At 49.3% G+C, this 144179-nt stretch overlaps 1 protein-coding gene across 1 annotated transcript; it reads left to right on the forward strand.

Annotated features, from left to right (window-relative positions):
* The first annotated feature begins 33078 nt into the window (after positions 1–33078).
* LOC147729420 (uncharacterized) lies at positions 33079–111970 on the forward strand. The gene is made up of 4 exons (XM_086959844.1): positions 33079–33234; positions 70569–70695; positions 101606–101716; positions 111894–111970. The coding sequence occupies exons 1-4, from the start codon at positions 33190–33192 to the stop codon at positions 111968–111970; spliced, it is 360 nt and encodes a 119-aa protein (XP_086815970.1). The 5' UTR covers positions 33079–33189.
* Positions 111971–144179: the final 32209 nt, after the last annotated feature.

The raw sequence follows: 144179 nt of genomic DNA on the forward strand, positions 1-144179 counted from the left end.
TTGCTCATGCATCGAGGTGAGTACAAACAGTTTTGGTATCTGCCCAGGTGGCGTCGTCAAAGGTGCATCAGAAGTTCAGAGGAACGTTATTATGAGTTTTATATAGCGCTGGCTAGACCCGTAGGCATCAGAGCACTTTAGATTAGGCTACACAATGTTACAGAGAATGAAAACAAATACACATTGCGTCAAAAATTAAGCAACAAAGGAAGGAAAGGTGAGACAAATAGAGAGGAGGGGGGAAGGGGAAGTGTGAAGGGGAGGATCCGGTCTCAATTCCGGACGAGAGGAAGGCCCCGTGATCAGTTGCGGAACCATCAATCCTTGTCAAAGTCCACTTAGCGTTTTAGTAAGTCCCACAAAAAGAAGAGTAAAACATCAAAATGGTCTTCGACTTCACCATGTCTGTCGAAGTCATCTGACAAGACTAAGGAACCTAGTCATTCAAGGCCTGGCTCTGTGGTTGAGCCTGCACCTGGCCTGGCCTGCTCCGTGCCTCCCGAGTTTTCAGAAGCCGGAGCGACCCCCCCCCACCAACTCCGTGGATTTTATGAGGCCATGCACCTCATATTTGGTCAGCCCATCCCCGCTAGCATGCCATGGTGCCCGCGGGTTCGTGAGGGGCCCCCACTGGTTCTCTGCCAACGGGTCCTCCCTCAACGCCAGTCGGGCCCCTTGCATTCATTGATGGATCTGGACTGGCGGCGGTCATACCAACTTGACCTTCCCTGACACTGGTCCCGAAGTCGACGCTCCTAGCTCTGGCGCCCCGCCCCCATTTTTATCCCCAACTTTGACACGGAACCAGATAGGTGTGGTCTAACGCCGACTCCTACACCTACTGGAACCATTTCCTCCAGGCGGGAGCCATAGCCCTATTCCTGCGGTATTAGGAGGGGCCACTGAACCCTGAAGAATACCAGCCCCTAGACCCTGACATGGACTGTTGTGAGGAATTGGTGGATGCCAGTGTAATAGACACCTCTCCAGATACTGGCTTGGTCTCTCCTACTACCGTAGCTACAGAGGATGGTGTCACATTTACTATGGTGGTGAGGAGGGTGGCTGGGGTCACCGCTTCTTCCATTTAACAAAGCCCTCACGGACGTCCTGCTAGGGGCCTGGACTAAGCCCTGCACAGGGGTTTCTGTGAACAGGACAATTGCCTGTCTCCATTGCCCTGCCCCAGGGGACCCCTCGTTCCTCACCCAGCACCCCACCCTGGAGAGCTTGGTGGTACAAGCCTCCACTTTCCAAGTAAATCCTGGTGAGTTTCATGCCACTTCACCTGAAGAGGCTGGACACCTTAGGCAAGAAAATGTTTTCTTCCACCAGCCTGGCACTGCGGTCTGTGAACACTGCATACTTTTAGGGACGTTACTGCCATTCCTTGTGAGATTTAGATGTGCAGGTGCCGAGGAGGCTCAGGCCATACTCTCTCAAGCTACGGCTGATACGAGAGATGCAGCTAAATTCACAATCAGATGTGGGCTGGATACGACCGACTCGCTAGGCAAAGCGGTTTCTTTGTTAGTGGCTTTAAGGCGCCCTACCTGGCTGCGGACAGCTGGCTTTGCAGGGGATGTCCAAGCTTCACTTGTGCACATGCTTTTTGATGAATCTCGTTTACTTTCGGAGACAATGCGGACAAGGGCTATGGCCAGGTCCTTGGGTCTTTTGATGCCTCCCATCAACCTCTGTCCATCTTTCGCTCCTTTTCCGGCCAGGGAAGGGGCTTCCAGCTATGCCTATACATGCCCAGTATCCACGGTCTGCAAGCTTCCCAGCCTCTGCATGGTTGAGGACGTGGCAACAACAGACCTTGTGGGTCAGGCAGCCAGACATTGACCCAGTCCACCACCCCGCCCCCACAGCAGCCATAGCCTCCAAGCCTCTTTACCCCGACTCGAGAAGTGAAAAACAAGCCCGGGGGCAATTGGATCGTAGTGCGGCAGAACTCTCTCAGCTGCACCCATGCTGGGGGAAACAGCACTCTTGTCTCAGTCGCCATTCCGGAAGACGAAGCAGGGGGTCAAGCCACTGCGGTTAAACCAGAGAAAGGCAGGAGACGGCCAGAGGGTTGATCCCCAGCCTATCCCCTCCATAGCCACTCCGGCATCTCCATCAGGTGTCGGCCACTCTGAATTGCATCCGTCATCGGCAGATCCTCGGTGAGTTGGCGGAAGGAAACAGAGTGGAGAGACGAAGGAAAGTGTGCCCATCCTTTCACAGGGTAGTCAAGTCCATTCCCTTAATGAAAATTCCTTAATGAGGAAATCTCACCTTACTTGCAGGCATACATTAAACGTGGCAGATTTTCCCATGCACACTCTTACACAATTTGCTTTAACATTCACCCTCCTAACAAATGACTTAATTTGTGTACTCACCAAGTGATTTTAGGACCAGTAGAGCAACAACCTCCTTTGCCTGATCATGCTATCGCAAACTCATTTTGTCAGGCATGACCCAGGTGTACCCACTAAAATGAATTTGATAGCCTGGAATCACGACCTGATACCAGAAGCACATCAGTCCCTCTGAGCTAACAGCCAAGAGGTTGGTCAAAAATTCTGGAGAGCCCCGCTGCATCTTTCTGCAAAGTATGCATAGGAAATCCACTATACAGCCTCAGGATTTCAGCTGGTCCCGTTCCATCTTCTCAGACTGCTGGGCAGGAACAGATGAAATTTTCCTATTTGGCTCCCCAGGAGAGGTAGTGGTTTTCTCTGAAACAATTAGTAGTTTTTGCTTTAAGTCCGGTTTCAGCCAGTCCACACTAAGCTTCCCCTTCCCCCTTGCTGACCACGCTGTTTAGCCGGTGCCTGACTTTAAGATGGCGCCCTGGGGGACACGCTTTCTCTGACCGGCAGACACAGGCTCCGGGAACACGAACACGAACGCAGAGGATAGTGCCCTGGTGGACTCTGGAGGACTTTTCTCGTTGGACTAGACCCTCCCTCCATACCCTGCATCCTACCCACCCTTCATCTATGCTGTGAATGCTGCTGTTTGTTCGAACAGTTTTCGCTGGACTCTAGCCCTTCCCTCCAGACCCTTGCATCCCACCCACCCCTCCTCTATGCTGGTACTAGTGTAGTGTTTGCAGTGGTCCTTTGTACTCTCTACCACCCCTATATATTACCCTTAGAGTGTTTCCAGTCACATCCCTCCTGTCAGGATAGAAGACAACTCTAACGACTAGTATCCTATGTGATTATTAGATTGTATCCATGTGTATCCCCTCCCTGTGTTTAGAACTATAGCTTTAACGACTAATCGCCTGTGGAACTGTTGGAATATAGCCAGGTGTTCCCCTTCCCCCGTGTGAAGAGATAACCCTACTCACTAGAGCAAAAAGAAATGTGTTCCTGAAATGTGTAACGTAACTGATTCTATGTAAAGTGCCTTGTAAAGGGGCAGCTGACATTCCAGGAGCCTAGTCCCGACAGCTCGACGACTTCGGAGGGTTGGAAGAGGTCCCCCGCTACACGGCGGAGGAGGGCACTGGACATCGAATGCTGTCTTATGTAAAGCGCACTGATAACCTAATCGGTTCAAGATCCTGAAATGTGCAACGTAACTGATTCTATGTAAACTGCTGTGATAACATGTAACGGAACTGGTGCTATGTAAAGCGCTCTGATAACCTAATCGGTTCAAGTTCGCGCTATAGAAAACTCTAAATAAATAAATAAATAAATAAAAGATGGCAGGAGAGACGTAACGAAGTCTGCCCAAAGACCGACTGGGTAGGTGACGTCAGAGGAGGGAATCCACAACCCGTCTCCCCAATAGTCGCTCCATCAGGCATCAGTCAGATAGCTAGGTCTCAACTGACGAGGGAAAGTTCACATAAGAAAGTCCAGTGGATAGACAGGGTGGGAACTATGAGCAAGGACGGGTGAGGGCAAAAGTCAATAGCTGGAAAGAGGAGAAGAGTAGAGAGGAGGGGGGATGGAGAAGAGGAGAAGGGAGAAGGTCCAGTAGAGAGACGCAGGAGAGTTTGCCCAAAGACCAGCTGGGTAGGTAATTGGTGACAGGTGATTGGGCGCTCTGACTTCCGATAGCATTCACAGGTCTTGACATGTATCCAGAAACTCGCTGTGTATGTAACAGCGATTTAGCCCACGAAGTGATACAAGGCATTAAGTGTTTGCCAAGCGCCCTTTCTTGTATCCTGTTGTAGTGTAGAGCCTACAGGAACTTGGGGTCTTCTTTCGTGCAAAAACACAGAGTGTGTGAACAGAGGTATGAATAGAGATCCAAGAACCTGCGGTCTCTCTTCTGTTGTTATGTAAGTGGTCATCTCATGAGGAGTAAATGACGTGGGGCATGAACGTTCCTTCTTTCCTCTGTTTAACCCTTGGTTTCTTGTCATTCTTCGGTATACAGCTTTCCTATGCGGGCGTCTTCTGCAGCTGTACTGAACACTAAGACCAGACGTAGAACCAGAAGCTCCCATCTAGACAACAGAGTTTGTTATTTTCTCCACTTCCCTTTTCCCCGGGGTGCTTTCTTGCCTAGTAGTGTCGGTACACTCTGTGGGGGTTAGTGCCCAGGGGAGGAGGGGGGCTCCTCCCCACTCCATCGTCCCTGCTGGCAGACTTCTGAGGTTAGTGGCCTTTTATGGTTTTGGTGCTACTGACATTGCGACATCTGTACAGGCACTTCACTCAGACAAGTGTGGGTGCGGCATGTTGTGCTGTCAATTGAGGGATTTGTTGATAGATGGTGGGTGTGTCACCTCTGTGCAGTGAGGCTGTTTATGGTGTCACGTATGAGAACTGCTAGTTCTGTGTGTCACAGTTGTTACGGTACCCACTCTTCAGTGTTTCACATGTGTCCCAAATCATTCCATTCTGGCTGTCATTTGTGGCCTACAGGTGACGACAGGGATTCTTTTGTGCTCTGATATGTGCAGCCATGATGCAGGGATGCACCCTGTGACTCAAGTCCCACGAAATGAGCAACATGTACGTGAGGGGGAGTCACTGCCCCTACATTGGTCCGTGCTTTCATTCTCGTTTGGTCATGCACATGGAATGTCGGTGTGCAGGGGGTGTTGTTTGTTCCTCTGCAATGTGAGAGGGAGATGCGGTTCACAGTGTGTACCATCTTTGTTTCCGCATTGGCACAGGTTACATACTGTATGCATGTCAATGAGCATTGTGGCTGTTTGTGGGGAAATGCCTATCTGATTTGGTCAATTGTCATGTGTTCTGCTTCACAGCTGTGGGGTTGTGCTCACTCGTTGTCATCTCGCACTTTATTTACTCTGCTTTTATGGTGCATTCACCCGCCAGACGCGTGGGATTTGCAGGGCAGTGGCTGGTTAGCACTGCTCTTTTGTATTGCGATTGGCCTCATCGCAGCTTTTTTGCGGCGTGGCATTGATTTTACCACCGTCAGTTGACACGTTATCTGGTGACTATCGCATGGTAGCGCCGTGTTGTGAATACCTGGTTAACACGGCGTAATTTTCCCGCGATAGACTGCGATGTTGGAAGTTGCGTTAAGTTACTTTTGCGATGGTTATCACAAGTTCCTGAGAATATGCCCCTAAGTGTCCCAGCAGGCAGGTCCAGCTGCTGCTACTTGCACTCTTCTGACAAATACTGTTCTTAAAGCATGCTGCTTTGTTTCTCAAAGGAGTGTTAATGGTGCCTCATTGTGACATTAGCTGCTTGCATTTGAAAAGCACCCGCTGTGTTTCCCAAGTCCATGTGTGGTGCGCTGCTCCAGTCCCGGCTTTCATCTGTGAATTCTGGAACTTGTAAATTTGTTTAGTCCATTATAAACCAGGACGACAAATCACAGAATTCAAAGAAAAAAAATTGGACTCGAGCAGCAGATCAGGCTTCGAGCTGGGGTACTTGGCAGCTGCGGTCTCACCCACTGGGCGGTAGAACCACAAACTGTTATAGAAAGAGGCAAAGAGGCAGGAAGTTTATTTTGCATTTCAAAAGTCTGCCAAATGACCCTATGACATATGGTATCATTGGCCTTCAAGTCAAGTCAAGTCAGGAGATTTGTAGGGTCTCAAGGCGCTTGATGAAGGGTGGGGAATTACTTGTCGAATATCCACGTTTTGAGTTGCTTTCTGAATGCTTGGTGGTTCTGAGTAAGGCGAAGGTGCAAGGGAAGTGAGTTCCAGGTTTTAGCCGCCAGGTAGGAGAAGGATCTACCTCCCATGGTGGTTTTGTTGATGCGAGGTACAGTGGCAAGGGCTTGGTTGGAGGATCGTAGCTGACGGGAGGGGGTGTAGAAGGACAGTCGTGTGTTGAGGCATTCAGGTCCAAGTTCGTAAAGTGCTTTGTGTGCGTGGGTTAGGAGGCGGAAAGTAATCCTCTTATTTACGGGGAGCCATTGGAGGTTTTTCAGGTGACCAGAGATGTGATCTTTACGCGGGATGTCTAGTATGAGCCTGGCTGAAGCGTTCTGGATGCGTTGGAGTTTTTTCTGGAGTTGCTGAAGGTGTTATACACCCAGTGGATGAAGTGGGGGGAGGGCCTGAGAGGTACCACGTGCCCATAAGTTGTTTTAATTTTAGACAAACAGTTCCCCAACTTTGTGTGAAAAGACAACCGTCCCGGGACGGTTAATTCAGAGAGTTGAAATGCGTCAGCTGAAGAGCAAGGTAGCACCGAGGATGGGTAGGCCGCTAAACAAACCTCCCTGCCAGGGTGCCGGCTGCTCTGAAAGAAATGTAAATGTGTGCAACTGGTCAATCTACAAAAGGAAAGGGTAGGTGCCTGGAAGTCGGTATTGGCTTTACTGATGGAGTCACTTGGACCTTGCTGATGACACACATTTGCTCTTTTGATGGGTGTTGTAAGGGCGCTACCAGCTAAGCTGGGAAGTGTGTGCTTTTAACACCTTCCATGCTCATGACGAGCTCAGTTCATCATGAGCACAGCTGGGCCGCGAACCTCCCCTCACCCCGCCCCCCGCACCGTGGGGGGATTACACCAGCTGCCAAGGGGTTAAAGTTATAAAAACTGTACTACGTGCAGACTGCATAAAAAAATCTATATTTTCGAAACACTTTTTTATCTTAAAACGTTTTGCACATTATGTAGCAGCCGATCTTGGACTGTGTGCAATGCAAGTGCACAATAATGACGAACAGGTTCAAAGCGCTTCCTGACCCAGACTGGGACCTCGCAGCACTAAACATACACACGTCACTATCCTCCACCGCCCCAACCAGGGTTCAATCCTGTGGCTCTCCAGTGACACAGACCTCGGGAGGGTATTTATTATTAGAGGTTTTAGGATGTACGATTGCCCTTCGCATTGATTAACATAACATATTTAATTTTCATTTAAGCTGTGCATTATTTTATATGTAGCTATCGGAACGTGAACGACCGAAAAAGTTACCGAATATTTCGTTTTTGCTCTTCCCCACACGCTCCCTCACCCGCCCCCTCGCGCGCGGCATCACAGCTCCCGCACTTCTTTAGAGCGCACTTCGATCACTGCTGACGTCACATGGAGCTGTGTTCAAAAAACTACTTCTTTCACACACAAGTTCATTCTACTCATGTTTTCTGAGGGTTCACTCTTTCATCACACTATGGATTGAAACAAGCATTGACAACGCAAATAGTTTTTGTTGTTTGGTGTCGTCCCGTTTTATGCTGAGCTTCACAACGAACACAACCACACCATAGACAGCAGCAGCACAACTTTACCTAGCACAGAGAATAAGTAAAGGACACGTGACTCAGCTAGAGGAAGATCACAGATTCTGACAAAACCAGGCATCAGAAAAAACTATACTCACTGGATGTGTAAAATATCACCATGAGGTCAAATGGACCCACTTTAAGATCCCAGCTGAAAAGAAATGAACACTCACGTGATGATAACTATGATTTTGCATGGTTTTGTCAGAAACTTGGTTTAAACTTTTTCTTCTTCTTGTCTTTTTTCTTGTTTCTTTTCACTCTCACCCTGGCAGTTCCACTTGGATTAGCCACCTGTTTATCTCGCCATTCTGTGACAGATCTTCGAGCATGATGTGACGGGTGCTGTTTGATAACTGATCTAACCATGTTGCGAAGGGGCTTTGGTTTACAGACCCCGGGATCTCACTCGAGGTTTATACCTCGCCTCGTTGACTATCTTGTCCAACCTGCCCTGCGGTATGAACAATTATTGGTGCTCGGCGATATAAATCTGCATTTTGATGATGTATTTAGTCCGGGGGCACAAGAGCTGTGCCAGGAACTGGAAGTACTGCAACTTTTTTTAAAATCTGTACAACCTACCCATAAGTTAGGTCATCTACTCGGCCCTATCTTTGCCAACTGGGATGCGTTGGAATTGGAGCCTACGCTTCCGGTGGTGTGGTCAGATCCGGTGGTGTGGTCAGATCCGGTGGTGTGGTCAGATCCGGTGGTGTGGTCAGATCCAGTGGTGTGGTCAGATCCGGTGGTGTGGTCAGATCACTTTCTGATCACATTTAGAATAAAATTGTCCGGGTCCAAAATACAGGAGAAAGCTAAGCCCGGTTTGTAAAGAGGAGGTGGGCGGGTTTTTCACAGGGAGCTTTTGATCTGGCCCCCCTTTGGTCACGATGCAAATGGGGTGCGTAAAGATCTCGAGAGCCGTATAATTGATGCTTTGGACTGTACCGCACCTTGGACTATCAAAACATCTATTAATAGCGGTAAATCCGCACCTTGGTTTAGTGAAGAGCTACGAACCGCTAAATCTTCCTGCAAACCCCTAGAGAGGCGCTGGAGGAAACATTTCTCAGCCCATCAGGAAGCAGAATATAAAATTAGCCTCAAGAGCTACCATTCGCTTATTAGGAAGGCAAAGTCAGCTTATTTTAATGGTAGGATTCAAACAGCGGAAAATTCTACCAAAGAGCTGTTTAAGATCTTTAAGGAAATCTCCTCCTTGGCATCCATCGCAGAACCTATTGTTAGCTCTGATGAGGCGTGCAATTGAGTGGCTGAGTACTTTGCAGAGAAGGTCGAGAAGATCTGCTCCTCTTTTCCTGCCTCTGCGCGCGCTGGAATAAGAGCGGGAAAGGAATCCGCGGGTGCCGCCGAAGCACAGGGTTTGTTTGAACTGATTTTGCCAACCCAGGAGGATATGCTCTAAAAGTTTGCCTTTAGCATCAAATCAGGCTCTCCCAGGGACCCAGCCACCCCTAGGTTGCTCAGAGGTAGTGTTGATGTACTTGAGCTTATATTAAACATCTTGTGGAGCTGTCTTTTATCTCAGGAGTGGTCCTGGAAATGTGGAAGGAGGCTGTGGTCCTTCCCCTACAGAAGACGCCTCATATTAGTATCGATCAGCTGGATAATTTGCGCCCCATTTCTCTGCTCCCGTACTTTGCCAAGGTGGCAGAGAAGATTTGAACACCCAACTTACCGCACATATTGCGAATAATAACCTTTTCCATCCCTCCCAATCTGGTTTTCGAGCTTTCCATTCTACTGAATCGGCTCTACTCTTCTCCACGAGACTATCCGGAAGCTTGTGGACGAGGGGCAGACAGCGGCCTTAATTCTTCTAGACTTGAGTGCCGCTTTCAACACTGTCGCCCACCATACCTTGCTGCATGATTTAGAGAGCGGGGTGTAGGTGGTCGAGCATTAAAGTGGTTGGAATCCTTTCTATCTGGGCGCAGCTTCCAAGTCATGCAGGGTAGTCACTATTCTAGGAGCATTAAGCTGACGCAGGGGGTGCCGCAGGGCTCTATTCTGAGCCCTACACTGTTCAATCTTTATGTTGCACCTCTGGTTGGGATCTCAGATGCTTTCGGGATTAAGGCCTTGTCCTATGCCGATGACACTCAGCTGGTGGTCTCTCTAACCCAAGCCCGGTCGGATGCTGACTCCAACTTTGTATCCTGCCTCCAAGAACTGGCTGTTTGGATGGCAAATAATTGCCTAAAACTGAATGGCAGCAAGACCGAGGTATTGGTAATAGGGAAGACTCAATCAGTATGGTCCTCGGCATGGTGGCCACAGTCACAGGGCCCCACTCCTACCCCGTGCGAGCAAGCTAGGAATCTTGGGATTTGGGTGTACAATAAGTTGTCCTTCGACTACCATACCAGACCGGTAGCAGGCACCTGTTTCGGTATTCTGAGGGGACTACGGAAAACCTTGGACACCCTACCCACGTCATCCAGAAAAATCCTTGTGCATGCTCTGGTAACCTCACGCCTGCTATACTTGGGCGCTAATGTTAAATGTTTCCAACGTGTGCAGTGCATTCAAAATGCAGCAGCAAGGCTGGTTCTTATGCTCCCGAAAAGGGCCTCTGCCGCTGGTGCGCTGGCCTCCCTACACTGGCTTCCCATTAGGGAAAGAGAAAAGTTTAAGGCCTTGTGCGTGAGCCATCGGATTTTACAGAGAAAGGGGCCAAGATACCTGCATGATTTCCTAACCCCCTATCTTCAGTCTAGACTTTTAAGGTCAAGTGGGAAAGGGAAGGTGAATGTTCCTAAAAGCAGGAGAGCAAGAATGGGCGGCCGCTCGTTCTGTTATCTGGCAGCCCAGCTGTGGAACTCGCTCCCTCAGGCACTCCGGCTGGAGTGCTCTGAATCTACCTTCCGGAAGGGTCTTAAAACGCATCTGTTTCCTGCTTCCTAATTTGATTTTGATCTGTTGAGCTGACTGTTGAGTGTTGTTGTCTTTTGCTCCGTAGCGCAGGGGCACACTGGCCTCAGTGTAACCAGGCGCTTTACAAATGTAATTATTATTATTATTATCTTTGAAAAAGGGCCACGTATCTTATAAGTCAATGGAAAAAAGTGGCTATTGTTCTGCATAAATGTACATTTCATAGTAGCACAGCGTTCATTTTTGTTTTTCATTGATGCCCCTGAGGAAGGGACAATAGTCCCGAAATGCATTGGGCTTATGTCATCTACACCTGTTATTTTCGGGATGTCATGATCTTGTTATAGAATTGTTAATTTAGTGACAATAACAGCATTATATTTGTATGTAAATGCTTTTCATGTGTATAACGGGAAAGATTCCAGAGCTTTCAAATTCTAAGGTCATAATATGTTTAAGTCAAAAGATTAAATATTTGTTATGAAAAAAGGATGTAATGTTATGGTTATATAAGTGAAGGACTGGGTAGCATTTAAAGTTGTGAACACCTGAGTCCAGTAGGCAGGTTGGCTGCTGCCCCCCTCCTCCCCTCACACCGTCAGATGCTGCACACTGATCATTACATTGAGAGACCTTGAGATTAATGTAGTGTAGCCTGGAGTGCATGGTCCTCACCACCATACTAGTTCTCTTTCTTTACTGGCAAAATTAGAGCAGCCAATCAAAAGAAACGAAAGCTATAGACTACATATCCAGTGAGTCATGACCCTGAACCCATGTCTCTACCAATCAGAGGCTATCGGTCCTTATATAATCTCCTAAAACCAATGTCGTCCTCTTCCTTTGCAGCTGCAGCAACGACAGATAAGTGTTCATTTGGTATATGATTGGTATGCTTGTTATTGTTGTATTTCTATGAGAATCGGCCGCAGTTGTGAGGGACTACGCCCCTCTTTCACTGTTTGTTGTCAGTAAGGAGTGGGAGCAGGAAGCGGGCTCTGCGATGAGGAGTTCCGTCCTCGTTCTATTTCGAGCCTGCGTATGCGAAGTGGTAACGCACTGTTCTTAAATTCCTCGATCTGCTCACTGGACTGTTCGCAAGCTGACCGACTGCCCCTGAATGACCACGCTGTACCAAGACCACCCACGGAGCGGTAAAAGTGGTCAGGGGCCTGCCCTAGTGGAAGGAAACAGGTGGCTATCTCCACTTATTAAATTACTGGCTGTTACGAGCAGTGATCACGGCCATCAGATATTCACTTTGGGCCCCTTCCCCTTCTACCATCATCCTTCAATATTACTCTCAATTCAACCCCGTCGGTGTGATACAGCATTATGGTCCAACATTTTGGACCATAATAATGTCTCATATGAACACCAGGTGGAGGCAAGGCTGGTGGAGGAACTGGACAACAATGTGCATGACTCCCTGAACAGAGCCTTGGCTCGGGCATTTCGCCCATTTATGTACCCTCTCAGTAGAAGAGAATAAAGCGCTGGCTCATTGGGGAAATCCTACTGGAGGCAAACACCACTTCCACAGGTAGACCTGGAAAGGGTCTTTCGTGATGGCCTCGGATAGAGGTGGGCGCAGATGGCCTCTTCAGTTCACTTGGACCATCAGTATGGAACCTCGTCAGCGCCGTGACATTCCGGAGTGTAGGAGAGTAGGGTCTGCTTCCTATGGTTACTCCCACTTTTTGCTGTGATTTTCTGGTTTTTCGACTTTAGTCTGGCTGTGGCCCTGCTAATCAGGCTCACAGCTAGCTGTTCTCTCTCTAAATAAACTGATACCATGTTGTCAGGTATGCAGGAGGAAGGCAGTTGTAAAGTAAGTAAGCAAGAAGAACTCGTGCGTTTTCGCTGGTGGTGCTTTTATTAGCAGCCAGTCATAAGGAAAACAACCCTCGTTACTAGAGGGTGAACACCACTCAAAGATATACAGTCTCCTTCAATCGGGCCGTCTCAAAAGGAATCAAATAATATTCAAGGTCCGAAGTCCTTCTCGGGTCTTGCGGCGTGCTGTCAAGGTCCGAAGTCCTTCTCGGGTCTTGCGTTGTGCTGTCAAGGATGGTGACAGAGACCAGCAGGTATTCTGCAGTTTAGGCCATGGGAAAAGAAAAGAAGAAAAACCACGAGGTTACTGTTGGCTCCGGGGTCCTGGGCTTGATACCAGTTGTGTAGGCAAAACCGGTAGGGCTGTGTGTGTGCTCAGGGAAACGGAAGAACAGGAACGCACACAGACTCAGTCCCGTGACCTCCCTCAAACCACCCCTAACCCGTCCCAGCCCGTGAAGTAAACAGCCCCTTTAACCGGCCCTTGTCCAGCCACACTTCTCCAGAAGGGTGGCGGGGCGGCTCGGGGTGACGTTGGCCTCCTGGCGTCTCCGTTCCGCTGGGCTGTCCGTCCTCTTCCTCATCTCGATGGCGAACCTTCTCCTTGAAGTAGCTGCTTGGCTCCGGCGTCTCCTCACTCGTTCTCCATCCGGCTCTCGCGCCATTGACTTCGTGGAGGCAGTCTTTGAGCGCCGCCTCGGATCCTGATTGGTGGAAAGCCGATGACATCACGCCTGGGGTTTCCTCCTCCGGGAATGCCCAGGCAACGTTAAAGGGACCGCACGAGTCCTGTTCACGGGGCGGAAATGGAGATGGGTTAAAGTCCCCGTCCTGCCCTGCAACCCCGTGACACATGTACTTTAGGTACATAACAGATTGGTTACTGGGTCACCCTTGTGAGCCCCTGTATAGTGTACCCTAGGTACCCAGGGCATAGGTGCACCATAGGCCTACCAGGGGCTGCAGCATGTATTGTGCCACCCCTGGTTTGCCTTTCAAACAGACACCACAGTTCTGTTCACACAGCCTGGGTAAGGTGGTGTAATCACCCCTTACTTAAATATAGTATACCTATATCCATATACCTATATAGGCACATTTATACCTATGTCACTCCTATGGCAGACCTCGACGAGCTGAGCCCCTCTGCAGCTTTCGGAACCATCTCCTCATAGCTGTTCTATGATATAGCCATTACATATACAATTAAGTGCATTATAATGCTAACTTTGGTTTGGCTTTATCAAAACATGTAGTGTAAGGTGTCAAACACTTTGGAATACTACCCCCCCCCCCCAATTCTGGTGGCAGGGGTAGCATTCCACCCTTCTAGAGGGAAAAGACACTGGTATACCCGGTTAAAGTTTAAAAGAGCCTCAGCATCACGAAATGGATGCTGCTGCCACAGACACGAGTCTGCCCTCCTGCTGCTGAATGAAACTCTGGCAGGGGAGGCTGGACAATAGGTTTCCCGTCCAGGGAGGTGCTAGCACCTCCCTAGACAGGATTTAGTGTATTGGGGCAGGGAGGGCTGCATTCAGTGAATGCTTTCCAGACACTGCCTGGGGCACACACGGTGCTCCATGCATTTCCCAGTGCAAACCGGTTGCTGGGGCACTCAGCCCCAGCTCTGGCGCAAAACTGGAAAAAGGGAAAGGAGTGTAACCACCCCCTTCCCAGGTCCACCCATAGGAGGGACCTCAAAGGCAGTCCAGCCCCTTAACTTAGTACAAGTATAGGATCCCAGTCCCTAGGTCTTTAGATTACCCTGGACGAAACTCTGAAACATATATCCTGGACCTTCGACATTCCATTTCGACTGGAAGATGGAAGACATCTCCCTTGTGGTCAAGGAGTGACCACCCTGTTCAAACAGGCACCAAGAGCAACTTTGCCGGTCTGCATTTTCGAGGCTCCCGCCAGATCCCAAAAAATCTGCGACACAGGACACGGACTTTCAGACATCTCTGACCCCGTCCTTCGTTCGCAGGAAAGCTGAGACCTGTGGCGGACACGAGAAACATGGGACCGGAACTCCAGGACATCCTGCATTGTGCTAACTGCATCGACTCCCAAGGTATCTCGCAGTTGTGCATTGGGGTACTTGAAGCCCCAGCCCCGAGCACCATTTGCACCGAAGCTCAGGCACCCACACTCCACGAGTGTCCCGTGGGCCCCGCTTTTGCATTTCCGCTCGACGCACCTTCCCGTTTCCTAGTCCATTGGCTAGTGAGCCCCCGGAAGACTTACTTTTGAATCTAACTTGCTTTCCTGATTGATCCAGGCTTGCTCCAGCTTCCCTACAAAGGAGAAGTGCCCCAGATGTTGCTGGTCTGCACCAAAGCGAATCTCGACATCCTGCATGCATTGCGTTTGCCAAGGCTTGTTGGGTCCAATCCGGATACCGACACCACAGTCAACTAGATCCTTCGTGGGACAGCTCAAATCCAGCTCCTGGTCATCATCGACACCTCCTGGACCTCGTGGCTGAAGAGACAAACTTCACCTTTTCACCTGAAAACACCCGACATTGGCTGGCAGCTTTCCATCGCCATCCTGATCACTGACAAGTGACCCAGACTCTGTCACTTCTGCTTTCAGGTCCTTCAGATCTTCGATCAACCCTGGGATCCACCCGGACACTTTTCCTCTGGTCGCCTGCAGCACTTCTTTGCAGATCTCCATTGAAATCGCAAACTAAACCCAATACCAAAAGACACCTATGCACCCGGCTTCCGTGGGTGAGGTAACACAAGTACTCTGGTAGTCTCGAGGGAATTGTCCCTCCTAGTGTCTAAATCTAAAAGGGTTCCATCGTAGTCCATTCGGAAGTATCCTTAAATTGTAAAATTGTAACTTGTTAGTTTCCCAGAGAAAGTCAATGGTAACCCGCGGTTGTGTTTAGACACTGCACGCGTCTCCCGTGGGCCTCCTACTTCCTAAACCTTGGTTGTTTCTAGAAGCCCCAGCGAGTCCCCAGGCCCTAGGCCTGCTTTCTATCTCAGACGTGGTTCTTATACCACTATTTTAGTATATGGTTTGTGAGGCCCCTAGGGCAAAACGTATACTGTGCAACTTATCGTATGCTAATTAAGGTCCTTGTATTGTACTTTTACCTCTGACCTCATAAAGAGGGCAGAGGGGTTGTCTATAGAATAAATACATATATATTTGATATATACCTTGTGTGGCATTCTTTCATTTGGTACTTAAGGGATTATAATTGATAAAACAACTTGCCTAATGCGCTCTCTGAAGACTTAGCCTGATGACTGCTGGTCCATGCTACCACTAGGATAGCTTTCTATAAGGTTGACTTTACAACCACCATCAATAAGGGTTGATTGGACTGGTGCAAGGTGCCCACTAGAAGTAGTGGACATCTTATGCCAGGCTAACTTCTCACATTGGTGTGCAGCGGATGGGATAAGATCTTGCATTTGTTTCACCATATAATCTTGAGAATATCATTTGAAAAATCACATCAAGGTACCTGTAGGTACATATGAATCAAGGTCCAGATGTAGGTAGGCTTCTACCGGTTGGTAACGGCCGGTAAAAGCCTTTTCCTATGTAGGAGGCTTATTTACTGATTCAGTAAATGTTGATTCGGTATTTACCGATTCTGTATTTACTGAATCAACATTTACCGATTCGGAATTTACCGAATCGGTAATTAAGATGTAGGAAGCACTTAAAAGAGTGCTTCTGGGCTTTAAGAATTCGTTATTTACCACCAACTATTAGTTGATGGTAAATAAGGAATTCTTATGTAAATGCATAAATGTGCATTTACACCTGTGCCATGTGACAGACATACATGCCCTTAGGGCATGTATGTATGCCACATGTGCACACCAACACTAATCAGGGGTGCAACAGGGTGTCAAATTGACACCCTGCCACCCTTGACTTTTTCCCAATTTTACCGAATCGGTAATTACCGATTCGGCAATTGACATTCATTCCTATGGGCCTCCAGGCCCATAGGAATCAATGACAAATACCGAATCGGTAAATACCGATTCGGTATTTTTTTCCGAATTTGTATCTATATTGCAATTACCGATTCAAAAATACTGAATCGGTAAAATTAGGTATTTTCGAATCGGTAATTGTAAATTACCTACACCTAGCTCTAAGTCTTATAATACATACGTTCTACTGAACTTAGCAGTTGTAGGTGGTAAGGGCTTACCACACCCTGACTACAACTTCTAGAGAGGTTCTAGTAGGAAAACAAGTATTACAGGTAGGTGCACACACCACTCCACACTAGTCATGTCTTTGAGGACAGGAGGTAGTACCTCTCTGCCAGATTTCAGCCATGTGCAGACAACTAAGTATGACACCTTCACTTTTCAAGATTTGAGATGCTTATGTGTTGTCAGAAAATTAAGACAAGGACAGAGTCCAACCACCCAGCACCTAGTAAATCTTTTAGTGGCAGATGACGAAGAAAAAGCATCAGACCCAGAGGCACAGGGTAGTTGGGAGGGGGGCCGTCCCTCATCAGAAGAAGATCCTAGTGGGATTCCCAACCAGGGTGATGATGCTGATGAGGAGGATGCAGACCAGGATGAGGTTGATGAACCTAACCTGGGAAACACAGGACTACCTGAGAATGGAGAGGGCCTAAGAAGGCCTCCCTCTATCCCTCCACGTAGGCCTAATGGTGAGAACATACAACACAGATCTCTTTCAGATGAATCTGAACATTCTGACTCATCAGTAGGGTCCAGTGCCTCTGCTCAAAGGAGAATTACTTCCCCTCAGAGAAGAGAGCACAAAGCTAGAATGAAAGAAGTTAAGCTTAGGATCAAGAGGCAAGAAGTTGCCCTGGCCAAAGAGACCCTAGCTCTTGAAAGAGTGTGGGCTAGAGCCCACTGGTGGCAGCAACAACCCTAGTGGTAGGAAAAGGCCTCATGACCACAGAAACCTGAACAAAATTGTCCCACCCTATCAGATTGGGGGTGACATCCATAAGTGGATAACTGCTTTGGGGAGGGCCTGCAAAGTACAGCAGGTGCCCCAGAGTCAGTGGGCAGCAATTTTGTGGCTCTCCTTTGCAGACAAAGGGAGAGACAAGCTCCTCACTGTTAGAGAAGAGGATGCTGACAACTACTACGTCCTGAAGAGTGCTCTGATAGATGGGTTTGGCCTAACCACTGACCAGTACAGGTTGCTGTTCAGAGATACCCAAAAGACACAGACTCAGGACTAGATAGATTTTGTAGATTGTGCTACTAAGGCTCTGGAAGGCTGGTTACTGGGCAGTAAAGTAAGTGACTATACAGGATTGTATAACCTTATAATGAGAGAACAGATTCTTAATAATTGTCAGAACCAGTTATTGCATCAGCACTTGGTTGACTCTGATCTGACCTCTCCCCGAGAATTGGGTAAGAAGGCAGACAAATGGGTCAGAACCAGGGTGAAGCAGAAGGTTCAGAACCAAGGTGGTGATCAGAAGAAGCAAGACCAAAAGGGTGGGGAGAAAGCAAAAGACCAGAAGTGTTCTCAAGGCCCCCAAATAGCTTCTCATGGTGGGGGTCCCCAACAATCAAAAAAAAGAAAGAAGGTCCAAAGAATCCTTGGTGCAAGATTTGTAAAGTAAATACTCACTGGACCAGTGATTGTGCCAAGAAGGAGACAGCTCCAACCACCATTGCCGTTAAGGCAACTGGTCCCTAGTTCAGCTCCAAGTGGTGGTTCTCAACAGAAGGGTGTAGTAGGGTTAACCCTGGGAACTGAGATGGATTCTGGCCTAGTCAGAGCACCAACTCAAGCTGTTTTGATCTGTGATGGGGACATACCCATGTCCTCTACTGTGAGTCCCAGTAACTTGGGCAAGTACAGACAAACTCCTTTAATTAATGATAAAGTGGCTCAGGCCTACAGGGACACATGTGCTAGTGTCACAACGGTGACACCTGGCTTTGTGAACCCTGGACAGATCATACTAGGTGAACATTACCTAGTGACCAATGCTAGCAATGTCACTACCACACACAGTATGGCAGTTGTTAATTTCTCCTGGGGAGGGGTAACTGGCCTGAAGAAGGTTGTTGTTAGCTCAGACCTCCCTGTAGAATGTCTGCTTGGCAATGACCTGGAGGCTTCAGCCTGGGCTGAAGTGGAGTATAGGACCCATGCAGAACTGTTAGGCCTCTCAGCACATGTGCTTGCTGTGACTAGGTCACAGGTCAATAATTGCAACACTGAACAGGCACTGGATTCTGGAATAATGGACCAGTTGCCTACCAGGAAAAGGAGCAGTAGGGTTAAGGCTTTGCCTTCCCCCCAGCCTCAGGAGAAGGATCGGCCTTCTGAGGAAGCTGATTGAGAGACCCAAGAAGGAACTGTCCTAGAAGAGCTTGAGCCTGATCAGGTTGAATTTCTTGGGACAGGGGGACCTCCAGGGGCAGATCTGAGGCAGGCGCAGGTGGACTGCCCTTCTCTTGAACCCCTCAAACAGCAAGCTGCTGCTGAGGTTGCTGGGAATGCTACAGGTACCCAGAGAGTGTATTGGGATGATGGGCTCCTGTATTCAGAGGCTAGAGACCCCAAGCCTGGTGCTTCCAGGAGGTTGGTCATTACTTTGGCATTCAGGGGCTTCCTTTTAACATTAGCCCATGATATTCCCCTTGCAGGACATCTTGGCCAGAACAAGACTTGGGACAGGCTTCTCACTCACTTTCACTGGCCCCACATGTCAGAAGACACCAAGGAGTTTTGTCGCTCCTGTGTCACCTGCCAAGCAAGTGGCAAATCCGGTGGTACTACAAAGGCCCCCCTTATACCACTACCTCTGGTGGGGGTTCCCTTTGAATGTGTAGGGATTGACATTGTTGGACCAATGGATCCCCAAACAGCCAATGGGCATAGGTTTATTCTGGTGGTAGTGGATCATGCCACCAGATACCCAGAAGCTATTCCACTTAGGACCACGATAGCACCTGTTGTGGCAAGAGCCCTTTTGGGAGTTTTCTCAAGAGTGGGCTTCCCTAATGAGGTTGAATCAGACAGAGACGCAAACTTCATGTCTAGTTACCTGACTGCAATGTGGAAGGAGAGTGGAGTGAACTATACGTTCACCACACCCTATCACCCACAATGCAATGGTCTAGTTGAAAGATTCAACAAGACCTTAAAGTGCATGATTAAGGGTCTCCCTGAGAAGCTCAGGCGGAGATCAAACATCCTACTGCCCTGCCTTTTATTTGCTTATAGAGAGGTCCCACAAAAGGGGGTTGTCTACAGCCCTTTTGAACTTTTGTTTGGGCATCCTGTAAGAGGACCCCTTTGTCTGGTGAAGGAGGGATGGGAGTTATCTCTCAAACATCCCAAACAAGACATTGTGGACTATGTACTTGGTCTCCGCTCCAGGATGGCTGAGTACATGAAAAGGCATCCAAAAACCTTGAGACTAGTCAGGAATTGCAAAAGGTCTGGCATGACCAAAAGGCTATACTGACTGTTTACCAGCCAGGACAGAAAGTGTGGGTGTTGGAGCCTGTGGCCCCAGCAGCTCTCCAAGACAAGTGGAGTGGACCCCACACTATTATTGAACAGAAGGGAGAAGTCACCTATCTGGTTGACCTTGGAACTCCCAGGAGCCCCCACAGGGTGCTTCATGTCAACAGACTGAAACCATATGTTTTCAGGGCAGACATGAGCTTGCTCATGGCAACTGATGAAGGACAGGAGGAAGAGAGTGACCCTCTCCCATACCTGCTCTCTCAGAACCCTGACAATGGGTCAGTTGATGGTGTAGCCTTGGCAAGCAGCCTCACTGATCAACAGCAGAGTGACTGCAGACAAGTTCTGGAGGCCTACAGACATATGTTTTCACTGACTCGAAGTCAGACTACCTGATGCACTCATGAAGTGGACACTGGGGACAGTCTGCCTGTTAAAAGTAAGATTTACAGGCAACCTGATCATGTCAGGGACTCCATCAGGACAGAGGTCCAAAATATGTTGGAATTGGGAGTCATTGAACCCTCAGAGAGCCCTTGGGCCAGTCCAGTAGTCCTTGTGCCTAAACCTCACACCCAAGATGGTAAGAAAGAGATGAGGTTTTGTGTGGACTACAGAGGTCTCAAGGCTGTCACTAGGACAGATGCCCATCCAATATCCAGGGCAGATGAGATCATTGACAGATTGGCTTCTGCCAAGTTTTTGAGCACAATTGACCTGACAGCTGGCTACTGGCAGATCAGACTAGCTGATGATGCCAAGCCAAAGACAGCATTTTTAACCCCTGGTGGACATTATCAATTTGTGGTAATGCCCTTTGGTCTGAAGAATGCACCTGCCACATTTCAAAGGTTGGGGAACCAAGTCCTCTCAGGCCTGGATGACTACTGTGCAGCTTATCTTCATGATATTGCTGTCTTTAGCTCCACCTGGGAAGATCACCTGATCCACCTGAAAAATGTTTTGGAGGCCCTGCAAAAGCCAGGCCTAACTATCAAGGCTACCAAGTGCCAGATAGGGCAGAGTCAGGTTGTATACCTGGGCCACCTTGTAGGTGGAGGCCAGGTTCAACCATTGCAGAGCAAAATCCAGGCCATAATGGACTGGACTCCTCCAACCACCAAGACTCAGGTCAGAGCTTTCTTGGGCCTGACTGGGTACTACAGGAAATTTGTCAAGGGGTATGGATCCATAGTGACACCCCTTAATGACTTAACTTCCAAGAAAATGCCTAAGAAAGTTCAGTGGACAGTCAGCTGTCAAAAGGCATTTGATGACCTGACGCAGGCCATGTGCACTGCACCAATTCTGCAAAGTCCAGACTACTCCAAAGAATTCATTGTTCAAACAGAACAGATGCTTGGGAGTGGGGGCTGTGCTATCACAATTGAATAAAGATGGTCAAGAACAACCCATTGCTTTCATAAGCAGAAGGGTGACCTCTAGAGAGAAACGTTGGTCAGCTATTGAAAGGGAGGCCTTTGCTGTGGTTTGAGCACTGAAGAAGCTGAGGCCATACTTATTTGGTACTCACTTCCTAATTCAGACAGACCATAAGCCCCTCTTGTGGCTAAATCAGATGAAGGGTGAAAATCCCAAACTGCTCAGGTGGTTCATTTCCCTACAGGGGATGGACTTTACAGTGGAACATAGACCTGGGAGTAACCATGCCAATGCAGATGGACTCTCCAGATATTTCCACTTAGAACATGAAGACTCAACTGGTCAAGGTTAGTTTAATGTCCGTGCGTTGGGGGGGGGGGGGCTGTGTAGGAGAGTAGGGTCTGCTTCCTATGGTTATCCCCACTTTTTGCTGTGATTCTCTGGTTTTTCGACTTTAGTCTGGCTGTGGCCCTGCTAATCAGACCCAAAGCCTCGCTGTTCTCTCTCTAAACTGATACCATGTACTTTAGGTACATAAAAGATTGGTTACTGGGTCACCCTTATGAGCCCCTGTATAGTGTACCCTAGGTACCCAGGGCATAGGTGTTGTAAATCAACGGCGATTAAGTTTAGCATTAGCAGAAGACATGTTTCGTTTAACCATTATCGTAACAAATGTACCGACTCCATCTTGAATTTGTAGCGGCCATTTTGTATGCCATACATTGCCATATGCTCGCCATGCGCTTGGTCCTACCTCCTTGTTCATTGCGCCTGGAGTCTGCCCGGCAACAGGCTATTTTTAGCAGTCTCTGCTTCCAACATGTCCAGACATGCGCAGTAGGATCAGTGACCGTTACTTAATTGGTTCCAGACAGGAATGTGATCGGAGATTGTTAGCTCCGCCCATCTATCGATTGTGCCTTCTAAAATGTCCTTGTATGGTCATAAATCTGCTCTTGTCTTTTGTACCGCCTTTTCTTAAGCCTCCTCATTGTGTATAAAAGGGGCCATGTACTTCAGTTCTTTGTACTGTAATGGTTTCCAGACTGGTTCCACAGGAGCGTCAGGAACTTGGAGAGTAGTCCTCAGTCGTCCCCCACGTGCCGTCCGACTCAAATAGATTCTAGAGTATCGGTTGGCACGCCAGGGGAAAACAGGGAAACAAAACAAGAAAAGGTAGGTGAAAAAGATAGTAGATCCTGAAAGTGGCACCTATGTGTGGACGCTGGATGAGGAAACAGGCTGTAAGGAAAGAATAAGGTTACAACCTATACTCTGCTATATGTTTGCATATATCTCAAATGCATATCTAACACCTACCACAGTAATAGTCTGAGTTTTGGAATGTCAAAGGTGGGTTAAATCTGGTGTTGACTCTCTGTGCAATAAAAAAGGCAAAGATTATGACATTCGTCCTCGAACATAGGCTAGTATGTGTAAGAATATTTCTGTAAATCTCACCACGTGAATTTTGAGGAACACTTGGCTAGGACCTCACCCTATTCCAATGTATATACACAGCGTACCTGCCCATAGTATCACAACCTTGTTACATCCATCAATCACCACTGATAGGAATATAAGAGAGGCAGCGCTACGCGCTGTTACCGTGATTCTGGTAGCTGAGAAGCACAACACACCAAACACTGGTCCACGCAAGTGCCCCGAAGGAAGGATCACAGCAAACGGCCAAAGGGAAGGCTAAATAGGGAGGTTCACTAGGCGGGAGGCAGCTCCGGCCAGTGAACCTAATTCGAATGTGCAGCAGGCAGTACTCGGCCAGGTGACGGGGTAAGACCCGGCCGTCGGGCGGAGCAGCTAGGCAAAAGGTTATGGAGAAGGCAGCATCCGGCCGGACTACGGAGTGAGACCCGGCAGTCAGGCGGAGCACCAGGATAGGGGAGAGTGGATGAAGCAGCACCCAGCCGGGCTAGGGAGTGAGACCCGGCAGCCAGGCGGAGCACCAGGGCAGAGGGGAAAAAACAGGAGAAAACAATAGTGCAACGAACACGAATTACAGCAAACGTGTTCCTAGAAATCCCACGAGGGAAACACAAAAAAGGCCCCACACAACACGCGGTAAATAGAACCACCAGGGATAGATCGGGCTTCGGAGGAGCCGAACGCCGGTACAAAGGATGGGACGCTAGGGCCGGAAACACCACACACACACACACACACACAACCGGAAGTCAGGCAACCGCTACGGGACGGAAGAACAGGAAAGGAGCTCATAGCTAGAACGCAAAGCGGCGTTCTGGTGCATCGATGCTCCTTACATAGAAGCCAAGGCCATTAGCAGGTAAAGGAACACCTGGCACCTCGATGGGGACCTCGGGTCATGACATGTACTACTCAATACAATACTGAAGAGTGTTGTGTGGACTGTAGTACCACCTTTAAAGGTTTAATAAACTTTGTTTTTGTATTTCCAGTTTCATTGCCAACTTCTTCCTAAGGTCCGAGGACTCTGTGCAGAGAAGGGCGAACCCTTGCACTAAGTAGGCCTAGCTGAGGTTTGCTTACTACAAATGTGCACCCTAGGCCTACCAGGGGCTGCAGCATGTATTGTGCCACCCCTGGTTTGCCTTCCAAACTGACACCACAGGTCTGTTCACACAGCCTGGGTAAGGTGGTGTAATCACCCCTTAATTAGATATAGTATACCTATATCCATATACCTATATAGGCACATATATACCTATAAGTCACTCCTATGGCAGACCTAGATGAGCCCCTCTGCAGCTTTCGGAACCATCTCCTTATAGCTGTTCTATGATATAGACATACCATATACTCTTAAGTGCATTAAAATCCTTGTGTTAATGCTAATTTTGGTTTGGCTTTATCAAAACATGTTGTGTAAGGTGTCAAACACTTTGGAATACTACCCACTCCCCCCCACCAGTTCTGGTGGAGGGGTAGCATTCCACCCTTTTAGAGGGAGAAGACATGTAGTTACTGGTATACCCGGTTAAAGTTAAACAGAGCCTCAGCATCACAAAATGGATGCTGCTGCCACAGACACGAGTCTGACCTCCTGCTGCTGGACGAAACTCTGGCAGGGGAGGCCTGGACAATAGGTTTCCTGTCCAGGGAGGTACTAGCACCTCCCCAGACAGGCTTTAGTGTATTGGGGCAGGGAGGGCTGCATTCGGTGAATGCTTTCCAGACACTGCCTGGGGCACACAAGGTGCTAAATGCATTTCCCAGTTAAAACCGGTTGCTGGAGCACTCAGCCCCAACTCTGGCACGATACTGGACAAAGGGAAAGGGGTGTAACCACCCCCTTCCTAGGACCACCCATAGAAGGGACCTTAAAGGTAGTCCAGCCGCTAAACTTAGTATAAGTATAGGATCCCAGTCCCTAGGACTTTAGATTACTATGGACGAAACTCTGAAACATATATCCTGGACCTTCGACATTCCATTTCGACTGGAAGACGGAGGACATCTCCCTTGTGGTCAAGGAGTGACCACCCTGTTCAAACAGGCACCGACAGCAACTTTGCAGGTCTGCAACACAGGACACGGACATGGACTTCCAGACATCTCTGACCCGACCTTCGTTCAAAACAAAGCTGAGACCCGTGGCGGACACGAGAGACGTGGGACCGGAACTCCTGCATTTTGCTAACTGCATTGACTCCCGAGGTATCTCGCAGTTGTGCATTGGGGTACTTGAAGCCCCAGCCCGAGCACCATTTGCACCAAAGCTCAGGTGCCCACACTTCACGAGTGTCCCGTGGGCTCCGCTTTTGCATTTCCGCTCGACGCGCCTTCCCGGTTCCTAGTCCGTTGGCTAATGAGCCCCCGGAAGACTTACTTTTGAATCTAACTTGCTTTCCTGATTGATCCAGGCTTGACCCAGCTTCCCTACAAAGGAGAAGTGCACCAGACCTTGCTGGTCTGCACCGAAGCAAATCTCAACATCCTGCATGGATTGCGTTTGCCATGGGTTGTTGGGTCCAGTCCGGATACCGACACCGCAGTCAACTAGATCCTTTGTGGGACAGCTGGAATCCAGCTCCTGGTCGTCGTCGATGCCTCCTGGACCTCTTGGCTGAAGAGACAAACTTCACCTTTTCACCTGAAATCACCCGACATTGACTGGCAGCTTTCCATCGCCATCCTGGTCCCTGGCAAGTGACCCAGACTCTGTCCATTCTGCTTTCAGGTCCTTCAGATCTTCGATCCACCCTTGGATCCACCCGGATACTTTTCCTCTCCATTGAAATCACAGAGGAAACCCGACACCAAAAGACGCCTATGCACCCTGATTCCGTGGGTGAGGTAACACAAGCACTCAGGAAGTCTCGAGGGGACTGTCCCTCCTAGTGTCTAAATCTAAAAGGGTTCCATCGTAGTCCATTTGGAAGTATCCTTAAATTGTAAAATTGTAACTTGTTTGTTTCCCAGAGAAAGTCAATGGTGTTTAGACACTGCACGCGTCTCCCGTGGGCCTTCTCCTTCCTAAACCTTGGTTGTTTCTAGAAGCCCCAGCGAGTCCCCTGGCCCTAGGCCTGCTTTCTATCTCAGATGTGGTTCTTATACCACTATTTTAGTATATGGTTTGTGAGGCCGCTAGGGCAAAACGTATACTGTGCAACTTATCGTATGCTAATTAAGGTCCTTGTATTGTACTTTTACCTCTGACCTCATAAAGAGTGCAGAGGGGTTGTGTTTAGAATAAATATATATATATATTTGATATATACCTTGTGTGGTGTCCTTTCATTTGGTACTCAAGGGATTATAATTGATAAAATAACTTGCTTAGGGCCATATGTGTCATAGTTCCGTTTTGCGATTCCTAAATAGCGATTTTTAAGGAATCGCTATTTAGGAATCGCAAAATGGTATGTATGAAGAAAATCGCTTTTTATTAGCGATTCCTTAAGCTTCCTTAATTGCGAATTCGCATTTTGCGAATTCGCAATTAAGGAATAATTTCCAATGCATTCCTTTGGGCCAGGAGGCCCATAGGAATGATTTCCAAATAATTCTCAAATTGCAAATTCGCAATTTGCTAATCGCAATTTGAGCATTATTGCAAGGGTGCAGGGGTGTCTCAAGGATACCCTGCTGCACCCCTGTAAATTACATGTGTGTGCATATGGCGCACATACATGCCCAATGGGCATGTATGTGCGTTATACGCCACCCTCACAAATGCACAATTGTGCATATTTACAAGAAATCGCAAATTACCACCAACTACAAGTTGGTGGTAATTTGCAATTTCTTAACCAAAATTCGCTAGCCAAAAATGCTACATACATAGCATTTAAGGAATCGCAAAATTGCGATTCCCTAAATGCTATGGCAAAATTAGGAATCGCACAAGTTTGCAATTCCTTATTTTGGGAATGTTTCATACATCCCAAAACATGCAAACCGGCCGTTTGCGATTCGCAAAGGCCTAAATTCTGTGAATTTCGGCCTTTGCGAATCACAAAAGGCTTGATACATATGGCTCTTAATGCGCTCTCTGAAGTCTTATCTTGATGACTGCTTGTCCATGCTACCACTAGGATAGCTTTCTATAAGGTTGACTTTACAACCACCATCAATACGGGTCGATTAGACTGGTGCAAGGTGCCCACTAGAACCAGTGGACATCATATGCCAGGCTAACTTCTCACATGGAGTTCCTAGTAGAAAGGATCGAGCCAATGAAGACTCTATCCGTCAATGTTCTCAACACTCAAGGAGAGTCTCAACCGGCCTTAAAGTACAAGCACAAATCACATCATTTTGATGCCGCCTCAACTGAACTATGTAATCGGAATCTCCTTTTTAGCCCGAATGACATCATTCATCCACGCCCAGCACTGAAGTAGCAGACTATGTCCAAGCTTGATTACTCAATGGGTTCGAGAAGATGCGCAACACCTTACTTTCTAAGTACCCATGACGGCCGCTTACAGGAAAGGTCGCAGACACCCCTGAGCTAGACCCTATCATGGCAACGTTCCTAAAAAACTTTGCTAAAGACCTCAAAAAAGGGATTGGTCATGCCTGGCGCAGCTATCAGGATAGATTATCAGACCTCTACGACCCACTTACACAAATCTTTAGAGCTGGCTGCATAGGTCAAAGACTCAAATTCCACTATTGATCTGGACATATTGCTAGAATGGTCTCAACATGCTCTCTGCCTTCTAGGTAACGCAAATTCATCTTGTCATCCAAACGCCACAAATCCATGTTGATGAGAATCAACCCTAAATTGGCCGACTGGCGTCTACCGAGGCAGGCCATTCGGTAAAAGGTCTTCTGTTTGGTGGCAGGTTTGTGAAGCATCTGGACAAGTACGTTGTCACCTTCCCTGCATTGGACAAGGCCCAGTCCTCTATAAAAAAGGTTTTTCACACTGGCCTTTTTATAAAGGCCGGGCGCTTCAGAGGTGTGGCACCAGGCTGAGGTTACTCACAGACTTCCTCCAGAGGATACCTTACCAGAGACAGAGGTTCCGTGTCTACTCACGATCAAGTAACTTCTACCCATCATGGAATAGAAGAGGTCAAGGACACCCCAACACAGATGGCTACCATGGTGGAAACACATCAGGAGACGCTTCCTAATCAGGTAAAGCTAATTCCTTATTTAGATGTTGCATTGGAGCGCAGGGACAGGTATTTTCTGCACAAATGGCAGACAATCACTCACGACCACTGTGTTCTGGAAAAAGTGCAGTGGTTCAACCTCGATTTTATTGTTGCTCCTTTTAAGGATAATATTCTTCCCCCTTTTCTTTTTACCCAGTAAGAAAGCCTTTTTATTGATGCCGAAATCCACGCCTTACTCGCCAAAGAGGTGATAGCCCCCTCTCTTCCTCACACCTGAGGTTTCATAAGCATAATTTTTCTTGTACAGAAAAAGGGTGAAGGTTTCTGCCTTGTGCTCAATCTCAAGCAGTTCAACTCTTGGGTGGTATAAAGCTATTTCAAAATGGAGGGCGTTAACATTCTGCAAGACCTTTTGCAGGAAAGATATTGGCTGGTGCGGATCGACCTGAAAGATGCCTTTTTGTCAATCCCTATATATTCCCCACACCAGGGATTTCTGCAGATTCGTTGACCGTCTCCGGTGGTACGAGTTTACCGATCTGCCCTTTGGCCTATCCTCGGCCCCTTGGTCTTTCACTAAAATACTTTGCCCAGTGGTGCAATTCCTCAGGGAATGGGGGGTGTGCAAGAATATTTAACTGGATGATATTCCCATTATGAAACAAAGGAGGGAGACAGTCTTGACCCACCTTTCGTGGGCACGCAGCTCCTCCAAGATTTGGGCTAAATAACCAATTGGGAGAAATCTCTCCTAGTTCAGTTCAGAGTCTGGAATTCTTAGGATTCCAAGTAAATCCAGTTTTGGCCCAACTTTAACTGCCCATTGCGAAGATGTTGTTCATCAAGAAAGATATTAAGAAAGCCCTTGCCTCTCAGAATATAATATTGAGGATTTTGGCCAGGTTGAGTCTTCTATTCAAGCCATTTTTTCCAGGTCCCCTGTTACAATGCCTCAAGATACTACATCTCCAGAATGTATGATCAAATTCGGTGCACATAGTGTTGCCGGAGGAGGCCAGAATGGAAATCTACTGGTGGTTGGATAATATGGCTATTCTGGAGATGGTCATAGAGTCCGATGCCAGCAGATCGGGTTGACGGGGGCGAGATATGGCCCAGTAGAAACAGGTTGCAGATGGTTTCCAGAGGAGCTCAAACTTCATATCAATTGCCTAAAGCTTCTGGCGGGGGCATTTGCAGTCAAACTTTGACTGCACACAAGGTGAAATGTTGCATCCTGCTTCAGCTAGACAATGTTTCAGCGGTTGAGTACATAAAGAGACTCTGGAGGATGAGATTGTGTCTCCTAGCAGAGACTACCAAAGACTGTTGGCATTATGGTCTGCAACTTTAGATATTGGTGAAGGTGGAATACATTCTGATTTAGGCGAATGTAGTGGTGGACAGGTACTCTTTCAGCGACTGGAGGCTCCATCCTCTCATTTTCAGAACCCTCAACGATTTTAGTGTCCCTTGCAAGGTGGAACTGTTTGTGTGATGCCTTAACACACGTTCTGAGATTTTACAGTTGGAGGCCGGACCCGTGAGTGCAGATGCCTTTCTCCAGTCTTGGTTGGGTAAATTGCTTTATGCATTTCCCTCTTTCTCGATAATCCAGAGGGTCTTATCTCAAACGGGTCGAACTGATTCTTGTGACCCCCTTTTGGATGGTTCAACCATGGTTTGTCTTGTGCTACACCAGTTCGGATTCAAACAACCTGGGACCTTCTTGCGAATCTGTTGGGTCTCTCACATCAGTTGATGATTCAGGACTGCTCACAGCGTGGATGATTTCAAGGCCCACTAGCAAGTGCCGGGTAGTTCAGAGAAGGCAATGTTCGTCTTGTCTCTGTCTTGGGCCCCCAGCACTGACAAGCGATATGTTGCCTCCTGGCACAGATGGGTACATTGGCGTAGTGAGCCGGAGACTGATTCCATGGGGGCAAGTGTTCTGGTAATCGTTCATTTCTTATCAGAGTTGGCTACACAAGGTTTAGCCTACAGAACAGTTAATAATTTTGGTCTGCTATTTCTGCAGGTCATCCGCGTGTTGATGGTACACCTGTAGGACAGCATCCGATAATTTGTAAACTCCTTAGGGGTATCGGTTTGGGTTGTCCCCCTCAATCGAAATATATTTTGTGGAAAGCAAATGTGGTCCATCGATTTTTAAGAGCTTGGCAAACAATTGAAGACCTTACGAGAAAAAAACTGTCAGCTAAATTGACTCTGCTTCTGGGCCTCATTTCTTGTAGGCAAGTTTCCGAAGTGAAAACTTTGGATATAGCAGGTAGAGTATTTACTCCCAGAGGAGTTTCTTTCCGGATAACCAAACAAACTAAGACAGATTCATGTAGTGTGATTTATCCCGCTTTTCCAGATTACCAAAAATTGCGTGTAGTGCGGTGCCTTGAGGCTTATTTACGAGGACTGCACCCGTGGATTTTGCTTATTTCTCTGAAAAAAACTTTTTCATCAGTGACATTGGCTCGTTGAGTCACAAGGCTGTTGGCTGAAGCGGGAATCGATGTGATCACGTTTGGGGCCCATTTGGCCTGAGGTGTCATGGCATCTCAAGCCTCTTCCACTGGCTCTCGGATAGAGGACATTATGGCAGCGGCAGATTGGTCTTCAGATTCCACTTTGAAGGTGTTTTATCACAAGCGCAGCTTTAAACAGACACAATCCGAAGCCTCTAATCCTGATGTAGAATAAAATAATTTCTAGTTAAAACGTCAAGATTTTACATTTCTAATAAGGACACAGAGACAAGGATTATACCACCCAGTTATGTTTAATAATGTGTATTATAGAGCATATTGTTGTTATTGTTACCATGATGGTTATCTATTTGATATTATGTTATCTTCTAACCCATCCTTTGGTTTCAGCTTCCTCTCTGGGGAGGCATGGTTTTACGATTACTTTCTTATTGGCAGGTGCAGATAACAAACCAGTGGAGATGACGTTGGGGCACAAGCAGTTGAAGATTGATAGGGAAGGGTGGCTGTCGATGGTACACCTCTGGAGTTGTCGCGCTTGGACTCACCCGTTGGCGTGAAGTTGCAGTTGGTTCCTGTTATCCACATTAGAGACAGGTTGTTACTGCTCTGTTTTTAAGTTGGTCTGTGTCCGCAATGTAAGATGACAGAGATTGGTTTCAGGAGATTATATAAGAACTGATAACCTCTGATTTATAGAGAGACATGGGGACACGTTCATTGTGGCTCATGTGATATGTAGTTTAAAGCGTTTGTTTGTTTTTATTGGCTGCTGTAATTTTGCCAGTAAAGAAATAAAAGGGTAATCCTCACCTCTGTGTTCTTAAAAGAATTGAAAATTCTTGACGGCCTGCCTAGCTACAAAATATTTTACCTTCCATTCACTACAGAACAGATCCAGCAGGGCAGATTAGTACAAGCTTTCATTGCACTCAGGACATGCACAGTTAAAGCAAGAGCGAGATGCAGCTTACAAATCAATCTCTGTAGCAGGTGACTTAATTCACTGTGAGGAGCATGTAGGTGGATTTGTGAGTGAATATGTAATGTCTGACCTTTCTCAATTTTAGATTATATCACCGCTCACCCTGAAAGTCCCAATGCTATTACTTTGAGACTTGCTGTTTGTGTTGATTCTTTGATTTTCCAGGTATTGAGAATTAGTCGCTACCCAGGAGGCCATTGTTATTTGACAGGTGGTGAATGTTTCTCATTGTTCAGCATTCCATTCATCTTTTATCGCCCTAAGTGATAAGGATATGCCCAGACGTGGGTCCCGTGCTCATTGCACCACTGGATTCAAGCTAGCCTGGCTGATATGGGACGATGCTCTGAATCCGGTCCCAGGATACTTGTTATCTGATTCGGGGAGGACCGGGCCTGGCAGTTTGGGCTGGACTGTTCCCATGAGGAATAGGGTCAAGACTGATTTGCATATGTTTGTGTCTGAACTGGGGTGGCAGAGTGGGCTAAAGAACGAAGCTGGATTCAACCAAGATCCTTGTGACTGAGGGTGAACATTTGCATTGTCCAGCATTCCGTTCATCATTTGTTCCTTTTGCGATTGTTATTTGGAGCAGCTGAGCCACATTCTCAGTAACGATTCTTGCAACAGGCACACAAGTGAACTCTCTTTGCAAAGGTTTCGACTGAGCGTGCACCACACGTTGTGCCATCCCAGCCGCCGTACTGCAGTTTAGAATGTTGAGGGCAGCCCCTGCTCTGTGGTGCGGTCTGGGAGGCACACCTGGGTTCGATCCCACGTGATGTGTTAGTCAGTGGCACACACCGTGGACAACGACCACTCCAAGGGCCACGGCTGCCGGCTCTGGGGCCCTAAACCCAGGTTCGAGCCTCGTTGGTGGCTCAGCGTCCTGAGATGTCGGGCACTTCTCCCACTCTTCGCTGCGCCTCAAAACATGAATGTGACCTTGAGTAGAGGGACTGGTGCTCATGTGCAGCGCTCCAACGCCCCTTTGGACAACATACCTCTATTTTTTTGTGTGGATATTTGAATAGCGTGAACTCGACCCGAAGGTATTAGAGCGCTTCACATGAGCCCCGTATTTACATTATACATTCAGGCACGGGAGGGAGGGGGAGATGAAGTGATGAGCCCAGAATCACAGGATGTGGATGCGACCCCGAGGCTCGAACCCTGGTCTCCAGCACCAGAGTCGGCAGCTCTGGCCGACGGACCACATCCTCTCTTCGCTATAAAACAAGCAAAAATAACAAACATGCCAACGTTTAAGAGCAGGAACGTGGGAGATACGAAATCCAAATCAGGGGCATACATTTCCCTCAGAAGGCTTCTATTCCAGCAGGGGCAGGGGCCTGGTGACAGAACTCAATAAAGCCCCCATGGATGGCGCGAGGCTCTGACTGGCGTCACGTGCATGAGCCCACGGTGCGCATGCGGGCTGAGATCGGGCTTATTTCGAGCATGCGCAGACACAGGCCAAGCTTCCACAGCATGCGCACCCAAGTGCTTTCAGTTCAAGCAGACGAGTGTAGTGCTTCCGAGCACGCGCAGATACAGGATGTGTTTAGGAGCATGCGCACACGGGTGTTTCTGTTTGGCACGCCACCTCCTTTGCGCCTGAGCATGCGCACTTCTAAGTGTCTGTCTACTGCGCATGCGCAGATGTGGGAGTGTCACCGTTCTGCGCATGCTCAGTCGCCTCTCGTCAGACCTCTCCCTTGTGTATTTTTCGCCTTCTTGCTGCAGCGTAACATGCGCGGGGGGCCCTCCTCCTCCGCGGGGCCTGCCCCCCCAGCTGCAGCTGCACACGACTGCCCCCCCCTTTTACTAACATGATGGAAGCCAGAGGGAGGGAGCCCCGGCCGGAGGGGAAGAGGGTGAGAAGGAGCCCCCCTCCTCCCCATGGGGCCTGTGTGCACCATGCATGAGGAGCACGAGGGAGACCATGCATGAGGGAGCACGAGGGAGCATGAGGAGGAGCCCCCCCCAGGCCCTGTGTGCACCATGCATGAGGGTGCATGAGGGTTCATAGTGATGGAGCATGAGGGTGTGCGGTGAGGGAGCATGGTGAGGGTGCATGAGGAGGAGCCCCCCCAGGCCCTGTGTGCACCATGCATGAGGGTTCATGGTGAGGGAGCATGAGGGTGTTCGGTGAGGGAGCCTGCTGGGGGAGCATGGTGAGGGTGCACAGTAGGGGTGCATGCTGAAGGAGCACGGTGAGGGAGCATTTATTTAATTAATTTATTTATTTAATGTATTTTTATAAAGCGCAGACTTTACCCTAAGGTGTTAGAGACAAAAGAACCAGTTACGTTACATGAGAGAACTGTTGCAGGAATAGAACAAACAAAAATAGCAGGCCATAGAATCAAAGTGACGCAGGCAAAAGGCACACAATCTCAAGCACAGCATGAACAGAGTGTACAAGCAAAAGTAAGAATAAATATGACAAATTTTACATTGACTCAAGAACTTCTTGGCAAACAATAGCAGGCCATAGAATCGAAACAACGCAGGCAAAAGGAACACAATTTCAAACGCCGCAAGCACAGGATGTACAAGCCAAAATATAAACATATGTGACAAATTTACAATGACTAAAGAACTTCCTGGCAGGGTATGAGAAGGAGGGAATAAGTTCTGAAAGTGTCTTTGGAATAAAAGAGATTTGAGGTCTGCTTTGAAGATCTGGATGGAGGTGATGGCACGGAGCGAAGGCGGAAGCAAGTTCCAGGTTCTCACTGCATTACCTGGGAACGATTGTGCCAACAATTTTTCTCTTTTGAAGGAGGAGGGTTCAAGAAGGAACTTTTCCGCATTCCGAAAACGTCTTGAGCCTCCATCCAGACAGTTTGAGTTTATTCGCCAGATAGCGAGGGGAGGAAGAGTGCAAAGCTTTGTGGGTGATGCACACTGTTTTGTAGATAGCTCTAGCCTCAATGGGAAGCCATCGGAGAGAAGACAGGATAGGAGTGATGCGGTCACTTCGTTTGGACCCTGAAATGAAGCGAGCTGCTGAATGGAGGACGGATTTGAGGGGGGAGAGGTGAGATTTGGGAAGGCCAGTCAGAAGAGAATCAAAATAGTCAAGTCTAGAGAGAACTAGCGATTGGACCAAGGTTTTTAGGTCATTCTCCGGGAAGAACCAACGAATCCCCCATAAAAGTTGCAGTTGATAACATGCGCTCTTGGCCATGGATTGATGTGTGAGATTAGATTGAATCTTTTGTCAAGTATGACACCTAAGGATTTAGCGCAGTCCACAATAATGGGTTTACTGTTGAGTAGATTTGATTGATCCATCCAGGCTTGAACAGGAGGCCGGAGAGAGAGAGAGCTAGATATGAGGAGGAATTCCGTTTTGGAGGGATTGAGAATGAGTTGGTGAACTAGCATCCAGTTGTGAATAGTGTTGAGAGTAGTGCTGAGTTGAGAGATCATGAGGGGAAGACACCTTGGAGGTAGATTTGGGTGTCATCCGCATAGAGATGGTAGAGGATTCTAGATTTACTTAGAAGGTTCCCTAATGGTTCTAGATAGAGATTGAACAGAGTGGGAGTAAGGATAGAACCTTGAGGGACGCCTTGACCAACCACCAGTGGAGACGAGAGACTATTTGCAATCTTGATCATTTGGTATCTGTCTGAGAGGAAAGAGGCAAACCATTTGAGTACTGTGCCTTCCACGCCTATTCTCTGTTGAAGAATGTTAAGGCGGGTGTTGTGAATACCAGTGTCAAAAGCTGCAGATAGGTCAGGAAGAATCAGAAGGCACGATTCCCCCGAATCGAGAATATACAGCGCATCATCGATCACTTGCAGCAGGGCTGTTTCAGTGCTGCAGTTTTGAATAAAGCCCGACTGGAACATGTTGAGGAGATTATTGTCCATAATGTGTTGGGAGAGTTGTTTTGCAACACATTTTTCTGTGATCTTTGAAAGAAAAGGGAGATTGGTGATGAGGCGGAAGTTATTGAGGTCATTAGCATCTGCAGAGGTTTTTTTTAGAAAGGGGGTAGCCTGTCCTGTTTTGAGGACAATTGGGAGGGATCTTTAACTGAGGAAGTAGATTGACTAGGCTGATCCAGTAGGAGAGAGTGTTAGTATAGAAATCAATGGCGATGCCACTGGGAATGGGGTCGGAGGAATGGTTGGAGGGTTTGGTTTCGCGGAGGCATTTGAGGAGATCAACCTCTGAGACGGTGGCAAAGTTCTGCCAAGTGACTAAGGATTTTTGCTCCTCTATGGGGGTGGGGTGGGTGACCTGTTATTGAGATTTTACCTTTTGATCGAAGAATATAGCGAACTCAGTTGCTTTCTTTGATGCATCCTCAGACTTGATGGTTTGGGGAGAACAATTTGGGTTTTTGATGAGGTCGAAAAGTTTTTTGGGGCTGTTTTTACCTGAATCGAGGAGGGATCTGAAATGTGATGTTTTTTCCTGGAAGATGTGTTTGTGGTATATGGATCTTGCTGAACGTAAAAGAGGGAGATTAGGGGTGGATGGAGATTGTCTCCAGTGCTTCTCCAAGATTCTAAGGTTTCTCCTTTCGTCATAGAGAGCTTTGTTGAACCAAGGAGCTGATGGGGTGGGTCTTTTCCTTTTGCTTTGGAGTGGAGCAACCTTGTCGATTTCGACTGCGAGGATTGAGAGGCAAAGGGGAGTGAGATCGTTGACATCCATATTGGGGTCTAGACTAGGAAGAGACTGCATAGCAGAATCACATAGAGTCTCAAAATCAATGTTTTTTGTGTTGCGGAACCACGTAGAGGCTCTTTTGGGTTGGCCGAGAGTTAAAATGTGAGAGAGGTGAAAACAGAAGGGACATGGTCAGACCAGTCCACAGGGATGGGTGAAGCAGTGGTAATCTGGATATTACAAGGCCCAGAATTGAGCCCTTGGCATATGTAATTTCCGAGCAGTGTTGTGCAAGATCGTTAGCGGAAAGAAAGGTTGCAAGCTTGTCTTCCATAGTGCCCCAGTGGAGATTGAAATCACCTAGGAAGATCTGCTTGTCGCTCTGTGAATATTGGTCACTAATTAACTCAGTGAGTTCCTCCATGAAGGAAGAGCAATTACCAGGCGGGTGGTAGATGGTATGGAACCTGAAGGGTGAGCCATGATGAACTTGGAGTTCTAGGGAGAGGCATTCAAAGGTGCGAAAGAGGGTAGTGGGAGAGGCTTTGATTTGGAGGGTGTTTCTGAAGATAATCGCAACACCTCCCCTGATCTGGCCTGGTCTGTCGTTTCTGAGAATAGAGTAGTCAGTGGGTAACAAAAGATCAAATGAGGTGTGAGAGGAGTCATTAAACCAGGTCTCAGTGAGAAAGAGCATGTCCAGATTGTGGTGAGTGATGGTGTCGGAGATTTCCAGTTTGTGTTTGGTTGCAGATCTGCAGTTATGGAGCATACAGTGTAGCTCTGACGCAACTGTTTTGGTGATGTGAGTGTCTGGACTGATGAGCGGGATAGGGATTAGATTCTTGAATGAGGGTGCCCCTTGAGGGGGAGGCTGGTAAGTTCTGACGGAAGAGATGGTCTGAATGGCAAATTGAGTAGAGTTGTTAGTAGAGGCGAGTGTAGGGGAAATTACATTGATGGTCTTGTAGGTAGCCAATAGGTTGGTAATGTCTGTGGAGGATAGATAGTGGTTGGCTCTATTGGGGCGCGGGAGCAAGGAACTCCTCGGGAGGTTGTTCGGGGAGGGGGATATCTTAGCACATAGGAGTGAAATGGACGCTTCAAGCAGGGAAATGGACGAGATGAGGGAATCAAGTTTAGTTTCCAGAGAGAGGTGTGCTGAGCACGGAGTGAAGGGTGGCTCAATGGTTACGGGAGAGAGTGGACTAGGCGAAGGAGGACAGGAGGAAGTGGGGGACCGGGGAGAGTGTTGGGGTGCGAGGGTCGAAGGTGGGAGGGAAGTGAAGTTGGCGAAGGAGGACAGTGGGCCTTGGGGGGCTGGGGGAGATATGTGATGAAAGGGTCTGAGCGGGGGAAAGAAGGTGGTAGAAAGGAGTGAATTGAGTTACTGAGATATTTTTACCTGTGTTGAGCAGAGGTGAGGAATAGAGATCATACCTAGGAGGAGAAAGTTGAGAAGTAGAAATGGATGGCTGGAGGAGGAGGGGTGAGGGAGTGGGGTAATGGGAAGAGGAGAAGGGGTTAAGCAGGGAAAGGAGGGAGGGAGGTCAAAGGGAGGCCACACGAGGGGGGAGAAGAGAGAGAGTGCAGGCCAGGTACCATGGGTAATGAAATGTGAATGTAGGGGTAAAGGCACCAGGCAGAGTGGGGGGTTGAGCAATATGAAAGTTGTGGGAGGAGTGAGGGGCTGAGCTATCAAAGGGAGGGAAGAGGGAGGAATTACCAAGAGGGGAAACAGGGTTGTGAAGCATAGGGGGGAATGTAAGAAGAGGAGAGAAGGGGGGGGGTGAGATCAGTGGATGGGAAGATGATGGGATTACCAATAGGGTGGGCAGGGATGTGAGGCATGGGAGGGCGGAGAGAAAGTTGTATAGAAATGAGGGGTGTGAGAACAGAATTGAGGGTACGAGGGAAGGGGAAGAGCGGAGAGGGGTGAGGAGCCGAGGGGAGGGAGGGGGGAGGGTAAGGCGAGTTGATCGGTAGTTCAGATTGTAAGGAAGATGGATTAAAAAGGGTGGAAATGGGAAGGAATAGGGGAGTTAGGGGGTGAGAGAAGGCAGTGGAATAGTGGGGAGATGCAGGATGTAGGGGGTGAAGTGGGGTGTAAAGCAGATGAGGAAGGGGGAGGTCCAGTTGGGAAGGTGGCAGAATGGGAGGGAACGAGAAAAGGGGGGGGAAGGGTCAACCTGTGACTCTCGGGAGAGCGGTCTGAAGGAATGTATGGGTGTCAAAGGGGGAGAAAGGGAAAAAGAAGACAAGTTAGAGGAAGAAGAAGAGGAAGAATCTAGAGAGATAGTAGTCGCAGGGGTGGAACGAAGGGAGTGGAAGATGTGGTCAAAGAGAGAGAGACAGGAGTCAGAAGCTTGGATCAGGACAGGCCATTGCTATAAAGTGTAATGGTGAGAGAGCCATTAAAGCGAGCGGAGGGAGACATTTTTAACCGCTTCCCATGCGGGAAAGAGGACGAGGAGGATACGTTGAGGGAATTGGAGAAGCTGGAGGACCAGGAAGGGATGTCATTAGTGAAGAAAAGGAAGTCATTTTTTTTTTTTTTACATATTTTATTGTCTGAATATACATCAATAAATCAGTCATAGCTTCAGCAATTTTAAGAAAGAAAGAGACAATAGGATGAAAAAGTAAAAACACAACCCCCCCCAAAAAGTCCCACCCCCCCTTGCGCCACTGCTTGTTCCATTAACAACATAGTGTCCATATACAGAATTTGCCATGTCCACCAAAGCACCAACCATGGTATCACGTAGTCCAGCATATCAGAGAGTCGGGAGGATAGCCTCCTCGGGCGGCGGGTCCAGTTCCAGACCCCTATATTCTGCCCACCTCTTCCAGATTTTATAATGCTTTCGAGGACATCCCCTGGCTGTAAATATGGGCTGTTCCAGTCCCATACAGAAGTCCATTCCATTTTTCCAGGCGGCTAGTGAAGGGGCCTGGGGCGCCTTCCACGCTTTGGTTATATCGCGTTTCGCCAATTTAAAGCCTAGTAACAGTAAGTGGCGCTTGTACCTGTTGCCTCCTACTCCAGCCATAACATGCAATAAAGCTAACTTAGGGTCCCTCTGGAGCTCCCAGGCCAGAACCTCATCCAGGCATCGATGCACCCCATCCCAGAATCTACGCAGCGCTGAACACTCCCATATTGTGTGCATCAGTGTACCGGCATCCAACCCGCATCAGAGGCATTCGGGGGACGCCACCATGCCCGCCCTCCACAAGCGCTGTCGGGTGAAGTATGTGCGGTGTAAGTAGCGGAACTGAATCAGTCGCAGGCGAGTGGAGATTGCCGCCCCCTGGGACTCTCTAGGGCCTCTACCCAGTCCTCCTCATCCAGGTCTCCCACGTCCTCTTCCCATGCAGTCTTAAGTCTAAGTAGGTCAGAGGAGCAATGACGTACAAGCGTCTGGTAGATACGTGATAGCTTCTTGTCGGGCAGTTCCCCCATGAATAGCTTGGCGAAACTGGAGATACTTGAAGAATTGGGTGCGGGGCATCCCGAATTCCTCCCGTAGATCTTCCAAAGATTTGAGGGTGCATCCTGACACAACGTCACCGAGGGTAAAGATGCCAATCACATCCTATCCCCGAAAGCCAATCAACGCATCCATCTGGGCAATTGACCGTTGCGCCACAGGGGGGTTTCCTGGGTGAGCACATTCCACCAGCCCATTCTACGCAGCGCCTGCCTCCACACATTGAAGACTACCTGCGTGACCGGGGGCAGGACTCTCCGAAGCGGCGCCGAGTACAGCAGTGTATGCAAGGACGCCGTGCCCATCAGGAACCTCTCAACAGCATAGGCCGGATCACCCCTATAGCCATACCACCAGTCATTCAGCACCAACAGGTGCGCCGCTTGATAGTATGACAGCACATCCGACGTGGCTAGCCCCCGTGTATGTCGATAGAAAGCACGTCCACAATGCCCCCCTCCCACAGGAACCCACTCAACGCCGAATTAAGTTGCTGGAACCAGTGGGGCGAGATCGCATGCGGGTGATTCTGCAGTTGGTACACCAGGCGCGGGAGTGCCACCATCTTAAAAATAGCAGACCTGCCGAGTATAGACAGCGGCATCCTAGTCCATACCTTCATGTCCTCGCGTGTGCGATCCCAGACTGGGTTAAGGTTGCGATCATGAGAGACAGCCGCATCCTCAGATAAATAAACTGATAAATATTTCATCCCGTCTGTTGTCAACTGAAGACCCGATGCCCATTCTCCTATGCTGTGGCGACCGCCTAGCGTCCAAAGCGTGGATTTGCCTGGGTTCATATATACCCAAAATTTGTAGGATGCGCAGCAGCCGTGGCCCAGAGCGGTCCAGGTCAGTAAGAAAAAATAAAACATCGTCCGCGTATAGCGCAATTTTATCGGCCAGGCCCTTCGACCACCGAAACCCTTTTAGTTGGGCGTCTATGCCCACCCACGCAGCAAGAGGCTCCATAGCGAGCACGAATAAATACGGGAACAGGGGACAGCCCTGTCGCGTCCCACGTTAGACTGGAAACGAGCGAGAGACCGCATCCCCGACGCGCACCGAGGCCGTGAGGTCTGTATACAGCAATTGGACATAGGCCAGAAAGCGTGGGCCAAGGTTAAGACATCGCAATAAGGCAAATAGATATGTCCAGCTCAGGGAATCAAAGGCCCTGTCCATGTCCGCCAGGAACAGCGCTGCCGGCTCCCCCAAACACCCACAGGCTGATATCGCGACTTGGGCCCGCCTAGTATTATGGCGAGTAGCCTGCCGTGGCATAAATCCCGCCTTGTCCGGGTGGACCAGGTCCGTGATATACAGCTTGAGCCTTGATCCAGGGCCTTAGCCAGGATCTTGGCCTCCGTATTCAGTAGGGAAATCGGGCAATATGACGCATGACTTTCCGGGGTCTCCAGGGCTTAAGGAAAACCACCACCTCGGCTTGTCTCCAGTCCGGCGGGAGCGCTCCGCTCTCGAACGCCTCCTCCACAACCGGTCTGAGACGCGGGCCCAGCTGCACCGGAAACCGCTGGAAAAAGTCACTAGGCAACCCCGTTGGGGCCCGGTGCCTTGCCCGGATTCAGCTCGCCCAATGCCTCGCCTAATTCGTCATCCGATATGGGCCGGTCCAAAAGGTCCCGCACCTTGTCCAAGACAGCTCTCGGGGGAGATCATCTATAAAGCAAAGGCCAAGACTACTTAAAAAATCTTCTCACTATGCATCGCCCAATTAGAAACCTGAGATCGTCCGGTGCGATGTTGTTTAAACTCCCCAGGATCACCACAGCTAGGATGGGCGGCTGCTCATTCAGATACCTGGCTTCCAGGTGTTGGAATGAACTTCCGCTCGACCTCCGAATGGAGCCTTCTGAGAGTAGGTTCCGTGTAAAACTTAAGACGCTCCTTGTTCCCCCTGTATAACCTTTTTGCTGTTTTCCTCTATTGGCCACTTTTTCTTCTGCCTCTAAAGTTTTAGCAGTATTTAGCGCGGGGACACATGGTTCTTGTGTAGCCAGGCGCTTTAAAAATGGTTTTATTATTATTATTATTATTATAAAGCGCTGGACAACCTCGGCCTCCAGGCACTCCCGGGGCGCTGACAGCCCTTTCATAGTACCCTGCAAAGCTCTCTGCAATCGCAGCGGGTTCGAGTATGACGTCCCCGCTGGGGTCCAGGATATGGGGCAACGGTTGGACGTGCAGGTAGCCTTGACACAGGCGGTGTAGCATCTTACACGATTTGTCGCCCCACTGGTAAATCCGACTACGGGTGGCCAGCCAGGCCTGCCTCGCTTCGTCCATCAGCACTGTGGCGTACTGCTGTTGCGCCAGTACTAGCTGTCGTCTGGCAGGTCCACCACCATCCCCCCGCCCTCTGCGCTCCAAAGCCTCCAGTTCTGCCTCGCGCTGCACCAGGTCCCTCCGCTTCTCCCTCTGGGCTGCAGCGCACCAGGAAATATCCACGCCTCGCAGTGTGGCCTTTAGGGCCTCCTAAAGGGTGGCCGGGGAGTCAACCGAGCCTACATTGGAGGTCAGGTAATGATCTATTTCGATGATCATGTGCGCCCTGTAGTCATCCTGCATCAAGTGCCAGACCGACATACGCCACCGAAACGGCTGTTTGGCCGGACCTACACTAAATATGACAGTTACTGGCGAGTGGTCAGAGAGCGCCCGTGGCAGAATCTCTGCCGATAACACTCAATGGGCTTGTACCCTCTGGACAAAAATGTAATCCAGTCTGGAGAAGGAATCCCGTGGAAAAGTACGTGTAGTCCCTACGAGGCCCATGTTTGTATCTCCAAGTGTCCACCCAGTCAAGGCCCGTGACCAATGCATGCAGTCTGGTGGCAGGTCCCCCCGCCCTGAGCATCTGCCGCACCCCGCCACCTATCGCAGCTCCTCTCCATCACGTCATTCCAGTCCCCCCTTATAATGGACAGAGTATCGGGCATAGTACCCCAAAGGGACAAGAGCCTCTCCACCTGTGACCACTGTAGCGGCGGTGGGGCATACACACTACCAAGAGTCACTTTATCACCTCCAACCTCACCCTGCACAAAGATGTATCTGCCCTGTGTGTCCGCCAAATGCGTTTGTGTACATAGGGAACCCTACGGTGTATTAGTACCGCTATTCCCCTGGAGCCCCTCGTAAAGCCTGAGTGGTATGCGTGCGTAAACCCAGAGCGCTGGAGACACAGTGCCTTCGTACTATGCAGATGAGTTTCCTGCAGTAACAGGACATCCACCCCGCCATTCTGGCGTACTGAAAGACCGCCCCCCCCGTTTCACACTATCCAACATCCCCCGTACATTCCAGCTCAGAGCTCGTAACGATCCAGGGCCTACCCGCCCTCCCTCCCCAACAGTGGACATTTGAGCGATACAGCATAGAAAGAACAAGCGTCCCCAAGGCACAGCCGGTGCAATACATGGCAATCAACAAGCAGTGAAACATGCGCAAACAAACCCCCAACATCCACCTCCCCCCACCCCATACCTTCCAAACATGGAAGCACCTGTTGCGGTCGGATCGTAGCCTAGTCCCCAACGGGGGAACAAGAACCACCCCCTCCAAAGGATCCCCCAGCGCCAGCCCATATGAACGAGGCTGTCACTCCCTCCCACCCATTTAGACCGGGTTGGCTCCCTGCCTTAATCAACAGTGCACCTGAGCATCCGCTCCAACCATCCACAGAAACCTATGTTCAAGTCCCCCAGCAGTCAAGGCGCATCAGTTTTCTGTTCTTGTGTCGGGTCATCCCGGCGAGAGGCCGAGCCAGGGCGCGAACCACGGCTCGAGTGCGATCCCCTGCGGCGCTGACTCTGACTTCTGAGGCGCTCCCGGGCTGTTCCACTTGAGGATGAGTCCGACTCTCCATCCCTGGCCGTGTTGACCCGAATCTTCACTGTTTCGTCCGTCCACTGGAAGACCTCCCCCGGTGTGTCGAAGAACAGAGTGCGGAACTTGTAAACAACCCGCAGCCGCGCCGGGTAGAGCAACGCGTACTGGAGCTTGAGGCCTCTGAGGCGGGCCTTGGCCGCGAGGAATGACTGGCGTTGTTGCTCAACCAGCCTCGTGTAGTCTGGAAAGATGAGGATATTTGCGTTCTCATGTGTGAGTGTGCCCTTCATTCTCGCTTGCCGCAGACTGGTATCCCGATCCGAATAATTTAGGAATTTGGCTATGAGCGGCCGCGGGCACGCACCAACTGGGGGTTTCTGCATGAGCGCCCGATGGGCCACGAAGCACCGGGATAAAGCGTCCGCCGGGATCCAGCCCTCCAACCATTGAGCTAGGAAGCGCTCTGTGTTGTCCCCCTCACATCCCTCAGGGAAACCAACAAAGCGTAGGTTGTTCCGCCGGGCGCGCCCTTCCGCATCCTCGAGACTCATAGCAAGGCCCTTTAGCACCTTCTCCATGGCCGCAACTTTTTTCTTTATAACAGACACATCACCTTCCACCTCTGAAATGCGGGTCTCCGCACCAGGGATGCGCTCCACAGCGTTCCGTAAGTCCTGGCGGAGGAGGGTGACATCGGACCCAACTGCCCCAATTTTGGCATCTAGCATGTCCCTTGATTGCGTGATTGCTGCCAACAATGCTGCGTTGTCGGGTACGGGCGCCTGCGACCCTCCAGAACCGACCGGAGCCGTAAACTTGTCCATCGTCCCCTGCTTGCCCTGACCTCCTCCAGCACCACCTCGTGTCATCTTCCTCGCAGAGAGCGTTCCAAGCAGCCCGTCCAATCTTGCGGACCCAGAGTCGGCAGCGCCGGCCAGCTAGGTGGCACAGTTATCGTTGGGCTTTGATCGGAGGCCCCGGGGTCCGCGCACACCTGTTACTAGTACTGACTCTCCACTCCGTTGGTCCGGCCACCAGCAAGGCCACAGGAGGGGACGCGCGACCAGAGCCCACGTCCAGCAATGCACAAGCTGCTCCAGGGGTCTCCGCACACACTTCCGGAAATGGCGCCGAAGATCGCGACCTGCTGGGAGGACTGCTTGCTGCTGTGTGAAGTGGCGGCCTGTGCGGGTGGGGCACATGGAGAGTGGCGGCCTGTGCGGGCGGGGCGCCGGGAGAGTGGCGGCCTGTGCGGGCGGGGCGCCGGGAGAGTGGCGGCCTGTGCGGGCGGGGCGCCTGGAGCGGGACCGGCGGCTAAGGTAAGGATTAGGCTCTCCGGGACACGGGCGGGAGGGGGCCGGGATGGGTGGGGGCCAAGGCGGGAGGGGGCCGGGGGCAGAAGTGCACGCAAGCTTCAAATGCTGCCCCCAGCCCCTTTCTGCCCCAGGCCACGCTGGGGCGGGCTGCTAGTATATATATATATATATATATATATATATATATATATATATATATATATATATATATATATATATATATATATATATATATATATATATATATATATATGTATATATATATATATATATGTGTATATGTGTATATATATATATATATATATGTATATGTGTGTATATATATGTGTGTGTGTCGATTACCGAGTGACCGTCGCCACTGGGATGTTCTAGTTAATTCAGCATTTGCACAGGAACAATGTTTTGTGTGTTGCTAATAACTTTGGCACCGTTTGATGAGTCCCATGAAACATTCTAAAAAGGGTTATTTCTTTAGGTCTCACCTAGGCAGCGCATGCACTGTCTCGAAGAGGCATGTTTGTATCAAGGAAATCTTTTTCATTTGTTAGTAGTCCCTCCGTTTGTTCCGCCCTGGAGACTGCCCCTGCTACTTGAATCCTTTCCCTATGGGCCATATGTTTTCCTTAATTGCTCTACTTTGTCCTTCTCTCTGTCCTCACTGCTGCTCCGAGTTCACTTAATCTCCCATGCCATTCCCAGAACAACACCCATCACTCCTCGCAGCTTGTTTGTATTCTGAATAGCTGCTCTTCACTCCCTCACATGGGCTGCTGCTGCCTCCATCCTCCCTACGCCCTACCCTGTTAATGACATGAGGAGGAAGCTAGTAATTTGTTTTAATCTAATACTTCCTTGTAGTAGGTGTTACAGTAGTTCACCTCCCACCTGGCATGTAAACTATATCTGTGTATGTTTTACTAGCAGCCCGCCCCAGCATTGCCTGGGGTAGAAGGGGGCTGGGGGCAGCATTTCAGGCTTGCATGCACTCCCGCCCCGGCCCCCGCCCGCCACAACATTGTCTGTGTCCCGGACAATGTCGTGGTGGGCCGGGGCGGGAGTGCATGCAAGCCTGAAATGCTGCCCCCAGACCCTGAGCCTTACCGCAGTTGTTCCAGCCCAACCTCCCGCACCGGCTCCCTCCCGTCCCGTGTCCCAGAGCCTTACCTGAGCCGCCACTCCTCCCGAGCTCCTCACTTCACCGCCGCTCCTCCTCGTCATCACGTATGTTGTGGCCAGCGCTACGTCTTGGCCGTCAGCGTCGCGGCTGGCGCTACTTTCAGGGCACTACTTTTTTTTTTAAGTTATATTTTTAAATTTACGTTTTTTAAAAAAAAATTCTATAGCCTATGTCCATCTGCACACCCTGAGGATTAGAACAATGCATTGGGTGTGTGGATTGGCGCTGTGGTTCCCGAGTTTACCTTGCCAAAAGGTTTGTGTTCTCTCTTTATAAAAGTAGTATAGATTTAAGTGTTTCATCTTTAATTATGGTGGGCGCGTGCTTTTCTTCTCTTCTGCGTGACCCGCCAAACTCTATATCTTCAATATTCATGTTTTTTTAAAGCAGCGCAGCAAGCTCGCTTCAGCAATGGCTTCCGCTTTTTTTTTTATATCCATCTTCACACCGCACGGGGTCTTTAAAGCCACGCTTCAGCAATGGCGGCTGCTTCTTTTATATCCATCCCTAGAGGGCACTGCGTCTTTAAAACAGCATGGCACGCCACACTTCAGCCAAGGAGTAAAGACACATGACATACCTGCGGCAAACCCCTTCCCCCCACCCCCTGGAAATGAAGGGGGCTGAACATAACTCATATTTTCAGACATCGAACTAACATAATTGTCTCACTGGACTGAGATCTAGGCCTTCCACAGCTAAGGTACACAGCAATCTTAGGAAATCATGTTGTTTCATATATTAGTTTTAGTCATGCTACTGCGCATTCTAAACCATGCTACACCACCTGGTTAGCTGCTCGCTTTGCTAGTACAAAAAAAGTATTATTTTACTAAATACTGCTTGTGGCTTTGTTCGCCCTCCATGCATATAGCTTGTAAAAATGCAGGTTGAGTCGCTTACTGACACCTTTGCATCCTTAACAGCGCCCAGGCCAGCACTCTTCTAATACAGTCAACAAATTACATTATACTCAACTCATTCTGTCACATTTTATCAAGTACAAAATCTATGCAAAAACTCCCAAATAATCCTGTGACTGTAAACAAAAAGCATAAGTACAAAGCATTATAATTTACAATGACAATAGCTCTAACTTTCACAAATGTGAGACCTATTGCAGAGGTGGGTATCAAAATGCAAAATGCCCATGCATTTTCCATAGACTTCTTTAAGAAGCATTACTGCAAAAACTGCTGGATGTCATTACTCCAAAGCTAGATCTTGGTCCGCAGATTGTTTTATTTGTGATTTGGTGGAATTCTGTTTAGTAGTTTTTGAGAAATTAAGGTTTACAAATATTTGTATAGCCTGAGGGTTGGGTCTGTGAGAGTTTTATTTAGTGTTTAAAAATAGAACGTTCCGATGGGCCCAGGGAGCATTTTTTCCCTTGGGCCATCTTGCTCCTGTGGAAGTCAGACTGCAGTGGGAGCGAGCCCTCTGATTGGCTGCCAGCAACTTAGGAAAAATGTTGCTGGCAGCCATTACCGGACTCGGGAACTTAGTCCTCGGTCTTGAACTTGAAACAAATAATAATATAAAGGAGCAGGGTATGATACCTTGCCCCCATAGCCAGTCCACCCCCAAACCCGGTCCAAAATAATTTTTAAAAAAATGAACACATTTTGCCGCAATCCTGTTGGAGCCACCCAGGATTGGGTATAAAAAAATGGAGGCTGCTATTTTATTATCTATGGGAAAGAGGGGGGCTTCAGTAGGGCCCCCCTCCCCAGCTTATTTAGGGTCCCAAAGATCCCATCCCCTAGGGCAGGGTATATTTAAGGACAGGCGGCGTGCGGCCCCACTCCCCAAGATGTTTTCAGCCTTGGGGACCCCATCCCCCAGGACCCAACATATTTTTAAGGGGAGGGTTACTGTGTGGTCCCACTCTCTGAGCCTTAAAAAGGCCCAGAGCCGTAACATAACTTTAAAGGGAGGTGGCCCACGCAGCACCCCTCCCTGAGCCTTTAATAATCCCTAGTGCCCCACTCTCTTAGGCCGGCTGACTCGCTGTGACGCACTACAGCGGGCAGGTGAACGTGTTTGCTCGTGTCTGGTGGGAGCATTATTAAATCTCCTGCCAAATAGGAGCAAACACAAAGCCAGCTGGCAGGATCTTTAGGGAGCAGAATTGAGATCTGTTTCCCTGCCTGCACTGTTGCGGCCAGGGAAACAGAGGAGGAGGGAGCAGTATAAATAGCTGCTCCCTCCAGACAATGTGGGGAGCCAGCTGGGGCTTCCTATGCGGCCCGTATGCTTGGTGGGTTCCTCAGGTGGGCACCGGGGCACCCACCTCCAAATGATGCTGGCCCCGGTGCCAAAGAAGGCTTATGGCCCCCGACATATATATATATATATATATTTTAAAAGGCCAGCTCCATGGCATGTGTGCCCTGGGACCACAATGGTCTTGGAGAGTGGGGTGCCTGCCCCTCCTCTTTTGAATTGGCTAGGCCCCTGGAAATGGGGTTCCAGGGGCCTGATAAGACTCCGGGAGGGGGGCTACGTGGCCCCTCCCCTTATTAATAAGGCATAGCCCTGGAGGATTGAGACCATGGGGCCTAATCAGGTTCAGGGAGGGGGTGCTGCCTACCCCCTCCCTTTGTTAATTACTTGGCCCCGAGGATTGAGGTCTTTGGTCTCAAAAAGGCTCAAGGAGGTGGTCTGCATGCACCCTCCTCTTTTTTTAATTGGCTTTGGGCCCGGGGAATGGGGTCCCTTAAGCCTGATAAGCCTTGGGGAGGAGGCTGCCCAGCATCCCTCCCTTTTTTATTATATTTTGCCCTCCGGTATGGGGTTCCCAGGACCAAAGGCTTGGTACGGTGGATGTACACCTCCCTCCCCTTAGATTTTAGCCCCGGGGAACAAGATGGCTTTGGGGAGGGGGGAAATGTGTTATTGTTTTTAGGCACAGGATGATGGTTGCCTGTGTGGGGCGGGCGGGTTGGCTGTTTCCATGTAGGTTGGCCACAGGACCTGGTCCTGTCACCAACGCCCTGCTGTACATAGCCAAAGGGTGTGCGCCTTGTGGGTTTGGGTGCCTGTGGGAAGTTTGGCCAGGCCCTGCGGACAACTCCCTGCCTCGCACAACCTTCATATTGATAAAGAACAAATTGATATCTTGAAATTACCATCTATATTGATAATGGTGAACTAGAGACCACGCTGTATCGGAAAGAAACATGTACCAGTTCTACACCGGGTGTCTCTAGTTTTCATCCTAGATGTTACTCAACAGCATTCCATGTGGCGATTTTTTGTGACTAAAAAGAAATTGCTCAACACAGGATAACACTGACAAAAATTGTAAAGAAATATGACTAAGATTCTGTAAGAGAGGATACCAACAAAAACCAAACCAAAGAGGTACATGAAAGCTGTAAACTCATACATCGAGTTGATACTCCTATCACTAAGAAATAAAACCTAATTGAAAATTGAAAGACAATGATATCAAGACTGATATTGACATATAATAAAGTCTACAAATCAAAAGGATATTTAAAAAATACTGGAATATCCGTAAGGAAAAAGTCCCTGATAGAGGGCCTAAACTCGTAAGGCAGCTGGCCAACATTCTGGTAACACAGTTTCAAAAATGGCACTGAAGCACCCACTTGTCATTCAAAAACAATTCCTTGCTAGAACAAATTTAATATAGTCCTTTGTTGATTGAATGAAGTGTCTTCATTTATTATTCCATACACGTTGTGATGTTGACAGTTGAATTATACAGAGAGCCGACACAGGTTTCATCCAACAAAATTATACAGACAGCCGACACGTGTTTCGTCCAACAGGACTTCTTCAAGGCTAGAATATATTCCTAGTTGCAGCCGCAAGATGCTCCAGAACAATGGAGTTATCTCAGAACAAAGTCGTGGTCTGGGCGGGAAATCATGTAGGGTCCCGGCATTGTGGGGAAGGTGGTGCGATATGTATGTATGTGTGTGTGTGTGTATATATATATATATCCTACTGGTGGTCACCAGTAGGTAGTTCTAGTTAGGACCTATTATCCATAGGAAATCCGCAACATTCTATTTGGAATCTTTGGCGCCGGTTGACAAATCTGCGTGACATTTTCCAAACTTTTGGCCAGCTCCGGTCCGCTCCTGTCCTGAAAGTTTCACGATGATTCATGTATATATACACCCACTCCTTATTAGCAAAGAATGCAGGCAGATGTGCCCTCAGGTGCAAGAAACACATTCATTTATGTGTGGTGGTACCACTTTCGCTGTGGAAATGCACATTTGTATAAGAACATGCCTGCATCCCCTGTATTTATTTCAGAGCAGTGGGCATCGTGTCTCTGAACACATGTGGGTGTGTACTGCACATGTGGTGAGGCATGTTCCACAGCCAGACTGACGGGGAGGATGTTGGACTGAAGGGTTAGGAGGGATGTGGAGCGGACATCAGGTGAATCCTACAACACGAGTATGTGGTCCACGGTGAGCCAGGTAGGTGCTTATTCTGATTTTAGGGATGTTACTCACTAGGACAGTCTGGTATCAGGGGTTTTACTGTTGGCATCCTCTGTGACCTTATGTTGCTAATACATTTTCCATCTCCATGAGGTGCACGCGAAGGAAGACTGGCCATCAGTAAAGACATTCTGTGAAGCGAATATCATTGTAGAAGCAAACAATGTATTGGAAAGAGAACTGATTTTACAGAGTCGTTTGAAGGGAGGACTCTGATTGGTTAGTCAGACCCTACTACTGATCATTGTCCTCTTAATCTTTTTTTCATTTCAGAAGAACCAAAGAGAGCCAAACCGGGTAAGAAGGGGAAAGATGCCAGTAGGACCAGCACGGCCGGGAACCGAGCAGACGCTGGTGCTGGGAAAAATGCCCAGCAACAGAAGGCATTACTGCTGATGCTGGTGAGTAATGTTCATTTTTTATTTATGACTTTTTATTGTTCTCACGTAGTGTGTATTTTGGGATTCTGTATTTTTCATTTTCCCATCTTCCCTTGCTCTCTCTCCTTTAAGTTTCAAATGTGTTATTCCCGCATATTTCCTTGTGTCTTTTTTTAATATTCCGGGTTTCCGCAGCTGGATTCCTCTTGTCTGCAGCTTTATTCCCCAACCAAATGTTACAGTGACAGAAACCTTATCTCAGCCCTCTTGTACATATCTGTGATCCATCCCTGTGTGTTGCAGTGCATGAAAGGAGACTGACTTTGCCATAGCTTTCAGAGTGTCAAAATAATTCAACACACAGTTTTGTGTTAAGCAACAGGGAGAAGCAATGTACTTTTTCATTTGAAATTAAGGGACGTAAAGGAGTGCTTAGTCAGGCATTATATTTGTTTACCTCTAAAATGCTCTTTTTTAATTTAAAGAGTACCTACTAATAAGTACTATTCGGTCTCTTCTTTATTTTTTTTCCATCACTATGGTTCATCACCACCGACCCCCACTTGCCCCATAGGACAGACGCAGTCGCCACCTCTGACATTCTTCAGGTGGTGCTGGTAAGTTGTGTTGATTACTTTCTGCCTTTAAACTAGTATGCATCAGCGTTTTCTGTATTTTCTATAACGTACCCCATCTATTCTACTTTTGTGTCCGTTTTAACCACTCAAACTTGCCTCATTGTGGGTTTTTTCTTTTATATCCCCTACTTTCCTCATGTTTGTAGCTTTCTTCCTCAGCCTTTTTAGTCACCAATCTCTTTCCCCTTTTTTACATGTCTTCTGCTCACAGAAGATTGTTGGTTTCGCATAGAGGACACAGGCCTAAGAATTGACACCATGTAACTTGACCGAAGACTTTATTGATAGTAAAGAGACGGGTAGCACCCCGAGAAGGTGTCATGTCATACAAGGATCCATAATGTCATGACAGCGCAACATGGCAGGATACCACCATGCGTCCTTTTTCCGCCCCTTCATTGTTTGCTTTTCTGTCCCTCCATTATGATAAAAATATAAAGCATTTAATTGTGGACTTAGTTACTTGGTCCATTAAACCTCTCAGAGTGACAGTAGTTAAGAATGGATAACCCACATTAGTGATGTATTGCTTTCTTATTTGGTGCAAAATAGGATGGTTATAGCAATTAGCTAATATTTGTGTTATGTTTTTGTCTAAGACCCGAAGTAGTCGACGCTCCTAGGGAGGAGGGCAGTGACCGCCACCCAGTGGTGTGGGAAGGAGTGACGCTGGGACAAGTGGTAAGTCACTTTCCTCTCTCAGTAACATCTACTGCATTTGTTAAGGCATTCCTCGCTTTTTCCAGGCCTTTTTTGCAGTCCTTTTTATAAATTATCCAACCTCTTATGTCTTTAACTCATCCTCTGCACCAGTGAGTTGTTAGAAGATAAGGTGTGGTAGGTCAGTGGGCACTCGCGTCATTCTACCTGTCCCACTCAGCCCATAAATTACAATCTCCTCCCAGCATGTGCCACATATCTCCCACAGTTTTTAACCAAGTGACTACTTTCAAGGCTTAATTACTATTCCTTCTTCCATCTCCCATTAACCATGTAACTAAGCCCATTAGTTAGTATTTGACACCAATCCAGTCTAAAGCTAAACATAAAGCAACTGCTGTTTATCTTACCTACCAGTCCCCAACACTGTCCCTTACTTGCCCCAGAGTCATTGTAAAAAGTATTTCGGAGCGTGATTTTGGTGGAGGGTGGAGGGTGGATAAGAACTCAGTCTGGAGTAATATTCAGAGTGGGGCTCGGAAGGGAGGAGGAGGAGTCGGAGCAGACACACCATGAGCACTGAACATGCTGCTGCTCCCGGATGTCTCCATTATTGCTGCGCTGTCTGTCAAGCACGTTGTGCAGTAATAATGAAATGCCCCATATTCATCAATGGCCCGATATATTTATATTTGGCAGCTCGTTCTTAAATTAGCACACAGTAAGTGTCTTGCAGGTGTCACCCTCTCTACATGAAATCGTTTTCATCCTTTTAAGAAAAGGCAGGTTGAGTCGCTCACGGACACCTTTGCAACTGCATTGTGGGAACTTTGTATGGGAAGAATTTCTCTCTGATTAAAAATCACATCAGAAAAGTTCCAATGGCGCTAGGGGAGCAGCTGTGTTATGCTTCTGTACAATGGGTCGAGTGCTGCAATTCATGTTTTTTTTTTCTTTGGATAATCTAGCTACCCCTGCCTGAGGCCCTGCCCTGGAGGCCTACACCCGTTGGGACACAGCCACTCGGCTGTACCTCATGAAAATGGAGGCAATTGCAGTGGAGTGCCGCTGGCTGGTGGTGCTCGATGGGGAGGAGAAGGAGGCAGCTTCTGCTGCCTCGGGCCATCAGCCGGAGGGACACCAGCGATATCGCCCCACCACAGGCAGCCGAGGTCCCCAGCCACCGAACTACCCGCCAACCACCACCACCACTACCACCACTGTAGACTCTGCTGTCCTTCAGAGAATTGTCCAGGACTTGAAGGACATTAAGCACTTCCAGCAGAAACTGTTGCGCCTGTTGGAAATTGTGGTGCTCTCTTTTTGTATGAGGGGGTTGGACTCATTGTGGGAGATGAGCGTGGGAAGGACAGTTGGGGACATGGTATTTTTTGAGGTATGTTGGGTTTGGGTGAGGGTGTGCTCCTGTTGTGGGAGGAAAGGGAGGGACTTTTATACATTTTTGTCCAATTAAATCTGAGTTTTTTTGTTTATCATCATGCAGACCTACCTTTGCATTACTGTTAGAAGAACGGCACCACACACAGTTGAAAAGGAAGCTCTACTAACAGTGACAACAGCGGCTGTCCTTTTCTGCACCTGTCCCATTGCGAGCAGTTGTCCCACTGTGTCCATCACATTCCCCTTTTCAAGTTTTTATTTCCCTAAATGATAACTCTTCCCATGTGTTAACTACTCTACTTAACCCCACCCAGTTAAGAACCCCTTACAAACAGTATATGAGTGACCCGACCATGCACGACCTTCCCACCCTTGTTTGATGAGACTGCGCAGCACTCGCCCTCCCAGTGTCAGTAATATTTATATACTACATACTGCCCTTGCCCTACCCTTTGTAACTAATGACCACTAATGAGGTCCGTCAACATACATCAAAAACAATCCCTCTTTCCAGAGAGCTTCTTTATTTATCTGAACAGATAAAGCGATGTCTGCTTCCTCGCCTATAATCGGTCCAGACCTTAAAGCAGGGTCTTGCAAACAGCCTTCTTAATGTTTGCGGTAACTGTCTAACAGGCACAACATCACAGCGAATACAACAGTACATGGTAAATGAACCTGGTGAGATGAACTAGGGCATCACAGCCCCAACTAGACCAAAAGAAAACAGAATGAGTGGAAAATCCAATATTGAGGCGACCATCTTAAAACAACAATTAGCAACACAGTGATAAGTTACTTACTAAAGTGAGCATAATGAACCCTCAGTTCTTACGAGGAGCCAGGAGGATACAAATGCATGGGGCGTATATTGTGGAAAAGTGCACACTACCTATAAAATACTTGGCCATTCATCACTATGATGTCCCTTACCTGACTGACTGAGGGGGGGTGTGGGCAAATGCCAATTTGGGTTCTAACCACCTCCTGTTACATTTGACATCACTTTAACTACATCCCCACCCAGTGTGAGATCCGTTGATGGTGAAAATGAACAAACAACTCAACTGATCACACAACCTGGGGGGAGAGGTTTAGGGTGTTTTATGAACAGATGGATAGAGGGTATTAGGAAAAGGTGAGAGACAGACAAACACACCATTCATCAAGTCGATGAGCCCATCACATCTGTTGTGGAAGGAAGATGGCAGTTCATTTACCAAAAGCAAACAGTCCTGCAGCTCCCAGACTCCCCAAGTTTTTTACCTATGGCTTGAAAAATGCAAAATAGGGAGGACCTACACATACATTATTATAGGTAGTTATGAATAGAAAAATGTTCATGTATACAAGTGGATGGTGCCTCTGCATTCTTCTAGCATCGTCGGTTTGGGTGCAGGGCTGAACCACAAAGATGGAGCGTTATGGAGCACTCTTCTGACACGCAAGATGGCCTGCTGGAGTTGAAAAATAAAATGTCAACATTAAAAAGTCGGGGTCAACATGATGGTGCCTGAGGAGCAAAAGGGCAGAGGCTGGTGCAGTGGTGTGCCAGTCACTAAGAACGGAGATGAACCAATCTCATATTAACAAGCTCAAACAACTAGTTTCATGTACCTGGCTGATTACGCCTAAACCATTTTTTTGTAGTCCTCCTCTATGTAACTTCTGTTGTATTAGTCTAGAAAATATAATCCAACCAAGTATTTGTTCATTGTAATCATCAACAGTCTCTTCACATTTTGAGGCGAGAGACTGGTCCATCAGACTGTGATAACTGCGCCAGCTGTACTGAAAGCACACTGTGAAAAAACACTGGCTAGCGGACATGCAAGATACCTTATTAGAAGCCTACTGAGTTCTGGCCACTGTGCCCTCTTGCCATACCAATAGATCAATGGAATCCAGGTACACCTCTGTTGGATCATCCAGATAGTCTTGGACACTCTTTTGAATTGTCATTGGTGATGCAACTTTCTGGGTCTACACCTCTGCACTTCCCTTAAGTCCTGTTGAATGAAACCATCCCATTTCAGAAGTTGGCCATGAGCTTGAAGCAGTTGTTGCTGTGGATTTTGGAGTAGCTGGCAATGGTGCTGACTGCTGCTGCAGATACTTTGAGCCAACAACACCGTGCTGTTTGGAGGTTGAAGGCTGCACTTTAGAAAATCTGCCCCAGCCTCTAATATGCTGCTATTCTTCTTGTGGATCAGTCCATTTATTGCTGATCCAAGTCTTATAAACGAAGACATCCATTTCAGTAAAATGAATTGAAGTGGCTAGTGCTTTTTTTGTAAGGTGGATCCAGTATAGTGGCACAGATGTAGGATTCAATCTCTTTTTGCAGCCTTTGATTAGTGTTTAAGCAAAGAATTAAACAAACCACCTAAGATGATGCATCTTCCTTGGAACATGTGAGCGTTTGTTCCGCCCTTTTCAACTGATCCTGTTGCTGATACAACAATGGGATTGCTTGGCTCATGGTATTGTCTTCCTTGCTGACTTCCTGTGTCAATATCTCGCAAGGAAGTAGTACTTGCATCAGGCACTCCAGTAACCCCCATTTGACCATCAGCATTGTCATGACTTTGGTAGCTGCGCCCCCTCTCCTTCGAATTACATAATCGTTGCTAGATTTGTACTGCTCAAACAAGCATTGCAACATGTAGTAGGGTGTGTTCAAGCGTGTTGTAAATTGTAAATTGATAAATTGGCACTTCCTGTACGATGGCTTTTACAGGTAGTCTCTTAGCACTCTGAAGGATCCTCTACTGCTTTCGGGCTTTGTATGAATGGCTGAAATATGTGATTATTCTTCAGCAGGGGACCAGTATGTTGCTGGCTACCTCTTCATTCTTTTTAGAAAGTCCGACACAATTAGATTGATGCAACGCACCAAACACAGGACTCTGAAATATCCATCATCAGCCGTAGCTTTAACTATTTTACTGCCGTTGTTGGTGGCGACAAATCCAATGGTGGGACTTTTGGGTTTGAGCCATTCATAGACGTTGGTATTAAACTCTTCGAAGATGGTGAACATCGCAACTGTTGCATGCTGCTTAATGCCCAGGAATGCATAATTTGCAGTGAGACCAACAGCTAGCATTTGCCTAACTCCCTGGAAGGAGACCCAGTATGTAGTGATGCACACGTACTCTTTTTCTTGACAACTGGTCCTCATGTCCATTGTGAGATGGATGGACTGAGCATTGCTCTGCTTTATAAAGTTGGCAGCCAATTGCAGCACGTCATGATGCAGCGCTGACACGGCCACTATGGCAAAATAGCTCTGGCTGGGACCCTTGCATTTTGGGCATAGAGCCGCCACAAATTCTAGGAAGCCCACTCCATGCACCAAATAAAAAGGGAGGAGTCCGTGCTCTGACATTTTAGGCAGCTTCCTGTTGTATAAATTGCCTTTTTTGTGGTTCCTGTGGTCCAGCGACTCCTTGGTAAATGTAGCTTTAATAGTAGGCTGTTTTTCTAGTGCTACTACTGCCAAAAGCGACCTACGGGTTCCAGTAGCAGGTAGACTGCCTCGGCACTTTGGGGTGGGAGTTGATGTATTCTCGTGTGTCATGCAGAGGTTGCTGATGGTGAGGACTGTATATTCTAGGGGAGGCTTACAGAGTTGCTTTGCGTGATGCTACTGGCATCCTCTTTTTCTTCCTCCTGACTGCCTTCTTCTGTCACTTCAGCTGCTTGTTCTCACTCATCACCAGCAGCTATGCTTTTGAGTGTGTGTTATTTTTTCAAATGAGACAGTTGGCCTCCAGTACTGTAGTGCCACAATGAACTTTCTTGTTGCAAATGGAGCATCTTGCAGTGTTATCCTCTTGTGAGCTAAGCGTGACAAAGTCCCGAACTGGAGAGAAGCGCTTTCTTATTGTGCCAAAGACTGAGGACCTGGAATTGAAGCTAGCTTGTTGTGGTGTTTTTGTCTGCCTTTTTGTAGGGTGTGCTGCAACTGTGGTAGGGGCGGTGGTGACAGCAGGTCTCTAAGGTCTTGCAAATATGGGATCGGGCGGTGTTGCTTGAAACACAGACCTCTGAGCAGGTTGAATAGAGGTGATCTGTACCTCCTCTGGGCCACTCCCCATGCTGATGATCACTGCCTCTTAATCATCAGCTCCACCTTCTTCACTTGCAAGGCTATCCAGACTGTTCCTTTTCCCTTGTCTCTCAGACTCACCAGGGTCCATTCCTTGTCCAGATCATCGGAAGAGGGGCTTTGGAGAAGATCGGAGACTACTCTTTCTTCTCCTTCCTGGAGATGGTGTAGCTGACAGGGGAAGAGCCGTCTTCTCAACAATAGCTTGCCGGAAGATCTGCTACTGCAGCTCCTTTTGCAGACTTCCCTGTGATAATTAGGTTTTGGGCTGAGTTGATTCAATTTCAGATTCACTGCTGTTAGAGGCATGCATGGCCTCAGGTCTTGGTGGTGCAGGAATCTCAACCTCTTTATACACAGAGGAAGTTGCCGCAGGAATGTCACTTTTTCTGAAAAGGGACGAAGGCTTGAGGCCAGTGGTGGCGACCTGCATCTTCTCCCTACTGGCTACTTTCTTGGCAGGGACGTCCTTCTTTGGTGTCATATCAGCACTGTCACTCAGCACTAGAAGCGCTAAGCAGTGAAGGACTCTGGTGTCACTGTTCGCGGATTAATTCAGGGACTTCAGTACCATGTGTGATGTCATCTGCGCCACCTGCAAACAAAGCAACAAAAAAATCGATCAGTGGAACGTGGGCAATTAGAAGAATTTATCCAATGTAACAAGTGACATTGTCATCCTCATCCTAAAAGCTTAACACTGGAGAGCCCAAAAACATGCATACAATGTTCTTTGACATGACAATACACTGAAACGGTTTGTTTGTGTCACTCCCGAGCCATGGTGGGAAGTGGTAACCCTATAGGAGCAGAGGGTGCAGGGAAAACATAAGACATGAAATAATGGCTGGTGCCCCACCAGACCTTAGACATTATGCCTCCCATATATTCCCAACGGGGAATATATGGGAGGCAGGGTAAGGCAGACATACATTTAAAAAAAATCATTGAATAATTGCTAGTCCTCCACCAGGACCTATTTGAAGTCTATAAGAGGGAAGGAAGTTTAAGAAAAAATAAAAAACCAACCACACTACTGCAATCGCCCACAAAAATGTAATGGGCCTCTTCTATTAATGGCTTCTAAAAGCAGAATAAAGGGATTGAAGTACACACTGGCTACTCAAAACGGTAGACGCTATCTCATCCACTACATGGCAGTTGAAGAAGGAGGCATGGAAAACAAAGACAAAATGGCCCCCAAAGACACACACAATAACCAACTGCATAAAATGGTGATTGGCACATTACCAGCAAAGAAGGAGGCCCGGAGAACAAAGGTAAGATGGCAGCCTATGGCATCGCCAAACATACACCCTGGCAAGAATCAAAGAAAATACATTAATTGCTGGTGCCCTACAAGAGCGCATTGAGACTCTATGGGACGCAGACGAAAGAAATCACAAAAATGAATTAAAACAACAACACTGTGCTACAAACCAGCCAGAAGCACAAACAAACGTATCATAAACTTCTTTTAATGAATGTAGAATGAATGAATTGGCGCACAGCTCACGCGCCACATGGCCGCTAAAAACTGAGACATGGAAGTCAAAATGGCCACCCAAAAACAAACCCACACCCCCCACTCCCTAAAAAATTTAATCACACTTAGCCCCCCACTTCAGCCCAAACTCCAGGCTACCCACCAACAAAGAAACAAAATGAAACCTCTAAAAAAGGAGCAAAGGACACTGGTGCATACCCTCACCTAAACAACAAACGCTTTCCAAAGTGCTACATAAGAAACCAATTAAGATAACTATGGTGTGGATGCAACAGAGATGACAGATAAAGAGAGTGAGTGATACTTTTCCCCCCAAAATCCAAAGCAAAGGGCTGGACAAAGCATCGCGAGGAGGCGTCAGGCGGCGAAGAGGAAGCTGCTACTATATATACAGTAACCTCCTAGTCTCTGTAGCAGTTTCTTCCTTTTTTCTTTTTAAAGTGAATTTTGCTATGATAAAATACCCAAACGGTCCATTCATTTAAAATGCCAACTTGAAAATATATTTCAAGTTGATTTTCTGGCTACTCGAGTAAAAAATCTCCTTGAAATGCTGCCTTGTGACCACTCTTGTCAAGGTATTTCTTCTCGTGTTTGAACCAACAGCTGAAATGGTCTTTTGGCGAACACGAGTGTTCACACTCTCAGGTTGTTTCAGTGTGTCTTGCGATCTGATATTCCCTGTGGTAAATCGACCTGGCGTCATGGTGTTACAATTGGTAATTCAAAGCGTTTAGTGGGATAACCAAATTATTCCATTTACTCAGGAGAAATTAGAATTACACCCAGGTCTACATTAAAGCAAACCTTTTGCTTTCCAAGGATAGTTGGTTGATGGTCAGAACTGTTGCTCCCAGGACATTCTAAGGTGAGATCAGAAAGATGGATGAATGAACGAGACTGGTGTAGGAGCAGCACGCAGGACAATCCAGGGTGAGGTCAGAAGGATGAACAGGTGGAGGAGAGCAGCAGGACATTCTAGGGTAGAATCAGAAGGGTGAATGAATGAGACTGGTGGAGCAGCATTCCACTGGTGGAGCAGCATTCCACTGGTGGAGCAGCATTCCACTGGTGGAGCAGCGTTGCACTGGTGGAGCAGCATTCCACTGGTGGAGAAGCGTTGCACTGGTGGAGCAGCGTTGCACTGGTGGAGCAGCATTCCACTGGTGGAGCAGCGTTCCACTGGTGGAGCAGCATTCACTGGTGGAGCAGCATTCACTGGTGAAGCAGCATTCCACTGGTGGAGCAGTATTCCACTGGTAGAGCAGCATTCACTGGTGGAGCAGCATTCCACTGGTGGAGCAGCATTCCACTGGTGGAGCAGCATTCACTGGTGGTGCAGCATTCCACTGGTGGAGCAGCATTCCCTGGTGGAGCAGCATTCCACTGGTGGAGCAGCATTCCACTGGTGGTGCAGCATTCCACTGGTGAAGCAGCATTCCACTGGTGAAGCAGCATTCCACTGGTGGAGCAGCATTCCACTGGTGGAGCAGCATTCCCTGGTGGAGCAGCATTCCACTGGTGGTGCAGCATTCCACTGGTGGAGCAGCATTCCACTGGTGGAGCAGCATTCCCTGGTGGAGCAGCAATCCACTGTGGTCGCTCCCCAGTGTCTCTGACGACACGTGGTATTGTTGTGCAGCGCCTCATTGTAATTTCCTGATATCTGCCTGCTTGACGCATTTGCGCTTTGTAAACGTGGTAGATTGCCGCTTTTGCTCTGTTTCTTGCATTTTGATTGCCTGTGTAACTTTGGCTGTGCTGCGCGTTATCCCCCAGCGCCCCGCTTCCATTTTGTTTGTTGTTGTGGTCGGACTTAACCCGCCCCCCAGCTCAGCCGCCCTCCCACTGACTACTTCCAGCGCTCAGCTCTATCGTAGCGCTGTGACTCGCTCTTCTCTGCCGAGGCGAGTGGTCGCTCCCCAGTGTCTCTGACGACACGTGGTATTGTTGTGCAGCGCCTCATTGTAATTTCCTGATATCTGCCTGCTTGACGCATTTGCGCTTTGTAAACGTGGTAGATTGCCGCTTTTGCTCTGTTTCTTGCATTTTGATTGCCTGTGTAACTTTGGCTGTGCTGCGCGTTATCCCCCGATACAGAAAAGGAGGTGGTGATGAACAGAGTGTCTGAATTAAGCAGACCACTCTTACCCAGTCCAAAGATCAGGGCTTGATCCATCACCGTTATTTATCTCACTGCACCATCCCAGCTCAGAACCTGGCTATATGCAAATCAGTCTGTCCCTGGCCCAGTGCATCATGGGAACAGGGCAGACTAAACTACCAAGCCAATTCTTCACCAGAAAGGAGACAAGCTACCGGGGACCGGTTTCTGGCATTTCAGCCGCCTTCGGCCCGGCTTGCTTGAATCCTGATGGTGCAGTGAGAAAGGGACTCATGTCTGAGTATACCCTGCCACACCTATAGTGGCCAAAAACGATACAGAAAAGGGGGTGGTGATGAACAGAGTGTCTGAATTAAGCAGACCACTCTTACCCAGTCCAAAGATCAGGGCTTGATCCATCACCGTTATTTATCTCACTGCACCATCCCAGCTCAGACCCTGGCTATATGCAAATCAGTCTGTCCCTGGCCCAGTGCATCATGGGAACAGGGCAGACTAAACTACCAAGCCAATTCTTCACCAGAAAGGAGACAAGCTACCGGGGACCGGTTTCTGGCATTTCAGCCGTCTTCGGCCCGGCTTGCTTGAATCCTGATGGTGCAGTGAGAAAGGGACTCATGTCTGAGTATACCCTGCCACACCTATAGTGGCCAAAAACGATACAGAAAAGGGGGTGGTGATGAACAGAGTGTCTGAATTAAGCAGACCACTCTTACCCAGTCCAAAGATCAGGGCTTGATCCATCACCGTTATTTATCTCACTGCACCATCCCAGCTCAGAACCTGGCTATATGCAAATCAGTCTGTCCCTGGCCCAGTGCATCATGGGAACAGGGCAGACTAAACTACCAAGCCAATTCTTCACCAGAAAGGAGACAAGCTACCGGGGACCGGTTTCTGGCATTTCAGCCGTCTTCGGCCCGGCTTGCTTGAATCCTGATGGTGCAGTGAGAAAGGGACTCATGTCTGAGTATACCCTGCCACACCTATAGTGGCCAAAAACGATACAGAAAAGGGGGTGGTGATGAACAGAGTGTCTGAATTAAGCAGACCACTCTTACCCAGTCCAAAGATCAGGGCTTGATCCATCACCGTTATTTATCTCACTGCACCATCCCAGCTCAGAACCTGGCTATATGCAAATCAGTCTGTCCCTGGCCCAGTGCATCATGGGAACAGGGCAGACTAAACTACCAAGCCAATTCTTCACCAGAAAGGAGACAAGCTACCGGGGACCGGTTTCTGGCATTTCAGCCGTCTTCGGCCCGGCTTGCTTGAATCCTGATGGTGCAGTGAGAAAGGGACTCATGTCTGAGTATACCCTGCCACACCTATAGTGGCCAAAAACGATACAGAAAAGGGGGTGGTGATGAACAGAGTGTCTGAATTAAGCAGACCACTCTTACCCAGTCCAAAGATCAGGGCTTGATCCATCACCGTTATTTATCTCACTGCACCATCCCAGCTCAGAACCTGGCTATATGCAAATCAGTCTGTCCCTGGCCCAGTGCATCATGGGAACAGGGCAGACTAAACTACCAAGCCAATTCTTCACCAGAAAGGAGACAAGCTACCGGGGACCGGTTTCTGGCATTTCAGCCGTCTTCGGCCCGGCTTGCTTGAATCCTGATGGTGCAGTGAGAAAGGGACTCATGTCTGAGTATACCCTGCCACACCTATAGTAGCCAAAAACGATACAGAAAAGGGGGTGGTGATGAACAGAGTGTCTGAATTAAGCAGACCACTCTTACCCAGTCCAAAGATCAGGGCTTGATCCATCACCGTTATTTATCTCACTGCACCATCCCAGCTCAGAACCTGGCTATATGCAAATCAGTCTGTCCCTGGCCCAGTGCATCATGGGAACAGGGCAGACTAAACTACCAAGCCAATTCTTCACCAGAAAGGAGACAAGCTACCGGGGACCGGTTTCTGGCATTTCAGCCGTCTTCGGCCCGGCTTGCTTGAATCCTGATGGTGCAGTGAGAAAGGGACTCATGTCTGAGTATACCCTGCCACACCTATAGTGGCCAAAAACGATACAGAAAAGGGGGTGGTGATGAACAGAGTGTCTGAATTAAGCAGACCACTCTTACCCAGTCCAAAGATCAGGGCTTGATCCATCACCGTTATTTATCTCACTGCACCATCCCAGCTCAGAACCTGGCTATATGCAAATCAGTCTGTCCCTGGCCCAGTGCATCATGGGAACAGGGCAGACTAAACTACCAAGCCAATTCTTCACCAGAAAGGAGACAAGCTACCGGGGACCGGTTTCTGGCATTTCAGCCGTCTTCGGCCCGGCTTGCTTGAATCCTGATGGTGCAGTGAGAAAGGGACTCATGTCTGAGTATACCCTGCCACACCTATAGTGGCCAAAAACGATACAGAAAAGGGGGTGGTGATGAACAGAGTGTCTGAATTAAGCAGACCACTCTTACCCAGTCCAAAGATCAGGGCTTGATCCATCACCGTTATTTATCTCACTGCACCATCCCAGCTCAGAACCTGGCTATATGCAAATCAGTCTGTCCCTGGCCCAGTGCATCATGGGAACAGGGCAGACTAAACTACCAAGCCAATTCTTCACCAGAAAGGAGACAAGCTACCGGGGACCGGTTTCTGGCATTTCAGCCGTCTTCGGCCCGGCTTGCTTGAATCCTGATGGTGCAGTGAGAAAGGGACTCATGTCTGAGTATACCCTGCCACACCTATAGTGGCCAAAAACGATACAGAAAAGGGGGTGGTGATGAACAGAGTGTCTGAATTAAGCAGACCACTCTTACCCAGTCCAAAGATCAGGGCTTGATCCATCACCGTTATTTATCTCACTGCACCATCCCAGCTCAGAACCTGGCTATATGCAAATCAGTCTGTCCCTGGCCCAGTGCATCATGGGAACAGGGCAGACTAAACTACCAAGCCAATTCTTCACCAGAAAGGAGACAAGCTACCGGGGACCGGTTTCTGGCATTTCAGCCGTCTTCGGCCCGGCTTGCTTGAATCCTGATGGTGCAGTGAGAAAGGGACTCATGTCTGAGTATACCCTGCCACACCTATAGTAGCCAAAAACGATACAGAAAAGGGGGTGGTGATGAACAGAGTGTCTGAATTAAGCAGACCACTCTTACCCAGTCCAAAGATCAGGGCTTGATCCATCACCGTTATTTATCTCACTGCACCATCCCAGCTCAGAACCTGGCTATATGCAAATCAGTCTGTCCCTGGCCCAGTGCATCACTACCAAGCCAATTCTTCACCAGAAAGGAGACAAGCTACCGGGGACCGGTTTCTGGCATTTCAGCCGTCTTCGGCCCGGCTTGCTTGAATCCTGATGGTGCAGTGAGAAAGGGACTCATGTCTGAGTATACCCTGCCACACCTATAGTGGCCAAAAACGATACAGAAAAGGGGGTGGTGATGAACAGAGTGTCTGAATTAAGCAGACCACTCTTACCCAGTCCAAAGATCAGGGCTTGATCCATCACCGTTATTTATCTCACTGCACCATCCCAGCTCAGAACCTGGCTATATGCAAATCAGTCTGTCCCTGGCCCAGTGCATCATGGGAACAGGGCAGACTAAACTACCAAGCCAATTCTTCACCAGAAAGGAGACAAGCTACCGGGGACCGGTTTCTGGCATTTCAGCCGTCTTCGGCCCGGCTTGCTTGAATCCTGATGGTGCAGTGAGAAAGGGACTCATGTCTGAGTATACCCTGCCACACCTATAGTGGCCAAAAACGATACAGAAAAGGGGGTGGTGATGAACAGAGTGTCTGAATTAAGCAGACCACTCTTACCCAGTCCAAAGATCAGGGCTTGATCCATCACCGTTATTTATCTCACTGCACCATCCCAGCTCAGAACCTGGCTATATGCAAATCAGTCTGTCCCTGGCCCAGTGCATCATGGGAACAGGGCAGACTAAACTACCAAGCCAATTCTTCACCAGAAAGGAGACAAGCTACCGGGGACCGGTTTCTGGCATTTCAGCCGTCTTCGGCCCGGCTTGCTTGAATCCTGATGGTGCAGTGAGAAAGGGACTCATGTCTGAGTATACCCTGCCACACCTATAGTGGCCAAAAACGATACAGAAAAGGGGGGTGGTGATGAACAGAGTGTCTGAATTAAGCAGACCACTCTTACCCAGTCCAAAGATCAGGGCTTGATCCATCACCGTTATTTATCTCACTGCACCATCCCAGCTCAGAACCTGGCTATATGCAAATCAGTCTGTCCCTGGCCCAGTGCATCATGGGAACAGGGCAGACTAAACTACCAAGCCAATTCTTCACCAGAAAGGAGACAAGCTACCGGGGACCGGTTTCTGGCATTTCAGCCGTCTTCGGCCCGGCTTGCTTGAATCCTGATGGTGCAGTGAGAAAGGGACTCATGTCTGAGTATACCCTGCCACACCTATAGTGGCCAAAAACGATACAGAAAAGGGGGTGGTGATGAACAGAGTGTCTGAATTAAGCAGACCACTCTTACCCAGTCCAAAGATCAGGGCTTGATCCATCACCGTTATTTATCTCACTGCACCATCCCAGCTCAGAACCTGGCTATATGCAAATCAGTCTGTCCCTGGCCCAGTGCATCATGGGAACAGGGCAGACTAAACTACCAAGCCAATTCTTCACCAGAAAGGAGACAAGCTACCGGGGACCGGTTTCTGGCATTTCAGCCGTCTTCGGCCCGGCTTGCTTGAATCCTGATGGTGCAGTGAGAAAGGGACTCATGTCTGAGTATACCCTGCCACACCTATAGTGGCCAAAAACGATACAGAAAAGGGGGTGGTGATGAACAGAGTGTCTGAATTAAGCAGACCACTCTTACCCAGTCCAAAGATCAGGGCTTGATCCATCACCGTTATTTATCTCACTGCACCATCCCAGCTCAGAACCTGGCTATATGCAAATCAGTCTGTCCCTGGCCCAGTGCATCATGGGAACAGGGCAGACTAAACTACCAAGCCAATTCTTCACCAGAAAGGAGACAAGCTACCGGGGACCGGTTTCTGGCATTTCAGCCGTCTTCGGCCCGGCTTGCTTGAATCCTGATGGTGCAGTGAGAAAGGGACTCATGTCTGAGTATACCCTGCCACCCGCGTTATCCCCCAGCGCCCCGCTTCCATTTTGTTTGTTGTTGTGGTCGGACTTAACCCGCCCCGCCTCCCAGCTCAGCCGCCCTCGCCCCTCCCCCTCCTCTATCCATATATGACAGCTGTTCCCGCGCGCAGCGTTTACGCGCAGCGACCGCGCCCAATCCGCGCCGAAGGTGCGCCAAAGGTAAGCCCGTCTACGCCCGTCCGCGCCTGGACCGCGCCCAGCGCCATACCCCCTGTCCCCCGTCCCTCCCAGCCCCCCCGCATTACCTACGATGCCGCCACCCTCCTAGCCCTTAACCCCGGTCGCGCCCTCAACTGCGTCCAAGCAGCTCCCGGACACACTCATGGCCCTTTCTCTTGCTACTCCTGCAAATTCAGCGGCACCGACAACCACTCCGCTACGACCACTCCACAGACTACCGACCCCAACCACCTACAATGCATCCTTCTCAACACCCGCTCGGTCCACAGACACGCCATCAACCTCTGGAATCTACTAGACACCATCTCTCCAGACGTCGCCTTCCTAACAGAAACATGGATGAACGCTTCCTCCGCCCCAGACATCACCATTGCCATCCCTGAAGACTACAAGATCACACGCAAGGACCGTACCGGCCACACAGGAGGAGGAATCGCTATCGTCCATAAGAAATCAATCCGCATCACAACCAGCTCTGACACCAACCTCGCCAACTCTGAACACCTTCACTTCCAGATCCACATCGACCCCAAGACCACACTCAGAGGCACCCTCCTCTACAGACCACCAGGACCCCGCGCAAAATTCAGTGAAGACATCACGGACTTCATCACTCCACACGCGCTCCCCTCCAAAGATTACATCCTTCTGGGAGACCTCAACTTTCACCTTGAAAGGATCAACGACCGCAACACCACCACCCTCTTGGACAACCTCGCCAACCTTGGACTTAAACAACTGGTCACTTCCCCCACCCACATCGCAGGTCACACACTCGACCCCATCTTCACCTCCAGCAAACATGTCTCCTTCAGCCACACTACGGAGCTCCTCTGGACTGACCACAGCTGCGTCCACTTTACCTACAACAAGCCGAAACCCACCAACCACCTCCAACCAACTCTGCAAAGAAACTGGAGCAAAATCACCACCGACCAAATCTCCGCATCACTTCTTCTAAACACCCCAGCCCACTCTTCTAACCCAAACCAAGCCGCCGCCAACCTCACCCTATGGCTATCCAACACCGCCGACACCCTAGCACCACTGAAAAAACGTCAAAGCAAACCTGGCAGCAAGAAGGCCTCATGGTTCAACGATGACCTTAAGAAGTCCAAGAAACTCTGCCGCTCCCTTGAAAAGACCTGGAAAAAAGACCCAACCACTAGCACCAAGGACGCCTTCAAAAACGCCACCCGCACTCACCACCAACTAATCCGAAAGGCCAAGAAAACAGCATTCAAGGATCGACTTGACAACAACGCCCACAACAGCAAAGAACTTTTCAACATCGTCAAGGAATTTTCCAATCCCTCGGCCAACTCCAACGACATTACCCCCTCTCAAGCCCTCTGCAACTCCCTAGCCTCATTCTTCCACAACAAGATTGCAGACATCCACAACAGCTTCGACAACCAACCAGGAGACCAACCCACCCAACCATCTGCTGAACATTCTCCCCCCGTGAACACCCTTAACGTCTGGATCCCAATCTCCACTGAGGACACAATCCGCCTGATGAATTCCATCCACTCAGGATCCCCCACAGACCCTTGCCCTCACCACATCTTCAACAAAGCAGACTCCGTCATAGCACCGCACCTCCGAGACGTCATCAACTGCTCCTTCAACTCCGCCACCTTCCCGGAAGACTGGAAACACGCTGAACTCACCGCCCTGCTGAAAAAACCCACAGCGGACCCCACCGAACTCAAAAATTACCGCCCCATTTCGCTCCTTCCATTCCCGGCCAAAGTCATCGAGAAAGCTGTCAACAACCAGCTCGCCGCTTTCCTCGAAGCCAACAAATCCCTCGACTCCTCACAATCTGGCTTCCGAGCAAAACACAGCACTGAGACCGCCCTCATCGCAGCAACAGACGACATTCGAACTCTACTGGACAATGGAGACACAGTCGCCCTCATCCTCCTCGACCTCTCTGCAGCATTCGACACAGTCTGCCACAGCACCCTTCTACAACGCCTCAACAACATCGGAATACAAGGAAAAGCACTTGAATGGATCACCTCGTTCCTCACCGGAAGAACTCAGAGAGTCCGCCTTCCACCATTCAAGTCCGAGGCTACTGAAGTCATCTGTGGTGTTCCACAAGGATCCTCACTCAGCCCCACCCTATTCAACGTATACATGAGCCCCCTCGCGGCCATCGCCCGCCAACACAACCTCAACATCATCTCTTACGCGGATGACACTCAACTAATCCTTTCTCTCACCAATGACCCCAGCACCGCCAAAACTAACCTACACGAAGGAATGAAAGAAGTTGCCGAATGAATGAAACAAAGCCGTCTGAAACTGAACTCAGACAAAACAGAAGTCCTCATCCTAGGTACATCCCCCTCTGCATGGGACGACTCTTGGTGGCCGGAAGCCCTAGGAAAAGCACCCATCCCGACAGACCACGCACGGAACCTAGGCGTCATCCTGGATTCTTCACTCTCAATGAACAGACAAGTCAGCGCCGTATCCTCTTCCTGCTTCAACATTCTTCGCATGCTCAAAAAAACATTTCGCTGGATCCCCACCGAAACAAGGAAAACAGTCACCCATGCTCTGGTCACGAGCCGACTGGACTACGGAAACACCCTCTACGCAGGTACTACCGCTAAACTCCAAAAGAAACTAAAACGAATCCAAAACGCCTCAGCCAGGATCATATTGGACATCCCGCGCAACGAACACATCTCTAGTCACCTGAAAGACCTCCACTGGCTACCCGTCAATAAGAGAATCACTTTCCGACTACTAACCCACGCACACAAGTCACTCTATGACATCGGACCAGAATGCCTCAACTCACGACTGTCCTTCTACACCCCCTCCCGCCAACTGCGTTCCTCCAACCAAGCCCTCGCCACTGTACCTCGCATCAACAAGACCACCATGGGAGGCAGATCCTTCTCATACCTGGCTGCTAAAACATGGAACTCACTCCCCGCTTACCTTCGCCTAACCCAGAACCACCTAGCGTTCAGAAAGCAACTTAAAACGTGGATATTTGACAAGTAATCCTCCTCCCCTCTCTAAGCGCCTTGAGACCCTCTGGGTATGTAGTGCGCTATATAAATTCTCTGACTTGACTTGACTTGGAGCAGCATTCCACTGGTGGTGCAGCATTCCACTGGTGGAGCAGCATTCCACTGGTGGAGCAGCATTCCCTGGTGGAACAGCATTCCACTGGTGGAGCAGCATTCCACTGGTGGAGGACATTTCATGGCCAGAGCAGGAGGATGGATGAACAGGATGGGTGATGGAGGAGGACGCAGAACAACCCATGTTGAGATCAGAGAGATGAAGAGGGGACTGGTGAAGGACGCAGGGTTCTTCGGGGCAGGTTTGAAAGATGAATGGACTGGGCTGATTGTTGGACTGGGCCAGCTTAGAAGGATGAATGAGCGAGACTGGTGGAGGAGCCGGCCCTGGGGCTTTTCAGTGGCCGGTTAGAGGGATGATGCAATGTGACCTGGACCGCCCGATAGAAATCATGAGTCTCAGAGGGTTGTATCAGTCTTGATGGAGGAGGAAGGAGGACAGAGGCAAGGATGTGAGGTGGCAATGGAGAATAGAGAGCAGGTCTGCTTGTAGGGGCATGAGGAGAAATGAGGGTAAAATGAAGAGGGGTGGAGCCAATGAGGCTAATGAACTGGAGGTTAGGTGTGCTTTGACTTATGACAGAAAGAATTAGGTGAGGTCGTAGTTCGAGAGTAAGAGGGTTTTTTGGGTGGGAGGTGCAGAGGGGATGGTGTTCGCCTCTCTAGTCTTCTGAGTGAATAGCCCAACGGGGACACACGTTTTATGCAGCTCTAAGAACAGGCCTTTACCTGCTCTGCGCTTTCATGTCTGCTGAGGCACCAGGTTGATAAAGGGAAGAATCCCACCTCGTCGCGAGCTTCTGTTGTGATGTGCCCCCATGATGCTCGGGCCCGCAGTGTCTGCGCATGCTTCTGACCACTCTCAAGCTCAGCACGGCAGTCGCTGCGGTTTGAGTTGCTTCACTGGTGCAAGGCCCCTCAGAGGGGCTCTGCCCACCCTTAGCTTGTTCTACACTGTGCTGAATGGTCATTAAATCTGATGCTTCTCTTGCAGGCCCCTGCTTTGCTCCATGACCTCGCAGCACGGTGGTCCGAAGAGGACTGGACGCTTCTACGCGAATGGCAGACGGAACTGTATGAAGTTGTGATGAAGGAGCTCCAACAAGCCTTGACATCTCTGGGTAAAGTGTCAGTTTGAATTACAGTAACTCGAGCTGGGTCACTCGTGTCCAGGTGACTCGCTGATGTTTGATATCACATGAAACTCTGCGAAGTGCTAATTTAATAGCTTTCTGTTATCTACCGTCATGCGAGCCTGCCATAGAAACTATTGGATGTGAGGGAAATAGAGTCCGAAGGATTAGCAGGGATCACACAGAAACTTAGGAGGACATGAGACACCACACAACCTCCCTACAACACAACACAACAAACACAGGGATATAGGATTACAGAAGGACATGGGACACCACTCCTTCCATCTTACTGTATAACACACCCACAGGGATATAGGATTAGAGAGCTGTGGAGGGAACACAGGAGAACATGGGACACCACACTGCCCTTCTTACAACACACATCACAAACAGGGATATGGGATTACAGGGCTGAGGTGGAACACAGGAGGACATGAGACACCACACAGCCTCCCTGCAACACAACACAACAAACACAGGGATATAGGATTACAGGAGGACATGGGACACCACCCAGCCTCCCTACAACACAACACAACAAACACAGGGATATAGGATTACAGGAGGACATGGGACACCACTCCTTCCATCTTACTGTATAACACACCCACAGGGATATGGGATTACAGGGCTGAGGTGGAACACAGGAGGACATGGGACACCACACTGCCCTTCTTACAACACAACACACACACAGGGATATGGGATTACAGGGCTGAGGTGGAACACAGGAGGACATGGGACACCACACTGCCCTTCTTACAACACACATCACAAACAGGGAGGTCGGATTCCAGACCTGAGGAGGTACACAGGAGATTTTCACATAATACTCCTCTCTCCTTGCAGCACAGCAGAAGTCTAAACCCCATGTGACAATAGAAGATCTCACCATTCAACATATCACAACACACAGGAGATGCTAGGGCTGACCAGGGAACCCACAGGGGCAAATGAGGACACACTCCCCAGTTGACCAGGAAGGGGTGGGCCTATTTCCTCAGGTGCTGCTGGTGGCCTGCATGTTCTTTTGCTGGACATAAACCCTGTTGGAAGTTCTTCTGGGGCTCTACCTTCTATACATTGGATGTAGGAGAACCATAGAATCACAGCAGGTGCAGCCAGAGGTCTAAGCAACGCGTGGTGGCGTAAACTGAGCACTATGGGACGTCACCCTGGTGGGCCGGGAGGCAGTGAGCTGCTAATAAACAGGTCATTGAACGTAACTGTGTAGGAACATAAGTATCTGAACCGACCTTATAATGAACAAGCATTGGCAAAGCCGATAGGTCTCACCTTGGCACATGGGCAATGTTTTTAAATGTATTTGCAAGCAGCAGTAGTAATTATTTAATTTGTATTATTTATTTACTATGCAGTTTCATTTTGCACTATTCAGGCCTGTGAAAGGCGTCAGAGCGAGTACTCCCCTATGTGAGATCTATTGGCTTTGTTACCTTTTTTTAAAGTTATTTTATATGGTATGGCATAACCTGTCCTTGTATAGTATGTTATGGTATGGCCTGTGGTATAGTATGGTACAGTATGGAATGTGGATGTGCTGTATGTCTTATCAATGTATGGTGTTGTGTTGTATGGTCTGTCGTTGTATTGAATGGTATATTATGGGCTGTTATTGTTTGCTATAGTATCGCCTGTTATTATATGCTATGGTGTGATATGACCTGTTCCTCTATAGCACAGCTTTCCAAACTTTCCACGTCGGTGACACACCTTTTCGACAATCTTCATCTTGTGACACGGTAATGCGAGCGAGCGAGCACGAACCTCCTACAGTGGGTACTGGAGGGTACTCCTGCAAGAACATTTTGAAAAAATAGTGGGCCAATGGTGCAGTTTCAAGCAAATTTGAGAAAGCAGGAAGGTTCTAACAAAGACAGTGACTAGCAAAACTGGGTGTAAGCAAGGTTAGGTGTGTGCCTGAAACAAGAATATTACCATGCACACATTGACACATGCCCCATTGATTTACAGCACAAAAGGCGGGTGCGCGCACTGCCATCCCTTCCAACCATGCACAAGGTCCACCTGATGCCTTGCTGAATATGAGTTATTCAAAAATCCGTTCAGGACCAATCATGCAACTTATCCGCCGGTCCATGCTCATTGAACTGAGGTTAGACCGCTTTTCTCACCGCAGCGCGCCGAAAGGCACATCATCCTTACTTCACCGTGCCTTGCTATCCATCTCTCTCCCATCTCTCCCTCTCCCATCTCTCTCTCCTCTCCCTCCTTTCCCTCTTTCTCCCTTTCTCTCTCTCTCCCTCCTCTCCCTCTCCGTCTCCCTCTCATTTCTCTTCCTCTCCCTCTGTCTCCTCTCCCTCTCCCTCTTCTCCTTCTCTCTCCTCTCCTCTCCGTCTCCCTCTCACTCCCCTCCCTCCTCTCCCTTCCTCTCCCTCTCATTCCTCTCCCTCTCCCTTCTTCTCCCTCCTCTCCTTCTCTCCCTCCTCTCCATCTCTCCCTTCCTCTCCCTCTCCCTCCTCTCTCCCTCCTCTTCCTCTCTCTCCCTCCTCTCCCTCCTCTCTGTCTCACTCCTCTTCCTTTCCCTCCCTCTCCCTCCTCTCCCTCTCCATCCTCTCTCCTTTCCTCTCCCTCCTCTCCCTCTCTCTCCCTCCATCTCCTTCTCACTCCTCTTCTCCCTCTCCCTCTCTCCCTCCTCTCTGTCTCTCCCTCCTCTTCCTCTCCCTCCTCTCCCTCTCTCTCCTCTCCCTCTCCCTCCCTCTCCCTCCTCTCCGTCTCCCTCTCACTCCTCTTCCTCTCCGTCTCCCTCCTCTCCCTCTCTCCCTCCTCTCCCTCTCTCCCTTCCTCTCCCTCTCTCTCCCTCCACTCCCTCTCCCTGCAGTCTCTCTCTCCCCCTCTCTTTCTCTCTCTCTCTGGCTCTCTCACTCAGTATCTCTCTCGCCCTCTCTCTCCATCCTTCAGTATCTCTCTCTCCTCTCTCTCTCTTCCTATCTCTCTCTGTCTCCATCCTTCAGTCTCTCATCCCCTCTCTATCCCCCATCTCTATCCCTCCTCTCTCGTTATCTCTCTCTCCATCCTTCAGTCTCTCTCTCTGTGTTTCTCTCCCTCGGTAAGTCTCTCGCCCCCTCTCTCCATCCTTCAGTATCTCTCTCTCTCTCTCTGTCTCTCCCTTCTCTTCCGCTCGCTCTCTCCCTCTATCTCTCCCTCTATCTCCCCCCCCCCCATATCTCTGTGGCACCCTTTCACCGTTACCCTTCTCTCAGGAACGTCTCGCATGTGCCGCCCTGGAAAAGCATTGCCTCTTCTGTTTGTGCATTACAAGGAGCCGTTGGTTGTGATATAATTATTAAGTGCAACTACTGAGAAATTAATTCAACAAAACAGACAAATACAATTATGTAATGTTTCGTAAATAAATGCGGAGGTCATAAGACCTGAGGCTGGACAGAGTCCCCACCTCTCTGCTAACGCCTGAGTTTTCTAAGTAATAAGATGCAGCGCCTTGAACCAGTGCGTCAAGCAGAGACTCCTTCCGAAACTGCTCGGAAGCTGCCACTGCCAGGTGTCCGACGAGGTCAAGGAGCAGGAATCATGTTCACAGCAGCCGGTGCCCCTGGCTAAGGCTGGTGCTTGGCAGGCGAGACTGGTGCCTGCTGGGTCCAGGGTGGAGGGAGGCGCTACAGAGCACATTAACAGCAGCAGACACCCCCCAGCGTCATACAACTCAAACTCCCAGAATGCATATAATATTGGAACCAAACAGGAACGATGGCCTGGGGCCTAAACAGAGTTTTAAAAGTTTGAAAATGTATCTGGGGAGCAGAGGCGGCGCCGTGGACACTGCACGCTTCTCCTTCCGACTGCGTTACTGAATGCAAGAGCATTCACCCTAATCTGGCCGCAGGCGTCATTGTCACGCGACACACCCACAGAGGGGAGGCGACACAGTACCGTGTCGCGGCACACACTTTGGAAAGCTCTGCTCTATAGTATGGTATGGTGTGGACTGCGATTGTGCTATTTGTCTTATCAATGTATGGTGTGGCATTGTATGGCCGGTCATTGTATTGTATGGTGTATTACGGCCTGTTATTCTATGCTATGGTATGATGAGGAAATATAAATTTTATGGTCAAGTAATGTTCCCTAACGTGTACCCCACCGTCTCCATGTACCAGCTTAAAGTGCATGTAACTTCCCTCCTGTGCCAGCTATGAAGACGCAAATACATTTGCGTCCAACGTTAACATGTCCTCTTTCAGACCCACCCTGAATGGGTTGAATATTCCGTTTCTAAGTATGCTATGCCAACGTCTTTTTGTGGTGTACTTTACACGTTTTTCAGCTCTGGCGAAGTAGGCCCTGAATTCTGCCTTTTTCCTGCTTTCTGACTCCGAAAGCCTCAGCCCAGGCTGTCTCTGTACCCGTGACCTCTGCCTTACTCCCTGTGCGGCTCACGGCGCTTAGCTCAGCCTGCTGCCTGCCAAGACTGTATTCAACCTTCGAATTATCTGTTCCGCTCCTCGAAAATGCATTCCTGCCTACTAGTTTAAGTAAACATCCCCCCAGCTGCAGAGCAAAGGGCCCGGCCTCACTGTCTCCGTGCAAGTAATTCATAGCCTCTGTTACCATGGTAGGCCCATGCCCCTCGCATTCTCATGCAGACACTTAGGCGCTTATACACGCACTCACAGTCAGTATAGAATAGCTTCTGCCCCAGAGACCTTTTCCGTTTAGATAATATGGTTCCCAAACCTCAGATATCAGATATGATAGAGGTACGAGTTGATCTGACATGCCAGACTTCTGTCTCTTTCCGCCAGTGTAAATGTCAAGTCCCCTGCACCCTCCAGTTTCACGTCAATCACACGTCATGCAGCTGCGCGCGCATCCAGGCCTCAGATTTCTGCTGACATTACAAGATTCTGCTTTGTGCCACCCACTTGTGACACCTACCTGTGACGTTTATAGCACACACCTCTATGTTCACGCCTAGTTCACGCCTTCTAATTACGTATCACTACCACGTGTGTGTTTTATCTTGTTTCTCTCAGCTGTTACGCCTACTGTATTGGTTTCTATAATGTGACTTAAGTATATAAGCTATGTATTGTCAATAAAATATTGCTCTATCCCTTCCTACACCCCAGTGGTGGTAGGAACATGATATCCGGTCTGACCATTCCTTTTTAAGGAATAAAACCCCTAAGAACTCTAACACCACGGACTCTGCCTCTTTCTTTCCGATTGAGTTATTATTGGTTAAGTACTTACCTGCATAGAAATTAGGACGGTAAATCAAATATTTACCACATTATTCTGGCGCCCGAATAGGGACCCCTCCCCCACCCCATGCGCCGGTTGGTGCGTTGCAAGCTCTGTCCCCTGCCATCAGTTAGACGGAACTACGCGTACTGGCAGGATTTCCTGTATCTCCCTCTGGCCCACGGAGGTGACGAAGACTGCGATCAGCACCCAGACGAGGCGGTGAGGAGTGCGGAGGATCCCGACCAGAGCCTAGCCGAAAGAAGCAAGGTCCGAGGTGTCAAGAGGCCCACCAGTTTCCGAAGTATCCACGTGTCGAGTCGAGTCGAGTCCGGTCCAGTCCAGTCGAGTTTTCCGAGGCCTTCTGTTTCCGTGCTTCCCGGTGAGTACCATTGCTGGGACGTATCTAGACGGGTGCATTATTATGTATCCGGTAAAGACGGGTTTGGGTACACAAATTCGGTCTGCACTGTTTTAGACAGTGTATCTGTACTGTTTAGCAGTATATCAGTTTTTCTAGTTCTTGCACTGTTCTTAGCAGTGTATCTGTGCTGTTTAGCAGTACATCCAGTATAGGGGGGTAGTCATATATGTCTCGAATGTCTTTCATGTGAGTAATGTTGTGGTATGAGTGACTGTTTTTATGTGTGTTATTGTGTTCTTGTATAACTAGCTGTGTTCAGAGTTAAGTAGCAAGGATTGAGCATTCAGTACTAAGTAAACAAGATGCCGTTTTTCAATAAGTTAAAGCAGATAGGAACTAGGAAAGGGATACTAGAGGAAGAAATTCCTATCCCCCCTAGGGACACTCCTGGAAATTTCATGTATCAGAAACATGGCTTAGATGCCATACTGTATCTAGATTTATGGGCCGATTATACTAAGCATCTAGACGAGAGACACAGATGGCCTGTTACCGCAACATGGGATGCTGAGTGCATCATGAAGGTAGAGGAAGCACTATGGAAAAAGAAAGCCAGACAATCTCAGAAAGACGCCATAGAATTTTGGCGTAAGGAATCACATAAACGTGCTGAAAAAGCACTCCGTAGAGAAGACAGACTTAGAGAAGCACCGGATAAAGTCCGAGAAAACGAATTAGTTACTGAAGGGATCCGAGTAAAATCAGAACAAGTAGACCGCGCACGAAACAATCTTGTAAATGGTATGTATCTTGTGGCCGAGGGTTCGCCTGAAGCCACTTCAGAAATACCGAAAGATCTGCCGCCACCATTGGTTCCAACTAAAGTAAATCACAGGACTACTAAGGACATATTTCTGAATTCCTATCTAAACGATGTAGCACCCGCTTACACCAATCCACGTGCCCACGTCCCGCCTACTGACGGTGACGGAGATGGCAACCCGCCTCCAGACCATATCCCGCCATTACCGCAACAAGGTTTCCCCGTTCGACAGCCCATCGTTCCTCCACCTCCACCACTTCCCGCACCTAAAATTAATATACCAAATCCGCTTCTACCTGATCCTACTAAAAGACAAGTTCAAGTACACATACAAACTCCACAGAGGGATAATGCCCAAGCCTCTGCCTCAGGAGGTGCGACCGGGGGTTACCAGACCCCGCCAGCAGCACACAGATTACACCTTAGGGACATGCAGAACACGCTCCAATCACCCCGTCTCGACAGACTCAAAGGACCGCTGTCAGTTTGCAGATATGATCCAGTACCCGGCAAAGACGATAGAATGTTGATAGCATCGCTACGCTTACGACAAGCTACAGATTACCTAATATTATTCTCAGGAATGAAAGAGCACCTAGATAGAATATATCATTTTGTCCAGACTGGGGAAGACCCTGAAAGTATTAAGGAGGCCATGGCACATCAGAAAGTTGACACTCAAGCATATATACTACGTTTTTTCATAAATTGTTTAATAAGAGAACGAGACAGGCCTGAGACAGAACAGGATGAATTAGAGGGACTCAACAAGTGGGGTCAAAATATATCCGAAGGAAAACATGATAAAGGGGGTTGCATAGCCAGTATGTACAGGAAAATAAGAAAAGCAGTGATAGAAATACACGAAAAAGAGAAAGAAAAAGCTTCCTCCGAGGAGGAGGAAGAACCTGAAGAACCAGAAAAGACTACAGATACGATAGCGTATGTAGGTAAGGGAACTTATCTTAGGAAAGGCATTCGTCCAGTTTTTCTCTCTGGCATATCAAAACCGAATTCTCCTGAACATCAGTTCCAAGAGACTGATAAAATGCTTCGAGAACGAATGGGGTACCATGTACTCAATTCTATGGATGAACAAGAACTAGCCCGGTCAGCAGTACTATGGGCTGACAATCCGAACATATACAATGATGACACAGTAGCGCAGACATTCCTGAACCTATCCCCAGACGAGCAGAAATTAGCAGGTGTATACATGATTCAGCACCTCCTCACGTTATACAGAAACCAACATTCTGATCCAGGTCCCTTACACGATACATTAGAAGCACTACTCATGGATAGATGGAGAGGTCTAAGTACCAAGTTAATACAAATAATTCTAGAACAACGGCACAGATACAACACTTTCTTAAGCTCCGAATATGTTCCCGCTCCGCCCCCAGAAAGAAAAATGTACCATATGGAGCGTCTGCATGGTATTGAAAGTCAGAACCCCTTACGAGAAGTACATCCAGTTATGGGTACCGATAATACCTTGAAACGTGTGTATGTACACACACCTCTGACCAAGTTAGAACTATTGGAAATGAAGAAACTAGTACCCTGTCATGATAAAGACCCTGCAGGTTTTCACAGAGAACTTAAAGACATGTTACTGATGGGAGATTACACATATGCAGATATCATGAAAATGTTAAAGGTACTGCTGCCCACCGGCATCTACGAGAAACTTAAGGAACGAGAATGGGAGGTGGGAGACAAAAAGATTGTATGGGCAGAAATAGAAGACGAGGAAAAACTTCGTACCCCAGGGCTAGGCCTGGGGAGAAAACTAAAGCATTACCAGGTTTGATAGTACAGGTTCTGCCAAGATTACTGACAACTAGAAAGGAAGACTGGGACGCTATCTCAGCCTGTAAACAGAAACACGATGAAGATACTAGTGACTTCTATTCCAGATTCGAGAAATGTTTCCTTATTAATAGCGGCCTTAAACCAAGTAGCGAATCGTACCCGCACCTTTTTGTATCAAAGTTAGTCGAGAATTCCCTGGCAGCAGCTAAAACTCGTGTATACAAGGTTGAGAGTACATGGCAAGCAAATACGCCATCCCAGATGTTACAATACCATCAGAACAGAATTAGAGAAGAACAGGATCATGAACAGAAACGCATGAAAGACACGAAAATGAAAATGTTAGTGGCCCAGTCGGTTCCAGCCGACGGCCAGAGAAAGGGTACGGCCCAGACAGGAAATACAGCAGCTCCCGTTAAAGGGACATGCAACTATTGCAAGCAGCCAGGTCACTACGTACATGAATGTCCAGTTCTGAAACATAATATAGCAACAGGTAAAACTAAGGAAAGACCGCATCCGCCTAGACAAGACCAGGTCCAGCAACAGACTTCACAGAATATACAGCCTATGCAGAATACACAGCCTATGCATGTTTCATCACATACAGCACAGACGGTAGCGGTACCACAGCCACAGCCCATTGCCGCGACTCAGCAAGTTTCACAACAAATGTACCAGTATGCCCAATCTGATTACCCCGATTATCCACGATACACATGAAACAGCCTAGAGAGGGAGTTTGGCTTGCCTCTTATTGAGATTCCTGTAGATCAAGAGGGTCCTTATGTACACAGTCAAGTATTGGGAAAAGACAGAAAGTTTTTAATTGACACAGGAGCAAGCCGCACAACAATCAGCCATGACGAAGTCCCAGGGGCACCCCTCTCAGGCTCACAGAATGTTTCCCTTGGTTTTTCAGGACAACCTATTGTAAATGAGGTATCGAAACCCGTCCCCCTGGCTGTGGGTCCATTATCACGTGTTACAGACCTGTTACTTACGAAATCATGTCCAGAAAATCTGTTAGGAATAAAGACATTGAAGGCTCTAGGAGCAGTGATATGTTGTTCTCCGGAAGGAGTTAGACTTTTCTTGCGAGATTTTAAGGGTCACTATGTATTACGAGAGTTTGATGTCAGATTGAAAAATGTACCGGATCACTTGTGGGCACAAGGCCCAACCAATGTAGGCTGCATGCACATTACACCATACCGTGTTACACTGAAGCCAGGTGTTGTTTTACCCCGAATCAGACAATACAAGTTACCACCCGATGCTGTAGTGGCTTTACTGGAAATCATTGAAGAGCTCATTGCCCAAGGAGTGGTCGTAGAGACCGACTCCAATATCTGTAATTCCCCTATCATTCCGATTCTTAAACGTACTGATCCCAATGCACCGCCAGTATATCGGCTGGTGATTGATTTACGAGAACTGAATAAATGCATCGTTCCACAGTACCCTGTGGTTCCCGACATCTCTTCCCTATTGACTGCTATTGATTCAGAAGCAACGTTCTTTACTGTAATTGATCTCAAGAACGCCTTCTTTAGTGTACCTATTGATCCAGAGAGCCAATATCTCTTCGGATTCAGTTTAAATGGACGAAGTTTCAAATTTTCACGCGCACCTCAAGGATTCACAGAAAGCCCCAGCATCTATAGTCAAGCACTGAAAAGACAACTTGATTGTATCCAAATGCCAGTTAACACCGCTTTACTGCAATACGTCGATGATCTGCTGATCACCGCACGAAGTGAGCCCGAATGTGAACAAGCATCACTGACAGTTTTACATTTTCTGGCCGACAAGGGACACAAGGTGTCTCCTTCGAAGCTACAATTCTGTGTTCAGCAAGTTGTGTACTTGGGTCACTTGCTGTCCAAAGTGGGGAGACAGCTCACTCCTGATCGCATCCAGTTAATTGTAAATATGCCACAACCCCAGACACAAAAGGAAGTGCGGGCCTTTATAGGCCTCACCTCGTACTGCAGACAATGGATTCCTCAGTATGCATTTCTAGCTAAACCACTCATTCAGTTGACAACACAGGAGGTAGCGACTTCGACTGTCCTTCCTTGGACTCAGGAACATACACAGGCCTTTGAGGAATTAAAGAAAGCTTTATGCCAAGCACCAGTTTTAGCAACACCATGTTACAGCAAACCTTTTACACTTTTTGTTACAGAACGTGATGGTACAGCGTTGTCTGTCCTCACTCAAGACCAAGCAGGTTCACATAAGCCTTGCGCTTATTTTTCAAGTACATTGGATTCAGTAGCCCAGGCACTCCCTGCGTGCTTGAAGTCAGTAGCAGCAACAGCACTAGCAATCAGACAGAGCGACTCAATTGTTTTAGGACATCAATTAACAGTACAAGTTCCACATTCTGTAGAGGTTCTTTTAAACAGAACTCAGACTCAACACTTGACTATAGCACGACTGACAGGTTATGAATTAACGCTATTCCAGCCACACATAGAAATCAGACGCTGCAGCATTCTGAACCCCGCAACATTGTTACCTTCGATTATGACAGATCCAGCCCCGCATGATTGTATAGAGATCATTAATGCAGTAACAAAGCCCCGACGAGACTTAACAGATGTTCCATTGACAAATCCAGACCTGACACTTTACGTGGATGGTTCATGTATGAGAACAAGTACAGGAGAATTAGTGGCCGCGTATGCAGTGACCACTGAAACTGAAGTTAAAGAAACACATCGTATTGATACACTGTCCGCTCAAGCGGCAGAGCTCATTGCTCTGACCCGAGCCTGTATACTAGCCAAGAACAGAAATGTTAACATATACACTGATTCCCGTTATGCTTTCGGAGTCGTACACGACTTCGGAATGTTATGGCAAGAACGAGGTTTCTTGACCTCTCACGGTGCCAAGACCCAACACGGTCCCCTCATTCAAGCACTGTTAGAAGCAATACATCTGCCTTCAGGCATATCCGTCATGAAGTGTAAAGCACATACTAAAGTTACAGATTCTGTTTCCCAGGGTAACGACCTGGCAGACCAGACAGCGAAACATACAGCATTGACTCACACCCAGACAACTGACGTGACAAAGACAATAGTACCGACACATTGTATGACAGTTAGGGATCCCACACTAGATGTAATCGATATTCAGACACATGCTACTACAGATGAAATAAAGAAATGGACTGAACTAGGAGGGATCCAGACAGATCAAGGTTGGATGACGAAGGGAAAATCTACATGGTTTCTCCCCGACTCTATGGTTCAAGTCATAATCAATACAGCACATAGTCCAGCACATCTAGGAGAGAAAGCGATGTTAGACAGTTTACAGAATCTCTGGTATAACAAACACTTACGAGCGGCAGCAAAACAGAAAGTGCGTACTTGCATGATCTGTTGTCAGTTCAATCCAGGTAAAAGCGTCCCTGTAGAGCAAGGTGGATTTCATCCTCCCGATCACCCTTTTGAAGTCCTCCAGATGGATTATATCCAGATGGACCGTTGTCGGGGATTCAAATATGTCCTCGTAATTGTTTGTGCACTTTCCCGTTGGACCGAAGCATATCCAGTCCCAGATTACACTGCTCCGACCACTGCCAGGCAGCTGGTTCGAGAATTCTTCCCACGATACGGCTTGCCTCGTGTCGTGTACTCAGATAACGGACAGCCATTCTCATCCGAACTCATGAAACAGGTTTCCTTGCTGCTAGGATATCAGTGGAGATTCCATTGTGTCCGACATCCCGAAGCCGCTGGCCTTGTAGAAAGGCATAACCAGACACTAAAGACCCGCCTTGCTAAAGTTTGTAAAGAGAAAGGGGTCGACTGGATAGTCGCCCTGCCAGTTGCATTGTTCTATAAGAGAATGGTCGCCCATTCGAGAACAGGACTATCCCCGTATGAAGTGGTCTTTGGCAGACCACCGAATATGTGGGGGACGCCCATACCTAAGAAAATTACCGATGTTGATTGTAATATGCTGACAGATTACCTTGCCTCCTTGATGTCTGCACTCCAATCATGTCGTTCACAGGTTGCCGCAGCCTTCCCGGACAACACTGACGTAAAGCCGCATGATGTCCGTCCCGGTGACACAGTCCTAATTAGGAACTTCGACAGGAAAAGTCCGCTGGAGCCCCGCTGGAAAGAGCCGAAGACCGTCCTTCTTACAACACGGACCGCTATCAAGGTGGAAGGCCGAAAGGGGTGGATCCATACGAGTCATATAAAAAAATGCAATGAACTGATGCCAGAAACAGACTCGTCCACCCCCTCCAAAGACTGCATCGAACCTAGTGACTTTAAAGTTCCGAAACAAGAGAAAACTCCCCAAGAGGAGTACCGCATGAAACTTCGATCTAGCAGCAAGTCAGACAGTTTAATTGTTTAAGTCCTCCCCTAGGTGAATCGGTTAAATAGTTTCTGACATGTATCCCCTAGATCGAGATAGAGAGAGAGAGAGACAACTCAAGAAGCGTACATATTGCAAATCACTGCGCAGTCACTGTATAGTGACGTTATTGATTATGTTTTTTCTAAGTCTTCTGATTATTGTTGCGAGTATATTGCTTCCCATATACTACCCTATTTTCAAGCGTGAACAATCTGCTTACAATGTCACTGCCGAACATTCTTTTAGTGAATTACCTCCCCACGAACTATCTTACAGACTCGCGCTGCGCAACAACACATTCATTAGTATGTTACATCACTCTCATCAGACTAACAATGCTACAAACTGTTGGATATGTGGCCGACTCCCTCCCTACCAGAAATACAAGGGAGTTCTGCCCCTCTTTCCGTACCCGTTCACTCACAATGGCTCCTGTGGTGCATGGTTTAGAATAATTAATTCCTTAGATCCTGATGTCGCTGTTTTTAAAGGGAGCTGGGTTTGGGGAAACTTGAACTTAGTTCTGCTTAATGCCTGTTACCCTGACAAGAAGGGACTTCCCATTAGAATAGGAACTGATCTAGAAAATGAAGTATATGGATTAGGTAATTATACAATTAACCTTATGATTCTTACTGTTGAATCCGAAGCTGCTCCAGTTCTCCCTGCTATGTCAGTATTACCAGTTACTGGTGAATTATGTGTCAGTAAGAAGGGTTCAGTACACTTAGGTCATAGTAAATGTACTACTGTGGTTGAATTCAGTGATCAAGGCAAGTCGTCCTTTAGAGCTACCCGTCATTCCTACTTTGTTTGTGGCCATACCGCATACATACGCTTACCTCCAGATTGGGATGGTACCTGTTACATTGCATTCCTTCTGCCACCCGTTTTTCTAGCCCCTCCTGATTATCACAGAAATACAAATCTAGTAAAGAATAGACTCCGAAGAGATCTCCCGATTGTCGACTATACTGAAACGGCATGGGAGCAATACACAGATTTCAATAAAGGATTCTTTTTCTTCACAGGCCCCGTCCAAAATAGTAAACTAATCCGCAGATTAACTAGAACACTTGAAGCCGTAGTGAATGAAACTGCCTCCGCTCTAGGCAACTTAACAGAGGAGCAGTCCGCCATGCGGGTTGTTGTTCTTCAAAATCGTCTTGTTATTGACGTCATCTTGGCAGATAGAGGCGGAGCTTGTAAGGTCATCGGGTCAAGTTGCTGTGTTTTCATTCCAGAAAACGCGCCAACGGTATACAAAGCTATTACACGTCTTCATAAAATTGCAAGTCAGATACATCAGAATCCAGGCACCTGGACTTGGTCCGGTTGGTTCTGGACAACGTTAACCGCTTGGGGATGGAAGATCCTATCCTTCCTAGGCATTGCCCTTGTTATAGTATTCAGTTGCTGCCTGTGCCTACAGTGTGAGCCAGCGATTTGTGGACTGTGTGCCACATCGTGCATTGAACATTCCAGTTTTCTCTCAAAACGTGAAAGGAAGAAAGAAGAGCAAATGATGTTACAAGAACAGACTGATCGATTCATGAGGATCGGTATATCATGAAGGGTCCGTAGGGAACAAGGAGGGAATGAGGAAATATAAATTTTATGGTCAAGTAATGTTCCCTAACGTGTACCCCACCGTCTCCATGTACCAGCTTAAAGTGCATGTAACTTCCCTCCTGTGCCAGCTATGAAGACGCAAATACATTTGCGTCCAACGTTAACATGTCCTCTTTCAGACCCACCCTGAATGGGTTGAATATTCCGTTTCTAAGTATGCTATGCCAACGTCTTTTTGTGGTGTACTTTACACGTTTTTCAGCTCTGGTGAAGTAGGCCCTGAATTCTGCCTTTTTCCTGCTTTCTGACTCCGAAAGCCTCAGCCCAGGCTGTCTCTGTACCCGTGACCTCTGCCTTACTCCCTGTGCGGCTCACGGCGCTTAGCTCAGCCTGCTGCCTGCCAAGACTGTATTCAACCTTCGAATTATCTGTTCCGCTCCTCGAAAATGCATTCCTGCCTACTAGTTTAAGTAAACATCCCCCCAGCTGCAGAGCAAAGGGCCCGGCCTCACTGTCTCCGTGCAAGTAATTCATAGCCTCTGTTACCATGGTAGGCCCATGCCCCTCGCATTCTCATGCAGACACTTAGGCGCTTATACACGCACTCACAGTCAGTATAGAATAGCTTCTGCCCCAGAGACCTTTTCTGTTTAGATAATATGGTTCCCAAACCTCAGATATCAGATATGATAGAGGTACGAGTTGATCTGACATGCCAGACTTCTGTCTCTTTCCGCCAGTGTAAATGTCAAGTCCCCTGCACCCTCCAGTTTCACGTCAATCACACGTCATGCAGCTGCGCGCGCATCCAGGCCTCAGATTTCTGCTGACATTACAAGATTCTGCTTTGTGCCACCCACTTGTGACACCTACCTGTGATGTTTCTAGCACACACCTCTATGTTCACGCCTAGTTCACGCCTTCTAATTACGTATCACTACCACGTGTGTGTTTTATCTTGTTTCTCTCAGCTGTTACGCCTACTGTATTGGTTTCTATAATGTGACTTAAGTATATAAGCTATGTATTGTCAATAAAATATTGCTCTATCCCTTCCTACACCCCAGTGGTGGTAGGAACATGATATCCGGTCTGACCATTCCTTTTTAAGGAATAAAACCCCTAAGAACTCTAACACCACGGACTCTGCCTCTTTCTTTCCGATTGAGTTATTATTGGTTAAGTACTTACCTGCATAGAAATTAGGACGGTAAATCAAATATTTACCACAATGATATGGCCTGTTACTCTATAGAATGGTATGTGCTGTTATTGCATAGCTCTAATATTTCAACAAGGGAGACCCAAGGATCACTGGGCACCTGGGGTAATAACTATAAGAAAACACTGGTCCCTGGTAACACTACTGTAGATGCAAAGGCCCAAATGTCGAATAAAATGTATTTAAAGGAGCTTATGAAAAACAATTTTAAGACACACTGTGGTGCCATGAATATTGGTGCAAGATGAACGTGCTCAGTGTGAGTAGTTAGCCTGGCATATGATGTCCACTAGTTCTAGTGGGCACCTTGCACCAGTCTAAACGACCCTTATTGATGGTGGTTGTAAAGTCAACCTTATAGACAAGCTATCCTAGTGGTATCATGGACCAGCAGTCAATAGGCCAACACTTCAGAGAGCATGTGAAGCAAGTTGTTTTACCAATTATAATCCCTTGAATACCAAATGAAAGTACGCCACACAAAGTATATATCAAATATATATGTATTTATTCTGAACAAAACCCCTCTGCACTCTTTATGAGGTCAGAGGTAAAAGCACAATACAAGTTACTTAATTAGCATACGATAAGTTGCACAATATACTATTCTGCCCTAGGGGCCTCACGAACCATAGACTAAAATAGTGGTATAAGAACCATGACAGAAGCAGTGAGTAGGCCTAGGGAATCACTGGGGCTACTGTAAACAACCAAAGGTTAGGAAGTAGGGGGCTCACGGGAGATGTGTGCAGTGTCTAAACACAGCCGCGGGTTACTATTGACTTTCTATGGGAAACAAAGAAGTTACAAAGTTACAGTTTAAGGGCACTTCCGGATGGACCACGATGAAACCACTTTAGACTAGGACACTTTGAGAGTCAAGACCCACGAGAGCACCGGAGTACTCGTGTTACCTTACACAGGGAAGCCGGGTGCATAGTTGCCTTTTGGTGTCGGGTTTCGTCAATGTTTTCTATGAATATCTGTAAAGAAGTGCTGCAGGCGACCAGAGAAAAAGTGTGTGGGTGGATCCAAGGGTGGATCGAAGATCCGTAGAACCTGAAAGCAGAGGGTACAGAGTCTGGGTCACTAGCCAGTGACCAGGAAGGAACCAGGCGATGTCGCGTTCATCTCAGGTGAAGAGGTGAAACTTGTCTCTGCAGCCACGAGGACCAAGAGTGTCGACGATGACCAGGAGCTAGATTCGAGCTGTCCCAGGCAGGATCTAGTTGACTGCGGTGTCGGTGCCGGGATTGGACCCAACAAGCCTTGGCAAATGCAATCCACGCAGGAGATGAAGATTGGCTTCGGTGCAGACCAGCAAGGTCTGGGGTGCTTCTCTTTTGCAGGGAAGCTGGAGCAAGCCTGGAGCAACCAGGAAAGCAAGTTAAGTTTAAAAGAAAGTCTTCAGGGGGCTCACTAGCCAACGGACTAGGAACCAGGAAAAGGCTTCGAGCTGAAATGCAGGAGGGGGCCCCACGGGACACTCGTGGAGTGTGGAGGCCTGAGCTTCGGTGCAAATGGTGCTCGGGACTAGGGCTTCTCCTGCCCCAATTCACAACTGCGAGTTACCTCAGGAGTCGATGCAGTTAGCAAAATGCAAGATGTCCAGAAGTTCCTGTCCCAAGTCTCTTGTGTCCGCCACGGGTCTCAGCTTTGCTGGGATTGTAATGCAGCGTCAGAGGTGTCTAGAAGTCCATGTCCTGTGTCACAGAGTCTTCAGGTTCCAGCGGGAGCCTCGACAATGCAGACTGGCAAAGTTGCTGATGGTGCCTGTTTGCACAGGGTGGTCACTCCTTGACCACAAGGGAGATGTGTTTAGTCTTCCACTCGATATGGAACGTCGAAGGTCCAGGATGTATGTTTCAAAGTTTCGTCCAGGTAAATCTAAAGTCCTAGGGACACTGTTCCTGTACTTATACCAAATTAAGGGGCTGGACTACCTGTAAGGTCCTTCCTATGGGTGGACCTAGAGAGGGGGTGGTTACACCCCCTTCCCTTTGTCCAGTTTTGCGCCAGAGTGGGGCTGGAGTGCCCCATCAACTGGTTTGAACCGGGCTATGCATGGAGCACCTTGTGTGCCCCAGACAATGTCTGGAAAATGCATCTTGAATGCGGCCCTCCCTGCCCCAATACACTAAAGTCTGTCTGGGGTGGTGCTGGCACCTCCCAAGGCAGGAAACCTATTGTCCAGGCCTCCCCTGCCTGAGTTTCGTCCAGCAGCAGGAGGTCAGACTTGTGTCTCTGGCAGCAGCATCCATTTTGTGATGCTGAGGTTCTGTTTAACTTTAACCGGGTGTACCAGTAACTACATGTCTTCTCCCTCTAGAAGGGTGGAATGCTACCCCCGTCGCCAGGACTGGCGGTGGGAGGGGGGGTAGTATTCCAAAGTGTTTGACACCTTACACAACATGTTTTGATACAGCCAAACCAAAGTTATCATTAACTGCAAGGATTATAATGCACTTAAGAGTATATGGTATGGCTATATCATATTATGTGGATGACAGTGCTGAGTTTGTTCTGTTTATACATTTGCAGCTTATCAGCTGCATGTGTTGATTCTATCGGACTGAAAATGAACTGTGTTTTGCAAAGTAAAAAAATAATCAATTTTCAAACACCTGGATTGCAGAAGCATTGCTTGGTCATGATTCTGGACGCTTTGTGTCATTTCACTTCGATTGAAGCGAGGTTTGAGTACCTTCTTTGATAGAGTGCCTCTTGGCGTATTTCCGATGTTTCGAAACACTGTAAACACGTTTTTTAGCTCAATTTAACAGCTCTCATTTGAACAAATTCAAAATGAGGAAGGCAGAACGGACTCTGCCAGGATTCGAATGGGTGATCTGTGGGTGATGGCTGATGCCTGTGGCGAGCGTTTAAATCAGCCACTTTGTCAGTATATCAGGATTTAACTCTTCACTAGCAAAAAAATATAATGAGGAGGCCAAGCACATTTTTATTGTACTGAAGAGTTAAATCCTGATATACTGACACACACGTGTGTTTGTTCCAGCCTTGTGAACACTTCATGGTCAAAACCCCCGCTTTCAGTGCTGAGCGCGTCATGCAATGCGGCCCCCACACTCGGCACTGTCTCGCCCAGCTGGCTTCCAATACTGCCCGTAGCCCAAGGATATGTTCCACTTGCCCTCAGCTGTGCTTCTTGCAGGGTTGTTTCACTTTATTCATTAGGAGAGGTCAGTTAAGAGTGCAGATTGTAGCTGCCGGTCCTGCCACCCGGCCCGTGACATAAAGAACAGTCATTATTGACAGCAGGCAACCTTTCATAGGTAACTTCCAATACTTTGTGTCTCTTGGCGTTGAGTCTGTGTGTTTGCCTGCGTCATCCAGCATGAGTTAGTTGAGGGAAGCAAGAAGCCCGGGATAATATGCTGCATGCCTAAACACGTATAAGGTCCAAAAGACGAGACCTATTGGGTATGCCAATGCTTGTTATAGTAAGAGTTTACCAATGCTTTACACAGTTTCCAGTCTTAGTGGCAGAGGGTGTGGTGAGGTATGATGCTGTGGCATGTGGTGTGCAGTAGGGCTTTGTGTGAGCATGTCTGTGTAAGTGATGGTGTGGTGACTTTTGTTGCCTTGCCGTGGTGTTCAGTCGGAGTCTGTGTTTCAAAGTGTGCTTGTCAATGTGGGTGACCACTGATGCTGTGGCTTGCGTGGTTCAGTAGGCGTCTGAGTGGCCAGGTCTGTGGGAATGATTGTGTGGAGAGCTGTGAAGTTGTGGCTGGTGCTGTACAGGAAGGTCTGTGTGTCCAGGTCTGCCTGTCTCTGTAAGTGACTGTGAGATTGTTCCCTGGTGCCCAGGTCTGTGGTGAGCTGTACAGGAAGGTCTGTGTGTCCAGGTCTGCCTGTCTCTGTAAGTGACTGTGAGATTGTTCCCTGGTGCCCAGGTCTGTGGTGAGCTGTGCAGGACGGTCTGTGTGTCCAGGTCTGCCTGTCTCTGTAAGTGACTGTGAGATGGTCTGTGGCGAGCTGTGCAGGACGGTCTGTGTGTCCAGGTCTGCCTGTCTGTGTAAGTGACTGTGAGATTGTTCCCTGGTGCCCAGGTCTGTGGTGAGCTGTGCAGGACGGTCTGTGTGTCCAGGTCTGCCTGTCTCTGTAAGTGACTGTGAGATGGTCTGTGGCGAGCTGTGCAGGACGGTCTGTGTGTCCAGGTCTGCCTGTCTGTGTAAGTGACTGTGAGATTGTTCCCTGGTGCCCAGGTCTGTGGCGAGCTGTGCAGGACGGTCTGTGTGTCCAGGTCTGCCTGTCTCTGTAAGTGACTGTGAGATGGTCTGTGGCGAGCTGTGCAGGACGGTCTGTGTGTCCAGGTCTGCCTGTCTGTGTAAGTGACTGTGAGATTGTTCCCTGGTGCCCAGGTCTGTGGTGAGCTGTGCAGGACGGTCTGTGTGTCCAGGTCTGCCTGTCTCTGTAAGTGACTGTGAGATTGTTCCCTGGTGCCCAGGTCTGTGGTGAGCTGTGCAGGACGGTCTGTGTGTCCAGGTCTGCCTGTCTCTGTAAGTGACTGTGAGAATGTTCCCTGGTGCCCAGGTCTGTGGTGAGCTGTGCAGGACGGTCTGTGTGTCCAGGTCTGCCTGTCTCTGTAAGTGACTGTGAGATGGTCTGTGGCGAGCTGTGCAGGATGGTCTGTGTGTCCAGGTCTGCCTGTCTGTGTAAGTGACTGTGAGATTGTTCCCTGGTGCCCAGGTCTGTGGTGAGCTGTGCAGGACGGTCTGTGTGTCCTGGTCTGCCTGTCTGTGCGAGTGACTGTGAGATTGTTCCCTGGTGCCCAGGTCTGTGGTGAGCTGTGCAGGACGGTCTGTGTGTCCTGGTCTGCCTGTCTGTGTAAGTGACTGTGAGAATGTTCCCTGGTGCCCAGGTCTGTGGTGACCTGTGCAGGACGGTCTGTGTGTCCAGGTCTGACTGTCTGTGCGAGTGACTGTGAGATTGTTCCCTGTTGCCCAGGTCTGTGGTGAGCTGTGCAGGACGGTCTGTGTGTCCAGGTCTGCCTGTCTGTGTAAGTGACTGTGAGATTGTTCCCTGGTGCCCAGGTCTGTGGTGAGCTGTGCAGGACGGTCTGTGTGTCCAGGTCTGCCTGTCTCTGTAAGTGACTGTGAGATTGTTCCCTGGTGCCCGGGTCTGTGGTGAGCTGTGCAGGACGGTCTGTGTGTCCTGGTCTGCCTGTCTGTGCGAGTGACTGTGAGATTGTTCCCTGGTGCCCAGGTCTGTGGTGAGCTGTGCAGGACGGTCTGTGTGTCCAGGTCTGCCTGTCTGTGTAAGTGACTGTGAGATTGTTCCCTGGTGCCCAGGTCTGTGGTGAGCTGTGCAGGACGGTCTGTGTGTCCAGGTCTGCCTGTCTCTGTAAGTGACTGTGAGATTGTTCCCTGGTGCCCGGGTCTGTGGTGAGCTGTGCAGGACGGTCTGTGTGTCCAGGTCTGCCTGTCTGTGTAAGTGACTGTGAGATTGTTTCCTGGTGCCTGGGTCTGTGGTGACCTGTGCAGGACGGTCTGTGTGTCCAGGTCTGCCTGTCTCTGTAAGTGACTGTGAGATTGTTCCCTGGTGCCCAGGTCTGTGGTGAGCTGTGCAGGACGGTCTGTGTGTCCAGGTCTGCCTGTCTCTGTAAGTGACTGTGAGATGGTCTGTGGCGAGCTGTGCAGGACGGTCTGTGTGTCCAGGTCTGCCTGTCTGTGTAAGTGACTGTGAGATTGTTCCCTGGTGCCCAGGTCTGTGGTGAGCTGTGCAGGACGGTCTGTGTGTCCAGGTCTGCCTGTCTCTGTAAGTGACTGTGAGATGGTCTGTGGCGAGCTGTGCAGGACGGTCTGTGTGTCCAGGTCTGCCTGTCTGTGTAAGTGACTGTGAGATTGTTCCCTGGTGCCCAGGTCTGTGGCGAGCTGTGCAGGACGGTCTGTGTGTCCAGGTCTGCCTGTCTCTGTAAGTGACTGTGAGATGGTCTGTGGCGAGCTGTGCAGGACGGTCTGTGTGTCCAGGTCTGCCTGTCTCTGTAAGTGACTGTGAGATTGTTCCCTGGTGCCCAGGTCTGTGGTGAGCTGTGCAGGACGGTCTGTGTGTCCAGGTCTGCCTGTCTCTGTAAGTGACTGTGAGATGGTCTGTGGCGAGCTGTGCAGGACGGTCTGTGTGTCCAGGTCTGCCTGTCTGTGTAAGTGACTGTGAGATTGTTCCCTGGTGCCCGGGTCTGTGGTGAGCTGTGCAGGACGGTCTGTGTGTCCTGGTCTGCCTGTCTGTGTAAGTGACTGTGAGATTGTTCCCTGTTGCCCAGGTCTGTGGTGAGCTGTGCAGGACGGTCTGTGTGTCCAGATCTGCCTGTCTGTGCGAGTGACTGTGAGATTGTTCCCTGTTGCCCAGGTCTGTGGTGAGCTGTGCAGGACGGTCTGTGTGTCCAGATCTGCCTGTCTGTGTAAGTGACTGTGAGATTGTTCCCTGGTGCCCAGGTCTGTGGTGAGCTGTGCAGGACGGTCTGTGTGTCCAGGTCTGCCTGTCTGTGTAAGTGACTGTGAGATTTTTCCCTGGTGCCCAGGTCTGTGGTGAGCTGTGCTGGACGGTCTGTGTGTCCAGGTCTGCCTGTCTGTGTAAGTGACTGTGAGATTGTTCCCTGGTGCCCAGGTCTGTGGTGAGCTGTGCAGGGCGGTCTGTGTGTCCAGATCTGCCTGTCTGTGCGAGTGACTGTGAGATTGTTCCCTGTTGCCCAGGTCTGTGGTGAGCTGTGCAGGACGGTCTGTGTGTCCAGATCTGCCTGTCTGTGTAAGTGACTGTGAGATTGTTCCCTGGTGCCCAGGTCTGTGGTGAGCTGTGCAGGACGGTCTGTGTGTCCAGGTCTGCCTGTCTGTGTAAGTGACTGTGAGATTTTTCCCTGGTGCCCAGGTCTGTGGTGAGCTGTGCTGGACGGTCTGTGTGTCCAGGTCTGCCTGTCTGTGTAAGTGACTGTGAGATTGTTCCCTGGTGCCCAGGTCTGTGGTGAGCTGTGCAGGGCGGTCTGTGTGTCCAGGTCTGCCTGTCTGTGTAAGTGACTGTGAGATTGTTCCCTGGTGCCCAGGTCTGTGGTGAGCTGTGCTGGACGGTCTGTGTGTCCAGGTCTGCCTGTCTGTGTAAGTGACTGTGAGATTGTTCCCTGGTGCCCAGGTCTGTGGTGAGCTGTGCAGGATGGTCTGTGTGTCTTGGTCTGCCTGTCTGTGCGAGTGACTGTGAGATGGTCTGTGGTGAGCTGTGCAGAACGGTCTGTGTGTCCAGGTCTGCCTGTCTGTGTAAGTGACTGTGAGATGGTCTGTGGTGAGCTGTGCAGAACGGTCTGTATGTTCTGGTCTGCCTGTCTGTGTAAGTGACTGTGAGATTGTTCCCTGGTGCCCAGGTCTGTGGTGAGCTGTGCAGGACGGTCTGTGTGTCCAGGTCTGCCTGTCTCTGTAAGTGACTGTGAGATGGTCTGTGGTGAGCTGTGCAGGACGGTCTGTGTGTCCAGGTCTGCCTGTCTGTGTAAGTGACTGTGAGATTGTTTCCTGGTGCCCGGGTCTGTGGTGAGCTGTGCAGGGCGGTCTGTGTGTCCTGGTCTGCCTGTCTGTGTAAGTGACTGTGAGATTGTTTCCTGGTGCCCGGGTCTGTGGTGAGCTGTGCAGGACGGTCTGTGTGTCCAGGTCTGCCTGTCTCTGTAAGTGACTGTGAGATGGTCTGTGGTGAGCTGTGCAGGACGGTCTGTGTGTCCAGGTCTGCCTGTCTGTGTAAGTGACTGTGAGATTGTTTCCTGGTGCCTGGGTCTGTGGTGACCTGTGCAGGGCGGTCTGTGTGTCCTGGTCTGCCTGTCTGTGTAAGTGACTGTGAGATTGTTTCCTGGTGCCCGGGTCTGTGGTGAGCTGTGCAGGGCGGTCTGTGTGTCCTGGTCTGCCTGTCTGTGTAAGTGACTGTGAGATTGTTCCCTGGTGCCCAGGTCTGTGGTGAGCTGTGCAGGACGGTCTGTGTGTCCAGGTCTGCCTGTCTCTGTAAGTGACTGTGAGATGGTCTGTGGCGAGCTGTGCAGGACGGTCTGTGTGTCCAGGTCTGCCTGTCTGTGTAAGTGACTGTGAGATTGTTCCCTGGTGCCCAGGTCTGTGGCGAGCTGTGCAGGACGGTCTGTGTGTCCAGGTCTGCCTGTCTCTGTAAGTGACTGTGAGATGGTCTGTGGCGAGCTGTGCAGGACGGTCTGTGTGTCCAGGTCTGCCTGTCTCTGTAAGTGACTGTGAGATTGTTCCCTGGTGCCCAGGTCTGTGGTGAGCTGTGCAGGACGGTCTGTGTGTCCAGGTCTGCCTGTCTCTGTAAGTGACTGTGAGATGGTCTGTGGCGAGCTGTGCAGGACGGTCTGTGTGTCCAGGTCTGCCTGTCTGTGTAAGTGACTGTGAGATTGTTCCCTGGTGCCCGGGTCTGTGGTGAGCTGTGCAGGACGGTCTGTGTGTCCTGGTCTGCCTGTCTGTGTAAGTGACTGTGAGATTGTTCCCTGTTGCCCAGGTCTGTGGTGAGCTGTGCAGGACGGTCTGTGTGTCCAGATCTGCCTGTCTGTGCGAGTGACTGTGAGATTGTTCCCTGTTGCCCAGGTCTGTGGTGAGCTGTGCAGGACGGTCTGTGTGTCCAGATCTGCCTGTCTGTGTAAGTGACTGTGAGATTGTTCCCTGGTGCCCAGGTCTGTGGTGAGCTGTGCAGGACGGTCTGTGTGTCCAGGTCTGCCTGTCTGTGTAAGTGACTGTGAGATTGTTCCCTGGTGCCCAGGTCTGTGGTGAGCTGTGCTGGACGGTCTGTGTGTCCAGGTCTGCCTGTCTGTGTAAGTGACTGTGAGATTGTTCCCTGGTGCCCAGGTCTGTGGTGAGCTGTGCAGGGCGGTCTGTGTGTCCAGGTCTGCCTGTCTGTGTAAGTGACTGTGAGATTGTTCCCTGGTGCCCAGGTCTGTGGTGAGCTGTGCTGGACGGTCTGTGTGTCCAGGTCTGCCTGTCTGTGTAAGTGACTGTGAGATTGTTCCCTGGTGCCCAGGTCTGTGGTGAGCTGTGCAGGATGGTCTGTGTGTCTTGGTCTGCCTGTCTGTGCGAGTGACTGTGAGATGGTCTGTGGTGAGCTGTGCAGAACGGTCTGTGTGTCCAGGTCTGCCTGTCTGTGTAAGTGACTGTGAGATGGTCTGTGGTGAGCTGTGCAGAACGGTCTGTATGTTCTGGTCTGCCTGTCTGTGTAAGTGACTGTGAGATTGTTCCCTGGTGCCCAGGTCTGTGGTGAGCTGTGCAGGACGGTCTGTGTGTCCAGGTCTGCCTGTCTGTGTAAGTGACTGTGAGATTGTTCCCTGGTGCCCAGGTCTGTGGTGAGCTGTGCAGGACGGTCTGTGTGTCCAGGTCTGCCTGTCTGTGTAAGTGACTGTGAGATTGTTTCCTGGTGCCCGGGTCTGTGGTGAGCTGTGCAGGGCGGTCTGTGTGTCCTGGTCTGCCTGTCTGTGTAAGTGACTGTGAGATTGTTTCCTGGTGCCCGGGTCTGTGGTGAGCTGTGCAGGACGGTCTGTGTGTCCAGGTCTGCCTGTCTGTGTAAGTGACTGTGAGATTGTTTCCTGGTGCCTGGGTCTGTGGTGACCTGTGCAGGGCGGTCTGTGTGTCCTGGTCTGCCTGTCTGTGTAAGTGACTGTGAGATTGTTTCCTGGTGCCCGGGTCTGTGGTGAGCTGTGCAGGGCGGTCTGTGTGTCCTGGTCTGCCTGTCTGTGTAAGTGACGGTGAGATTGTTCCCTGGTGCCCAGGTCTGTGGTGAGCTGTGCAGGACGGTCTGTGTGTCCAGGTCTGCCTGTCTGTGTAAGTGACTGTGAGATTGTTTCCTGGTGCCCGGGTCTGTGGTGAGCTGTGCAGGACGGTCTGTGTGTCCAGGTCTGCCTGTCTGTGTAAGTGACTGTGAGATTGTTCCCTGGTGCCCAGGTCTGTGGTGAGCTGTGCAGGAAGGTCTGTGTGTCCAGGTCTGCCTGTCTGTGCAAGTGACTGTGAGATTGTTTCCTGGTGCCCAGGTCTGTGGTGAGCTGTGCAGAAAGGTCTGTGTGTCCTGGTCTGCCTGTCTGTGTAAGTGACTGTGAGATTGTTCCCTGGTGCCCAGGTCTGTGGTGAGCTGTGCAGGACGGTCTGTGTGTCCTGGTCTGCCTGTCTGTGCGAGTGACTGTGAGATTGTTCCCTGGTGCCCAGGTCTGTGGTGAGCTGTGCAGGACGGTCTGTGTGTCCAGGTCTGCCTGTCTGTGTAAGTGACTGTGAGATTGTTTCCTGGTGCCCGGGTCTGTGGTGAGCTGTGCAGGACGGTCTGTGTGTCCAGGTCTGCCTGTCTGTGTAAGTGACTGTGAGATTGTTTCCTGGTGCCCGGGTCTGTGGTGAGCTGTGCAGGACGGTCTGTGTGTCCAGGTCTGCCTGTCTGTGTAAGTGACTGTGAGATTGTTCCCTGGTGCCCAGGTCTGTGGTGAGCTGTGCAGGACGGTCTGTGTGTCCAGGTCTGCCTGTCTGTGTAAGTGACTGTGAGATTGTTCCCTGGTGCCCAGGTCTGTGGCGAGCTGTGCAGGACGGTCTGTGTGTCCAGGTCTGCCTGTCTGTGCAAGTGACTGTGAGATTGTTTCCTGGTGCCCAGGTCTGTGGTGAGCTGTGCAGAAAGGTCTGTGTGTCCTGGTCTGCCTGTCTGTGTAAGTGACTGTGAGATTGTTCCCTGGTGCCCAGGTCTGTGGTGAGCTGTGCAGAAAGGTCTGTGTGTCCAGATCTGCCTGTCTGTGTAAGTGACTGTGAGATTGTTCCCTGGTGCCCAGGTCTGTGGTGAGCTGTGCAGAAAGGTCTGTGTGTCCTGGTCTGCCTGTCTGTGCGAGTGACTGTGAGATTGTTCCCTGGTGCCCAGGTCTGTGGTGAGCTGTGCAGGACAGTCTGTGTGTCCAGGTCTGCCTGTCTGTGTAAGTGACTGTGAGATTGTTTCCTGGTGCCCGGGTCTGTGGTGAGCTGTGCAGGACGGTCTGTGTGTCCAGGTCTGCCTGTCTGTGTAAGTGACTGTGAGATTGTTTCCTGGTGCCCGGGTCTGTGGTGAGCTGTGCAGGGCGGTCTGTGTGTCCTGGTCTGCCTGTCTCTGTAAGTGACTGTGAGATTGTTCCCTGGTGCCCAGGTCTGTGGTGAGCTGTGCAGGACGGTCTGTCTGTCCTGGTCTGCCTGTCTGTGTAAGTGACTGTGAGATTGTTCCCTGGTGCCCGGGTCTGTGGTGAGCTGTGCAGGGCGGTCTGTGTGTCCTGGTCTGCCTGTCTGTGTAAGTGACGGTGAGATTGTTCCCTGGTGCCCAGGTCTGTGGTGAGCTGTGCAGGACGGTCTGTGTGTCCAGGTCTGCCTGTCTGTGTAAGTGACTGTGAGATTGTTCCCTGGTGCCCGGGTCTGTGGTGAGCTGTGCAGGACGGTCTGTGTGTCCAGGTCTGCCTGTCTGTGTAAGTGACTGTGAGATTGTTTCCTGGTGCCTGGGTCTGTGGTGAGCTGTGCAGAAAGGTCTGTGTGTCCAGGTCTGCCTGTCTGTGTAAGTGACTGTGAGATTGTTTCCTGGTGCCTGGGTCTGTGGTGAGCTGTGCAGAAAGGTCTGTGTGTCCTGGTCTGCCTGTCTGTGTAAGTGACTGTGAGATTGTTCCCTGGTGCCCAGGTCTGTGGTGAGATGTGCAGGGCGGTCTGTGTGTCCTGGTCTGCCTGTCTCTGTAAGTGACTGTGAGATTGTTCCCTGGTGCCCGGGTCTGTGGTGAGCTGTGCAGGGCGGTCTGTGTGTCCAGGTCTGCCTGTCTCTGTAAGTGACTGTGAGATTGTTCCCTGGTGCCCAGGTCTGTGGTGAGCTGTGCAGGACGGTCTGTGTGTCCAGGTCTGCCTGTCTGTGTAAGTGACTGTGAGATTGTTCCCTGGTGCCCGGGTCTGTGGTGAGCTGTGCAGGACGGTCTGTCTGTCCTGGTCTGCCTGTCTGTGTAAGTGACTGTGAGATTGTTTCCTGGTGCCTGGGTCTGTGGTGAGCTGTGCAGAAAGGTCTGTGTGTCCTGGTCTGCCTGTCTGTGTAAGTGACTGTGAGATTGTTCCCTGGTGCCCAGGTCTGTGGTGAGATGTGCAGGGCGGTCTGTGTGTCCTGGTCTGCCTGTCTGTGTAAGTGACTGTGAGATTGTTCCCTGGTGCCCGGGTCTGTGGTGAGCTGTGCAGGACGGTCTGTGTGTCCAGGTCTGCCTGTCTCTGTAAGTGACTGTGAGATTGTTCCCTGGTGCCCAGGTCTGTGGTGAGCTGTGCAGGGCGGTCTGTGTGTCCTGGTCTGCCTGTCTGTGCGAGTGACTGTGAGATTGTTCCCTGGTGCCCGGGTCTGTGGTGAGCTGTGCAGGGCGGTCTGTGTGTCCAGGTCTGCCTGTCTGTGTAAGTGACTGTGAGATTGTTTCCTGGTGCCTGGGTCTGTGGTGACCTGTGCAGGACGGTCTGTCTGTCCTGGTCTGCCTGTCTGTGTAAGTGACTGTGAGATTGTTTCCTGGTGCCTGGGTCTGTGGTGACCTGTGCAGGGCGGTCTGTGTGTCCTGGTCTGCCTGTCTGTGTAAGTGACTGTGAGATTGTTCCCTGGTGCCCAGGTCTGTGGTGAGCTGTGCAGGACGGTCTGTCTGTCCTGGTCTGCCTGTCTGTGCGAGTGACGGTGCTTTAGCCATTGAGGCTGAGCTGAAACTGAGCACCAAGGACTCCCCCGGGTATATTGATACTTCGTCAAGGAGGTGATGATGGTTAAATACTCAAACTAGATTCAAGCATAAGAATATTAGTCACTAAGACTCCTGCATTAGTCAGTGCTTTACTTAATACAAATAAAAATACATCATTTCATATAAGAAATGACTTGACTGTAGCGCCTTCCTATCTCGATGTCAGACCTCATAAAGTTATTCTAGTACCTCCCGCTAAGCGCTAGAATTCCCCATCCCATGTGATATATTGGGCAGCGCCTTATCACCCGTGAGGGGATCCAGGCGCTGGGCTGCAGGTTTGAGTCGAAGAGCCAGGTCTTGGGTCCGTTCCTGAAGTCTGTCAGCGATGGTGAAGTTTGGCGGTGTAGCGGAAGTGCGCTCCAGGATTTGGCTGCAAGGTGGGAGATGGAGTGCCCCCTAGTGCAGCCGTGGCAGATGCGCAGTGTTTGCGCGAGGGCGAGGCAGGCAGATCGGAGGTTTCTGGGTTAGTTGGTGGAAGTTTAGGTGGTGGTTCATGTTTGCTGCTCCTGGGTCTTTGTAGATGTGGGTCAGTAGTTTGTATTGGCATCTCTTCTGGATAGGGAGCTGGTGGAGGCCTCTCAGGTGCTGGGAGCTAGTGGAGGTCTCTCAGGTGCTGGGAGCTAGTGGAGGTCTCTCAGGTGCTGGGAGCTAGTGGAGGTCTCTCAGGTGCTGGGAGCTAGTGGAGCTCTCTCAGGTGCTGGGAGATGTGGGTCAGTAGTTTGTATTGGCATCTCTTCTGGATAGGGAGCTGGTGGAGGCCTCTCAGGTGCTGGGAGATGTGGGTCAGTGGTTTGTATTGGCATCTCTTCTGGATAGGGAGCTGGTGGAGGCCTCTCAGGTGCTGGGAGATGTGGGTCAGTGGTTTGTATTGGCATCTCTTCTGGATAGGGAGCTAGTGGAGCTCTCTCAGGTGCTGGGAGATGTGGGTCAGTAGTTTGTATTGGCATCTCTTCTGGATAGGGAGCTGGTGGAGGCCTCTCAGGTGCTGGGAGATGTGGGTCTTTTTGGGCAAGTTGAGGATCGGTCTGGCGGCTGCGTTCTGAATCGTCTGCAGTCTTCTAATGAGGTCGGTGGTGGTGCCGACATACAGTGTTTTGCTGAAGTCCAGACAGCTGGTGATGAGGCCTGCATCACCGTTTTCCTGATACTGATGGGGAGCCATTTGGAGATTCTGCGGAGAGTGTGGAAGCAGGCGTTGACCTGATGTTTCATGGAGAGTTCACTGACCAGGATGATGCAGAGGTTGCGGGCGTAGTCTTTTGGAGTGGGGGAAAGTCCGAGTTCTGATGGCCACCAGGATTCTTTCCAGAGGGAGGTGTGGTGCACAGTGATGTAGCCCCCTCTCTGAGGTCTCTGGTGAGTGCACAGTGATGTAGCCCCCTCTCTGAGGTCTCTGGTGAGTGCACAGTGATGTAGCCCCCTCTCTCAGGTCTCTGGTGAGTGCACAGTGATGTAGCCCCCTCTCTGAGGTCTCTGGTGAGTGCACAGTGATGTAGCCCCCTCTCTCAGGTCTCTGGTGAGTGCACAGTGATGTAGCCCCCTCTCTGAGGTCTCTGGTAAGTGCACAGTGATGTAGCCCCCTCTCTCAGGTCTCTGGTGAGTGCACAGTGATGTAGCCCCCTCTCTGAGGTCTCTGGTGAGTGCACAGTGATGTAGCCCCCTCTCTGAGGTCTCTGGTAAGTGCACAGTGATGTAGCCCCCTCTCTCAGGTCTCTGGTGAGTGCACAGTGATGTAGCCCCCTCTCTGAGGTCTCTGGTGAGTGCACAGTGATGTAGCCCCCTCTTTCAGGTCTCTGGTGAGTGCACAGTGATGTAGCCCCCTCTCTGAGGTCTCTGGTGAGTGCACAGTGATGTAGCCCCCTCTCTCAGGTCTCTGGTGAGTGCACAGTGATGTAGCCCCCTCTTTCAGGTCTCTGGTGAGTGCACAGTGATGTATCCCCCTCTCTCAGGTCTCTGGTGAGTGCAAAGTGATGTAGCCCCCTCTCTCAGGTCTCTGGTGAGTGCACAGTGATGTAGCCCCCTCTCTCAGGTCTCTGGTGAGTGCACAGTGATGTAGCCCCCTCTCTCAGGTCTCTGGCGAGTGCACAGTGATGTAGCCCCCTCTCTGAGGTCTCTGGTGAGTGCACAGTGATGTAGCCCCCTCTCTCAGGTCTCTGGTGAGTGCACAGTGATGTAGCCCCCTCTCTGAGGTCTCTGGTGAGTGCACAGTGATGTAGCCCCCTCTCTCAGGTCTCTGGTGAGTGCACAGTGATGTAGCCCCCTCTTTCAGGTCTCTGGTGAGTGCACAGTGATGTAGCCCCCTCTCTGAGGTCTCTGGTGAGTGCACAGTGATGTAGCCCCCTCTCTCAGGTCTCTGGTGAGTGCACAGTGATGTAGCCCCCTCTTTCAGGTCTCTGGTGAGTGCACAGTGATGTAGCCCCCTCTCTGAGGTCTCTGGTGAGTGCACAGTGATGTAGCCCACTCTCTCAGGTCTCTGGTGAGTGCACAGTGATGTAGCCCCCTCTCTCAGGTCTCTGGTGAGTGCACAGTGATGTAGCCCCCTCTCTGAGGTCTATGGTGAGTGCACAGTGATGTAGCCCCCTCTCTCAGGTCTCTGGTGAGTGCACAGTGATGTAACCCCCTCTCTCAGGTCTCTGGTGAGTGCACAGTGATGTAACCCCCTCTCTGAGGTCTCTGGTGAGTGCACAGTGGGCTCAGAATGGATAATTCACATCTTTTTCCTTTCCATCGCAGGCCCTGTGATTGCCTCATCTATCTTTGCTTTAGGACCGAAAGAGAAGCAAGACCTCGTCTGCGCGGATCGCCAGGACTCGGAGTCACAGAGCAGCGGTGCTCCTTCACCAGGTGAGTGAGAGGTGCTCGGGCGGATATGTGAGCAGTGGCCATGTCTGACTCCCACACAGTCATCCACACCGTTTCAAACTGCAGCTGAAGCATGAAGCTCTTGCGTGCCCCATCGGCATGAGTGTCTGCACCCCAACCCCTGCGCCGTCTTGTAGGGTGCAGTATATATACCCATGGCCCGGTGATTCCCCAAATGAACCCTCGCATAGATCAAAGCAAAACATTTGGGATTCAGTCTGTGGATGAAACATACAACAATCGCAGTCTGTGGGTCGCGCATACATCTATCAGCTGATCTAGAAGGTTACATCCCAGTGCAGTCCAGAGGAGGGCCTCCCTGGCTCTCCAGATCGGATGATTTAGGACGTTGCATCCCAGGGCAGTCCAGAGTAAGTCAGTCAACTCTTTATTGTATGATTAATAAAAATCTTTGCAATCAAAACATCTTTACAATCACATAATATATAGACTGAAAACTCCGTACTGCAAATATTATCAACAATTGTTCCAATACATTCATCAATATGTCATAACATCAAACATGGGCGAGATCTATAGATAAATAGGAATTCCATTCAAGAAACAACGTTTTTATTTTGATAAACCTCAACAATGACTATGGCAAGATATTGCACTTATTGCGAGTTAAAGTGCCAGCGTGCCACACATATGAATTCCATAGCGGAAGGACAATAATAAAGTGCATCACTTAAGTCTGTCCCAGGGGGGGGAACATCCTTTACAACGCAACTTTTACCAAGCAGTGCCTTTACAACGCAACTTTTACAACGCAAACCATTACAACGCATTGCGCTGAGGGGCGCTCTAGGATAGGGAATACGTTTAATTTACTATCCAACACCTTCCCTAGTGTCCACGGGGACTGGAGTTGGAATAGTAAATATTAAACGTTTCACTATCCAGCACCCCAAAGCGCTATGCGTTGTAATGGATTACGATGTAAAAACCTTGTTGTAAAGGCATGCGTTGTAACGTCATACGTCCGTCCCAGGGTCGTCTCAGTAATTACATTGCTTTATTATTACACTTTGTTTTACTACAAACTGTTCAAAGGCTCTCATAAGATCAAGTGATACAAATGTAATACATCTCAAGCTGGCTATACCAAACATTTGTCAGCTGCATGTAAAGAATTTATCAGCAGACCCTGTAGTGTAGATCCTATATCCCCAATAGGCTCTGCGCATTGGAATAACATACACTATTGATTTGACGTAGGACTGAGGTCAGTAGGTCTGTATCGAGTACATTAAACTCAATTGTGAGTGCCAGCTAGCTCAGAGGTCACTAGAAACTTTCTCTAATACACAAGAAGGGATTAGTCTCTGGCATCCGCATAAACATGACAACTTTGTTTCCCCAAGAATCAAAAGGACATCTTCAGAGTCGTGGAAACAATAGATAACTATTTTACTCAGTCAATCGTGCATGCTTCGTCTCTACAGAGTTGCAGAGAAATAGAGAGACGGGCGTTTCAATAAAAGTGGTTTATAGAACAGTTTTCTTTCTCATGCAAGAGATATGAACTGCTTCAATCGTAAGACAGAATGCGAAGTATAATGCCTACAGCGTGAACAGTAATATAAAATAATACTGTAATAGCATTGTCTGGTGCTATGACATAAAAATACATACATAAATAACACAGGCTAAACTACTCAACTGGTGCTTCTAAAATACGCCTACCCCAGTGTACCTATGTATGTATGTATGTATACTTGTAAAGCGCAATGTTACCTCGTTACGTGGCGTCCTGGTGCTGTATACGGCTGGGGAACCCGTCCTGGCTTTCCCTGTGAGAGAATGCGTGACCCTTAATTGAGTAACGTCCCCTGGTCACAGCCTAGGCCCCATGGTAAGGGTTGTAAATATTCACAAAAAGGTTTCAAAAGCGGATTCCAGATAGTTCTATATCTTTATTCTCTTTTCATTTTTCAAAGTTCATTCTTCATATTAAATCATACAGACCTCTAAATACATTGATGGTTTGTCCAATGCATTTCGGCTAGGTCATAGCCTTCGTCAGGGACATGCTCTACAAATCAAATAATCACAATTAGGAATTCATCAGAGGCTACATTACTCATACAATTTCTATATCTCATTGGGCAATCATTAGTGTAATGCTCACAATCCCTCATACTCGAACTAAAAGATCCAAAAAGCAAATATAAATGAACTCATTGAAAGCATGTGGTATTTACAACAGTTAGTAGCCCTTTCTCCCTCATATTAGCGGTAAATTAAACGCTAAACATTGCAGAATTTCTTGCCTCATAATCTCTGCAAAAAAGGATTTTCAAAACGACATCACAACATTGTTATGGTAATAGGTTCTCAACCAAATAGATCGTTGGCGCTTAGAAGATTTCATCAAAAAAGGGTTTTTTTTAAAAGCAAAATCACTAAACCGTTACATTTAACAGGTTATCAAACTAATTGGTCTAAGATGTAGAAAACGCTCTATGCGTCTAACCAAGAAGTCTAAACGAGTGCTAAATGTCCGCGGGTGAACCGCGTTCCAAAACCAGTAGAGAGAGGTTTAGCGCACGCTTACCTGTTCACGGTAAACCCTGTTCCCGAACGCCATTCCCCAAAAGGTGCTATCTCCCGACCGAGGTCGGGCGTGTTTGTTAAATCGCTATGTGGTTTAGCGGATATCGAAAACAGACTTAGTCCGTAGGGGTTACTTTTAGGCGGCCATGTTAGGTTGGGAAATGAACAACGCTGCATGATGTGTCTATTAGGACTAATATTGATAACAATGGAAGATTAAGGCCATAAGGGTGAAAACAAAGCCCTATTAAAGTTGTCAGCCAAAAACTTCTCGTGTAAAATGAAAAAATAATAATAATGAGAATCTCACAGTTCAATGAAGGATCAACATTCTCGGCAATCAATCAAAATCATGCAAATACAATACCCTTTTTTGATGAAATCTTCTAAGCGCCAACGATCTAATTTACCGCTAATATGAGGGAGAAAGGGCTACTAACTGTTGTAAATACCACATGCTTTCAATGAGTTCATTTATATTTGCTTTTTGGATCTTTTAGTTCGAGTATGAGGGATTGTGAGCATTACACTAATGATTGCCCAATGAGATATAGAAATTGTATGAGTAATGTAGCCTCTGATGAATTCCTAATTGTGATTATTTGATTTGTAGAGCATGTCCCTGACGAAGGCTATGACCTAGCCGAAATGCATTGGACAAACCATCAATGTATTTAGAGGTCTGTATGATTTAATATGAAGAATGAACTTTGAAAAATGAAAAGAGAATAAAGATATAGAACTATCTGGAATCCGCTTTTGAAACCTTTTTGTGAATATTTACAACCCTTACCATGGGGCCTAGGCTGTGACCAGGGGACGTTACTCAATTAAGGGTCACGCATTTTCATTGATTATCAGTACCCTGAGGGAGGGTACACCCTGGAGCACGCAACAACTTTCTAAGAAAGAGAAAATTTCAGAGTGCAGGCGTGAAATAATTATCTTTTCCCTGTGAGAGGACACCCCCAAGGTGAAGCCAGGCATCCCTGGCGCTGCTAGGGCCGTTGTGGAGATTAAGCACGCTATTGCCCAGAGTTGCAGAGTGGGACCCATGGTTAGCGTAGGCACCTATGCGAGAATTATCGAGTCCGCGGACATTGACCCTAGACCCTGCCGCATCGGGAATTGAACCCTGGTCCCGGGCCGGTCTCTACTTCAGGGTCTGCCGCTTCTAACCAGTGAGCCACACTTCTCCACCTAGGTCTAGTATGAGGGAAGAAGTAGGTGCTGTCTTTTAGCTAAGTTTAGTTTTGCTAAGAATTGCCAACGGTTTCTCTAGGTTCAAATCAGCTCCATACCTTAGAATGAGAGAGGTTGGTATCTATTTCTCGGGACTTGATTTCCCAACACCCCGCAAGGGGAGTCAGAAACACTGGAGCTGGATTCTCAGCAAGAGGATGACCGCTTTTAGTCAGTGCGTCAGCTGGATAGTCGGCTTCATTCGGCACTTGCTGTAGCGAGCTGCGTCATGCAAGTAGGTAGTCGAACTGCACCGAACCACACCGTGCTTTGCCATAGCAAGTGAAGGTATATTTATACCTTGAAGGTGTTTAGGAATGCCAGCTTTGACGTAAAAGTCGGGCATATGAACCCCTAAGAAGTAGATGTTCATGCATAATAAATTAGTTCTTGGAAGAATCAATATCCAGGCAAGTGGAACTCCCAAACGGCTTAAGAGTCTGGTTTTCCTAGAACTCGTTGTGACGTAGATGAAAGGATGGAAGTAGCCATGCCTGTATTTGGTCTGCATGGGCTATGCCTAAATAAGGACTGGATTTCTATGCTTATAAAAGGGCAATGTGAATTGTACCTATATAAGGGCATGAATCGGGAATATTTATTCGTAATCTAAAACGATAGACAACAGCATAAGAGCAGAATCGACTCACCAGATAAGAACCTAACAAGTGTCTGCCGTGCGCATCTAACCCCAATCTGTAAAAATAGGGGTTTGAAAAAAATATTCTGAAAAGTAATCAAATTAGGAGGCACGCATACTATATGTACTAATGGCCATCCGCATAGTCTGCAATTGGTATCCGCTCAATCCCGGGCAGTCCAGAGGAGGGCCGTCCCTGCTCTCCAGATCAGCTGATCTGGAAGGTTTCATCCCCGTGCCAGTCCATAGTGGGGCCGCCCCGGCTCTCCAGATTAGCATGACAACGATCCTAGTCCTGGCTTTTCTCTCACTCGTCATTCGCATGTTACTCCAGTTGGTTTAACTGGAGCAGATCAAGACACTGTCGCCTCCATCATCCTTCTGTTGTCACAAACTAAAACCCACACTGGAAACATGAAGTCCTGTTGATGGGTCTGAGATCAGGGCGGATCCTATAGACACGGGAAGAGGAGGGTGTGTGGGAGGGTATTGCAAGCGATGGGCTTGACAAACCAAGTTGGATCACCTTTGATATCAACCAACAATGCAAGCCCAAAGAAACACCATCACAGCACAAAAACCACGGAGAGCGACAAACAAGTGATGTGTAGAATGTATGATTTTGTGTCTGCCACTGGTACTCATTCTTGGGCTTGTTCCAGTCCATCATGTTTGCTCTGTGTGACACCAAAGACAGGAACCAACCGTATGAACTGAAGCCGTGGCCTGGCCCAAAGTGCCTGTACAGGCTCCTTCTGAACAGGAAGATAAGCAGCCCCAGACAAGTTTCAGCCTCGCTGGGACTCATCAACGACCTGCACCCTCAGTTCTGCTGCACAGAGAGGTTAGGAAGCATGTCCGGGCACTCTCGATACATTTAATGCATCTGCCAGAGGAGGAAACAAGGGTTGGAATGTTTGCGTTATTGGGACCCATTGGTCAATACTCTTGGCTGATCTGCATATGGTTGGTCCCTGCCTGCAGCGGTGCTGTGAGGAAGAAAATGGTAGGCTAGAATGTGACACAGACTGCTAACCACTAGCAGAGGACAATGAAAGCCTTCCAGTATATTGTGCATTTTGGAGCATCAGCACCAGGTGCAGAGTATCACTCCTGTTGAATTAGATCTGAGGTTCTGGTGCAAGGGGTGGACCTTAAATCCAAGATTTAGGGGCTTTTGGGGTGTGGGTGTAAGTTGCCAATGGACTACTATCCCCAGTGGCTAATCTATCCCTGAGGTGACTACATCCGGGGGGGTCGGGGGTGGCAACTTTTCTACCCGGAACCCACTATTTCCACCAGCTTTAAAAATGGCAGAAATCTTCCTTAGCTGTACAGACCGGGTAGCCCACCCTAGAGGTGTGGCTAGTCTTCTGGGTGTCTGTACCTCCAGAATTCCTAATTTTCCTACCTGCCCAGTTGGAAATGTACTTGGGCCGGGGGAGTGCTGTTTCCTCCTTTTGGAGGCAGTTGGTTTCATATCACAGGCGCTGGCCCCTTTGAAGCTCAACGCCTTGATGTGCCACTTCACTAGCCAGCCTGTCAGGGAGGAAGATGTGACCTTCTTCCCATCCAGGCCATTGTTTCTGACTCCTGGGAGAGTTCACATCTCCTGGCAGGGTGTCAGATACCTGTATTGGCAGCAGCACGTGCGGGTTGTCCGCCAGAACACAGGAAAGCTGGGGCAACTGGGTGGACAACCTATAGGGTTGCCACCTGATACGTGCATGTGAGAAAGTGAGTTTTTGTTGCAGTACCCCCCACTTTTTGCCTAATACCTGATGCACTGTTTCTTTGTGTGCCCTGGGTCCCTGCCAATCAGGTACCCAGGGCCTGTGTTCCTTCCCTAAAAACTGTACTAAAGCCTAAACCCAATTGGCATATCTGGCCACCTGTCAGCCCCTGGTAAACGGTGCCATAGGTACCCAGGGCATTGTGATCAGAGAGGACCTCTAAGGGCTGCAGCACTTATTGTGCCACCCTTAGGGGCGCGCTGTACCCTGACACACACACAGTGTCCTGGTGCAGAACTAAACAAAGAGTCGACATGGCACACATCCCTGTGTGCCATGCCCACAAATCCACTGCCCTGGCATACATCAGCCACCCCTCTAGCTGGGTATCCGATGCCAGAGTTGCAGGTACAGGTGCATGAGCCCTGTGCCCCTACAGTGCACAGGGCCATTCCTGGACACTGTAAGTGCAGTGATGCCATTAAGAGTATATGGTGCTGGGAGGTTGTCATTACGAACTCCACAGCACCATAATGGCTACACTGAAGGCTGACAAGATTGATATCAAACTTCTCAGCACGTTAAACCCACACTGATGCCAGTGTGGGATTTATTGTAAAATGCGCTACAGAGGGCATCTTAGAGATGCCCCCTGAAAACCTAACCTTCAATCCACGTCTAGGCTGAGTGGCTGCAGAGGCTGCCACACAGCAGACATATTACTGGACCCCTGGGTGGAGAGCCCCTGCTCTCCTGGGCCTGCAGCAATGCACATCCTGGAACGAGGTGCCAAGCCTCCTCCCCCAGGATGGGCAGGGGAAACTTCAAAGGCATTCCGCCTTTGTGAGCTTCTCCAGACCACTTGCTGTACTCAGCAACTGGCACCAACCAGTTCTGACCCCCCACTCTGGCGGGAAACCCTACGTCAGACAGGGGGGTGTGCCAGACTGTGCCAACCCCACCCCTCAGGTGGGAGAGGCGAGGTGAAGCACAATCCCGGGCTCTGGCCATCTTGAAGATGGGGAGCCCAGCCCAATCCCAGCTAGGCTCCTGCCCCCCTCCCACAGCAGAGGAGCAGGCTAGGGGGTGTACCCACCCCAGGACAGGGACCCATTGGTCCCTCCCCTTGCCCTACCTGTAACGCCCCAAAACGTAGTATTTAGGGGCACCCTGAACCTATTTCCACAGATCCAGATTCCGAAACAAGAAAGAAGAACAAGAAACAAGAAGACCTGCTAAATTGAGGAAGGCACCAACTGATTTGGCCCCAGCCCTACCAGCCTGTCGACCCCCGAACCTGCTCCTGCTAAACCCCGGCGTCTCCAGTGGTCAGCAACCTCAAAACCTCCAGAGGACCTGACTGCCTTGTGACTCTGACTACCTGGGTCTCCCACGAGCAGTGGTACTGCTCGAAGCAAGTAACAAGCCCTGGCATCAGCCCGGAACCGTGAAACCCTGCACCCTCTGCAACCGCCGAACCTGGCCTGTGCTGGAGTGAATCAGGACCCTGAGGACGTCCCCCCTGGCGATTCTGACCTGTAATCCAGTGCCCAAGGACCCTCCTCAACGACCCTGACGACACCTGCAGCCACAGGACAAGTGACCCCTCCAACCCCGACCAGGGGGGTAAGATTTCCCGACCTCAAAAGACACTCCTGCACCCAGCGCCCCACGGCCCCCTCTTCCCAACTCTTGAATGCCTACCTATCCTCCAAGATCCCAACTTACCCCTCGAAGTGTTGGTCGCTCCAAAAGGCCCACCGTCCCCGATCCTGCAGCCCTTGTTCCCTTTTCAAGATCGTCATTGAATAACATTGAGCGCCCGACGGCTCAAAAGCACCCTGCACCCAGCCGCCCGAGTGCCCCTGGCAGTGCAACCTTGGTCCTAATCTACTTCCCCATTTGCCCTGAGCAAGTGACCAGGAGCCCAGCTCCCACAGCCGCATGGCCTGCTTACCAGCAGCCACCAACCGAAGGCCCCTGCCTCTCATTGGATAACATTGGCCCTAACTACCTCTGCACCCGGCCGCCCCTGTGCTGCTGAGGGTGTACCAACTGTACCTACCTGACCCTGGGGGACCCCTGAGTCTATGCCCAGAACCTTAACTTCACCAGTTGAGTACTCACCTGAAAACCGATGACTCACTTTCCTGCCATAGGAGAACATTGACTGGTTTGACTCGAAAAATCTTCTAAGTGTGAAATTTTGAAACTAAAATATTCATCTAAAATTTGCCGAATAACGAATTCCGAAGTACTCACCTGTGATAAGGAGAGAAGCCTGTACTGTACCTTTTAACCCAGTACTGAACCGCAAAAGTAATCATAACCGTGTTTACTAGTAACCTAAATTTCTTCCATAGGAAACCATTGACTGTTTTTCTGTGAAATTTCTTCTGTCTACTTTTGAAAATTACAATAATCCCTAAAAATCGTACCAACTACTAAAACGTAATTACTTACCTGTATTAGTTAGAGGCCCCAGTACTGAACCTAGGAGTCCAGTCCTGGATTACAAAAGTAACGAGAACCTACTTTACCTGTGATTTGAATTTCCTTCCATTGGATAACATGGCTAGCTTTTCACTGAAACGTTTTAAGTGTCAACTTTTAAAATACCTTTATATTCTTTAAAAATCATTGCAATAACTAAAACGTTTTTACTAAACTGTTTTCAGCTTAGACCCCAGGACTGAATCTAGGATCCAGTCCTGGAATTACACAAGTAATCTATAAAGTAATCAGCTGCATTTATGCAGAAAAATCTATTGAGCTCAATGTTAAATTGTGTTGCCTTCTGCAACCATTGCACCTATTGTGTTTACAAAGTTTATTTCCTCTTTGCACAGTAATTACATGAGAATACTCATATCAAGAAAAGTATATTTTGAGACCTGTTGGTTCTACAAATAAAACAACTATATCTATGGATATAAAAACCATTGGCCTACTGTTCAATTTTTGAGTGTGTGAACCCTTTTGCTGACTGAGTGTGTACAACAAATGCTTTATACTGTCCTCTGGTACTGCCTTAGTGCTCGACCAAGTTACCACTTTTGAGAGTAAGGTCAGTCCTGACTTTAACCTCTGTCTTACCTCTGGGGTTGGTGGCCTCTATACACACTGTACCTTACTTTGGTCCAGTGTATATAGAGCCACTTTCTCACAGTGCATCATCACCCTCGACAAAAGATACATGTCAGAGATAAGAAGGCACTGTCCCCACTGTCAAGAGGGAGTCTTCGCACTCAGGCGGAGGCCCCACAGTCAAGAGGGAGTCTTCGCACTCGGGGCGGAGGCCTCACTGTCAAGAGGGAGTCTTCGCACTCGTGGCGGAGGCCCCGCAGTCAAGAGGGAGTCTTTGCACTCGGGCGGAAGCCTCACTGTCAAGAGGGAGTCTTTGCACTGGTGGTGGAGGCCCCACTGTCAAGAGGGAGTCTTCACACTTGTGGCGGAGGCCTCACTGTCAAGAGGGAGTCTTCACACTCGTGGCGGAGGCCCCGCAGTCAAGAGGGAGTCTTTGCACTTGTGGCGGAAGCCTCACTGTCAAGAGGGAGTCTTCACACTCGTGGTGGAGGCCCCACAGTCAAGAGGGAGTCTTCGCACTCGGGGCGGAAGCCTCACTGTCAAGAGGGAGTCTTTGCACTGGTGGTGGAGGCCCCACTTTCAAGAGGGAGTCTTCGCACTCGTGGCGGAGGCCTCACTGTCAAGAGGGAGTCTTCGCACTCGTGACGGAGGCCCCACAGTCAAGAGGGAGTCTTTGCACTCGGGGCGGAGACCCCACAGTCAAGAGGGAGTCTTCGCACTCGTGGCGGAGACCCCACAGTCAAGAGGGAATCTTTGCACTGGTGGTGGAGGCCCCACTGTCAAGAGGGAGTCTTTGCACTCGTGGCGGAGACCCCAAAGTCAAGAGGGAGTCTTCGCACGTGGGGTAGAACCTTCTCAATGAGAATTCTCAATTTGGAAATATGCTCTAACTTTACAGCTCCTTTTCGTATTGCTGACTATGGGAGTAAGAAGACCTTGCGTTTTCATCTAATGAGTCGTGTCAGTGTGGTATGACAACTGAAAAAAAGCAGTGCAAGTGAGTGATCACTGAAAAGATAAAATTAGGTAAGACTGAGTCGAAGTGGAACCTTTAACGTTTTCTCTCAGCTCCCCAAGCGTAAAAACAATAGTGAGATAACACATTTAACAAAATATCTTGAGTATGTGTCTCACGTGAATTGGGTTACATGGTATCACGTGGTGTCACCGTATAATTTAATTCACAATCCTCCTTTTTGTCAGTCATGTCAATGGTCGTTTGTGATTAGAGTTTATTTTTGACTCCTGGATACTTTCTGTGTAAATTAGGTTATTGTTGGGGGCGTGTATCTGGTATTGAGTCGTTAAACTAGCCCTTGGACCCTCTTCTATGTAGCGTGTTTTATGGTGATTTTAGGATGCCAGATGTCCCTCAATGACTGACCTGGTGCGTGTATGTGCCCTGTTGTACTGCCTTTCAGGTGCGCTGGTGGGAGGCTGGTGTAGTGTGAGGATCCATGGCAGGGCCGGACTGGGAACAGAAACCGGCCCTGGCACACTATCAGCCAGCCCCCCCCCCCCCCCCCCCCCCCAAGCAGTGTGCGAGGGCCGGTTTCGGCCGATTTTGTTACTGGAGGCCGATATTGCCGACCCCCGGTAACAAAAAAACGGCCCCCCAGGGGTCCAAAATCGGCCCCACCCTAGCGGCCCACCGGGGAAACGCCCGGTGCCCGCTATGGCCAGTCCGGCCCTGATCCATGGACGCAGGACATACGCACTGGCACCTGGGGGGAATATATGATGGTGGGACAACAAGCTGTCAATAATCATAGTGCAATTACACTGTGGCATGAGAATTCTGTACCCGGTAGGTATTCTTCATCAGTCACCTCTTTCGAATTTCTGGTTTATATCACCGGGTCAGAAGATGTATGAGTCGTGTGTGCTTCCAGGATATATAGCAACAATGTCTGTGATGATGTTGTTTGCGTCACAGACAACTTGGATGTTGAGGGAATGTGGGCTTTTCCTGAATGGAATATGTATTCTGTGCAAGAGGGGGCACATATGGGCACCTGGGTCCCATTTATGCACCCTATGACCCGTGGAAGCCTCGCTATTCTATAAAATGGCATCTTTGTATTTTCCAGCTCCACATCATTCCTTGGCAGGTAGATGTGTTCATGGATTTGGTGTAACTTGGCATCTAGGAAATTGTATTAGAAATTCGAAATTGCACTCTGCCACACACTTCCGGCCAATGCAATGAGATCTTGGTAGCTACCAGTGGCCAATAGGTGCAGGGAGCACAACACCTGCACATGTGTGGGGATTGCATTGCTGCGCAGGGTTCGGCTTTCCAGTTGTGGCTTCAGGGTGTCTCTGAGGTCTAGGATGACGGTGCCACTCAGCCTGTACTGGTCATACATCTCTTCCTCTGTCTTCTCAAACAATGTTAGCCTGACTCTGAACATCCTCTCCTGTCTCCGCCTCCTCTGCAGAGCAGCCAGTATACGCATCTCCCTCGCTATGACATACAGGGCAGCCATTGTGGAAGTATTTCAGATGCATTCTGGGCCTCTTTTTTGGGGGCGTTGGACTTGTTTACCACCTGTTCTTATTAGTGGTAAATTGCATGCGCAAATGGGCCAATTTGAGCTTTTTCACAATTCGCAAATGGTCTGTACGTTGTCATTTGCGACTCACTAATTGCAAGTCGCTATTTTCAGAATGCAAACACTAGTCGCATTTTTTGCGAGCCTGTATTTGTTCGCATCGCAATTTTTTGATTTGCGAGTGCATTTCGTACATTTCGCTTGACCATTTCTGCAGGCGCAAATCAGTTTGCGACTGATTTTGCACTTGCAAAATGTTCGTACATCCGCCCTTTGGAGGACTGTTGAAAAGTAGAGAACACACTGTCAAGACACGTCTTGTGTATCCACTGCCGGTTGCTGGAGGACCCTGCTTTTTTCCTACCAGATGTATTTCTGTGGGTTTGTGCATACGGTGCCTACCTCAAACTGGATTTTAGTGTTAGTTGTGGGAGGACACCAGGATTAACAAAGTACAGGCACCAAACATACACCCACAGCCCTAAGAACACAAGCTAGGTGTGGCCGAAGACTTTTGCTGTCTTGGATTTGCCCTGACGCATTGCATTTTGGGCCGGTTTGCAGCAAGGCAAACAGGAACTGCTGCTAATCTAGGAAGGTCCAGACCTGGGGACTTGTATCTCATTGGTTAGAGAGTGGACAGGAGACATTCCCACCCACAAGTTTTTACCAGGCGTAAATCTGGCATCTCGAGGCACCCACTTGAGACACTTTCTGGACCTGTGGATGATCAGAAAAGGACTGAAGATGCGATCTATGACCACAGAGGAGCCCGTAAGGGCTGGACGTACTCCCGTTTGTACCCAGGACAAAGTAGTGGCTACAGGGAGATATCAAACTGCAAAATGCATTTTCTTGGAAGTTTCCAGCCATCCAGTGGAAATTGGTCATGGACTGGACCCTGGTTTTGGTGTCGCCCTGATTCTCTGTGAGCCTTTAAGTGCCTCCCCTGCGGTCCTTGGGAACTTTCGATGTGCACCCATGGTGGCTTGGGACTCACAGGATAGAGACTCAAAGGACTAAAGAGAGGAAGTGAAATCATTAACCAGGACCACTGTGGTTGGTGTATCTGACCTGAGATCCAACTCTATCAGCCTCACTTTGTGCCTCGTCTAGCTCTGCTCAACCAGTGGCTTTCATTGATGCTTTTTGTTTTTGGAGTCATTTTTACTTAAAACTTGTAAAATTCACATCTTCGCTCGGCTATTGGATTTTTGTCGTTTTGTGTATTGTATTTTGCTCAATTATTCTAATTTGGTTTTGGATTTTTTTTTATTGTTTTTCATTTTGATTTAGTTACTGTGTTGGTACTTCATTGAATACTTGACACATTGCCCTAAGTTAAGACTGTCTACGCTGTGCCCCAGCTTCCAGGGGTTGCGCTCAGGTTAATGTACGGGCTTGGAGGCTCGACCCTGACAAGCGTTGTGATTATTCCTTGAAGTGGGCAGCCGCGTCACCCACCCCGAATAATAATCCACATTCTTACACTCCCACAACAAGCAGACTAGACTTGGCCGTCCTATGTGTACTTTTCAAAATACTTTATACTGATTCTATCCAAATGATTTGAACAAAATGTTGATATTGAACCAGAGTGGTCTTGTGTGCGCCTCGCAATCCTGTGGATCGATACTGTTTCACCTGCTACTGTTTTGGGCTTCAATCTGCAGCTTGCTGATGCTGTTATACACTAGAAGCTTTGCATTTCTCTTGAACCAACGAGCTGAGGAGCTTACCTGGGATGCACCTGTGTGCCTGTGGAGTGGTTCTGTGACTTTTCTCTGCTCTATTCTACTTCTGCTCTAGGCTGATAAAGGGCTAAACCCAGGAACACATGTCTAAAGATAACAGAACTACCTGCACCAACTTTGGTGAAAAACGGCATCAACTTTGAAGTAAACTTACTACATTTACCAGAAGGCAATGGAGTGAAATGTGCTGGGATGAGAAGCAGTGTGCTCCCTCCCCCCTTGAGCTTTGCTTTGGAATTTCCGCGATGGTCTACTCTCCAGTGGGAAGACTGGAAACATATGTTTTGGACATGTAGAAGGGTTTTGACAATGGATTTTTTCTCTTTTATCAGTGACTTAATACCCTGTCCAATAGAACTCAAATTCGAAACTACTTTTTTGGATATTACAGTTACTTTTACAGGTGACAGGAAGTTAACTGCCATGCTCGAGGGTAGCTCAACACCCACTGGAAATGGCACAAGGCCATTAACCATTCAGCTTTAGTTTCCAAAAATGTGGCAAATATGTAAGAAAGACTACCTCTTCTATTTCAGAGTTAAAAAGTTTGCGGGATTTGTTATATTAGAGATTTAGCAATCTTGCAAAAATGTGTCCCCTGGGGCCAGTGGGGTTTGATGTCTAGTAAAGAAGGCTCATGGTTTGAGAGTTTAGAGTCTTTTTAAATATTAATGATTTATCTTACTCTAGCATTGAGATTATTTTACAAATTTCTAAATGTCTGTCTTAATATGATGATGATAACAATAGAAATGTTTTGTAAGTTTATAATTCTATGTATGTATGTCCATATTTATAAATAGAGTTTGATTGACTGCAACATTGTATCTGAAAGAAACAGTTATAGATTCCTTACTTTAGAATTATCCACAGGCGGCAGACTGGATCCGGAACGTTTTTCGTCAGCAGTACCCCTGTGTGTCGGAAGGTGGCGTTGATTGACTCCGCGTTCATCGTCGTGGTCGCCGGGATGACATCGCAGTAGCTAAATAGACACCGCTCTCGTGCGCTGACGCCAGTTCTTTCTTTTTCCGCGCCAGCAAGCGCAGATCCAGAGAGAGCGGTACAGCTAGTCACTTTTTGACTGACTTTTTCTCGACTTTGGTTTTTGAGTCCGTTGACTCCTGTTGCATGAGGGATGCCCGGCTTCAAGGCTTGCGGTTCTTTTAACCAACTGATGTCTGTGACTGATCCGCCCCACGTGTGCCTCGACTGCCTGGAGCGCGACCACGACCCCAAGTCGTGCTCCGACTGCTGGAACATGGCCCACAGTCTTTGCAGGAGCCATTCCGAATGCTACTCGAGGCCTGGCAGTCTGCTCCGCGTCGCTCGAGGTCCTAGTAGAGTAGGAGGTCGAGGGACTGGTCGCGGAGCCAACGCCATTCTTCATCCAAGTATTCACACTCGGGGTCAGCTAAGTCGAAGCACAAGAAGAAGTCGAAGAAGCATTGTCACTCCCCGTCCGTCCATCGACGCGACGAGGGATGCAGGTGGTGCCCCTCTCGCGGCTCCGCGTTTCCCCCCTTCCCGGGACCAGGTGTGATCTCTGCCCAGCTTCGTCAGTTTTACGAATCGATGCATGCTATCTTTGGGCAGCCTGACTCCGCTAGCACGCCTTCGGGCCACGCAGACTTGGCTGGGGACCCTGGGCCTTTGACGCCGGTGGTTTCGGCCTCGGTGCTGCAGGGTCCCCTTGGATCCAGTCGTGGATCTAAATCGGCGTTGGTCGACCTTGTTACGCCTTCCCCGGCGCCGATTCTACCGGCACTACGTCCGCAGCCTGCGTCAGCTGTGTCCCTAGCTGACGTGGACCTCAGCCTGCACCTTGAGGTAGACACGAAGCCGGACCGGTGTCGACTAAAGCTGATGTGTTCTTTTGTGCCCCTGTTCTACCCTGGCTCCTTGAGACCAGATTGAGAGCCAGAGGAGGGTGACGAGGACTGGGAGGGTTCTGGGGACCCCTTAACCGACCAGTTAGGTTATGAACCGGACTGGGGAGAGAAACTGGGGGATGCCAGTCGTCTGGATACCTCCCCAGACCATGGCATGTTGTCTCCTCCTACTGTGGCTACGGAGGAGGGAGAGTCATACGCAGTGGTGTTGGGTAGGGCGGCCGAGGCTCTCCACCTCGAGCTACCTATAGTGGCAGTCAGGACTAACCTCCTGACAGAGGTGCTTCAACCGGCAGCGAGCTCTACGGAGACCCTGCTGCCGTTTAATGAAGCCCTTACGGACATTCTTTTGGGCACCTGTCCAGGCCCCACACAGGGGATCCTGTGGACAGGATGATTGCCCGACGCCACCGCCCGGCCCCGGGCGACCCCACTTTCCTATACCAACACCCCATCACTGAGAGCTTGGTGGTCCAAGCCTCAACCTCCAAAGGCGCATTCCCTAACGCACCTCCCGATAGGGAATCCAAAAGGCTGGACCACGTTGGGAAGAAAATGTTTTCTTCCTCCCGCTATGGACTGCGGTCGGTAAAACACTGCATGTCTGTTGGGCCGTTACACCCAGTCTGTGTGGGATATGGTAGCACAGGTGATGCCCCAGTGCCTGGAGGAGGCCCGGGCCGTGCTCTCCCGTGCAGTTGCCAAGGGAGAGACGCAGCGAAGTTTATCATCCACTGTGGGCTGGATACCGCCGACTCACTATGCAGGACAATTTCCACGTCAGTAGCCCTTTGACGCTACGCCTGGTTGAGGTTGACTGTTTTTTCCGGGGATGTCCTATCCAATCTTGTTGACATGCCTTTTGATGGCCGTCGCCTTTTCGGCAACAAAGCATGCAACGCCCTGGAGCGCTTTAAGGACTCTCGGGCTACGGCCAGGTCCTTGGGCCTCTCCACCACCCGCCCTGCGCAGTCTGCCTTTCTTCATGGCTATGGAAGAGGTACCCCGCCACATCCAGCCCAGTGCCACAAGCCGGCGCAAACTGTTCAGCCTCTGCGTGGACGGGGACGTGGTAACTTGCGGTGTGGTTCTTGGGGCCAGCGGGAGGGCAAGACCCCTCTGAAGCAGCCTCTTAACCCTCCTAGTCTGACCTTTCAGGGCCACCGAATGCCAGTGGGCGGTAGGATTCGCTATCACCTCCCCCACTGGCGCACCATCACGTCGGACAGGTGGGTTTTGCAGATAGTCCGAAGGGGCTACTCCCTCCCCTTCGAGAGTACCCCTCCTTCCATGCCACCTCAGTACCATTGTATGTCGGAGGATCATCTGGCCCTTCTCCAACAGGGAGTTTCGGCATTCTTGGCCAAGGGAGCTTTCAAGCGCGTTCCTGTCCCAGAAGCAGGTCATGGTTGCTATTCCCATTACTTTCTGGTGCCCAAGAAGGACAAAGGCCTGCGTCCTACCTTGGATCTCAGGAACGTCAACCGCTTCCTCCGGAAGGAGAAGTTCAAAATGTTGACGCTGGCTCAAGTCTTGTCTGCCCTTGACCTTGGAGACTGGATGGTAGCGTTGGACTTGCAGGACGCTTACTTTCACATCCCCGTCCTGCCAGCCCACCGGCGTTACCTGCGGTTCACGGTAGGCCACGAGCACTTTCAGTTTACCGTGCTCTCCTTTTGCCTTCCAGCGCCCCTCGGGTGTTCACAAAAGTGATGGCAGTGGTCGCAGCTCATCTGCACAGATCAGGGTTTCCAGTCTTCCCCTATCTCAATGACTGGCTATTGAAGGCTGGCCCGTCCCAGGCTGTCGTCTCCCCCCTCCAGACTACCGCCGACCTCTTACATTTGCTAGGGTTCACTATCAACTTGCCAAAGTCACACCTGAGCCCCTCTCAGAAGCTCCTCTTCATCGGAGCGGTTCTGGACACGACGCAGTTTCGGGTTTATCCTCCCGAACAGCGAGTCCTTGATATTTGGGCTGTGATTCCAATCTTTCAGCCTCTAAACCGGGTTTCGGTCAGGATGACCTTCAGGCTGCTGGGTCAGATGGCCTCCTTCAGTCTTCTGGTGGACCATACCAGATGGCAAATGCAGGCTCTGCAGTGGGGCCTGAAGTTCCAGTGGGCACAACATATGAGGAATCTGTCTGAATGCGTCCGGATCTCGGAGGACACTGCACAGCAATTGCAGTGGTGGCTCACGGACCGCGATTGGGTCAACGGCAGATCCCTCTCCCTTCCTCAACCAGAGTTCACAGTGGTGACCGATGCATCACAGCTGGGATGGGGTGGCCACATGGGGGAGGCGGAGATCAGAGGCCTCCGGTCTCTGGCGGAGTCCGAGCTCCACATCAACCTTCTGGAGCTTCGGGTGATCCGTCTTGCACTCAAAGCCTTCCTTCCCTCTGTCCGGGGAAGAGTGGTGCATGTGTTCATGGACAACACCACCGCCATGTGGTACTGCAACAAGCAAAGAGGGGTGGGGTCGTGGACACTATGTCAGGAGGCCCTCCGCCTCTGGACATGGCTGGAACATCAGGGCATATCCCTAGTGGTTCAACACCTGGCAGGTTCCCTGAACGCTAGGGCGGACGAACTCAGCCGCAGGTGCATGATGGATCACAAATGGCGTCTTCACTCGGAGGTGGTGCAAGGTCTCTTTCAGCAGTGGGGAGAGCCTTGGTTAGATCTATTCGCCACCAAAGAGAACGCGCAATGGCAGCAGTTCTGCATGTTGGAATTTCCAAGGAAGCACTCGCTCGGAGACGCTTTTTGTCGCGAGAGGAGTTTTGGTCTTCTATATGCCTTTCCGCCTATACCACTTCTGCCCAGAGTGCTGAAGAAGATTAAGTCACTCTTGTGGCTCTGGATTGGGCACGAAGAGCATGGTATCCGGGGCTGCTCAACATGGCCATTGATCCTCTGATCTGACTCCCTTTTTGGGAGGATCTTCTGTCGCAGCAGCAGGGGACGGTCCTCTATCCGAACCTGATCAGCCTCCACCTCCTTGCGTGGAGATTGAGTGGCAGCAGTTGACGTCGTTTGACCTGCCTCGCAAAGTCTGCGATGTTATCTTGGCAGCCAGGCGTCCCTCCACTAAGACGGTATACGCCTGCTGATGGAACAAATTTGTGGCATGGTGCACAGCAAAGGCTGTGGATACCCATTCTGCCCCTCTTTCTGAGGTTCTCTTGTTCCTCCTTCCCTTGGCCTAGCAGGATTCTGCCCTGGGCACTCTAAAAGGCTACCTCTTCGACATTTCAGCCTTCCTTAGGCTTCCCTATCAGCCTTCTCTTTTCAAGTCCCCTGTTGTAAATAGATACCTTAAGGGCATTACTCATATTTTTCCTCCTGTTCCCTTGGTAATGCCCCAGTGGGACTTGAACTTGGTGCTTACTTATCTTATGTGCGCTCCCTTTGAGCCGCTTAATAACTGTCCTCTCAGACTTATCACTCTGAAAACTGCCTTTCTGGTGGCCATCTCCTCTGCCCGCAGGGTAAGTGAGCTACAAGCTCTTTCTTCCAAGCCTCCCTTTCTGGCTGTCCATCTGGACAAGGTCCTCCTCAGAACTAGACCTTCCTTTCTTACCAAGGTGGTTACTTCTTACCACATTGGCCAAACTATCCCTTTGCCCACCTTCTTATGTCCTCTGCACCCTTCAAAAGAGGAAGAGAAGCTCCACTGTCTGGAACCAAAACATGCGCTCTCCTTCTACCTGGATCTCACATAGCAATTCCGTGCTGATGACCACCTCTCTGTTGGTTACATGGGCGCTAAGAAAGTTCAGGTCGTGCACAAACGCACCATCTCTCGGTGGGTCGTCCTGTGCATCAAAGCTTGCTACTCTTTGGCAAAGAAGGGGCCTCCAGTGGGACTGCGCGCCTATTCCACCAGGGCGACGGCAGCCACCACTGCTTTGGGACGAGGAGTCCCCCCTCTTTGACATCTGTCAGGCAGCCACGTGGGCCTCGCTGCACACGTTTGCAAGACACTACTGCCTGGACAGCCAAGTCCGGAGAGACAGCTTTTTTGGCCGTTCTGTTCTCCAGGACTTTCTGGTGTGAACTTGTTCACTGACCGACCTCCGGGGCATCTTTTCTAAGGTAAGGAATCTATAACTAACTATTTCTTTCAGATGAACAAGTAAACTTACCTTCGGTAACAATATATCTGTAAGAAACATTAGTTAGTTATAGATTCCTTACTGCCTCACCCATCCTCCCCGTTCTGCGAACTGACTTCTAGGGTTCAGGACATCCTTCCAGGGCCCTAGTTTTGCGCACCAGTGGTCAGTGTCTTGCATGGCTCTGCGCTTCGGGCTGGGAAAGTCGTGTACAGAACTGACTTCAGCGCGCAAGTGTGGCGTTTATGTAGCTACTGCAACATCTTCCCGGCAATCACAATGCCAACGACGAACGCGGAGTCGACCGACGCCACCTTCCAATGGGCAGGGGTACTGCTGCCGAAAAACTTTCGGGATCCAGTCTGGCGCCTGGGGGTAATTCTAAGGTAAGGAATCTACAACTAACCTACCTTAAAAGAGTCTCGGATCGTCTGCTCTAATGCTCTGAACTTTTACCCTAAATCCTGCCTTTGGTACTATTCTGCTTTGCTAGTCACTTGCTCCCCTCCCAGTTCTCTATGGTCCAATTATTATATTTCCCTTTGTTGTCCCTTTTGTTCGTAACCTTTTGTTTGATATGCATATTTGATTTGTTTGGGTTGGTATTCCTTTTGATGACTGTACTGCAACTATTACCTTTCTCTCCCTCAAATTGAAAAGCGCTCTGATATCCTTCAGGATCATGTTGGCGCTGTATACATAAGTAAATAAATAAAATAAATGTTTCTTACAGATATATCGTTAACAAAGCTAATTAACTTGTTCATTATCAGTGCATTTTAAATAAACAATTAAAAAAGTGCGTGATCAGTGTTGTATGCTCTCTTTTCAGAAGATGATGCAGCCACCAGTGATGATGGAAACACAGACCAACAACTCGAGTACGGCCAGCGCACACCTGAGCAGGGCAACCAGCAGAGCACATCTACAGGTCAGGAGCATCCATTGAACGTGTGTCTCTTGAAAACAGTCCCATTACAGGTGCCTCACAGGCGGCTCTCATCGCCCGTCTCATCTGTCGCTGCTTGGACGTGTCACTAGTGTTGGTTCTCCGTTTACAAAGATAGGACGCTCACATGGAATTAACGAGTATTAACGGTCCCACATTTGTCAGATTCTATTTACTAAACAAAAGAGCTTTTGTTTACTTTGGTTTTTGTGTGGCTAGATCTTCATATTTGACTGTGTTTTCAGTAAGGAGCGAGCTTCAGATCAGTGGCTTAACACAGGCCCCCACAGCCCCCCGCACAGAACGCTGGCAGGAGAGCTCCTGAGTCAGTCCATAAGGGGCCCCTCCATATACCTTGCAGGGGGGCCCCCTCAAGTGTCGTCATACCTGTGCTTAAAAAAGCCTCATGAATTGTCCTGTTTCAGAGGTCGAATGTAGCGCTGAATCTGAGGGAGTTGGCAGAGGTTTGGAAAGGCGAGGTCTAAGCGTTCATGCCATGTTCATGTCCCATGTGGTCCTGTGTCACGTGGTGTCCACTGCTGCTTCTGTTTATCTCCCACAGCTTGGAGCCTGAGGATTTACCCCTCGGCAATTAGCCAATCTCCTTGCCTTCTGAATCCCAGCTGTTTTATGTCCACTTGGACACCCCAGATTTTTCAGCATTTTCTTGGCCCTCTTTTTGCAGGTGTTAAGAGTCTGTACCCTTTGACACTACTATTCAACACCACAGTGAGTGTGCTCTGGCCACAAAATGATACTTTTTAAATTACTTTCACCCAGTTGAGCTCACTAACCTTCACATAAGCTTGTGGTGCAGAAAATGTCCTGGTAGTTAAATGTCCTGTATTGGCTGTAATGTGTATTATTACCACCTACGTACCTGACAGAAATGCATGGCTGCCAGGAGCATGACTGGTAAGGAAAAATGTTTTGCCTTGTAGACAATCCTATGTTTGTAGCATGTAGTACTGTAGATTCACATGCTGCACAAACTCCTGCAATCTAGTGTTGAGCTCGGACGTTGCAAGTTGTTTTTCTTCAAAGAAGTCTTTTGAGCCACAAGGTCTCAGTGACTCCGCCTTTAGGTGTAGATTGCATGGTCATCGACTCCATTGTCAGATTGTTTTTCTCCAACATCGGGTTCAGACGTGATCTAGTGTGCTCTCGGTCTCAACGAATTTGTGTGTTCCCATTGTGGCCTTGTGCTGGCTGACTTCCACCCAGTCGCGAACAATCTTCGACGCACAACTCTCTACTTGTTCATCAATTCCTTCGGCAAAAAGTGTCCGGTCCTCCTGGCCCTCAGGGCTCTTTAGGCCACTGCATGCTCGAGCCACCTTCCAAGAATGACGAACTTCTCAAGGTGATGGAAAGACACCCTTCAAGAGATGCCCCCGGTGTCACTCAAAATGTCCCTGAGCCGACCTCAGCACCATGTGCAACTGGTTCCTCTTGATGGACCACAGTGATGGCCACTGCGGCTGCTGTTCACCGTTCTGAAGCAAAAAGACTTTCCGTCAGCTCCGAGATCGATGGTGGGCCCACACCAAGATGGCTCCGTCCACTTCGGAAATGTTGCTTGAGTTGGAAATCCTTTAAAAAAACAGAAGACAAGAGGCGTTTGGCAAAACAGGAACGGGTTGTTTAATGAAACATTACAGCTGAGAAAATAGTTACAGGCACGAGGTCTGAGAACGGTCTCAATTTACAGTCGGTATATGTCCTTCTTTTATACAAAAATACGACCGGTAATAAAAGTTTCCGGCATACCATATATGGTGAGGAATGTTGGTTGCTGCCTTCGAAGTCATAAATGAATGATCTAATGGTTACTACAGATGGGCTTTGACATCACGTGAACACAATGTGCCCAGTGGATAACGTGTCCAGATGTCTGGCGAGGGGAGCACATGATCACCATGTGTGCTTGGTCCTGATGGGCTTTGTGTTCCTAACTCATGCGGTATCTGACTTTTTATGGTGTTTTTAGGGGTGAGCGTACCACATCGGGCCAAGTGTGCTTTATTCAGGCAATCTCCCCTAACCATGCAATTCCACTGTGCCTTTCTGTGGGAATGATGAAGAGTTTCCTGCCCGAGTGTTTGCTTTCCCGCTGCGCACCCTCCCACCCGTGGCCGATCGATCAGTAGTCCCGGGTCGAGGTCTCAGGGCCTCCTTGACTACATATTTGTGAGTCGAGGTTGATGTGGAGCTCAGATCACACGATTCCCTTAATAAGGATGAGATTTTATTTTTATCGATGAACGCATTGATTTCCATATTAACCCTCCGACAAACAGAACGGAATTGGAAAAAGCACCCTACCGCTGACCATCTTAAACTTCTCCATCTTGCCAGAAACGCCTACAACAAAAAAATCATCAATTCGAAAAAAGAATTCTTCAGAGCTGAACTGGATACCGCTGAGAATAGACCTTTTAAATTATTCTAATTGGTCAAACATCAATCAAACAAACTTGCTAAATCATCCAAAGAAACCCCCATTTCTACAATCCCATGCGAGCAATTCTCCTCCTTCTTCTGTGATAAAATCTCTGCCCTAGGAAAGGAACTCATATCTGCTACCTACACCCAAACCCCTCCTGCTCTTCATCCGCACTCAGCGCTGCCCTCCCAGACCTCCCCCAAAAACCAAGCGTCATGGTCCAACTTCAAAGTCTATGATGAACTCTCGATCTCAAAAACTCTTTCCTCCTTAAGCCTCAACAATCACTTCAATGACCCTCTCCCTTCAAACTGCCTTGCTTCGGTTTCTCAGGCTATCATCCCTTCCTGGACAACTATAATCAACTCTTCTCTCCTACAGGGATCAATTCCTGACTCTCTCAAAGCCGGCCAGGTGGTCCCCATCCTAAAAAAACCCACTTTAGGTTTAAAGCATTTTATTGAGACATTTACAAAAACAGAAACAGTTGTCGCAAAGGATTAGTGCTATGGCACAGCCATTCAGGAGCGCATTTGGTGCGTAAAGTCTCTTCAAACTAAATGCCCAGCCGGGCTCGTCGTTTGATGCACATACAGCGACAATAATACACAAATAAACAACCCCCTCTTCCAACTCCCCCTTCCACTCCCACCCTTTCTGTCTCCTCCCTTCCCACCCCCGTCCAGTGCTCAGTTCGCCCCCTGCCTCACCCCTCCTTCGCCGCCTTCCCCTCTCGGCTAGTCCCATTCTAAGCCTCAACAATCAGCTTTATCTGCAGGTGATGTTAATCTCAAAAGTCGGAGATACCTTGGACATGTGAGTTTCTTAAAATCCAAAACCAGTAGTGAGTGAAACGGTTGCCACAGGTCGTTAAACTGCTTCACCTCTCCCACCACTGTGAGCGACAACTTCTCCATGCCCAGGACATGCCATAATCTATGCAGCCAGCCCGTGATGGAGGGGAGTGTGGTGGAGCGCCAGTGTATGAGAATGTTTTGAACAGCCGAGCCCAGCGCTATTGCAATCTGCCTGCCCCCACGGGACTATAGGGGGTACATCAACCGGTTGGGTAAGCCCAACAGTACATACGCAGGGAAGCGTGGCAGCTCGATGTCAAAATGTGTGTCAATCTCGTCCAAGACCTCTTTCCAGTAGGGGCGCAGCAGAGGGCAATCCCACAACACATGTGTAAGTGTGCCTATCTGACCACAAGCCCGCCAGCATGTACCCTCAATACTACGATTCATTTCATGCAATCTCTCTGGGGTGTAGTACCAGTAGGTGGTCACCTTAGTAAACGTTTCGGTAAGTCTTGTGTGGTATGCGGAATGTCGTGCCCGATATGAAATCTGGTCCCACTCTGCGTGACTCAATGTCCTCCCAAATTCCCGCTCCCAACGCTCCCTGCCCGGGTTATAAAGATGAGAGGAAGGAGGCTGCAAAAATCTGTAGAGGTCTGAGATTAGTTTTGCATCTGAGGTGCGTGTCACAAGCCACTTCTCATAAGGTAGAAGCCTCCTGTCTGCTGATTCACGTACCTGCGGTTGCAGCGCCCAGTGGCGCACCTGTAAATAACGCATTCTCTCCGTTTCAGGTAGTTGAGAGTCTCGCCTGAAATCCTGAAATGGAATGACGCCATCTGGAGTTTACATATGGAACAGCGTCCTGCACCCCGCAGGCGCGTAAAGGCTCTCTGTTCCATCCTGGGGGTGAAATCCGGGTTCTCGACCAATGGTGTAAACGGTGAGGGGAACGTGGTGAGATCATGCACAACACCAGTGGCATCCCACACCTTCATCGGGACTCGCGTGATGAAAGACGCGTACAGATTGGGGGGGCGGTGTGCCCTGCGCAGGAAGGGCACCTCCTGTAGAGGCCAGCCCGCTACTGCCTGGTCTTGGAAAAGCCAGTGTTTATCTGACTCCCATCTGCTCCACTCCACAAGATATTGCAGTTGTGCCGCTTGAAAATACTTGCGTAAATCCGATATACCCAGACCCCCTGCCTCAGGGGCTAGCGTGGATAGAGCCCTCTTCAGCCTAGGTTTGCGGCCCTGCCAGATGAAACGTGCAAGGTCCGCTTGTGTCTGCTGAATCCACCCCTTGGGGGGTTGGAGCGGCAGGGCCCGGAAAAAATATAGAACCTGTGGTAAGATCGTCATCTTAACCGCGGCTATCCTGCTGAGCCAAGATAGTCTGCCTTTGTTCCAGCGCCCCAGTTCATCCTTAATTTTCTTTCCCAAGGCTGCATAGTTGGCGGTTACCATAGCGGGCAGGGTGGGTGCCAAGGGGATGCCCAAATAAGGCACAAGGTCCGATGACCAGTAAATGCTTTGCGCTTCTGAAGGGTGATAGCGGACAAGTCCTAGTATAAAGCAACAGAATGGCCACGAAAAGTAAAGGATTGTTTCTTTCGTGCCTCCGCCAAGATGCGCTCTTTCAATGGGAAGTCTGGGAGAAATGCCAAAATGTCCGGTGGTGGTGCCGACGCACGCACTCTGTGCGCCCTGTCAATCCGTATGGGAAACTCCGCCGGGTCTCCCAAGATCTCCCTGAACAGGTCTCGTAAGTAATCGGCCACATCTGTGCCCTCTTCTGTAGATGGAACACCACGGACCCGAATGTTATTTCGTCGAGACCTGTTTTCAAGGTCCTCGTTGTGCGTTTCATCGTCAAGTCGGTGGTTCGTGCTCTCCACGGTGGCCACCCGCTCTCCCAGGCTGTCTACTTCTCTGCGTACTTCTCGCACCTCTCCCGCTATTTCCTGCTTCAGTGTTTGAAAATCGTCCTTGAGGGTGCTGAAGAGAGATTCCAGGAAGGATCTAGTGACCGGCGGCTCCCCACCGTTCATGTTCTGCGATCCTCCGGCGGAGCTTGGTGACGGTTGCCCCCTGTCTCCTCTTTGCTGGGTCCTGTTGAGCATCTCTGGGAGTGTGCGGTCTCCTTTACTTGCTACCCCTGCTGGCTGCCATCGTGGTGTGGCTGTGGGCCAGACCCCTCGCTCCACCTATTCAGCTACTTTAGGTTCTCCAGACGTCTCCCGTGATCTACTGAGAATGCTCCGCCAGGTACCACCGAACTTGTCTCTCACTGTGGCCGGGAGAATTGCCCCCAGACTGCTAGGGCCCGAGGACCAGGTCCGGTTTCAGTCGGGCGTTCCGGGACTGCTGGTGGGGTGCTCTGTATGCAGGCAGATAGTCCGTCGCCACCAGGCAGCCGGTCCTCCACTGTGCCGCCAGGAGACGCGGTCCACGGGGCGTCCGCCTCAATCCGCAGTATTGGAGACTTGTCTCTAGTCCTGTAGTACACCAGCGACACCCCGCTGGGTGGTGGCCCCGTGCTTGGCCAAGTCTGGTCTGCTCTGCTGTCTTCCTGCGGCAGCCCTTCTGTTCAGCCTCACCGCGAACTCAGGTCTCGCCGGCCTGTCCGTATTCCAGGCTGTGCTCCCGTGCTCTGCAGGTCCCTCCAGTCCGGCCTGTATCGTCGGGTTCTCCGACTTCCACTACACGCTAACAATGAGGGTCCCCTTTTTGGCACGTTATCAGCAGTTAGTGCACGCCAGGGCTTCCACTTCGGTTCAGGGCGCAACTGTGATCGAAGAGGAAGCGGATAGGTTGCCGTTGATTAGGACTCTCTGCGAGCGGTTCTGGAGGAAAGATCGGAACCAAGCGAGCACAGTGCCATCCAGGCCCATCCTCAGTTTGAGGCGATTCAGGAGAATTTTGTGGTCAACCGTGTCCAAAGCCGAGGATAGGTCAGGGAGGATCAAGAGACAGGTTTTGCCTTTGTCAAGGGCTTGAAGGGCATCATCCACAATGTGGAGGAGTGTGGTTTCCGTGCTGAGCCCAGGTCTGAAACCAGATTGCAAGTCGTCTAGAAGGTGGAAGTTAGAGATGTGTTGGCTTAACTGTTGCTGTACACATTTTTCCAGCACTTTAGCAAAGAGAGGAATGTTAGAGATAGGTCTGTAATTGTCTGGAGAGGCAAGATCTAAAGTGGGTTTTTTGGGCGTGGCCAAGATGGCGGAGTGAGAGGACGCTTCTCCTCGCGGCTCCCCGATCCAACTAGGCCCAGGCCTTAGAACATAGCTTTTTCTCCCCCCGCTGGCGTTCAGCAGCGCCGGGAGAGGTGGTAGAGCCCTGAGCGACGACTTTGGCAAAGGAACTGGCCTCGGAGCGGGCCCGGAGCGACCTGCTGAACGGCGACGGAGGTCGGGCCCGGGAGACAAGGGTGGCGGAGGCCGACCTCCGAGAAACAGAAGAAGGCGACGCGGCCGACTGCGCACCGCGCTAACCCTCGGCCCGGTGTAGCACACAGCGGAGAGAAGGACTCTGCGGCGCCGGGACTGCCCGGAGTGCAGCTTGCGGCCCGACGGGTGGTTCCACGCTGGGGGAGTCGCTGCAGGGCAGTAATTGAGGCGGCGGCTGCGGCCTAGCAGACCGGACACTCGCCAGGGGCAACCTGAAGCCGACGGAGACAAAGCCCGGAGTTCGGCCCCCGGTCCTGAAAGCTGAACTCTCTCCGGAACTCCCCCCGGACCAAAAGGCGAAGGAAGATATAGAGGGGATCCCGTGTGGCCTGGAGGGCCCCAGAGGTGAGGACTAGACCACGCTGGCCGGCCGGCGACTGCCACACCGAGGGCACCGGAGCGCGGCAGTGCAGGAGTAACCGTAGGGGGAGACGCCCTGAGAAGCCTCCAGCTGCCTGCCTGCCCGGGAGGTGTCGGGACGGGCCGGCGGGCCTCGCGACATCGACCGCAACTAGTGCCTAACGGGGCCCAGCTGGGATAACGGGCGGAACGACAGCACCTGGGGTCGCGGCTGCGGCCTACCAGCAAGGCCTCTGGCGGAGGCTCTTCGAAGCGGAGCGTGCCCCGCCTGCCCAAGAGTCTCACAACAGAGCGGGGGACCCGGCAGTGTCGGCTGCATCCAGAGACCAGCAGAGCCCAGCAGTGAAGACGAGCGGAGCGGCAGATCTCGGAGTCGCGGCTGCGGCCTCACAGCGGGGCCTCCAGCGGGGGGTCTCTGGAGCAGGGCAGGCAGGAGCCGATCATCGGAGGTATAGCCCTACTACGCGGATGAGTGGAAGCGGCAAAACAAATGAAGTGAAATGTGAATGCAGTCTGGAGCAAAGAGCCTGAGGGCAGGGCACTGTTGAGTGCTTCCCTGATGCTTGGGGGAACTTGGTGAACAATATTTTCCACGGCAGTCCTGCCGTGGGGGAGGCACCATCACCTGCTGAAGAGAGAAACGTTATCGTCAGCTGGGTGAGGCCGCTGTCTTACACTGTTTGGAGAGGTCGGCACAGTGCTCCTCATGTAAATTGGATTGCAAAACGTGACACTACCCACTAGAGGATTTAAATGAAGCATAATTTGAATTGTTTACTTGAACTTACTAAAAGGATATTGTACTGCTCGCATTGCGGACTTCAAGTCCCACAAATCAATGGGCACTGTCGAGTGCATCCCTAATGCTTGGGGCAACTTAGTGAACAATATATATATATATATATGTGTATATATATATATATATATATATATATATATATATATATATATATATTCACTGAAAAAACCATAGGTTTAACACCAGTTATAGTTAGCTGGAAATTTTACTGATATAAAACCATTGAAATTCCCACGTTATAGTTAGTTGGACTCACTATAACTTGCACGTGTAATGCACTGATGACACCATCCAGTGAATGTGTGTCTTTCAGATAAATAAATATGTTTTATATATGTATGTTAAGGTCGATGGAAGAATATTTGTTTAAATTATTGTCTTAATGGATGTTTTTTAAAAAAAAATAATTGGATATCTGCCTTATTAAGTGTATCTTAGTGAATACATATATTAGCGAGTGAAAGTAGGTCAGTCTCTCTGTCATCAGTGATGTCATGAGTGATGTCACTGACCATGTCATGAGTGATGTAATATGTGATGTCATCAGCAGTGCATTACACGTGCAAGTTATAGTGAGTCCAACTAACTATAACGTGGGAATTTCAATGGTTTTATATCAGTAAAATTTCCAGCTAACTATAACTGGTGTTAAACCTATGGTTTTTTCAGTGAATTTGATAGGTTTTTTAAATGCTAATTCCTAACTATAACTGGTGTGAAACCTATGGTTTTTTCAGTGAATTTCATAGGTTTTTTAAATGCTAATTCCTTTGTATATCGAGTTTCTAACCTTTTTTTTTTTTTACAATTTGCTGTTTTTTTTTAAGTATTCATTTTTTTTATATAATTTTTTTCTTTTGCGCTCTGGGTGCGCGCTCCGGGAAGCTTTCAGCTAAGCTCTCCGGTAAGCTTTTCCGTGAGCTCACCTGAAAGCGCACCCAGAGCGCTACTGTCGTTCGTGAAAAAAATATGAATGAAAAGTTAATAATAATGCAAAACATTTCGTACCATACAAATAAAATTAGTTTTTTTTTATAAGGAAAATGATTATGCATTTCTGTAAAAGTTTGATGACGTCACTTCGGCGCGCAACGTAAGTGCCCTCGGAAGCGCCTACGTTCGCGCCGCGTAAACGCACGCAAAAGCGCCTACGATCGCGCCACGTTTGCGCCCCGGAAGCGCCTACGATCGCGCTGCGTAAACGCACCCGGAAGTGCTCCGGAGCGCGCAGCGTAAACGCGTCGGGTCATGTGACCCTAAAATAACACTTTTCATTGGTTGCTAACAGTTTTTTTTACAATGAATGAAATCCCCACCCATTTCCTTCACTTCTTCTTTCACTTTTGTGACTGAAAGACCTGTTTTTTGCACCTGGATCTTTTGTGAATTACCATGGCTGCCAGAGAATCCAGCAGTGAGGATGAACCTGAGTTCATCAATGAAGAGCCTCCTACCCCAAAGGTGAAGGAACATTTCATATGGAAATTTTTTAAGATTCCAGCTGACCAGAAGAAGGTGAATGCACCAAAAGTGGAGTGCAGGATCTGCAAACAGGTCCTGTCACGGGGTGACCCCCCAAAAAAGTACTCTTTTGGCAACTTTACCATGATTCGCCATGTGGAGAGGAGGCACCCCCAGAATTTTGCCCGGGAAAGTGTCAGGGCTCTGGCACAAGAGGTTCCCAGAGATGGGGCCTCTACATCAACCGGAGGAGCAACTTCTTCTGGGAGAGAGCAATCGCAGGAGCAGGTGCCAAACATACAACCTGCATTTAACCATGGTGTCCTCAGATGCAGATACTGCAATCAACTCCTCACCTATGGGGAGCAAAGTGTCCAGCTCATGGTTCGAGCATTGGAGAACCATCGCTGCCCTTCCCACCCCTAATTTTTTTGTTTTCTTTTTGCTCCTGTTGAGCAGTTTCCATTCCCTGTTTTTGTTCCTGTTCAGTTGAAAGAAGAAAACCAAAAGTTCTTTTCAGAACTACCTCCAATTCTCATCAAAGAGCTATATTCTTAAAAAAAATGAAGAGTAAGTGAAATATAGTGCATTGATAATTGAAAGGAGAATGAGTAAGAAAGAACAGAAAGGTATGAGAGGTGAAAGGAAGTGAAGTAGGAGGAATGAAAGAAGGTGAGTGTTAGAAAAGAAAGTTATGACACAGTGAATAAACTGGAGGCCTCATTTCTGAAAAGTGACGCATCGCTACGTGAAAACAGCGATGCGTCACTTTTCTGGATGCACTCCTTATGACATTCCAGATATGTCATATTTAATATATGACTAATCAATTCGCAAGGAGTTACAGATATGTCAGTATTTCTGACGTATCTGTAAACACAAAAGTAACGCATTGCTGGAGTGCGTCACAAAAGTGACGCAACTCCAGTAATGTGTCCTTTCACATGGAAAAAGCACCATGTGAAAGGTCTGCTGTGAAGCAGGCGCAAGATTGTGACGCAACAGCATCCTAAAAGTGACGCACTGCGTCGTTATTACCAAGCTTTTTGCGGGGGAACACCCCCTCTGCATGCATTATACCTGACGCTATTTTTAAAAAGTGACGCATCTAGGTACATGGGTCACTTTTTAAAACTCTGCGCCACATTATATCTGCATCAGGTATAATGTATGCAGAGGGGGCAATCCCTCGCAAAAAGCTTGGTAATAACGACGTACTGAAATCTATGAGATTTCTCTGCGTCACTTTTAGGATGCTGTTGCGTCAAAATCTTGCGCCTGCCTCGCGTCACTTTCATGTTTACAGATATGTCAGAAATACTGACGTATCTGTAACTCCTTGCAACATGATTCGTCATACATTAAATATGACACATCTGGAATGTCATAAGGAGTGCGCACAGAAAAGTGACGCATCGCACCAACAGTGTTAAAAAAATGTGCCTCGTTGCACTATATTTAAAGGACGCAACAGCATCCTAAAAGTGACGCAGTGAAATCTCAAAGATTTCACTGCGTCGCTATTACAAAGCTTTTTGCGGGGGAACACCCCCTCTGCATGCATTATACCTCACGCAGATATAATGTGGCGCTTGATTTTAAAAAGTGACCCATCTACCTAGATACGTCACTTTTTAAATATAGCGCAACGAGGCGCATTTTTTTACACCACTGGTGCGATGCGTCACTTTTCTGTGCGCACTCCTTATGACATTCCAAGTAACGCATTGCTGGAGTGCGTCACAAAAGTGACGCAACTCCAGTAATGTGTCCTTTCACATGGAAAAAGCACCATGTGAAAGGTCTGCTGTGAAGCAGGCGCAAGATTTTGACGCAACAGCATCCTAAAAGTGACGCACTGCGTCGTTATTACCAAGCTTTTTGCGGGGGAACACCCCCTCTGCATGCATTATACCTGACGCTATTTTTAAAAAGTGACGCATCTAGGTACATGGGTCACTTTTTAAAACTCTGCGCCACATTATATCTGCGTCAGGTATAATGTATGCAGAGGGGGCAATCCCCCGCAAAAAGCTTGGTAATAACGACGTACTGAAATCTATGAGATTTCTCTGCGTCACTTTTAGGATGCTGTTGCGTCAAAATCTTGCGCCTGCCTCGCGTCACTTTCATGTTTACAGATATGTCAGAAATACTGACGTATCTGTAACTCCTTGCAACATGATTCGTCATACATTAAATATGACACATCTGGAATGTCATAAGGAGTGCGCACAGAAAAGTGACGCATCGCACCAACAGTGTTAAAAAAATGTGCCTCGTTGCACTATATTTAAAGGACGCAACAGCATCCTAAAAGTGACGCAGTGAAATCTCAAAGATTTCACTGCGTCGCTATTACAAAGCTTTTTGCGGGGGAACACCCCCTCTGCATGCATTATACCTCACGCAGATATAATGTGGCGCTTGATTTTAAAAAGTGACCCATCTACCTAGATACGTCACTTTTTAAATATAGCGCAACGAGGCGCATTTTTTTACACCACTGGTGCGATGCGTCACTTTTCTGTGCGCACTCCTTATGACATTCCAAGTAACGCATTGCTGGAGTGCGTCACAAAAGTGACGCAACTCCAGTAATGTGTCCTTTCACATGGAAAAAGCACCATGTGAAAGGTCTTGCGTCAGTCTAACACCTGCTGTAAAGCAGGCGCAAGATTTTGACGCAACAGCATCCTAAAAGTGACGCAGTGAAATCTCAAAGATTTCACTGCGTCGCTATTACAAAGCTTTTTGCGGGAGAACACCCCCTCTGCATGCATTATACCTGACGCTATTTTTAAAAAGTGACGCATCTAGGTACATGGGTCACTTTTTAAAACTCTGCGCCACATTATATCTGCGTCAGGTATAATGTATGCAGAGGGGGCATTCCCCCGCAAAAAGCTTGGTAATAACGACGTACTGAAACCTATGAGATTTCTCTGCGTCACTTTTGGGATGCTGTTGCGTCAAAATCTTGCGCCTGCCTCGCGTCACTTTTATGTTTACAGATATGTCAGAAATACTGATGTATCTGTAACTCCTTGCAACATGATTCGTCATACATTAAATATGACACATCTGGAATGTCATAAGGAGTGCGCACAGAAAAGTGACGCATCGCACCAGCAGTGTAAAAAAATGTGCCTCGTTGCACTATATTTAAAAAGTGACGCATCTAGATAGATGCGTCACTTTTTAAATATTGCGTAACAATGCGCATTTTTTTACACCGCTGGTGCGTCACAAAAATTGACGCACAGGCGGCGCAAAACTGGCAGCGCAAGGCCTTCATAAATATGGTCCTGGATTTTCCCCGTGCTTCGCTTCCCGGTGCGCGTACCATGCGCTTCCCCCGCGCAAAACGAAAAAAAAATGTAATGCCCCGCAGGACCCTATTTTAGCCCCCACATCAAACCTAGGGGGTCAGAGGGGGTCTACTCTTCCCCCTTATGGTCATTTGCCCCTTTTTTTTTCAAACCCCTTGTGTCTCGATTTTACCGAGACACAAGATGGCGGCCGCTCCAGACTGTTTAGAATGTTTACAGACACCCAAGAGCCAATCAGCTTTCTGCGCACAAGTCGCGTGTCGCGCCAGGAGCGCACTCCGGTGCGCGCACCGGAGAGCGCCTATAGATATATATATTTTTTTGAACCTAAATTACTCAAAATCCACTGCAGCACACATCTTGAGACATAGCAAAGGCACATCGGGCTACCAGTCCCTTCAATTTTGCCAAGTTTGCTGGAAATCCATTCAGCCGTTCGGGCTAAAAGTGAAATCGACCGCCCTATGGAAATTAACATGGGGAAAACGCGTTTTGGGACCCCCCTTTTATCTCGGCCCCCGCTTGACGTATCCCCCCCAAACTTTCAAGGAAGGACCGGAGCTCGACTAGGCCATTTTCAGGAAATTTTCAGGCAGATTCGTCAACCGGTGCCAAAGTAATTCCAAATAGAATTTTGAGATTTAACATTGAAAAAAATCCTAACTATAACTACCTACTGGCGACCGCCAGTAGGTAATATATATATATATATATATATATATATATATATATATATATATATATATATATATATATATATGTATATATTACCTACTGGCGGTCGCCAGTAGGTATATATAGTTAGGATTTTTTCTCTATGGGACTTTTGAAAATTCTATGTCTAATAACTTTGGCGTTTGTGGACGGAATCGGCTGAAGTTTTCAGGAAAATGGCACATTTTGTTTCTGAGCAGCCCCTGAAAATTTGGGGGGGTTTCGTCAAGGGGGGGCCGAGAAAAAAGGGGGGTCCCAAAACGCGTTTTTCCCATTCATTTTTCCATAGGGCGTTTGGCCTCACTTTTAGCTCGAACGGCTGAATGGATTTGCACAAAACTTGGCAAAATTGTAGGGACTGTTAGCCCGATGTGCTTTTGCTGGGTCTCAATATATGTGCTCCAGTGGATTTTGAGAAATTAACGTTTTAAAAAACAGATATATCTGTGACAGCGTCCCGGGTAGCGCTCCGGTTCGCGTACTTTTCGCGTTACGGAACTTTGCGAAGCGAAGCTGATTGGCTCTCCGGTGTCTGTCAACATTCTAAACAGTCCGGAACGGCCGCCATCTTGTCTCTCGGTAGGATCGAGAGACAAGAGGAGGAGAAAAACGAAAGGGGAATTTAATGAAAGGGGGCAAGGTAGACCCCTCTTGACCCCCTAGGAATGATGTTGGGGTTATTAAAGGGTCCCGTGGGGCAAATAAAAAAAATTTGATTTTTCGCGGTAGAAGCGCTTCCCGGTTCGCGAACCGGGACGCGAAACGGGAATTCGCCATTTTGTGTTTCGTTTTAATTAAATTACAAGATGAAGGAAAAAAAATGTGAGAAATGAGTATAAGGGGGTACGGGAGACGTATCCTGACCCCCTGTGTTTTCTGAGGGTGGCTGAGGATTCTCATATATGTTGATACATGTCTTCCAGCGGCTGCGCGTCAGCGTTTTTTTTTTTTTGCTGCGTGACGTCTGTTAACGTTCGATTCGAAGGAAATCAGGAAGTGTTGACCGCCATTTTGTCACTGCGAGTAAATATTTTGTTAAAAATAATTGTTATAAATTAATCCGTATTGATAAACATTGTCTGCGCCATCTTGCCTTTTTTCCAATGCCACACTTTTGTCGTGCACGGCAGCCATTTTAGATGCCTTGACCAGACCCACTCTCTGCACGCCGCCGATCCTCAGCATGGCTCCCCACCCTCGCAAGCATCTCCCCCACGCACTGGTCACCCCCGCTCTCTCTCTCATGCATGGGCCATAAACCTCCCCCCATCTGCGCTGCTTTTCCCTGAGAATCACACCCTGTGCCCGCCCGACACCTCCCTTTCACCTTATTCACTACCGCACCCTCTGACACTCCTCTTCCTCTGTGTCTGATTGTCCAGGGCGGTCCCAGGCTATCACCTAGCCGTGCGGATGTAGTTTATGGCCCCAACTTTAAAGAATCACCCCTCTTCAAAGGAGTTACAGTAGATCAAGGCCCCCACCTCATGAGATCTGTCACACCACACGCGTTCCTACTATCTGATAACGATCCTGTATTGTGATTGGGGAGGGGATTCTCACTGTAAGGGTGTGTGGGACCGAGCCTGAAGCGGAAGATTCCAGGGATGCCTTTTTGTACATCAAAGTCTTCATAATTATGTGTCACATTAAAAATATATAGCACTCCAACAAAGTAGTAGGATTATAACACTTTAATAACTTATAAATATATACGACGCTCCAACAAAGTAAGCACGTTAAAAAAATAAATTTAAACAACTATTTACATGGCAGCCTGCTGCAACATCCATCTCAAAGCAACAATGGGCTGCTTTGGTTTGTCTTTTAGTCAGTAGCGGTCCGTTGTGCGAATAGGCCGAAGGCAGTCCAACGCGCCGAGATCCGGACGGCATCCAGGTGGTGTCCAGTAAGTTGTCGCACTGGTCTGGCCATCCTACAATACTGCGCCGAAAAACGGCGTGGGGCGCCCCGGGGGGGGGGAGGCGGAACGAACAGGCCTCCCCCGCCTCCCCAGGTGGAGGCTCCTCTGCTGCAGTGGGGCGCCCTTTAGCGTTTCAGTCGCCATCCAGTTGTTTAGCGCCCGCTTTTGCTGCACTGTGCTTCATCCGCCATTCAGCTGAGTTGCGCCCACTCTTGCGGTGCAGCGATAGGCGGCTGCCACAGGACTCTTAAAATGGCGGCCGGCTCTTCGGATTTGGGCCTGGTCCACTAAAATGGCCCTGGGACACATTTGAACTCGGACATTTGCCTGCTACGGCTTGGGCCCCATTCTCGAAAGCGTCCCCTCAGCCTTGAAGATTCTACAAAAGTCATCGGGGCCCCCGACTCCCGAAGGCTTCCGGTGGGGAGCGGCTGCCATGATTGCTTGCGGAATGGCCACGACGGAGCCACGAGATGGTGGTGCTCTCATGCTGACGCCAGCTTCAGTCTGAAACATCCAGAAACACTGTAGACTACCAATTCGATGACTTCCGGTGGAGCCCCAACGTGACCCGGTAGGGAAGAACTTGCCCTCCCCTCTTTTGACTGATGGCTCTTGTTGCCTGTCCCCTCTGTTGTTTTCTAACGGAACCTTTTTGGATTGCCGAGTGAGAAAAAAAAAGGTGGGGCTTTCATCATTTGGGAAAAAAAAATGTTTCAATCCAATCAAAAGTGTTATTTTTAGGTCATATGATCAAGCCCTCCATCATTAGGAAACCAAAAGTAAAATGAACCAATGAAAAGTTTTATAAACAAGTCACATGACCTGTTATGCGGCTTTGGGCTATAAAAAGCCTACAAAATCCGTTGGCCTGTGAGGCGGCGTCAGTAGTGGACCGATGTGCGAATAGGCCGAAGGCAGCACAACGCGCCGAGATCCGGATGGCACCGAGGTGGTGTCCAGCAAGTTGCACTGGTGTGGCCATCCTACAATGCTGCGCCGAAAGACGGCGTGGGGTGCCCGGGGGGAGGCGGCGCGAACGGGCCTCTTCCGCCTCCCCAGGTGGAGGCACCTCATCTGCAGTGCGGCGCCCCTTACCGTTTCACTCGCCGTCCAGTTGAGTTGCGCCCGCACTTGCTGCTACAGTAGGCCGAAGGCAGCACAACGCGCCGAGATCCGGATGGCACCGAAGTGGTGTCCAGCATGTTGTTGTACTGGTGTGGCCATCCTACAATGCTGCGCCAAAAATCGGCGCGGGGTGCCCGGGGGGGTGGGGGGGGTGGGGGGGGGGATGGGCGCAAACGGGCCTCTCCCGACTCCCCAGGTGGAGGCACCTCATCTGCAGTGGGGCGCTGTTGGAAATGGGGGTTGCCCACGTCTCAAAGGGGGTAGCATGGCATCAAGCGGACAGGCCAAACTTGGAGGACATGTGAAGCACTCACGCAGTACCCTCAGTCAACACACCAGGCACACTACAAAAGAGGCAGGACACCAATTTGAGTTGGAAAATTAAGCAGTTTAGTATCTCCAACCTGCAAGGCAAAAATGCATTAACAGTGTCGTCATAACACGGCGCCAACTGGCACCAGAGCCAAGTACTTCAAAGGGGGATTATTTACAGGGGATAAAAAGGGTTGAGTCCATAGTCCATAGCTGTAATAAAAAGGATGGGTTAAATGAACATTAGACCTGGAGCCCACTCTGGCGGGGCCAACTCAGGGTCTCATCCTCAGGGGTGGGCTGTAATTGCAAACTCTAATATTATGCATTAATACACTTTATGCGTTATTACGCCAAACCCCACCTCTGTAAGGGAAAACAGAACATCACAGAACCTTTAATATTAGACAGGAGTACCTGTAATAAAACATCAGGTTTCTTCCCCCCCCCCCCCCCCCCCCTAGGGAATTACACATCAGGCAGGGCCTACTCAGGGTCTCATCCTTGAGAGGTTGGCTGAAATTGTAAGTTGAATATTAGCATAACTACACCTCATGCGTGACAACGCCAACCCCACCCCTGTAAGGAAAGACGTCATGGCATACCAGCATCCACTAGCAGGCGGGCATAATTATAGGACTATTAAACCACCTTCACAAGCTCTACAGGGCATACAGAACCCCAGTGCTATAGCCTTAGGGAAAAGACCTGGGGAACATGACTCCTTAGCTCCCAACCTGCAACACAGACATCAGGTAGTACATTGGCAACAACTCTTCCTGGGTCACCTTAGAGGAAACAATACCCCCTGGGCATAGACATTTCATCAGGGTAAATGCAAACATCTCCTCGCGCAATTAACACTTCCCTAGAGGAGTAGATAACATTTCACTGGGATCAGGAAACCTTTCCTTATGACAGGGTACTCATTTCCCTAATCAGGAAGAACATTTCCTTGGACATTAGAGGAGGGCATAACATTCCTTTCCCTGTAAACAACTTTCCTTAAATGCAACTACGTACTCTAATGGAACACCTTTCAGTAGCCACCGCCTTAAGAGGGAATTACTCTTGCCTAGTCCAGGAGCTGACCCCTTTTAGCAGTCAGGCCACATTTCCCTAGGGCCTTTGCAGTCCCATTACAAATGTCCCCCCACGGGATCAGTCCGGGCCACCGCCGGGGTATCTGGGGCCAACAGGGCCCAATCCCAGATTCCAACAGGGGGGGGGCGCCGAGCACCAACTTTGTGCCGCTTTGCCCTCTTCAACCCCCTACACAGTTTCATAGAGGCCCCACTCACCGGCCTCTTGCAGTCCTGCAGGCGTTCCCCAGATTTCGAAGGGGAGGGGGCAAGCACCGGCAATGTGCCTCGGGGCCCCCTCTCCGTGTTCTGGCCACCTGTCGCAACACTTGCGGCACTCCTGGCATCGGCGGAGGCGGGGTGGCTCCCGCCCTCCGCACTCCCTTGCAGTGACTTCTCCCGGGCCCCTCCGCTCCCTCTAGGGGTCCCAGAGCTTCGTTGGCAGGCGGAGGCGGGGTAGGCTCCCGCCCTCCGCACTCCCCTCACGGCTACGCACTTTCCGTGGCGGCGGGGCTAGCACCGACAGAGTGCCCCGGCCCCGCCTCCTCCTCCGCTCCTCTCCGCATCCGCAGACCGGCAGGGTAGGCTCCTGCTCCGGTCTTCCTATGCCATCGGGGTTCCCCTCAGCTCACTGGGGGCCCCGCGACACCTTCGGCCGGCTCCTCCCTGCCACAGCTTCCGGCAGCCAATCCCTGCGCGGCCTTCTAGGGCACGGCCGCGCAGGCCAATCAGTGCACGGCGGGGCTGGGGTTGTGACCGGTGACGTCACCGGCGCCCCCGCCACGTGATGACGGCCTCCCCGGCTTCAGGGCCTAGTGCGGCTCGCTCCTCCTCATCGGCGGCCCCCTCCTGGTACCGGGGGTCGCCACAACGATGCCTCCCACGGCGGGGGAAGACCTCCACACAGCGCCGGGCCGCGGCGGTGAATTCTGGCGGCCATAAGGGGTAGGCTCCCTTGTAATTAATTAATTATATAGCGGACAGCGCGCCGAACCGAGGGTAGGCTCCTCAGCGCTAGTCCTCCTCACAGTTTCCTCAGCGCCCGCACAGCGCGATTCTCCTCAGCAGATGGCGCTAGTTACAGCGCACTGCTCCTCACTCTGCCCGCAGCCAGAATAGAGACAGTTCAGTCAGGCTACACAGTACTTCGACGCTTCACCGTGGTCGCAGTTCTCCTCACACAGCTGGCAAAGGGGCCACAGCTTCCTTGGGGGCACCAACCTCCCCAAAACAGCGCTTCCACAACACAGCGTCCGGTAGGCACACCTCACAGGGGCTCAATCCTCCCCAGGCGGCTCCACCCGGCCCAGCACTTCCAAGGGGGGGGCCACAGCTCCTCCAGAGGGGGTAGACAGTCCCACTGCAGTTTCTCAGGGGCAAACTCCTCACCTCCTGGGGGGGAATCCAATTAACTCCTTCCCTTCCCAGTGCTCTTTCAGCGCGGCGCTGGCATGGTTCAAGATCCCAACTGTGACAAGGACCTGGGTAGGGCCCTCCCTTGTCAGGGGCCCATGGGGACAGCAGCGGGGGGGGGTTTATAGGGGTGCAGGGCCCAGCTCACAGGCCCATGGGGGGGTCGCACCTCACAGCAGGTCCCCCTCCCTTCCTTGTCCCAGCGCTGACTAAATCTCTGGTGACACTTTCCCCTATTTATACCCTCCTCCCAGGCAGTGCCAGGACCTTCTAGAATGTTGGCACATCTAGCCTAAACTGGTTCTAGGGGAGGGGGTGAGCACCCTGGGTGCCAGGCTTTCCCTCCAAAACTAGGGGTAGCTGGGTAATATTATCTAGACCGCTGACCTATGTCAGTCCAGTGGCAAAACCCATGGCCATGGCATCCATTTTAAAAACAATACATTTCAGTCAGGTACATTTCCAAAATGGGGGTGCAGTTTTAAAATGGGGGATTTTACAAGTGCTCACATTATGTCAGGTAATTACATGTTTCAAAAGGGGTCTCACACCACTCATGGCCTATACAGGTTTAATCCCATGGGGGAGACATCCTAGGTAAGGGGGTCAAAAGCGAAAAATTTTGGGGGAAAAAGGCCAAGTCCAACAGGCGCCTCTTAGCGTTTCACTCGCCGTCCAGCTGAGTTTCGCCCGCTCTTGCGGCTACAGCGATAGGCGGCTGCAACAGGACTCTCAAAATGGCGGCCAGTTCTTTGGATTTGGGCCTGGTCCACTAAAATGGCCCTGGGACACCTTGGAACTCGGACGCTTGCCTGCTAGGGCATGGGCCCCATTCCCGAAAGCGTCCCCTCTTTTGACTGATTGTTCTTGTTGCCTATCTCTTCTGTTGTCATTTAACGGAACCTTTTTGGACTGCCGAAAGGGGTTCTGGTTCGACCGCTGGTTGGTGGAGACATTTTGATTATATCCTGGACCTGCCGGGCCTCGCCCAAAATGGCGCCGGTATAAATGGGACTCGTAACTCCTTGTTGTGTACTGGTTGCCCAACCTTGATATCACGAGATACGTATGCAGTTTTGAAGCACATGGCGGGCGGGGACGAGTACTGATTGAACATTTGGACATCCCTATTGATATTAAGTTCTGATGTGTTATTGATTACTGTACTATTGAAAGTTCGAATTAACGTCACCCATGGTACTTGCCCGCAAATGTATATCTAGATAATTTTATTGTAACTGGCCCTGTCGTACTTTAATTATAAAATGTACGTCCACCGATTCCGCAACTGTTAGACACCTTAGTTCTTGCAACCTGATGGCCCGCCCGTTACGTTCTTTTACAGTGTAAATGTCCCCTCATCATATACGATTCCAGTTTGCGCCCTTTTTTTCGAAATAGGAATATTTTACTTGCAGGACAGTTGTAAATTTCCCGGGAAAATACATTAGCCTGGAACATTGTTAGTGATAAACTGTAAATGCATCTGGGTCCTTTGCTTTACAAGTCAGAGTGAGAAAAAAAAAGGTGGGGCTTTCATCATTTAAGAAAAAAAAATGTTCTAAACCAATGAAAAGTGTTATTTTTAGGTCATATGACCAAGCCTTCCATCATTAGAAAAACAAAAGTAAAATGAACCAATGAAAAGTTTTATTAACAAGTCACATGACCTGTTATGCTTACGTTACGTGCTGCGCGCCGCGCTCTGGATCGCTTCCAGAAAGCTGCGCCTCGCGCACCGGAGCACTTCTGGGTGCGCTAATGCGGCGCGTCATATGACGCATTACGCGACAACGCAGGTCCAGAATATAGTCAAAATGTCTCCACCAACCAGCGGTCGGAACACAACCCCTTTCAGTAGTCCAAAAAGTTCTGTTAAATGACAACAGAAGGGACAGGCAACAAGAATCATCAGTCAAAGAGGGGAGGGCAAGTTCTTCTCTACCGGGTCACGTTGGGGCTCCACCGGAAGTGATCGAATTGGTAGTCTACAGTGTTTCTGGATGTTTCAGACTGACGCTGGCGTCAGCATGAGAACACCACCATCTCGTGGCTATGTCGTGGCCATTCCGCGAGCAATCATGGCAGTCGCTCCCCACCGGAAGTTTACGGGAGTCGGGGGTCCCGGTGACTGTTGTAGAATCTTCAAGGCTGAGGGGACTCTTTTGGGAATGGGGCCCATGCCCTAGCAGTCAAGCGTCCGAGTTCCACGGTTTCCCAGAGCCATCTTTAAAACACGAAAATGTTTTTACCTACCACGTACTTGACATTTTAAAGCTTTTGATATTTGCTATTAAAAAACCATTGAAATTCACTGAAAAAACCATAGGTTATAGACCATATATAGTTAGAAATTAGCTTTTACAAAACCTTGAAAATTCACTGAAAAAAACATGAGTTATAGACCATATATGGTTAGGAATTAGCATTTACAAAACCTTATTTTACTCACACAAAACCATTGAAATTTCATATATAGTTAGTTGCACTAACTATATATCGCACACCCGCAATCCACTGCTGATCATGTCACATATTACATCATTCATGACATGATCAGTGACATCACTGATGACATCACTGATGACATCTCAAATGACATCACTGATGACATCACTGATGACAACATCCAGTGACTGTATGTTTCTGAAAAGTCAAAATATGTCTTACATATTGAAGAATGAGTGGATGTA

Source organism: Lissotriton vulgaris, chromosome 2_2 (assembly GCF_964263255.1).
Source record: "Lissotriton vulgaris chromosome 2_2, aLisVul1.2, whole genome shotgun sequence".
Classification (NCBI taxonomy): Eukaryota; Metazoa; Chordata; class Amphibia; order Caudata; family Salamandridae; genus Lissotriton; species Lissotriton vulgaris.

Bases quoted from the DNA above. Each gene is read 5' to 3' on its own strand.
- LOC147729420 (XM_086959844.1), top strand. From the start codon at position 33,190: ATGATGGAAGCCAGAGGGAGGGAGCCCCGGCCGGAGGGGAAGAGG. The intron at 70,696-101,605 runs GTAAAGTGTCAG...TTTCCATCGCAG, and splicing joins ACAAGCCTTGACATCTCTGG to GCCCTGTGATTGCCTCATCT. The intron at 101,717-111,893 runs GTGAGTGAGAGG...CTAACTTTACAG, and splicing joins CAGCGGTGCTCCTTCACCAG to CTCCTTTTCGTATTGCTGAC.